This window comes from Lepisma saccharinum, chromosome 5, assembly GCF_977018435.1.
Source record: "Lepisma saccharinum chromosome 5, izLepSacc3.1, whole genome shotgun sequence".
Taxonomy (NCBI): Eukaryota; Metazoa; Arthropoda; class Insecta; order Zygentoma; family Lepismatidae; genus Lepisma; species Lepisma saccharinum.
In genome coordinates, this window is record NC_139233.1 from 15,141,505 (window position 1) to 15,285,493 (window position 143,989).

General features: G+C 37.1%; 1 protein-coding gene across 1 annotated transcript; it reads right to left on the reverse strand.

Moving 5' to 3' along the window:
• Positions 1-64,833: 64,833 nt before the first annotated feature.
• wcy (WW domain-containing adapter protein with coiled-coil wacky) lies at positions 64,834-120,351 on the reverse strand. The gene is made up of 10 exons (XM_083122195.1): positions 120,121-120,351; positions 119,923-119,956; positions 113,392-113,605; positions 111,253-111,338; positions 106,768-106,966; positions 105,644-105,793; positions 102,169-102,903; positions 74,447-74,622; positions 70,579-70,706; positions 64,834-66,361 (listed from the first exon to the last, which is right to left on the reverse strand). Exons 1-10 carry the CDS (start codon positions 120,159-120,161, stop codon positions 66,286-66,288), a joined length of 1,839 nt encoding a protein of 612 aa, XP_082978321.1. The 5' UTR covers positions 120,162-120,351; the 3' UTR covers positions 64,834-66,285.
• Positions 120,352-143,989: the final 23,638 nt, after the last annotated feature.

Genomic DNA, 143,989 nt, shown 5'->3' on the forward strand with positions numbered 1-143,989 from the left:
TGAATAATTTGTCGGATTGATATCATTTTCAGGTGAAATCCTTTTACAAAGTCCCGAAAGTGAGTAGACAGTTGAATCCCGGCTAGTACAACATTTCGGAAACCTTCCACCCCCACTTGCCACCTGCTTATCCCTTGAACACAGTGCAAACAAGACTTTGAATGTTCACAATGCACAGAATCATCAAGAAGGGAAGGAAGGTTTAGATTCGTTGATATGATGCGTCCACTAGGTGGCAGAATGCGTTAAATGGTCGACCTTGACACCGTAGTTACCGGGTTCGATTTACTACCTGGGCATGGATATTTTTGTGATTACCCCTTCATCAATATCATCAAATTATCACTCATCCTGATCGTCACAATTAGCCAGAAGTCACAGGAAAGTCACTGTGAATAACAAAAAATACAAATACATTAGTGATGCGGGCGCAGATATGCTCACATTTACGTGTTCCATTTTGGTTGTGTTCGAGTCTGTATATGCTCTGATCTTATATTTCATACGTGACGTTAACAATTGATGTAATATAACACCAACTTTTTTTTTATCCGAAATCTACTTTATGCAGATCTACAGTTTAATACAGGATCATTTTGCTGTAATATCAACATAATAGGAAATGAAGTTAGGTTTATGAAAGCAACGCGGGACATGAATATAAGTTTGTTTGAGTGAGTGGTGGGGATTTCAATACGATAATTTCTATGCAAACCCAGAGTTCCTAGGTTCGAATCCTGGTCAGAGATGGATGTATCATTGTGTTTGTCCTGTCATAATTTCATCATTCTTTCTTATCGTCGCGATTAACATAAGATATAAAATGACAAAACTAGAAACGAATATATTTTTGCTGCCTCGGTGGTCGCATCTCGGTTCAGGTGCCGGCTTGGCAATGGGTGTTCCTTTGGGATCGTACTTGCACCAAGTTCATCCAATCATAGTTCATCCTCCTGTTGCAATTAGCCAAGAGTGGCAGAGAGAAGCGACGTGAAATGAGAAAAATGAGATATGTATCGAGGGAGCACCTACATTCACACGGGAATTGTAACATTGGAATTTGTCGTGCGAGAAATGGAAAATAACTTCCTCAAAAATAGTTCCCAACGTATGAATAACGAACAGGCGCAGGCCTTGTGACTTACAAATTAAAATACTAGTTTAAAAGCACAGTGAAAGTATATTTTTAGATATATTTGGCAGAAAAGTGTGCTAAAATAAAAACGCGAATTTTGGCGAAAAGTAACACCCAAAAATCGAGGTCCTTAACAAGGAATTATAGTGTAATGCATGGCATTTTATCAATTAAAAATAAATAATTATTCTTTGTAATTAACAAATGCTGGTTGATTCATGACAAAGTAGATGTTTCTTCATGTACTTGGATTTTCAAAAACTCGTTCTGTCACTGCCTTCAGGATTATCGGAAAAAGTAGAGGACCGTCTCATTGGACAGCTTTACTACACCACAGCCAAATAACCTCCTCAATTAAATATATATATATATATATATATATATATATATATATATATGTAAATATAAGATTGAAATCGTTAGCTAATGCGAGCAGAAGACATTAGGAAACAACCGATTTTTGGTATATGATTCTAGCTAATGCTAGGAAACAACCAATTATATGAATGATTCCGCTAACTACATTTAGCGCTGACGTTTCCTTTGGGAAATGAAAATTCAAGACAGTAGTTAAGTTGAGAGATGAATTAGAACTCTGCTGCCTGTGAAGTAGATCTTACATTTTATAATGGCTCTTTAAAAAATTAGGTGTAAAATTCAGGACTGTTAATTTCTGTTCCTGAGGGCACTTTTCCCTCGTGATGGATCGCAGTGTGAGGCAGAGCTACGAGCATCAGCAGGGCTTGTTGAAATGCTCACATGGTGAGCTCCGCAGGGAGCGGCCTCAGCAGTTAATTGGTTCGAAACATCCTCTGCTACCGACAGGGAACATGGGTTGTTAAACTTTATCTGAGCGCCTGCACTTTCACCTTTCTTTTTTTATTTAAGTCAAAGCCCGGATCCTCATTAATAACAGCACACAGGCAAAGTAAAATACTTCTTAACATTTTTTTTGTTTTTGCTTTTATGAAAGTAGATTTTTAAAATGTTGCTGAAAGATGGCCTTGTAGTATACCGTTTCCTCATCTTCGGTATCTCAGCGGGATGGAAGGGTTAAATCTTGATTGAACCACATTTTTCACTCGGTTTCTCAAAAAGATAATGATAGAAACTAGGCATGTTATTGCCAAGATCTTGGCATTATTTTTGACCAAAAGCTCACATTTGAGGAACATATTACAGGCACCACAAAAAAGGCTATGCGTCTCTTAGGTTTACTGTATCGTTTCACGGAAATTAGTGATATCTCAGGCCTCACCTTATACTTCAAGTCATTCATTTCCCCAATATTAGAATACTGCTATCCCGTCTGGTCCATGGCTTGACCCACTCAGCTCTAGAATCGATTCAGTGTTTTACTTTTTCGTAGCTATAGTTCGCTACAGGGTTCCCTCATTACGCAATTTTTCAACACCTCCTATCTACACTTATATTACACACTCCCTGTCAGCGCAGTTTGAGAATGACTTCATGTCAATGACAAAATCCGCTGCAACACACTCCTTCGGGAATTCCACTTTCGAGTGCCTATGCGCACATCACGTAAAACAAACATATTTTACGCAGGAAAACCTAGATTGGAAATTTTAAAAAAACTCTTTTCTACAGACTCTCTACGCAATATAATGACTTCCCATCAAATGTTGACATATTCAGTACAGAGTACGCCTTCCAGTCTTACATCAGAAAAAATGTTTGTAACTAACTAACTCTCTAGCCTTCTTAAACCCGAAGGTTCATGGCTGCAGCAACACAGGCCTTCCATCTGTCCCTATCCTGAGCAAAATCTATATACTCTTTTCCATCCCTACCGATTTCCTTTAGGTGCATCTCAACATTATCCCTCCATCTTCGCCTTGGTCTTCCTATTGTTCTCTTACCATCAGGTTTCCCAACAAGGATTCTGTAAACTCTTCTTTCCTCTCCCATTCGTGCCACATGGCCTGTCCACCTAAGTCTTCTTGATTTAATCTTTCTAATTATATCTGGACATGAATATAAATTATGTAGTTCTAAATTATGTAACCTTCTCCACTCACCTGTCTCCTCATCCCTTTTAGGCCCAAATATTTTCGTAAGGATCTTATTTTCAAATACTCTCAATTTATGTTCCTCTTTCAATGTAAGGTACCAAGTTTCGCATCCATATAATATTATAGGCAAAATTACTGTTTTGTATATTTTAACTTTTAGTTTCTTAGATATTAAACGATAAGACAAAAGTTTATGAAGAGAAAAGTAACATGCATTTCCTGAATTAAGCCTGCTTTTTATTTCCTCTTTAATATCATTTTATAAATAATATAATGTATAATAGTGCCATTTTGACTTACTTTCGTTAATATTTTTTGTCATTTTGTTATTTTTATTTTTCTTCTCACTGTTGACTTCAGCGTAAAATGGCCCTTTGTGCTCTATCTGCAATTTTTAAAGTAAATAAATATCAGATATAAAGCGGTATGCACATGCCAACTATATGTGACAAACCCTGATCAACATCTAGTCTTGCTACATGACTAATGCTAATGTTAACATACAGCCACGTCCAAGAATACATAAGGGTAGATTTTCCTTAGGTATGATGATTAGCTACAACAATTAAAACTGCACTCAGAAATTTAGCGTCGGATAACAGATTTTCAAGTTTTGACATCCGTCACAGCGAATGCTGATGTCCTCAAACAGTCTCTCATTCATCAGCTTGCTGCCATAAAACCCAGAAGAAAACAATTTTATGTTTTATCAGGGTTTAATGAATAGTGTCTATATCTTAAAGTTTACAAGTGATATTAACACAGAGCATGCAATTAGTGGAAATGAATACCACGATAACAAAACTGTTAATAATGATGATGATAAAGGTACCCGTGTGCGTGTGCACACATGCCATAAAGGCATATGGGGTGATGTGAAGTTATACAGATCCACACATTCTTGATCTCGGCCATAGTTGGGATGATGTGATCAGCATCACGTCCGGCCGCCATTTCCCTTCAGGGTTGCTCACAGGTACCCATTTATACGAGGCTGGGTGGGCCTCAGAGCAGCGCAGAAACAGGGAAATGACTGGAAAAGTTCCTGGTCTAGATCACTTGCCCGGGGGATTCGAACGCGGGTCTTCCGCCTGGTAGCCAGATAATGGAGGTGATGATGATGATAATAATAACAACAATAATAATAAAGTCGGCAGGCCCAAAGCAAAGGATGCATAGGCCCTACGGGCTCAAATTTAATAACTCCCCTTCCTCCTTCTGTTGGAAACACCGAGAATTTATACAGCCAGGCTGACTTCAGTAAATTCATCATAATCTTCATAAACCCTTCCAAAAACCCTTATCTCGACCCTTGCAGAGAAGGGTGAAAGATCTCATTGTGCAGCATCCACAACGAGCTTCTAGAGAGGAGAAGAATCTTTGGCAGCAGCACCGCTCGCTTTATGGAGGATCCAAAAACGATGGCTCGCGGTCATCAGTCTGCTATTGTGGGTGTCGGGAGAGAAAAGGACCAACGGTGTGCCGTAACTATACATAGGCCTTTCTTTCAGTGCGCTGTTTAAAATTAGGCAGCGTCTTCTTCGTTTTTTTCCTAATACCTGTCAACCTACTCTTGAAAGAGAAACACATCCTTGCGATTCCTATCCTCATTCGGGGCTGTCGCTGTTGAAATATAAAGGGTACTGCATGCATCTGTCGCCGGGCAAGTGTTTCCAACTCTCATATGCGTTATGCAACCACGGGTATCCACGGTAGTGGTAAAGTCTCCGGCTTGTAATCAAGAGGTCCCGGTGCGATGCCCGCTGGAGGCACATATTGGTTCGGATTACACTTTAAACTGTAAGATTTAAGCCGTAAAATTGTAGGTTTTGCGCAAAAAATACATATAGGCTATATTAATATGAGGTTTATTTGACATTTTTCCTAACGGGCTTTAGACAACATAAACAGTATGAAAAAATAATATAAACCCCAAATGACAATCAGTAACTGAGTAATTCTATAAACGAAATTATAGAAACCATATGACACGATTGACTCTTTACATAATGATACTGTTCTATGAATTCAATATCCCAACGACTTCCAATTTGTTTAATTTAATCCAAAGTATTCCCCTTTATTTCAACTTAAGACCTATTTTTTGATAGTCAATTTTAGCAGAGGACCTAGCTTAAAACAGAACAAAGGGTGCTGTGAATTAACTACTCTGCAAAAAACAACTTAAAAATACTAAGTCTCTACTATAACAACACATACCACTGTCTTTGTTCCCGATTAGCCTTAAAACAAAACTCAAACATTATGCAACTTTTTCCCGATACCGAGAAGCTATGCCTTGGTCGGGATTCGAACCCTTGGACTCCTGCCGTCGTAGAGCGATGTGCTAACCACTCCATCACGAAGGTCCGCAAAAGCTTCATTTGCTTTCGTATTTCATCAACTTCCGAGCCATGCATATGAAAATAATAATGCATTTACGTGTAAATCCCTTCTCTGATAATCACCAAAACAATTATTGTAGTTCTACCTAAGTTTAAACGAACATATCTGGAGGCTTTCTCTATGATTCTGACACAGTGACTAATGTACTCTCAACTACATGGGTGGGACGGAGAAGAAATCGCTGCCAAATTGCACCCTCCCCCAAACCCCCTCCCGCCCCTTCTCCTATGACAAATCTGAGAGAATGCTTGGCGCTGGAGGAGTCAACACATGAGGCGACGTCATAAGGCATTCTTCTGCATCACACAAATCGCCAGCCATTACGCGTTACGCCCACGTACGCAACTGTGCGAAGGGGAAATGTTCTATTATTACCAACGTTTTCACGTGGATGCCTCGTAAATAAGAAGTTTCGTCATCCCGTGGTTAAAAAAAAGGACATCGCAGAGTTGTTTATTATTATGTTGATAGTGCTTCAATCTCCACCCTCAATAGAATGTCATTGTCACTAACTACGCTTCAACTATAACTTTACTCTAGGTGGGTTTAGATTTTCTCTGGGATGGGCACAGAACATTCTGTAACATTGAAAATATATGATCAGGTATTTCGGCACATTAAAAGCATATACGTATATAAATAAAATATTAACATCATGACAGTTGCAAAGTTTCGTTCTAGGTATAATTATGGTCAGATAAACACTTCATGACTGAACCTCCAACGTGGAACCCGATTCACTGTAGGGCCTCCCCCATGGTGGTAGCGTCATTGCCTTGTAATCAAGGGGTCCCGGGTTCGATACCCGGTGGAGGCACAAGTGGTTCGGATCCCATTTTAAACTGTAGGTCCAGTACCGATTAGCCTTACTGTGCATAAAGTGGACTTAAAACACCAACTCAAACCAAAACCGATTCACTGTACACCAGAAAGCGAACCCAGGGCCCTTCGATTATAAGATGATATCATTAGTAGATTTGCAAAGTATACTAGATGTATTCTACGTTACTTGTATTAACATTGATTATACAAAGAAACAGATAAGCTTGAGTATTCATTTCCTCAAAACAAAATGAGGTGGGGGGCGACTAGGGCGCCAAAACATCTGGCTATGGTGCTGTTCTTCTGTGTAAGATGTTTTAAAAAAAACATTTTTTGACCCTTTTGTCTTCGAATAAAGGCAAATACAAAAAACAATGAAATTTACAGGAAGCAAAATTTTGCAATTGGAAAGTTGCATGGGGATACCAATGGTGGAGACCGCAGACAAGTTACTTGCAAATGAATCGACCGAGAGAGAACAAACCGAAGTTGTTGTAATACAAAACCTTAAATTTGTTGTAGTCTACGTAGCTGTTTTGATTAATTTATGCTTCTTATTCCGGATTCCTTGAAATCCTCAGCACATTTAATTTGGCAGTCATGGTTAGCTTCCGTGCTTTCGCCCAGCTCGAGAAGAAGAGAAATACGGTATTCACCTGTTGGGGGTGGTAGGTGGACGTCTTTGTCAGACGGACCCTGGATGAGACGACGCCTGCAATTAATCTGCATTCCCGGCGTCGCTCAGACGCCAATTATCGGGAATTCGCGTCTGCATTTATTTTGAGCAATGAGGGTGGCGAAGACCGCCATTTTTCTTAGCGCCGCTTGTCAACGGAGGCATAGACATGCTTGTATCCAAGTGTTCGAGTTAAACCTTTATTTATCATGAGGGTTACACAACGTTCCCAGCAATTAAGGGGAGCGAGGTGACCTTGTGTCCAAACTTAGCGACCAAGTAAGTCTCCATCGCTTCATTTGTAGTCGGGGAACATTGTTACATGACCTAAAACAAACTGCAACACAAATTGTACCAGTTTGTTTAAGCACAACTTTGTTTTAGTTTAGTGTTATAGTAAAAGTTGACCAACGTACCATTCCGAGAAGACCTAAAGTTGTCACATAAGAAGACCTAGCTAGAACTTTATATTTGAGTGTGCACAATGAAAGAAAATGAGGTCTTGTACCTTTTTAATAGCATATTTTGCAACACAATCACTTGGCTCTTTAACTGCACTGATGTTTGTAAAGGAATATAAATTCACTAAACGACAGTGTTGAAAATTTCTGAATATATGTAGTAGAAAAAAATTAAATTGCATAGAAATTACACACACACAAAATGTTCGTAAATGTTACAAACAAATACATCAAAATACACGTCATCTATAACAAGAGACGTCTGTCAAAAGGTACAATGTTCTTAAACTCATCAATAACTTCATTTACATCAATAGACTAAGCTTTTTCCTGTTCCACAAATAGCAAGAGCAGGGCTTCCAATCTATCCTGCTTCTGAGTTGCTCTTAATTTAGTTTTAACTTGGGTAAGCTTGGAGGAAGCTCTCTCACACGTGCAGCTTGTGACAGGTATAGAAGAAAGGCGCTGTAGTACAGAGTAGAATGCAGTAAATATCTCCTTTCTCCAATGACATCAAAAAATCGAAAAACTATAGACACTCGTTTCATCAGCGATAATGCACACGTTGGTACCAAGTAATGACATTTTCAACTTCTTACAAACTGCCGCTTATTTTCTCTCTTATTGAAATATCTGTCTTTAATTCTCTTTGATAAAGCAGCCCATTAGGGCGTGCCTAGGCACATCCGGAACACCCCGTAGCTACGCCTATGTAAGAAGATATCTCGAATATGTATTGAGGAAATATGCGTGGGATCCGAACCACTATGTACCTCCACGCGGTTTCGAAGTAGGGACCCTTTGATTACAAGGCGACGACCCATCAGTGAAGAAGAGTTTCACACCAGAAAAGAACCAGAGAATTTATGCGATGGAATTTGGAAGCAAGTTCATTTTTTCCCAAGAAATGGTACGAGTCCATGACTTCCTTCAGACATATTTGTGTGGTGTATTATGAGAGTGCTCATGTAGTGTGACGAATGCTACTAACAAGATGGAATATTTGTTACATAAGATTCCTCTCAGTGGTTGAAATACTGTGTACACATTTTATTAACATCACTGTGTACATGACCTGCTAATATGGTTGTGTGTTTCCTTGAATTAATTTAGAATAGACACAAAATACTTTGTATAATTTTGGAATACTTTAGTGAGGAGTGGTGAGAGAGTTTCTGCTGTGAACACTTGACCTTAGCTTCAGGATGATTTCCACTAATCGCCAGTTATCAAGGACGTCCGTAGAATTTTTTCCAGGGAGAGGTAAGTAAGGTATCTTTCTCAGGGAATAAACTAAACACATCCCCTGTCATAATAGTAAAAAAAATCCTCCATCAGTTTAAAGATATTCTTCTGCAAGTATGGGTACGTTAACACTAAGGCTACTTTGCTCTCGTCTTATATCAAGGGACAAGCCCCATATAAAGAATAAAATGTTCGATAGGTCTCACGATTTAAAACAAAAAAAATTAAATGAGTTTTATGGATATGAACTTCTTACCACAACTAAATCAATGCAGATATCTGAAGATTAGCATCTCTACACTTTTGATTAGCACTCAACAAATGCAGACACATAACCAAGACTGTTTAACAACATTCTATAAAAAATCTACATTAATGAATAATTAATAGCATTATGCATATTTAATAATTGAGTACATCTGAATATGTATATTGCATGTTCATAGTATAGCACTTAAAGTAATAAAATATAAACCATAAAAATTTTAATTAAATTGAAGTCCTTTGCAATTTTGACAACATGCTCTCACAGTGCTTCAGTAGAGCCAACTGCACTTGCATCAGAAAAATCTATGAATATTTCTTGGCGCTTCTGAAGTGTGAAAATCGACATGTAGCTTAATACGAATACAAGAGAGCCTACAGTAATAATCTCAACCTTTTGATGTGGGTTTTGAAAGTAATCCATGTGATAGTGAACGGAAAATCAACCGAATGTCTTGAACGAGTGAAATATGTGAATACAAACATTTTTGGAGGTGGGATTATACATACGACCCATATTATGGAAGTATGGGCAGTGCTCTGGCGGCTGAAACTTGAAACAGTGCCTGTAGATGCTTCACTCTTGGACAACTTTATGAATACGTAGTTAACATGGTCATACACACAGAAATAATGGATGAGGTTCAACTTAGTAGACTAAAGATGGTGCAATTTTAATAGTTATAATTTAATTGTCATAGGGTTATGATTAACAAATACTTTCAAATACAACCAACAAAATTTTCTCTGTAAATAATTTGGGTCTAAATATTGGTTTAATATACATAGTTATATTAACCATAACAATTTTGGCCAATTTTGATATGTTGCTTCTTTAATTATACAATTATTGCAAAATGTTTACTAAACTAATGGGGGTTTGGTCCCGTTCAACCCTCTCATTATAGGTACACTTCCACGGTAGTTAAGATTTTAATACAACATTACGTTAGAAAGTAATACAATTATTTTCCCATAGTTGACGCGTGCGCGCAGATGACACCCTTGGACATACAATATTACCCTATTGGAAATTTCTACTGTTATCAATTTTACTCTGTGTCTTTTTGAAATCTACTGAAACTCAATGGTTTCCTACTGAACACCTTCAGTTCGCCTAATGTACAAGAACTACAAGTTAAATATAACTTTTCATTCCTCCTGATTTACAATTTGTTTTTGTCTGTTTGAAAATATGAACACAGTACATGTTTCAAAACACCTATTGATCTACTGAAAACAGTACAGTAGAGAAACCACAAGTGAAAATAACTTCTCAGTATTATATTTAATATCCATGTAGTATTTTTAGCTTAAGATAGTTTCATTCCTCCTTATTAACAATTTATATTTATATCTGTTTGAAAATCTGAACACAGTAGATGTTTCAAAACACCTATAGATCTACTGAAAACATTAGACAAAATTTTCGCACCACACGTACGTGGGGCAACACAAAGGTACTGTCCACACGCCAGAGCCTCGTTAGCCTGCAAGGATGCAGATGTGAAAGGAACATATGGTAGAAAGGGCAGTTCACATTCACTCCCAGAGCATGTGACTGCAAAGAATGCAAACTGTGTGGGAGAATGATGACAAACTTGTGCATCGCCACAGACTAAAGAACCTGAAGATGGAAGTGGGAAGGTGAGGAAAAAGCATTAGAAGCAAGCTTCCTTGGCCATCCCATGCGAGTTCTATTCCGCTTGAAAGGCGAACAACACAAAGATACCTCTCTGAGAAGAGCTGCTCGTGAAGAGTTGGCAAGGGAGCGACCCTTGGCCAATTTACAATAGGATCTGTTTCATTTTAGTATCCTGGAAGCTCTCCAGACACTTTGCGGACACATAATTAAAAACCAAAGAAGCATGCATGGAGAAGGCCTGATCCCACGAAATGCTGAACAAGCTAAATACGCCCACAGAAGAAGGTCGCTTTGTTACGTTCTAAATGGGAGATTCAAAGACAACTGTTTCTCCATGTGTTTTTCGCATGACAAAATGACTCCCACTACCTTAGTCTACTTTAAGTGTCGTTGAGAAAACGCACATGTCAGAAAATGTTTCCAAAAATAGAAAGCTGATATACGACTAGACAATAAAGAACTATATTTCAATTTTCACATGCTACTGTAAATATGTAAAAGTTTAGAAATTGATTCTACATGATTAAATTTGTTGTGGAACAGGAAAGTGACTAATGAACGTGTTGCAAAATGCAATGATAATTTGCGAGAAATAATTTTCCTTCTTCTTCTTTTATGTGACCCTATCAACAATATCATCTTGAGTTGGTCAGCATTTCTGTTATTGTAATACATCCGGTTCCGGTAGCATCAGTAACACAAACACAAATCAATTATATAAATAAAACACTTTTTTGTTCGTCTTGCACTGTTTGCGAGAAAAGAAACAACAATAACATCAGTGTACACCAACAATTAAACAGACATTTTAGTGAAGATATTTATTACTTATTATGCTTGTTTATTACTGTTAATAATAATGTGCATTTCTCCTCTAAAACAGAGTAAAATTGGTTATAAGTAAATATATATATATATATATATATATATATATATATATATATATATATATATATATATATATATATATTTCTTTTCAAACTTAAATTAAGCAATAGATGGCATCACTCAGAAAGTGTAGAGCTCAACACACATATTTCTGCCGTGCGATGCACGACACAATTCAAGCAGCAGTGTTGCTAATGGAGCAGATAGAAAAATCGCTGCAGTGCGCCGATGCACAGCTGTTACGTACAAGAAAATTAGAGAATTCAGGTCTATCTAACGTTGAGTTTTAAGCGTCATTCATTATACCAGGACTAGGATTAATATGTGCTAACAAGTGGCTTTGTATGTAGCTAAATACACATGGACTAAAAATGCACAAAATATGGACTAACGCATACGTAAAAATTACCAAAAATGCTGCAAAGAAGACTTCTTCATAGTGATTCCTTATTTGAGTGATTTCAAACAAAATAAACAATTTATTATTTCTCATTGTATTAATGCACTGGTGGCATTCTAACTCTTCACTCCAAAAACCCGTCTACTCTGGTACGGAACTGCAACGACAAATAATACACGACCGACACTACCATTGCTTTGAGAACTAATAACATGCGAACGTGTTAAACCGCGACAATTGGACCACAACACTCCTCCTCAAGCAGTATCATTGCCTCTCTGTGATCGGCGACAGTCGGTTGCCTTGTTCTACATTTACAAACGATGCCGGCTTCCACAACAATAAAAAGTACATATACTGCCACTAGACGATAAGCTGCGCGGCTTTTTCTTTTGCTATGAACTTGGTCACCCATCAAAGCATGGCAAGTTTAACACAGAAAACAATATGCAGCGCATTAAGCAACAAAAATGACAGCCTCCTCTATGCAATTTCTACAAGAACACGTGCCGGAGCCAAGAGTTGAAATGCTCATGGAGCCACATAATTTATTTCTTTTGAACAATTCCAAAATTATGAAATATGTACAATTTGTGAAATAAACCTGTTGAAATATGTAAAATTAAGTATATTTTCCTTAAATATGTAAAAGTAAGTATGTATTAAAGTTAGAAATATGGAAAAATATTGACAATAAAATGTCGCAGCCGCTGCTCTCTTGCCAAAATTCTTTATTCGGATGCTAACACCTTGACTGGCTTCCTCCTTCATGAACTCGTGCACGTTGCTTAGAATTTCCCGAGCTTGGCTATGCAAGGTTTTGATTTCAACTTTGACAGAACTGAAGGCATTATGGAATTTAACGTTCATTAACAAACACACACTTTCACATACACACACGCAATACACGCACACAACGTCAAACCGGTCAAATACTTAGTATAAAATAAAAATATTGTGATTCCAATCCAACAAAATTCACCGTCACTTTACCTGCCTTTCTTCTTCCGTGACAGAATTAGTGCTTCCTTTATGCAGTTGGCAACACTTGTTACTAGCTAGGAACATGCACTGCATAAAAGAAGCAAGCACTTCGTCATGCTATATTGCCACATTACCGTCCCTGCCGAACGGTGTGAACCGCGAGCTGGAGCGCTATTCAATTGTTTTCAATGATGCTTGCGCGAATGTGTCCAGGAATGGAATGACATTATGGCAACAATGGCGAAGGTTGGCGAGCAGCGTAAAACACGTGATGCTAAGAGAGAGGGAGACGAAACGAAAATTGGTATCTGCGCAACGGTAAGGATATGTGTGTTGGACTTTAAAAGGTTTATTTCATAAATTGGTACTTAGGGCAACTGTGAGGACATAACTTCACAGAAATTAGCTTGCTTATTAATCGACCATATTTCTTGTTCCGTAACATAAAAAATAGCACAGAATTTGTTGATGTGGTGAGGACATGTAAAGAATAACAACTGCAATAGACCTCTAGTAATTCTAACAACTCCATGAAATTCGAACACAGTGGGATAGTTGTATTTTTTGTTTGGCTTAATTATTTTATATGTTGAAGTAGGTAATGAAAAATGAATGTTGTGCAATTTTGAGACCCTGAAAAAAATTTCCCTTCCCTGTAGAAAATGTTGAAGTTCAAAGTCATACCCTCCATTTTTTATGAAAAGTGAAACATGAGTATGTTTGGAGTGCTGTATCTTTGGAAAGCAACAACATGACAAACTTTTGTTTTGATATACTGTTAATATAAGACTGCTGATATACATTCAATTGTTTTGATGCGGCATTCTTATTCGGCAACAAAGAGGGTCCAAAATGCAGTTATTTCCAAGTTTTCGACCCTTAATATCTTCGCTAAGCAACAGTACCCCAAAGATTTGTTTATGGGCATTGTTTTCAGACCGTTGCCCAAGACTGCTACCATGCAAGCGGTGAGGGGCATGAAGAAGAAGAAGAAGAAGAAGAAGAAGAAGAAGTTTATGGGTATTGAAGCTCACTATTAGGACAAGCTACCTGATATAGCACATTACTTGGATATTGATGCTGTTAGCAGATATAACTCTTTAAACACTAAAAAATTACGAAATTCGCAACTTTAGAATTAGGCTTATCTCAAAAGAGCATCAAGCCAAAAATAAACTTAGTGTGCCATCTTGTAGCTGAATATATGCACTAACAGGTCCCTTTTTCGAGGAAAAAAATATAAATGTTAAGATATCTCAATGTAAATTGAGGACTAAAAGTGGTAAACGTTGTAAGTGCCAATAGCGAAAGTGTTGGGAAATCGCATCGTTCCGCACATCAGCCCGTAAGAACGTGCACACTAGTGAACTCTTTACACGCCCCTTGAACTACTTACAGAGCTACCAGCAACATTTCACGTTAACCACATTATAAAGCATGGCACATGTCACAGTTTAACATGGAAAACGGTGTTTGAATTATTGTGGCACTTACAGCGTTTACCATTTTTAGTCTTCAATTATCACACTTCCTCCCCTATCAGCAGGCCCGTAGCTAGAGGGGGGCAGGGGGCAACTGCCCCCCCTGAGAGCCTGCTTTGCCCCCCCTGTGAAAAATACAGAAAAAAATCCTACTGGAATTCTTACTAATCTTTACAATTATATCCTCTATTAGGCTACTCTAGTAACATAACAAAGACACTTATTGATTTTGTGATTTATTAACGTGTGTGGGATTCCGAATAATGTCGTACTAGGATTAGGTGGAGAATATCCCTTCTTGATTCAGACTTTGGGAAATGATTTCGTAATTTTCAGTACCTAGAACAGTTGTGACATTTTGAGAAGTCTTGTATGAAAGGTGCCTAATGTGTTTGGATGTGTTGTTATGAAGTTTGAACTGCTTTATCTTTTGTTTCCGAAGTCTACCTATTGGTAATAGTGATTCATGTGGGAGAGAGAGGGAGTGGATATTCGATTTTTGTTACTTAGAGTTGCCTTTCTGCCACTTCAAGCTAAACGTGACAATGAGTGATGACGTGAAATTGATAAAGAGACACTCACAAACAGTGCCGCAACCACAGCAGGGGACAGTGGCATTATCACCCCCCCAATTTTAGTCAGAAGTTTAATCTAGGGGGGGGGGCAAACATTGAAGTAAAGAATCATGACTAGCAGAGTCTAAGTATAGCAGTACAAATGGATATTCAAGATGGAATTAGTTTTCAAGTTTTTCTTTCATTTTTCTTCCAGACGGCCAAGGGCAGTTGCAGGGGGCACAGAAGGGCAATTATCCCCTTGTTTTCAAATTTTATACAAATAAAAGTACATTTCGTAAAGTTTTCCTATTCTTATAGTCCAAAGCCCTGGGAGCCAAAACGATCTAAATGAAAAAAAAGGTTAAAGAGAATGCCATGGTACTCCGTGAAATTATTTGCGCCCTATTAAATCAATATTGTTTTCAGTTTGCAAATATTTGGATCTAATGATTTTCCTGCTCGCTTCGATCCCAATATGATTTTTCTCTGTAATGCATTCTAAATTACCAGAGAGAGAAGTAAAAAAAAAAAAGTGCTCCCCTCTGCTTAATACCACGCCATGAAGACGTATAGGGGGTGCGTGTGGTGGTAGCACCCCCACACTTTCTTGATCCGGTCGTGAGTGGGGGTGATGTGATCAGCATCACGCCCCTGACCGCCTTTACCCCCCAGGATTTCCCCTAGGTACCCATGTCATTCGACGCTGGGTGGGCGCCGGGGCTGTTTCCAACGTTCCAGAGAGAGAAGTAAGGCCATATATATACTTCAGATTGTTGCTGCTTAAATGCATGAACAATTCTTTTGAGGAAAAGAAGCGCGCACATTTGAGAGACAATTTGGCACATGAATTGATCGCGTAATGTATTTTAATAATATAAATATATATATATATAAGTAGAGAGGCAGCACTTCATTCCTACGCGTCAGCAAAAATTCGATGCCACTGGTGTTATGTTACATCCGGTCGTAACGGTGTATGAGCGATTTTATTGTTGAGTCAGCAGAACGTGTCTGATCACGTTGAAGACATCGGAAGCGGTGGGGGAGGGCGGTCAATGGATTTGTCACGTTGTTTCTTGATGTATGCTAACCTAACACGTGCGTATGTTTGTGTGTGTGTGTGTGTGTGTGTGTGTCTTTGGAGGAAATGCGCGCGCAACCATTGCGTATGACGCAAACACATGAAGAAATGATTTAAAGATGGCGACGAAGGTGTTGTACCCCGAAAGCTTAGCGGCTAAGGTTATTGCTCTGTAAAACAAGAGGCGTCGAGGGTTCGATTCCTGGTAGAGTCAATATTGATTGATTGATAGATTGAGTTAGTTTTTTTTTAAGTCCACTTTATGCACGGCAAGACTAAACAGGAGTGGACCTACAGTTGGAAAGTGGTGATTCGGACCACTATGTGCCTCCACCGAGTATCGAACCTGGGACCCCTTGATTACAAGTCGACGATGTCAATATTGAATGATTTCGATTAGCCTGTGTGTAAATAAAGCCAACAAAATGGTTGAGTTCGAAAATCGAGTTGGGTTAGTGGTTAATGTTGTCACCTGGCAATGAAGAGGTCGCGGGTTCGATTCTCTAGGTAGTTAAATTAGGCCAATTGTTTAATTGTATTTGTTTAAAAGTTCCGATTAGCTTTTTGTGCACAAAGAGAAAATGAACTAATTGGAAATAGGATGTTTATGCTGTAATGAAAAGGTCCCGGGTTCGATTCACAATGTCAAATTGGCTGATAATGATGTTGTTTTTTTTTTAAAAAAAAAAAGAAGTGTGTTGAGTCCCCATTAGTATTTAGGCAGGAACAGATATTAAAAATCAAAACAAAATGCCTTTTGATTACAACGCAAAGACTTTACCGCTAATGTATAAAGATAAATTAGAATCTGTTGTTTTGCCGTGTGGGGCCCCAGTACCGATTAGCTTAAATGCATAAAGAGTATGTAAAATAAGCAAGATGGCCGTCACTATTGTTTTGTGATCAAAGAGGAGTCACAGGTTCGATTCAATCAAAGGAGGCAAGATTCTATGTTTCAATTCCATGTAAAAGTCTAAAGTTATGTTTCGATTAACCTCAATGCATAAAGAGGAATTAAACAAAAACAAGCAAAATGGCGACAGATGTGATAAAAGAAAAATTGACTTAGTTTTTTATAGTGACAAGAAAAAATATCGAATCATTGTTAGAAATAGAATGAAAATAAAGATACTTGCCTTTGCTTGTCCAGCGTTGTGCAGAAAAGCTCTCATGCTTTATCTTCGACAAGTCCACAATACACACTTTTTCATTATATAGTTAATTATTAATGTTGTTATTAACGATTGTTACCAGTAAAAATATAAACCATGAGGATTTTTAAAGGGGTGATAAGTGAAAAAAAGCCAAGACATATATTTTATACCTGTTTATTACCAATATTTACAAAATTCAAAAGAGCCACACACACATAGATATGTAAAATGTTTGTATTGTGTCACCAGTTTATCAGCATGTTATTTAACAAGTTTTTATTCTTCAAGTTTGTTCACTCACCCACATAAGGAATTGTGTCACTATCATATCCATTTTCTGCTGCAACCACTGAATTAAAATGTTTCACTATTTATTCCACAAGCATGTTCTCGCAAAAAACCAACACTTCTTTGGAAAGTCTTTTTCCGTCGATGTTTTGTATAGACAAAGGCTCAGGTTTTGTACATCCATGTAGATGGGAAAGCACAAACTTCTCCTTATTACATGCATGGACAGGGGAAATATCTGTGCAACCGAAACATTGTTCGCGAAGGTCGAGAATGCAAGATTCCACACAGTTTCCAAAATATGATTTCAGATACGGCGACACTGTTTCACACATAACTTTCGCATGCTCGATGCACACAAATATCTTCATAAAGTTCCGCCACGAACTTTCTGCGATGAACACTATCTCCAGGGAACCGTAAGCTGGTTTCTTCCTTATAATGATCTGACGGCGATTGTACAGTGTGGTTATCAGCAATTCATGTTGCTCACTTAGTGGGTAGGAAACACGAGGCTGCTCACCTGGAATAGCGATGTAATTGTCGATTACTGGAAACAATTCCTGAAGAGCGTGCCACTCCTGCAACTGTAGTTCAACACCGGCCGCCCCGCTTCTGTGTAGCCTGACCACAGGTTGGAAATCCAGATGAGAGGAAAGTCCGATTGAGATAACTTTTGTTTTCGAAGCATTCAAATAGTAGACGTGATCAAATAATATCGACTGGCGTATAAGACTAGCTACTTGTTTTTGTTCTTCAGGTAAATGCTGATCGCTCTCTTTCTGAAGAACCCCCTTGAAATTAGTGTACGGTTGAAATCTTTTTTTCAGCGGCATCGAAATAGAGGATTCCATGACTAAGAACTGCGAGATACTGCATGTCGCAGCGTGCAGGTATACATTTGAAGAAATGCGTGGGTGTGTTTTTGAGACGCATGCGCGCGTAGCAAACCAAGCATGTGCTGGACAAAAAAGGTGGAGGGGGCGGGGCATTACAAAGATCAATGGTGAGAGAAAATCAGCAGAATATCATAAACGTCATATTGAGGAAATATTGGATAACAAATATTAATTAATTTAATTAAGGCATCAACCGCATTGTCGATCTGAAATTAGGTTTATAGACAGGGGGCAAAATGGAAAATATCGACGATGTTCTAGTATTGGATTGTTTCTGTATTTCCATCGGTATAATCCTCCACCACATTTGAAGCATACTGTTTTATTCTCTTTTTGAATGTAAAATAATCCTGCTTCGGACAGAGCTTCTACAAACGGGGATTCTTTTGATTGCCAGTTTCTGAAAGAGGACAATGTAGCATTGAAAGATCCCATCTCTGGATATTGCGTCATTGTTCTGTAAAGACACAAAACAAGATAAATATTATAAGTAAGCCGTTGTAAACTGTAACGCTACAAAATTATTAATATGCTATTAGGACTATATGTAACTTGTATAAAATTTCAAACAGTATTTACTGTCAATATTTTCTAGTATACGTACCGAGTATTATAAATTTAATTTACGAGTCAGCAAATAAGTTGTTATAATATTGTCGTTTTTTATCGGTACTGGGAATAAGATTTGAAATTTATGCATGGGTTTACCAGAGGCTCTATGGAATAAATACAGAAAACAGTAATGCCCACAGTACACAGACCCGTAACTTTGTATCTGATGAGTGTTGTACGTATAGAATTTAGAGTTATTTTCCAAAAATCGCAAATGGTTATGCACATGTGGAGGTTTTCCGTAACTATCAAAAAATTCCCCCCGGGAGTTACTGTCTATGTAAATTGCTACCCAGTGCTTCCCGGGGCTATCTTTGGGGTCTGTATTTACAATCAACGCTGCTGGTAGTTCCACATGTACAGGTAATTCATTAGCTGCGAAAACCCCAACATGATAATTGTCAAAGGCTCTATTTGATATTAACCCGTGAAGCAAATTTAAAGTCGACAGCATTGCTGGACACTAAATAGTAATATTGTGCAACTCACCTTTTTATACTTCAAAGTAGACGGTACACGTCACAGTAGATTCCAGAACCAATTTGATCTGGGCCACCAAGCTGTTTATCGTTGTTGAAACAATGGAGAGCTATCTAACACAACGCTGATGCTCGGAATATGTAGGCGGGGTTTACAAACGCGCATGCGTACAATGCTATCAGGCATTTGTTGTGCTGTTGTAAAATGAATTTTGTATTATAAGAAAATTGTCTGTATGTGTGTGTGTGTATAATACAATACAATATAATATATATATATGTAATTTGAAGATACAACATATCAGTAAAATCTAACAACTAGAAAAATATTCATAACATTCGACTTTTATATTATATGTAATTTAAAACATTCTTCACAGTTTGAGAAATGGAGTGCTTGTGGAAACACCCGTTCTCTGCAATATTGGCTGGTCCATCAGGATGTGGAAAGACATATTTTGTGAAGCATTTTCTTCAGTGTTTACCCCAAATGGTAAATGTAAAATTCAACAATATTTTGGTGTGCTACGGGGAATGGCAATCTGCATACAATGATTTCCCTGGTTTTGTACAATTTCGGGAAGGAATGCCTAATATTGATCAATTTGTGCCAAATTCTGGACCTCATCTTATTATTATCGATGATCAGATGAGGGAATGCGATCAAAGAATCACAGATTTATTTACAAAAGGGTGTCATCATCGTGATATTAGTCTTTTCTTTATCACTCAAAATCTATTCCATCAGGGAAAAGGGAATAGGGATATATCTTTAAATAGTCATTATATTGTATGCTTCAAAAATCCAAGAGACAGAGCCAAAATTAATTATTTATCTAGACAAGTATACCCGGAGAATCCAAATTTTATAAAAGGTGCATATTACAATGCCACCGCTGAACCCCATGGATATTTGCTGTTTGATCTGAAGCAGAACACTCCGGAAGAAGTACGTTTTCGGTCGCGGATATTTCCCGACGATGATATCAATTATGTATATATTCCTACAAAAAAAGCAAGCATAATCACTAGTCGTTTATTCTGTCATCATGGCTCCAAGAGTGAAACACGCTAAAGTGCTCCAAGTTTTGTCGGATGCTGATTCTTCCTTAGTTAATTCAATCTGTCAGTGTTGTTACAATGTTCTAAAAGGGAATGTTCCTCTTTCAACACCTCAGAAAACAAGATTGAGCCGGTACAAGAAGGTGATACGTAATCTCTCTGCCAAAGGACACTCTACAAAGCAGAAGAAACAGATACTAGTGCAACACGGAGGATTTCTACCTGCGTTATTAGCCCCTTTAATAGGAGGTGTGTTATCAAGTTTATTTAAGTGAAAAAAAATCTGAACATGGAGCATGCCAAAAAAATGGTTATAATACCTCAAGAATTTATGGATAACATGAGACATCCTGTTATGTCTGCACCGTCTACATTCTTATCGCAATTGGGTCAGGATATGCAAGTAATTTTGAATCTCAAAGGTCTTTCGGATGATGAAAAATGGAATCGTTACAGTATTGTGCTCCAAAAATTTCTGTCTATTACTCGAAAACAAAGAGAACCTGTGTCGCTACCGATTACAGAATCTACTGAGAAGTTGACTGATATGAAAGAAGAAATTCTAGCTGCTACACCTAGCATGTATCGTAGAAAAGCCGAACTGTTGTATGAACGTCTTTTACATAATAGTAATATTGATTGGGATAAATATGGGGCAGTTTTTATTAACAATAATAAAATTGAAGGCTCAAATATTGTCGATCTAGTATCGGATATAATTCGACCACGAAAAACAAGCAATCCTGTTGGGTGGCAACTATTCAATAGAGCTCTGGCGTTATCTAATATTCCTCAATAATATATTGGAAACCCCCGGAGACAGGAGTTTATTCAACAGATTGTTTTTGGCAACCCCGGACGCCATGTTCCGCTGTCCGGAGCTAACCAAGAAGAGGCACAAGAATTAACAGAAGCAGAAGAAGAAGAAGAAGAAAAGCAACCAATTTCTTTTGTATCATCATTTCCAGGGCACAAACGTAAACGTACTGTTCCAGTTTGGTCAAGATACAAACCATGAGCGAAAAAATATTAGAGAATATCTGGTACAATCCATCTCATCCAGCATCCTATTCTACAGCTTCAACACTATGGAAAGCTGTAAAAAATCCATACCATTGTCAACAATCAAACATTGGTTGACAAAGCAAACTGCATACACTTTGGATAGACCTGTAAAGCGTCGATTTCCGAGAAAATTTTATTTTGTGCATAATATCGATGACCAATGGCAGGCTGACTTGAATGACATGCAGAGTTTGCGGAATCACAACAAAGGGTACAGATATATACTCACAGTTATCGATATTTTTAGCAGGCATGCTTGGGCTGTCCCTGTAAAAAATAAAACTGGTGTATGTATAAAAAAGGCTTTCCAGCAGATTTTCAAACAAAGCAAAAGAAAACCTTTGAAATTACAAACTGACAAAGGCCGTGAGTTTACCAACAGTATTGTGCAGGAATATCTCAAAAAACAAAATGTAATTTATTTTACAACAAAGAATCCTGATATTAAAGCTAGTATTGTTGAAAGATTCAACAGAACTTTAAAGGAACGCATGTGGAAGTATTTTACTAAGCAAAGAACCAGCTGTTATGTTAATGTACTCCCAAAGCTTTTGAAAGCTTATAATCATAAAATTCACTCGAGTATTAAAATGGCACCAGCAGATGTTACTCCTGAGAAGGTTTTGAAAGTATGGCACAATATGTATGACAAAAAACTCAAATCTGATTCATCTCCACTATTGTCATTGAAGATGCCATTCAAAATAGGAGATACAGTGAGAATAACAAAAACAAAAAAAAACGCTTTGACAAAGGTTACATGGAAAATTGGACAAGAGAAATATTTGTGGTGGAACGTATTTTGAAAAGAAATCCTCAAGTGTATGAATTAAAAGATCTACAAGGACATAAAATCGATGGAACATTTTATACGGAAGAGTTGCAATTGGTCCGCTTACCGGATATGCATGAAATTGATAAAATCCTTGCGACCAAAGGTAAAGGAGCCAGTAAAAAGTTGTTAGTTCATTGGAAAGGTTACTCCAGATTATTTGACAGTTGGATTAGCGCATCGTTTTTGGAGTCAAAAAAAGAGAGAGAGAGGCATAAAGTTTTGTAGGTATTCTCATCAGTGGTACAAATAACCTTCATAACACATCATGAGAAAAGCAAACGCTTTCTACCTTACTTTGCCTCGTAACAGTTCCATGAAATATTTCCCAAGTAATACTCTAACTAATTACACCACAAAGTTTCAGAACCGTGTGGAGTTGGACACCAACAAATGGGAGATGGCATTGGTAGAAGTGCATTATCCTTATTCAATACTAAACATTACAAGATTTAACAACTATATTCAATATAAATCTATGGATGATGTCAAATGGAACGAACTTCGAATATCCGAAGGCTATTACGCATCTATAAACAGCATTGTTGCAGAAATCAATAAATATTCTGAAACATTAAATTTTAGTCTCCGAAATCATCCTGCGTACAAACATGTGACTGTTGATATATCTACCAAGCAGAGAAACATAAATGTACGATTGTCACCTCAACTGGCACGGATATTAGGTTTTAAACCGACCGATGATCTATCAGAAGTAAAAATTGGACGCTCGCCTCCAAATGTTGTGAGAGAAATTCCTTCCCAGATGTATATTTACACAGATATTGCGGAATCACATATGGTGGGAGATGCTGTCGCCCCTCTATTTCGTATTATAAACATTAATCCTATGGAACATACTTTTGGAAGTGATGGTGTGCAAATTTTCGATTCACCACATTACATCCCAGTGCAGAAACATAATTTCGAACAAATAGAAATTGACTTAAGGGATAGCACTGGTGCACACATCCCATTCTCCTTCGGACTAGTGTGTTTGAAACTTCATTTTAGACGTTGTGGTGAAAAGCTCTGATTATGAATGACCCATATTTTCAATACTACCATCAACAAGCTGGATCTGGTGTGGGTAACATATATTACGGTGCTGCCTATCAAAAAGGACATGGCATTGGAAGTTTTCTTGGAGGACTTTTTCGGTCAGCTTTGCCTCTTATCAAAAAAGGAGCGAAAGCTGTAGGGAAAGAAATGTTAAAAACAGGGGTAAATGTGTTAGGTGATGTTGTAGACAAGACACCCCTAAAACAGTCACTACAATCCAGAATTTCGGATGCCAGATCAAATCTTAAAAGAAAAGCTGAAACAAAGCTAAAGGAAATGATTGGTTCAGGTTATCAGGGGCATAAACATTTCAAAAGGAATCACTCTGCTTCGGGACAGCGAACTGGAAGGATCGCTCAGAGAAAGAAGAGATCCAGTGCCAATACAAACACCAAGAAAACAACCAAACGCAACCGTAAGAAAATTCAAATAACATCAGATATTTTTGATTAGATATGGCGCTAATTAGGGAGAAATCATGTGAGTGTTTTAAAAGTGAATTGGATATTTTCTCGGTAAAACCTACTCAGACAAGCATCTTAGAACACCACACCATCGGATACAAACCTGTTAGTTCTCTGGCAGATAATGCCCCCACCGAGTTTGTAATACCTGGACATGGTGATGATTATATGGATTTAGCACACACAATGTTGAATATAGATGCCAGAATTGTAAAAGCGAATGGTCAGTTATTGCTACCCACAGATAAAACAATTGGACCTCTCAATGATTTTCTCAATGCAATGTTCAGCGAAGTACAAATCTACTTAAATAACAATCTCATCTCGTTTCCATCTCACATGCACCCATACAGGTCTTATTTTGAAAAAGCACTGAACTTTGACATATCTGCGAAATCATCTCATCTCCAAAGTGCATTGTGGTACAAAGATACAGCAGGCGCTTTTGATAACGTTTCGGAAGACAACAAAGGCTTTACAAAACGTAACCAACTAACAAAACAGAGTAAAACATTTGATATGTTTGGTTACTTGCATTCTGATATTTTCAATCAAGAGAAATATTTGATCAATGGAGTGGAAATGCGAATAAAACTGATTCCTTCGAAAAACACTTTCTGCTTGATGGGATTAGATGACAGTGAAGGCAAAGTGGAAATTCTGGATGCTACACTATATGTGAGAAAAGTATCGGTCAGTTCATCCATCAAACTTAGTCACAATCGCATATTGCAAAAACATACAGCAAAATACCCTCTAACAAGAGTACAACTTAAAGCTGTAACTATTCCAAAAGATATTGTTTCAAAAACAATTGACAATGTGATACTTGGACGTCTTCCGAAACGATTAGTTGTGGGGTTTGTTACCAACGATGCATTCAACGGCACTCTGTCTACAAACCCATTCAATTTTCAACATTTCAATTACAACTTCTTTACTTTATATGTTGATGGAGTCCAAATTCCCGGCAAACCACTTCAACCAGACTTTGAAAACAACAAGTACATAACAGCATATCACACATTATTCTCTGGAACAGGGATACACTATATGGATGAAGGAAACAATATATCGCGTGAGGAATACCCCCAGGGATACGCATTACTTGTTTTCGATATAACACCAGACGCAGCTGCAAGTGCCATATCCCACTGCAGTCTTCAACGGCAAGGGGCTGTTAGCTTGGAAGTCCACTTCAAATCGGCTTTGGAATCTACTGTGACTTGTGTTATCTACTCTGAATTTGACGCTCTCATGGAAATTAATAATCAAAAAGATATTCATCTGGATTAATTGTATAACAAGGTGAGTTGCACAATAATACTATTTAGTGTCCAGCAATGCTGTCGACTTTAAATTTGCTTCACGGGTTAATATCAAATAGAGCCTTTGACAATCATCATGTTGGGGTTTTCGCAGCTAATGAATTACCTGTACATGTGGAACTACCAGCAGCGTTGATTGTAAATACAGACCCCAAAGATAGCCCCGGGAAGCACTGGGTAGCAATTTACATAGACAGTAACTCCCGGGGGGAATTTTTTGATAGTTACGGAAAACCTCCACATGTGCATAACCATTTGCGATTTTTGGAAAATAACTCTAAATTCTATACGTACAACACTCATCAGATACAAAGTTACGGGTCTGTGTACTGTGGGCATTACTGTTTTCTGTATTTATTCCATAGAGCCTCTGGTAAACCCATGCATAAATTTCAAATCTTATTCCCAGTACCGATAAAAAACGACAATATTATAACAACTTATTTGCTGACTCGTAAATTAAATTTATAATACTCGGTACGTATACTAGAAAATATTGACAGTAAATACTGTTTGAAATTTTATACAAGTTACATATAGTCCTAATAGTATATTAATAATTTTGTAGCGTTACAGTTTACAACAGCTTACTTATAATATTTATCTTGTTTTGTGTCTTTACAGAACAATGACGCAATATCCAGAGATGGGATCTTTCAATGCTACATTGTCCTCTTTCAGAAACTGGCAATCAAAAGAATCCCCGTTTGTAGAAGCTCGGTCCGAAGCAGGATTATTTTACATTCAAAAAGAGGATAAAACAGTATACTTCAAATGTGGTGGAGGATTATACCGATGGAAATACAGAAACAATCCAATACTAGAACATCGTCGATATTTTCCATTTTGCCCCCTGTCTATAAACCTAATTTCAGATCGACAATGCGGTTGATGCCTTAATTAAATTAATTAATATTTGTTATCCAATATTTCCTCAATATGACGTTTATGATATTCTGCTGATTTTCTCTCACCATTGATCTTTGTAATGCCCCGCCCCCTCCACCTTTTTTGTCCAGCACATGCTTGGTTTGCTACGCGCGCATGCGTCTCAAAAACACACCCACGCATTTCTTCAAATGTATACCTGCACGCTGCGACATGCAGTATCTCGCAGTTCTTAGTCATGGAATCCTCTATTTCGATGCCGCTGAAAAAAAGATTTCAACCGTACACTAATTTCAAGGGGGTTCTTCAGAAAGAGAGCGATCAGCATTTACCTGAAGAACAAAAACAAGTAGCTAGTCTTATACGCCAGTCGATATTATTTGATCACGTCTACTATTTGAATGCTTCGAAAACAAAAGTTATCTCAATCGGACTTTCCTCTCATCTGGATTTCCAACCTGTGGTCAGGCTACACAGAAGCGGGGCGGCCGGTGTTGAACTACAGTTGCAGGAGTGGCACGCTCTTCAGGAATTGTTTCCAGTAATCGACAATTACATCGCTATTCCAGGTGAGCAGCCTCGTGTTTCCTACCCACTAAGTGAGCAACATGAATTGCTGATAACCACACTGTACAATCGCCGTCAGATCATTATAAGGAAGAAACCAGCTTACGGTTCCCTGGAGATAGTGTTCATCGCAGAAAGTTCGTGGCGGAACTTTATGAAGATATTTGTGTGCATCGAGCATGCGAAAGTTATGTGTGAAACAGTGTCGCCGTATCTGAAATCATATTTTGGAAACTGTGTGGAATCTTGCATTCTCGACCTTCGCGAACAATGTTTCGGTTGCACAGATATTTCCCCTGTCCATGCATGTAATAAGGAGAAGTTTGTGCTTTCCCATCTACATGGATGTACAAAACCTGAGCCTTTGTCTATACAAAACATCGACGGAAAAAGACTTTCCAAAGAAGTGTTGGTTTTTTGCGAGAACATGCTTGTGGAATAAATAGTGAAACATTTTAATTCAGTGGTTGCAGCAGAAAATGGATATGATAGTGACACAATTCCTTATGTGGGTGAGTGAACAAACTTGAAGAATAAAAACTTGTTAAATAACATGCTGATAAACTGGTGACACAATACAAACATTTTACATATCTATGTGTGTGTGGCTCTTTTGAATTTTGTAAATATTGGTAATAAACAGGGATAAAATATATGTCTTGGCTTTTTTTCACTTATCACCCCTTTAAAAATCCTCATGGTTTATATTTTTACTGGTAACAATCGTTAATAACAACATTAATAATTAACTATATAATGAAAAAGTGTGTATTGTGGACTTGTCGAAGATAAAGCATGAGAGCTTTTCTTCACACTGGTAAAACTCGGTGTTAATAACAACATTAATAATTAACTATATAATGAAAAAGTGTGTATTGTGGATTTGTCGGAGATAAAGCATGAGAGCTTTTCTTCACACTGGTAAGAATCTGTGTTAATAACAACATTAATAATTAACTATACAATAAAAAAAATGTGTATTGTGGACTTGTCGGAGATAAAGCATGAGAGCTTTTCTGCACAGCGCTGGACACGCAAAGGCAAGTATCTTTATTTTCATTCTATTTCTAACAATGATTCGATATTTTTTCTTGTCACTATAAAAAACTAAGTCAATTTTTCTTTTATCACATCTGTCGCCATTTTGCTTATTTTTGTTTAATTCCTCTTTATGCATTGAGGTTAATCGAAACATAACTTTAGACTTTTACATGGAATTGAAACATAGAATCTTGCCTCCTTTGATTGAATCGAACCTGTGACTCCTCTTTGATCACAAAACAATAGTGACGGCCATCTTGCTTATTTTACATACTCTTTATGCATTTAAGCTAATCGGTACTGGGGCCCCACACGGCAAAACAACAGATTCTAATTTATCTTTATACATTAGTTGTAAAGTCTTTGCGTTGTAATCAAAAGGCATTTTGTTTTGATTTTTAATATCTGTTCCTGCCTAAATACTAATGGGGACTCAACACACTTCTTTTTTTTTTTTAAAAAAAAAACAACATCATTATCAGCCAATTTGACATTGTGAATCGAACCCGGGACCTTTTCATTACAGCATAAACATCCTATTTCCAATTAGTTCATTTTCTCTTTGTGCACAAAAAGCTAATCGGAACTTTTAAACAAATACAATTGAATATCCAATTTTCACCAACATTGGGAATCGAACCCTCAACCACTTGGTTGAAACATCTCGCGGAATAAAAAACACCCCCCGCGCCCGCGCCGCGCCGCCCCGCTAAACACAAAACGCGGCCGCCATATTGATTTTATTCAAATACTATTTATGCACAGATGGACTAATCGGGACCTATAATGGCGGGACAAAACAATTGGCCTCATTTAACTACCTAGAGAATCGAACCCGCGACCTCTTCATTACCAGGCGACAACATTAACCACTACCCCAAGGCCGCCATATTGATTTTATTCAGTCACTATTTATGCACAGATGGACTAATCGGAACCTATAATGGCGGGATTAAACAATTGGTCTAATTTAACTACCTAGAGAATCGAACCCGCGACCTCTTCATTGCCAGGTGACAACATTAACCACTAACCCAACTCGAATTTCGAACTCAACCATTTTGTTGGCTTTATTTACACACAGGCTAATCGAAATCATTCAATATTGACATCGTCGACTTGTAATCAAGGGGTCCCAGGTTCGATACTCGGTGGAGGCACATAGTGGTCCGAATCACCACTTTCCAACTGTAGGTCCACTCCTGTTTAGTCTTGCCGTGCATAAAGTGGACTTAAAAAAAACTAACTCAATCTATCAATCAATCAATATTGACTCTACCAGGAATCGAACCCTCGACGCCTCTTGTTTTACAGAGCAATAACCTTAGCCGCTAAGCTTTCGGGGTACAACACCTTCGGCGCCATCTTTAAATCATTTCTTCATGTGTTTGCATCATACGCAAAGGTTGCGCGCGCATTTCCTCCAAAGACACACACACACACACACACACACAAACATACGCACGTGTTAGGTTAGCATACATCAAGAAACAACGTGACAAATCCATTGACCGCCCTCCCCCCCGCTTCCGATGTCTTCAACGTGATCAGACACGTTCTGCTGACTCAACAATAAAATCGCTCGTACACCGCTACGACCGGATGTAACATAACACCAGTGGCATCGAATTTTTGCTGACGCGTAGGAATGAAGTGCTGCCTCTCTACTATATATATATATATATATATATATATATATATATATATATATATATATATATATATATATATATATATATTAAAGAAACTTTGAATAAGTACAATTTAGCGTTAACATGTTGCATATGTATTTTCTTATTTTATGTCGCTCCATGTTGCATATGTGTAAAATATATGTTGTACATGAAAGTTATACGTGTCATATGTAAGAAAAATAAGTTCGTCATGCATATTCTGTCTTTCAAAAATACAGTTTGTGTGCTTGTTTTCCATTATTAGCTAATATGAAATTGAACATGTTGGAGAAATACCGGGTGATCCGTTTGAGATGTCAGAAAAGTAAACCTTTATACACAAGAGGTTAATGTACGTATCTCCGAGCAACTTGTAATATAAGCAGAAAGGATGCAAGATTCGAATTCAGCCACATGGCGGCGCTAATGTGCATGGTAACAAAGGTGGTGATCATGTCACAACAGTGCACACAGTATGTCCTATGGTATGCGAAATTTTCGAGTATTACATGCATGCTACTGCCGCCATGCAGCTGAAGTCGGTAAACCTCCACTTATTCGAAACTTACACCTTTTCTGCTTATATTACAACACGCTGCTCGGAGATACGTACCTTAACCTCTTGTAATACAAAAAATGTATTACAATTGTTTACACAATTCATCAAAGTGTAGATGTAATTTAATCATTATTATTTAATTAATTCGATTTTTCTTGCATAACACAACACAATGGTGGTGTTGGATTCTCGTTAGATTCCTTTGTGAGTATAAATCTTGCATACTGGAAACTAGTGGGAAACATTATGAAGCACGATTTATAAATGACTTCCTTAATCAGTTCTGCAGAGAAGCCCAAAACTGTGGTACATATTAATCGTCTATTAACCTTTTCGACCTGTAAATATAAAGTCGATACAGTCGCTATTTATGTTAAACTTTATCTTTGTATTCTTTGGTATTCCGAAGAGTCATTATCGAAATATTGATATTTGATGTTGCTCGAACTTTTTTTGTTCATTGGAGTTTAAAGATATCATCTCTTTCCTGTTACATATCACTTTTGGAGGAGGGGGACAAGTGCCCCTCTGTACCCTGCTATATCTGCCAATGCAACACAATATATTAAAAATTTGCCCCCTCTAGGATTGAATTTGCCCCCCTAATAAGAATTCCTGGCTACGGGCCTGCCTATCAGAAAGTGGAACAGCCTTTCTCCTGTCTTTCTTTGTTCCAAATGGAACAGTTCACGTCTTGGCAAGTTGTGGTACAGCTTTCTCTTTCCTTTCTTTGATGGATAGCGTAGTGGTAACGTCGCCTCCTTGTAATCAAATGGTTCCGGGTTTGAGGTTGAGGTACAAGTTGTTCGGATCCCACTTTAAACTGCACATACCCAGTCCCGATTATCCTTCCTGTGCAAGAAGTGAGCTTAAAACCAAAGCTGCACCAAGCTATATACAGTGGCGTAACAAGGACTTTCGAAAGGGAGGGGGGACCTATACATTTTTTTAGTAGCCAGACATCTTTTTGTCATCTTTTCCTGCCTTTGACATTATTTTTACTGTGCCAAAGAAGGGTTATGATCATCACCAACCCCAACTCCCCCCCCCCCCCTTTTGTCACGATTGCGATGAGAGTATGTTTGTAAAAGATTCTGTATTTTTTTACAAAAGAAAACATAACTTACTTGTGAAAGTCTGTACTTGTAGCACTATGTTGTGTGTGGGACATTCCCAAATAAACCCATTTCAATACAGGAAGGCCTAGGAGCGAACCTTCGTGGTGGAGTGGTTACCATAACTCGCCACGACGCCAGGAGTTCCGGGTTCGAATCCCGGTCTGGGGATGATTGTTCTTTGTGAGTGTCGCTTCATCAATTTCATATCATCATCACTCATTCTCATTGTCGCGATTAGCCATCAGTGGCAGAAAAGCGACATAAAATAACTTAATATCAAGCAATCAATCTCAAATAGGCTTATACGAAAAAGCAGGCTTAGGATATTTCCATCATATTTAATATTGTTACTGCAAATGACCAACGTGCTTTTGTTATCATCTTGGCAATTGTTTTGAAGCAACTCTACCGACGGTTGTAGAAGTTGCCATTTAAAATTTGCTATTAAAATCCACTTTTCTCCGTAGAGTTAGGCAACACACGTAACGCCTTGCAGGGAAGTGAGTATTTCAGGATATAAGTGTCCCATTTTTATTGACGGTGACTGTACATATATTCAAATTAAAAACAGTGGTTAAAAGTCCAACAATTCAATATGAATAAATCACCACTGATCAGCTATAAAGAAGGATTAAAATAGTCCCCAACAAACAAAAGAAAATGTATACATATATGTTCTTTGGAGTATAATAAATATGCCTGTTCCCCACGGAAAATATCTCCCTCTGCCTCCCCACTATTGTTTCCCTAGTACCAGTACTACCCTCACCCCCCGCTATACACACAAGCGGTCGTATCGATGGATCCGCAACCACTTGTATGAAGAATTGCACACTCGCCGGTGCAGACCGTAAGCACTTGTTGTCGCTTCATTTACATTACGGGAAATTCAATATAGCTAAGCGACGTGCCGTGAAAAGAGACAGTATTATCATCCATCTACCTAACAGCTCCGATGTGCAACAGAGATGTTTTACAGTGAACACGACAGTCAGACAATGTTTTCGGTTGGAAGTCAGCAGAGAACAAAGATCCCTCGCAACAGAAATAAAAGAATTTCAAGTCACAGGACTCGAAAGCAGGCAGACAACCCAATGACACGTTGCTTACGTCCTCAATAAATCACGCTGGAAGAATGCCAGGATTCCGTCATACTCAATCGAAGCAATTTATTCAGCCCATTAAAAGCAAATAAGCTACGAATATTGTATTAGTGCCACCTACACAACAAGTCCCGAGACTCTTCCTCGCATTGTAAAAGTCGTTCTCGAATGTTGCAGGAACTTGAGCGATCAAATACAAGATTGTGCAAAGCTATTCTGTGTTTACGGTGCTTCAACAGGAAGGACGCCCCAAGCGAGATAAAAATGCTTGCATGCCATATTATGGTTACACTGAGGAGGCAAGCAAAAAATTCACCGAAAAACAGAAAATAGGCACTAAAATTGATGAACAATAACATATGTTTCATCGTTTTCTCGTTTTATGCTCTCGAAAAGCAGTTATTTTCGAAACAGGCAAAAAAAACAAAAAAAAAACAAAAACGGGTGTATTAGTTTCAGAAATAGCTTGAAATGAATTTCAAATTCAATACACTACATTTTCCGGGCGGGAAAAAAATAGACATTTTTATGGCGCACTGTGGTTCTCTTCACTAAATACCGCTACAGCCAGTAATACGAGGGTCACTATTTATATATTGAACCTAACAATGCAAAAACAGGAATTTGGCTTTGAAAACTGCTTTATTGTTTTTCGAAGTATTCTCCTTTATGGTCAATACACTTTTGCATTCGTTCGAACCATTTGTCAAAGCAGTTTTTCCAATCTTCTTGAGACACCTCCATAATATGGTTTTTGAACGCATCAACGGCGTCTTCCGCCGACGAAAATCGTTGTCCACGCAATTTATTCTTGACATTCGGGAACAAGAAGAAGTCATTGGGTGCCAAATCAGGACTGTACGGTGGATGACCCATCAATTCGATTTTTTGACTGTTCATAAAGTCCGTTGTTAGACGAGATGTGTGACAGCTGGCATTGTCTTCATGAAGAATGATCCGACGGCGTTTGTTTGTTTTCCATATTTGACCGAAGACCTCTGGCAAACAAATTGTTGTGTACCATTCAGAGTTGACCGTTCTACGTTCCTCTAAAGGCACAGTTGCCACATGACCAGTTTTCCCGAAAAAACAGGCGACCATTTGTTTCGATGTGCTTCGAGCGCGAACAACTTTTGTTGGATTGGGTTCATCTTGAAACACCCATACAGTCGACTGCTGTTTACGTTCCGGCTCATATGCATATATCCATGATTCGTCACCTGTTACAATCTTATATACGTCTTTTGAAGCACCACGATTGTATTTATTGAGCATTTGTTTGCACCAATTGACGCGAGCGTCTTTTTGAGTTTTTGTCAAATTGTGTGGGATCCAACGAGAACATACCTTTCTCACAGCTAAATGATCATGTAATACTTTATATATGCTGGTGGAACTAATGCCTATGGTTGCCTCAATCTCACAGTATGTCACATGACGATCTTGCAGTATTAGGTTTTGCACAGCATCAATGTTTTCTTGAACAACAACAGATTTTGGACGACCTTCGCGAATCTCGTCGGTGAGCGAATGGCGGCCACGATTAAATTAGTTATACCAGCGTTTCACAGTGGCAAAGGATGGGGCTTCATCGCCAAATGTGGAAGTAAGTTGATCGATGCACTCTTGTCTTGATAATCCACGTCGAAGATCGTAAAGAATCATCGCACGAAAATGTTCACGAATTAATTCCATTTTATTGTTGTCGCGCAATCTCCAAGGCAACATAAACAACACAAATCAAGCTATTGACAAAACATTTGAAGTACGTTATGGTCAATAATGCCAGACGATTCCGTGCAAACGTCAAATCGCGCCTAACTTCAATCAGTGTTGCCAAGGCTCAAAATATAAATAGTGGCCCTCGTAGATACTGCATCCTTCGCTCACAACCTTTCTGATGAATGAAGGGGTTAGTTAGAGCCATAGGCGCACCCACGAATTTTATATGGGAGGGGTTCATCCAAATGAAAAATGTGACATGTAAAAGAAAAGTGTTGTTTTTATTCTCAAGCAACAACTTTGGTATACGGGGGATGAATTGAAAGTCCTGCAGAAGGGTGCAACTAATGATAAATACTGCTCTGCCGTTCCAAACAGTGATCCTGTTATTAGAAAATCACACAAGGATGAGAAATTTTCCATTACAAAATTGTGGAAAAAAGTAATATGCTGTATAACATGATGGCCGGAGAGGTGGGGGGTTCTGATCCCATAACCCCTACCCCCTTCGGTGCGCCCATAGTTAGAGCTACGCTCTTTCTTTCAATGCATATGCAGACCGATGTGGTGGAATCTGATTAGTTGTTGCACATGCATTTTTTCCTCAACTACAGTGTCTATTACCAAGCGATGTATAATTTATGCACCATGCGATAGCACGAAGTGATAAAATTGACAGCCAAAAGAAAGAATAGAATCTCGAAATTCAACCAGAAAATATAGTTGTTTCATTTTCTCATTTTAGGCATTCAAAAAAGGCATTCATATTCGAAATAGACAAAAATAGGTATTACAAAACATGCATTCCTCTCGGAAATAACGTGAAACTGTTTTTAATCTTAAAAGCCTACATTTTCTGGCAAAGGAACAAAAATGTTTTTTAGAGCAAATCATCAGCATAGTTATAATAGAAAAGGAGGTGCCAAAACAAAAGAAAACAATTTCTTGGATCCTGGCTTAACTACTAATTAATATAGGATAAGGCTATGCTTAAATCTGATCCATGCCTAGACAAGGACTCAAACCCGTAACCTTCGAGATCGTGAGTCGAGACACAGAGGTAAAGATCTGCCGGAAACCTTAACTTGTCATAAACTAAAAATTTATTGCTTTCGTCTCGGCAAACAACGTCGTGCTATACTCCCTGGCGTCGTCCAGATACCGAAGCTGAATTTTGAAACGAAGTCGGCGCTCCAGGACAGCGCCATCACTGAGCAAAGGGGTGCAATTAGGCACCACTCGTCCGGTAGACTGCTAAACCCAGAGGGAGCAGTTGGATTTTCTGGGAAGAGTCCCTAGGGTACTCCCACTCAAAATCCCATACATACCTGGCTCTCCTGAAACTGTAACAAACCTGTCATTTGTACTTTCGGTCGCTCGAGGTGAAAGAGATTTCTTTCTTTCGCCCTCACAATGTTTTTTCAATAATGTTTCGAATTCCTGTCTGGAATCTTCGACTGTTTTTTTTAGCCAGAGAACATGAAAAAACTGCCACATTTCAGTCTTTTGTTTCGCTTTTTATAATCACACAACTCAGAAAGATAGATTATAAATTCGTTGCGGATAATTCCACGTTTGAGCCAAGTACCATTGTAGTGAACGTGTAATTATGGTTGTCTGATGGCGAGGGTGGCCGAGAATGGCGTAAGAAATATGTAGTTCATTAGAATTCACTTTCCGAAGTGTTCAATTTAATACTCGTGTCTCGTGTATCCCTACGTTCAGAAGCAATCAAATTGGAAAGTGGTGAATTTCGTTATTAAAAAATCAAACACTAGTAATTTAATCTTACTGTACATATATTATTTGGATCCCACTTTAAACTGTAGGTCCAGTCCCGATTAGCCTTACTGTGCATAAAGTGGACTTAAAACAACAAATCAATGTACATATATTTAATTTTTGAGCACACTCGCCACACTTGGTACTTTTTATGCAGCATTTTTATCCCAGGTGCAGTCGACTGATAGTGTTCTATTGTTTTTCAGCATAATTTTCGATTACTTCGTGTAATTAGTATTTAATTGGAAGTATAAACATTACTAATTACTTACTGACTGTACTGGTAATGCTACGTGAAATGGTAAGAAATTTAGAACCGATTCTGTTTGTGTTATGACAAAATGCTATAAAAGTCTTGCACTTTACACGGTAGAATTCGACCATAGCAGAAATGTTACGAGAAATGCCTCCCCCCCCCCAAAAAAAAGATCTTTCGTCTAAGCGAGCCTTACGTAAACGAAATCTGTTGGATTGATTCACCTTCAAAACAATGGGTTAATGCACAACTGCCTTAGATTTAATTTGATTTTACACAATACGAGGGTCACTATTTATATTTTGAGCCTTGGCAACACTGATTGAAGTTAGGCGCGATTTGACGTTTGCACGGAATCGTCTGGCATTACTGACCATAACGTACTTCAAATGTTTTGTCAATAGCTTCATTTGTGTTGTTTATGTTGCCTTGGAGATTGCGCGACAACAATAAAATGGAATGAACTCGTGAACATTTTCGTGCGATGGTTTTTACGATTTTTGACGTGGATTATCAAGACAAGAGTGCATCGATCAACTTACTTCCACATTTGGCGATGAAGCCCCATCCTTTGCCACTGTGAAACGATGGTATAACGAATTTAATCGTGGCCGCCATTCGCTCACCGACGAGATTCGCGAAGGTCGTCCAAAATCAGTTGTTGTTCAAGAAAACATTGATGCTGTGCAAAACCTAATACCGCAAGATCGTCACGTGACATACTGTGAGATTGAGGCAACCATAGGCATTAGTTCCACCAGCATATATAAAATATTACATGATCATTTAGCTGTGAGAAAGGTATGTTCTCGTTGGATCCCACACAATTTGACAAAAACTCAAAAAGACGCTCGCGTCAATTCGTGCAAACAAATGCTCAATAAATGCAATCGTGGTGCTTCAAAAGACGTATATAAGATTGTAACAGGTGACGAATCACGGATATATGCATATGAGCCGGAACGTAAACAGCAGTCGACTGTATGGGTGTTTCAAGATGAACCCAATCCAACAAAAGTTGTTCGCGCTCGAAGCACATCGAAACAAATGGTCGCCCGTTTTTTCGGGAAAACTGGTCACGTGGCAAATGTGCCTTTAGAGGAACGTATAACGGTCAATTCTGAATGGTACACAACAATTTGTTTGCCAGAGGTCTTCGGTCAAATACGGAAAACAAACAAACGCCGTCGGATTATTCTTCATCAAGACAATGCCAGCTGTCACACATCTCGTCTAACAACGGACTTTATGAACAGTCAGAAAATCGAATTGATGGGTCATCCGCCGTACAGTCCTGATTTGGCACCCAATGACTTCTTCTTGTTCCCGAATGTCAAGAATAAATTGCGTGGACAACGATTTTCGTCGGCGGAAGACGCCGTTGATGCGTTCAAAAACCATATTATGGAGGTGTCTCAAGAAGATTGGAAAAACTGCTTTGACAAATGGTTCGAACGAATGCAAAAGTGTATTGACCATAAAGGAGAATACTTCGAAAAACAATAAAGCAGTTTTCAATGACAAATTCCTGTTTTTTCATTGTTAGGCTCAAAATATAAATAGTGACCCTCGTATTTAGCAAAATCATCTCCACAGAAAGTACAATGTTGATTGATTGAATTGGTGAAAAACTAAATATGCTGACCAAGGCAGTAATTTATTTTATTATAAAACATAAACTAACGTAACGTTTCAACCTTCTAGCAAGGTCTTCTTCAGACTCTGTATCAAGTACAAAAGTACTTGTAGACTTTTGTACTTGATACAGAGTCTGAAGAAGACCTTGCTAGAAGGTTGAAACGTTACGTTAGTTTATGTTTTATAATAAAATAAATTACTGCCTTGGTCAGCATATTTAGTTTTTCATAATCATGGAAACAAGGCTTAATGGAGTTATAATTGAATTGGTGTTTTAAGTCCACTTCATGCGTAGCAAGGCTAAGTGGGACTGGATCTACAGTTTAAAGTGGGATCCGAACCACACTTTGCCTCCATCGTGTATCGAACCTGGGAGCCCTTGTTTACAAGGCAACGACATCACCACTACGCCACAGGAACAGTCAAACTGGTTGTATGAAATGTCGATTTGTCAAACCCCAATTCTGAGTTTTCATTTGTTTAAAAAAGTGTCTCGACAGTACTAATAAATAACGTTCTTCACCGTAATACTAAGCTGAACTCCGTGGCGGATTTGTTATCACAGCGCGTTGCGATACGAGGAGTCCAGGGTTCGAATCCAGGCCTGTGTGTTCTGAGTCTCCCTTCCATCAATTTCATTACTTACCTTCGCGACCAGTCAAAAGCGGCATAAAAGCGAAGTCATATAAACCAAATCAATCAATCAAACCCAGAGATTTGGGTGGGACACATCTTCAAATAAAAAAGTATTTTGTTATTGACGTTGTTATTGAGAGATCCGAACAAGGTAGGTTTCCTCCATAGCATATTTTCAGAGGGGCAAGCAAGGTATATTTTCCAGCAAGGTAGGTAGGGGGGGGGGGGCAGGCATATTTTCACCCATATCAGCCCTGCCCCCTCAAAAATCTCTCCTTCAGATTGAAGTTACGTTCCTGCAACACACAAAATTAAACTTGTTGAAAGCTGTTGGAAATGAAAGGTGAATTTAACATAATTCGAGAATGCTGTTTACAAATATGTAATCCATTTTTTTTTCATGTTAATTTTTTTCACAGATTGGAAAAACATTGCAAATATCGATATTTGCATACGGTAGCAGCTATATTTTGCTCTAAAAAGAACATGTATTTTCAGAAAAATATTCGAAATGTCAATGGTGAAACATATTTACCTCAGGTCCGTTTCTGCCTGGAAGCTCCGATAACCAACTTTCATCTTGTCTGTAACTCGTGAATCTTCACGTACCAACGTTCAACAGTAATCCGACATGTTACTCCAATCCAGTGCCGTACCTACAAATCTTGGACCCCCTTAACACCCCCTATAGGAGTTAGGCTGGGTACAATTGGTCATGATAGAAACAGGTAAGGCTCAGGGGGAACCACATCAGTGTTCCAAGCGGACGGTCGCCATATTGAATTCAACTCAAAATTTTTAAATGGGAAGGGGGTGATGTGATATATATATTATATATGATTCTGTTATCTCACACCTGGAAAATGATACATTTGTAACAATCATGCAGTCGTAACTTTTTCCTGATTAAAGATAGGTTGAAGAAACCTTCACCACTGCATTTCTCGTGAAATTCTAGCCTGATTTGATTCTAGTCTGACTGCTACGCGGGAAATCTGGGGTGGGTGACCTAAGGTCGGATTTCTTCCGGCTTTATCGCCGCATAGAGGCTCTAGAGCCCACCCAGCCTCAAATCAAATGGTACCCATACAGCACACATCTCGAAGGGACGTCCATAGGATATCCACCTCTAGATATCACATGGATATCCATGGGACGTCTATGGGATATCCCGTTCTGGATATCCAGAGAATCTCCCGTCGTGGATATCCATAGGACGTCCCGTTCTGGATATTCATGAGATATGTGGTATTACGTTCATTTGTTGTCGCAAACTTGACATGAATGTTTTGATATCCGTGTGAAGATTCAGTCATAGTATCTAGTCTCAATGGTGCTAGCACTCAAACTCTGTTAGGCAGGGTCTATCGGGAGTTTAATTTTTCCGAACTCTGCAATACTACTATAGCGTCGTTGTCGCATCTAATACTCCACCAGTATTTCGAATCTTCCTCCCCTAAAATAATAAAAATATCCTGAGTATGGGCCTAGTTAGCTTGCAAAAATTCACACACTGTGCCACTTGTTTCGGTAACAACCTCGAACTTTGAGTGAACCAAGCTGGTTCGACGTTCGTGGGGTCCTCCCTGCCTGTTGTGTGTATTGAGAACAGCGTTGCCAACCTCCTGATAAAGAAGAATTGCTGCTTCAACTCTTAAATTATGCTAAATGCAACTAATTATGTAGTTTTAAGTTCAATTTATACAGCTATTATGGAGTTGTGGAACTTGGGTTATCTATTATTTACTGCAGTTAAGCACAGTGGCGTACGCAAGGGGGGGGTTTACGGGGTTTAAACCGTCCCTTGAGCTTTTGAAATGTTATGAAAAATGCTGTGAAAAAATAAAAATGGCCAGTTTATCAGTCAAAGATCTGCGAGAATACTACTACTGCTGCTGCTGCTGCGACTACTACTACTACTACTAATAATAATAATAAAAATAATTTGAATTTTCATTCCCATGCACAGCATCCTAAACACACGCGTCTTTCAGAGTGAATGCCTTGAAAGTAAGTACGAATCAGCGGCGTATACTCTGGGTCATCTAGGTAATCGCAGATGACCCGGCTGTATTTCTTTTTTTTAATATATATATATATATATATATATATATATATATATATATATATATACATTTCCTCGCAATATTCTTCCAAACCAATTTCGATGCATACATTTCCTTGCTTCCAGCGCGCGAATACTTCCAATCGTTTGCCACCGAATGTCCGGGAACCTTTCTCCAGCCGGTGGAATGGCGGCTGATAATAAGGGATGATCCCCATCCCGAAATAAAATTCTGACTCTGACCTGCAATGATTCTAACTTTTAAAAACCTGTCAATTCGAGCTCGGAAAGGGATTTTTTTTATTATTCATAGGGAATTTCATTCTGAGCCAGGAACACAACAACAGAAGTTTGGCGCGTGAAACTGAATGCGTGTAGTCGTTGGCTTCGTGCTGTGCTTCGTGTTTATTATTTATTTAGGTGTTAGTGTTTGTCGTGATAGTGCTGTGTTAAAGGGTAATGGATGTGATACAAGATTTGCTGGTGAAACCTTTTGGAACAAGATCTTTTCAGGAGAAGTTGCAAATTGTTAATACAGGTAGGCCAGTGTCATCGCTTGAACTTATTTCTACACACAAAGACAAAATCGGGAATATGTGAGGCATTTTCGCAAGCAAATTATGACAAAACACCATGGTTGACAGGAAGTATAAGTGTTAATAAGCTTTGCATTTTTGTTCGCCGTGCTTACTTTTCGGGGCTGAAAAGAATGTATGGACGCGTGACTGTAATCTTTGCAACACTTGTGCCAAACATGAAAAATCCAAAAGTCACATAACTTCCTTTGTTAAGCTGCAATCTTTCGCCCAGACACGTATTGACGTGCAACTGGACAAACAGCGTGCTTTGGATGTAGTACAGCACAAGTAATCGGGTCCTGGAGTAAGTTGAATTTTGCACTTAAATTAATATTGCGGGTTTTTATTTCACTAGTGCACGTCTTTCATTTTTATATTTCACAGGCTGTTTTTTTATAGCTTTATAATACTGTCTTGTTTTATTATTTGAAATTCTACGCGTATAGTAAACTGCAATAACGAGAATTAATTGATTGTGATCGTAGCAATAAGACAAACATTCCGACACAATATTCCTAAATCCAATATGGAGCGTGACATAAATTGCACGGAAACTTTTGGAGTTTGAGGATCAAAAGGTCGGAGATTACCCACTCGTTAGAACCAGCATACGCCACTGGTACGAATTATTGAAAATAAAATATGAGGGCAACTATGATTTAAAAGAGGAAGAAAGTTGTTTTGTACCTCAGCTGCAACAATGTTCAATGAACATGTATTTTTTTGTGAACAATGAGAATTAACTAGCGAAAGTTCTACGTTCGTTGTAAGCGGCTAATGTATATAGACAAAGCCTAGGCGGACCAGTCCTTAATTGCCGAGCAATACTAGTGGATCCCACTGTATATTGGGTTATTTGTTGCTGTTGTGAACTTTCCTTGTTCGAATCTATGAATAACCGTGTTGCCGACGGCATCATGTGACTTGTCATGACATCATTCAGTACTGCAGGATCCTATGCATTTGATTCCATGGTGCCTGGGTGATTACTGCACGGCTTCCACGGAATTTTGGAACGACCCAAGTAACCACCACCGTTGGGCCAATGTCAGTCTTTACGTGGGAAAGGTTGGCTTCACGTTCAGGGTTCTGCTTCAGGAGCGGAACTCTTCTTTTCTCATACAATTTCAATTCGGTCCCAGTTGCGTATTGTTTCATTGAAAAAAGGTTCCTGGACCGTAATTAAATTGATGCGGGGAATAAAGGTTCCTGGACCGAATTGAAATTCCTTCTGGGAAAAAGGTTCCTGGACCGTAATTAAATTGATCCGGAAAAAAGTTCCCTGGACCGAATTGAAATGCTTTAAATATGAAAAAATTATACACTGTCTAGAACTCATTTACGTTTGCTGATTTTCTCTTCCAGTCAGGGATTGAATTTGTTTACAATTCGTAGACTAGGATTGGCCGATTGACAGTGGCCTTCTAAAATTGTCCGCGAGTACGTTTACACTGGAATGTCACACTGCGGTTTTAGAAACCGTAAATCATAACGCTGTTGTTCTCTTGTGGGCCATGTTCAAATACTCCCTTGATGAAGAGTTACTGTACATAACCAATGGACTATAATAGTGTGGCGCCACATTGAGTTCAAACAAACCAGTCACGTGTTGCTCCGGCATCCGATCCAGGCTGTCGTCTTCCCAACAGATATCACAACAGGGACGGAAAGTGTTGCTACAACAAAGTGAAGGAACGCACGCGATAGAATGGGACTACATGGAGATGGGTAACGTGACTGCAGCGTTTGAGTTTCGCCCATTTCTAACTTGTACCTTAGATTCTCGAAACAGCCAGCACCTGGATTAGTCTTTCATGCTCACAGTGGAGAATTATTTATCGTCAGGTCCGTATTCGATCCAAGTTGCGTATTGTTTCATTTCAATACGGAATTTGGACCCTATTTAAACTGATTCTGAAAAAAAAGGTTCCTGGACCATATTTAAATTGATCGGGAAAAAAGGTTCCTTACAGATAAAAACGTTCTTTACGGTCCAGAATCCATTTACTTTTCATAATTTTCTCCTGGACCGGAATTGGATTTATTTAAAATTCCTGCACCTTTAAGAACCCTCTTGACGTTTGTCTTACCTTGAGCCAAGGATTGCCCAACCATGGAAAAGTGAGTCAAAATCAGTTTTAAAAACAACTTTTTTTATCCTAAGACAATTTTCTGGAGTATGCTGAAAATTCTAGTGTGTAAAATAAGCGACATGTAACAGTGTTTCTTTTCGAATATTTCAATCGCAGCACATACTGGAAATATAATATATTTTTAATGAAAGTAGAAGCTAGTTTTAACTTCAGTATCTCACCAGTCATTTGTCAGCTGCCATGGATGAAAGATGTGTTGGGAAATGCTTATTGTTCGTCTCTTTAGTTGTAGAAGAACAAGAACATTCTTACAGGTATTATTGTGAAGGTAGTTAAACAATGTTATGTGAGACTAAATTCCATGAAAGGTGTAAAACTAAGTAAACTGTAGAAGGTTTTTGGGTTACCACTTGAAGGTATGGTGAAAACAATCATACCATGCGAGTGAGAAAGTGTTGTGCATTTCTTTTATTTTTATAAATAATTTGTACTATTGTTTACATTTGGCCTAACAATAAATTATGTATATATCAGAACACAAACATATACATTCTTTAGTTTTCAGTACGTTGGGCCAACGGAAAACTATACTTTGGCCCAAAGTTGGAACCACGGCCAAAATTACAGTTGGCCAACTATTTTCAGAACGGTTGACCCAACAAGTTTTGGTTACTTGGGTGCCCTTTGGAGTTAGCACTTTCTTGGAAATAAACATGTATTCTGCTAGTTGTCCCCCCTTCCACGTTTAAGGAAACTGTACTATATACAGCAAAATTAACTTCATTTTAGGATTTCTTATGTCAAATTTATCAAGAAAACATTGTTTTCAACCGCTAAATCATTGACACAACAATAAAATGGAATTAACTCGTGAACATTTTCGTGCGATGATTTTTTACGATTTTCGACGTGGATTATCAAGACAAGAGTGCATCGATCAACTTACTTCCACATTTGGCGATGAAGCCCCATCCTTTGCCACTGAAAAACGCTGGTATAACGAATATAATCGTGGCTGCCATTCGCTCACCGACGAGATTCGCGAAGGTCGTCCAAAATCAGTTGTTGTTCAAGAAAACATTGATGATGTGCAAAACCTAATACTGCAAGATCGTCATGTGACATACTGTGAGATTGAGGCAACCATAGGCATTAGTTCCAACAGCATATATAAAATATTACATGATCATTTAGCTGTGAGAAAGGTATGTTCTCGTTGGATCCCACACAATTTGACAAAAACTCAAAAAGACGCTCGCGTCAACTGGTGCAAACAAATACTCAATGAATACAATCGTGGTGCTTCAAAAGACGTATATAAGATTGTAACAGGTGATGAATCATGGATAGATGCATATGAGCCGGAACGTAAACAGCAGTCGACTGCATGGGTGTTTCCAGATGAACCCAATCCAACAAAAGTCGTTCGCGCTCGAAGCACATCGAAACAAATGGTCGCCTGTTTATTTCATGTGACAACTGTGCCTTTAGAGGAACGTAGAACGGTCAACTCTGAATGGTACACAACAATTTGTTTGCCAGAGGTCTTCGGTCAAATACGGAAAACAAACAAACTCCGTCGGATCATTCTTCATCAAGACAATGCCAGCTGTCACACATCTCGTCTAACAACCGACTTTATGAACAGTCAAAAAATCGAATTGATGGGTCATCCGCCGTACAGTCCTGATTTGGCACCCAATGACTTCTTCTTGTTCCCGAATGTCAAGAATAAATTGCGTGGACAACGATTTTCGTCGGCGGAAGACGCCGTTGATGCGTTCAAAACCATATTATGGAGGTGTCTCAAGAAGATTGGAAAAACTGCTTTGACAAATGGTTCGAACGAATGCAAAAGTGTATTGGCCATAAAGGAGAATACTTCGAAAAACAATAAAACAGTTTTCAATGCCAAATTCCTGTTTTTTCATTGTTAGGCTCAAAATATAAATAGTGACCCTCGTATTATGGAGTTGTGGAACTTGGGTTATCTATTATTTACTGCAGTTAAGCACAGTGGCGTACGCAAGGGGGGGGGGTTACGGGGTTTAAACCATCCCTTGAGCTTTTGAAATGTTATGAAAAATGCTGTGAAAAAAATAAAAATGGCTAGTTAATCAGTCAAAGATCTGCTACTGCTACTACTACTACTACTACTAATAATAATAATAAAAATAAAAATAATTTGAATTGTCATTCCCATGTACCATTACATGGAGGAGAGCACAGCATCCTAAACACACGCGTCTTTCAGAGTGAATACCTTGAAAGTAAGTACGAATTATTGAAAATAAAATATGAGGGCAACTATGATTTAAAAGAGGAAGAAAGTTGTTTTGTACCTCAGCTGCAACAATGTTCAATGAACATGTATTTTTTTGTGAACAATGAGAATTAACTAGCGAAAGTTCTACGTTCGTTGTAAGCGGCTAATGTATATAGACAAAGCCTAGGCGGACCAGTCCTTAATTGCCGAGCAATACTAGTGGATCCCACTGTATATTGGGTTATTTGTTGCTGTTGTGAACTTTCCTTGTTCGAATCTATGAATAACCGTGTTGCCGACGGCATCATGTGACTTGTCATGACATCATTCAGTACTGCAGGATCCTATGCATTTGATTCCATGGTGCCTGGGTGATTACTGCACGGCTTCCACGGAATTTTGGAACGACCCAAGTAACCACCACCGTTGGGCCAATGTCAGTCTTTACGTGGGAAAGGTTGGCTTCACGTTCAGGGTTCTGCTTCAGGAGCGGAACTCTTCTTTTCTCATACAATTTTAATTCGGTCCAAGTTGCGTATTGTTTCATTGAAAAAAGGTTCCTGGACCGTAATTAAATTGATGCGGGGAATAAAGGTTCCTGGACCGAATTGAAATTCCTTCTGGGAAAAAGGTTCCTGGACCGTAATTAAATTGATCCGGAAAAAAGTTCCCTGGACCGAATTGAAATGCTTTAAATATGAAAAAGTTATACACTGTCTAGAACTCATTTACGTTTGCTGATTTTCTCTTCCAGTCAGGGATTGAATTTGTTTACAATTCGTAGACTAGGATTGGCCGATTGACAGTGGCCTTCTAAAAATGTCCGCGAGTACGTTTACACTGGAATGTCACACTGCGGTTTTAGAAACCGTAAATCATAACGCTGTTGTTCTCTTGTGGGCCATGTTCAAATACTCCCTTGATGAAGAGTTACTGTACATAACCAATGGACTATAATAGTGTGGCGCCACATTGAGTTCAAACAAACCAGTCACGTGTTGCTCCGGCATCCGATCCAGGCTGTCGTCTTCCCAACAGATATCACAACAGGGACGGAAAGTGTTGCTACAACAAAGTGAAGGAACGCACGCGATAGAATGGGACTACATGGAGATGGGTAACGTGACTGCAGCGTTTGAGTTTCGCCCATTTCTAACTTGTACCTTAGATTCTCGAAACAGCCAGCACCTGGATTAGTCTTTCATGCTCACAGTGGAGAATTATTTATCGTCAGGTCCGTATTCGATCCAAGTTGCGTATTGTTTCATTTCAATACGGAATTTGGACCCTATTTAAACTGATTCTGAAAAAAAAGGTTCCTGGACCATATTTAAATTGATCGGGAAAAAAGGTTCCTTACAGATAAAAACGTTCTTTACGGTCCAGAATCCATTTACTTTTCATAATTTTCTCCTGGACCGGAATTGGATTTATTTAAAATTCCTGCACCTTTAAGAACCCTCTTGACGTTTGTCTTACCTTGAGCCAAGGATTGCCCAACCATGGAAAAGTGAGTCAAAATCAGTTTTAAAAACAACTTTTTTTATCCTAAGACAATTTTCTGGAGTATGCTGAAAATTCTAGTGTGTAAAATAAGCGACATGTAACAGTGTTTCTTTTCGAATATTTCAATCGCAGCACATACTGGAAATATAATATATTTTTAATGAAAGTAGAAGCTAGTTTTAACTTCAGTATCTCACCAGTCATTTGTCAGCTGCCATGGATGAAAGATGTGTTGGGAAATGCTTATTGTTCGTCTCTTTAGTTGTAGAAGAACAAGAACATTCTTACAGGTATTATTGTGAAGGTAGTTAAACAATGTTATGTGAGACTAAATTCCATGAAAGGTGTAAAACTAAGTAAACTGTAGAAGGTTTTTGGGTTACCACTTGAAGGTATGGTGAAAACAATCATACCATGCGAGTGAGAAAGTGTTGTGCATTTCTTTTATTTTTATAAATAATTTGTACTATTGTTTACATTTGGCCTAACAATAAATTATGTATATATCAGAACACAAACATATACATTCTTTAGTTTTCAGTACGTTGGGCCAACGGAAAACTATACTTTGGCCCAAAGTTGGAACCACGGCCAAAATTACAGTTGGCCAACTATTTTCAGAACGGTTGACCCAACAAGTTTTGGTTACTTGGGTGCCCTTTGGAGTTAGCACTTTCTTGGAAATAAACATGTATACTGCTAGTTGTCCCCCCTTCCACGTTTAAGGAAACTGTACTATATACAGCAAAATTAACTTCATTTTAGGATTTCTTATGTCAAATTTATCAAGAAAACATTGTTTTCAACCGCTAAATCATTGACACGACAACAATAAAATGGAATTAACTCGTGAACATTTTCGTGCGATGATTTTTTACGATTTTCGACGTGGATTATCAAGACAAGAGTGCATCGATCAACTTACTTCCACATTTGGCGATGAAGCCCCATCCTTTGCCACTGAAAAACGCTGGTATAACGAATATAATCGTGGCTGCCATTCGCTCACCGACGAGATTCGCGAAGGTCGTCCAAAATCAGTTGTTGTTCAAGAAAACATTGATGATGTGCAAAACCTAATACTGCAAGATCGTCATGTGACATACTGTGAGATTGAGGCAACCATAGGCATTAGTTCCAACAGCATATATAAAATATTACATGATCATTTAGCTGTGAGAAAGGTATGTTCTCGTTGGATCCCACACAATTTGACAAAAACTCAAAAAGACGCTCGCGTCAACTGGTGCAAACAAATACTCAATGAATACAATCGTGGTGCTTCAAAAGACGTATATAAGATTGTAACAGGTGATGAATCATGGATAGATGCATATGAGCCGGAACGTAAACAGCAGTCGACTGCATGGGTGTTTCCAGATGAACCCAATCCAACAAAAGTCGTTCGCGCTCGAAGCACATCGAAACAAATGGTCGCCTGTTTATTTCATGTGACAACTGTGCCTTTAGAGGAACGTAGAACGGTCAACTCTGAATGGTACACAACAATTTGTTTGCCAGAGGTCTTCGGTCAAATACGGAAAACAAACAAACTCCGTCGGATCATTCTTCATCAAGACAATGCCAGCTGTCACACATCTCGTCTAACAACCGACTTTATGAACAGTCAAAAAATCGAATTGATGGGTCATCCGCCGTACAGTCCTGATTTGGCACCCAATGACTTCTTCTTGTTCCCGAATGTCAAGAATAAATTGCGTGGACAACGATTTTCGTCGGCGGAAGACGCCGTTGATGCGTTCAAAACCATATTATGGAGGTGTCTCAAGAAGATTGGAAAAACTGCTTTGACAAATGGTTCGAACGAATGCAAAAGTGTATTGGCCATAAAGGAGAATACTTCGAAAAACAATAAAACAGTTTTCAATGCCAAATTCCTGTTTTTTCATTGTTAGGCTCAAAATATAAATAGTGACCCTCGTATTATGGAGTTGTGGAACTTGGGTTATCTATTATTTACTGCAGTTAAGCACAGTGGCGTACGCAAGGGGGGGGGGTTACGGGGTTTAAACCATCCCTTGAGCTTTTGAAATGTTATGAAAAATGCTGTGAAAAAAATAAAAATGGCTAGTTAATCAGTCAAAGATCTGCTACTGCTACTACTACTACTACTACTAATAATAATAATAAAAATAAAAATAATTTGAATTGTCATTCCCATGTACCATTACATGGAGGAGAGCACAGCATCCTAAACACACGCGTCTTTCAGAGTGAATACCTTGAAAGTAAGTACGAATTATTGAAAATAAAATATGAGGGCAACTATGATTTAAAAGAGGAAGAAAGTTGTTTTGTACCTCAGCTGCAACAATGTTCAATGAACATGTATTTTTTTGTGAACAATGAGAATTAACTAGCGAAAGTTCTACGTTCGTTGTAAGCGGCTAATGTATATAGACAAAGCCTAGGCGGACCAGTCCTTAATTGCCGAGCAATACTAGTGGATCCCACTGTATATTGGGTTATTTGTTGCTGTTGTGAACTTTCCTTGTTCGAATCTATGAATAACCGTGTTGCCGACGGCATCATGTGACTTGTCATGACATCATTCAGTACTGCAGGATCCTATGCATTTGATTCCATGGTGCCTGGGTGATTACTGCACGGCTTCCACGGAATTTTGGAACGACCCAAGTAACCACCACCGTTGGGCCAATGTCAGTCTTTACGTGGGAAAGGTTGGCTTCACGTTCAGGGTTCTGCTTCAGGAGCGGAACTCTTCTTTTCTCATACAATTTTAATTCGGTCCAAGTTGCGTATTGTTTCATTGAAAAAAGGTTCCTGGACCGTAATTAAATTGATGCGGGGAATAAAGGTTCCTGGACCGAATTGAAATTCCTTCTGGGAAAAAGGTTCCTGGACCGTAATTAAATTGATCCGGAAAAAAGTTCCCTGGACCGAATTGAAATGCTTTAAATATGAAAAAGTTATACACTGTCTAGAACTCATTTACGTTTGCTGATTTTCTCTTCCAGTCAGGGATTGAATTTGTTTACAATTCGTAGACTAGGATTGGCCGATTGACAGTGGCCTTCTAAAAATGTCCGCGAGTACGTTTACACTGGAATGTCACACTGCGGTTTTAGAAACCGTAAATCATAACGCTGTTGTTCTCTTGTGGGCCATGTTCAAATACTCCCTTGATGAAGAGTTACTGTACATAACCAATGGACTATAATAGTGTGGCGCCACATTGAGTTCAAACAAACCAGTCACGTGTTGCTCCGGCATCCGATCCAGGCTGTCGTCTTCCCAACAGATATCACAACAGGGACGGAAAGTGTTGCTACAACAAAGTGAAGGAACGCACGCGATAGAATGGGACTACATGGAGATGGGTAACGTGACTGCAGCGTTTGAGTTTCGCCCATTTCTAACTTGTACCTTAGATTCTCGAAACAGCCAGCACCTGGATTAGTCTTTCATGCTCACAGTGGAGAATTATTTATCGTCAGGTCCGTATTCGATCCAAGTTGCGTATTGTTTCATTTCAATACGGAATTTGGACCCTATTTAAACTGATTCTGAAAAAAAAGGTTCCTGGACCATATTTAAATTGATCGGGAAAAAAGGTTCCTTACAGATAAAAACGTTCTTTACGGTCCAGAATCCATTTACTTTTCATAATTTTCTCCTGGACCGGAATTGGATTTATTTAAAATTCCTGCACCTTTAAGAACCCTCTTGACGTTTGTCTTACCTTGAGCCAAGGATTGCCCAACCATGGAAAAGTGAGTCAAAATCAGTTTTAAAAACAACTTTTTTTATCCTAAGACAATTTTCTGGAGTATGCTGAAAATTCTAGTGTGTAAAATAAGCGACATGTAACAGTGTTTCTTTTCGAATATTTCAATCGCAGCACATACTGGAAATATAATATATTTTTAATGAAAGTAGAAGCTAGTTTTAACTTCAGTATCTCACCAGTCATTTGTCAGCTGCCATGGATGAAAGATGTGTTGGGAAATGCTTATTGTTCGTCTCTTTAGTTGTAGAAGAACAAGAACATTCTTACAGGTATTATTGTGAAGGTAGTTAAACAATGTTATGTGAGACTAAATTCCATGAAAGGTGTAAAACTAAGTAAACTGTAGAAGGTTTTTGGGTTACCACTTGAAGGTATGGTGAAAACAATCATACCATGCGAGTGAGAAAGTGTTGTGCATTTCTTTTATTTTTATAAATAATTTGTACTATTGTTTACATTTGGCCTAACAATAAATTATGTATATATCAGAACACAAACATATACATTCTTTAGTTTTCAGTACGTTGGGCCAACGGAAAACTATACTTTGGCCCAAAGTTGGAACCACGGCCAAAATTACAGTTGGCCAACTATTTTCAGAACGGTTGACCCAACAAGTTTTGGTTACTTGGGTGCCCTTTGGAGTTAGCACTTTCTTGGAAATAAACATGTATACTGCTAGTTGTCCCCCCTTCCACGTTTAAGGAAACTGTACTATATACAGCAAAATTAACTTCATTTTAGGATTTCTTATGTCAAATTTATCAAGAAAACATTGTTTTCAACCGCTAAATCATTGACACGACAACAATAAAATGGAATTAACTCGTGAACATTTTCGTGCGATGATTTTTTTACGATTTTCGACGTGGATTATCAAGACAAGAGTGCATCGATCAACTTACTTCCACATTTGGCGATGAAGCCCCATCCTTTGCCACTGAAAAACGCTGGTATAACGAATATAATCGTGGCTGCCATTCGCTCACCGACGAGATTCGCGAAGGTCGTCCAAAATCAGTTGTTGTTCAAGAAAACATTGATGATGTGCAAAACCTAATACTGCAAGATCGTCATGTGACATACTGTGAGATTGAGGCAACCATAGGCATTAGTTCCAACAGCATATATAAAATATTACATGATCATTTAGCTGTGAGAAAGGTATGTTCTCGTTGGATCCCACACAATTTGACAAAAACTCAAAAAGACGCTCGCGTCAACTGGTGCAAACAAATACTCAATGAATACAATCGTGGTGCTTCAAAAGACGTATATAAGATTGTAACAGGTGATGAATCATGGATAGATGCATATGAGCCGGAACGTAAACAGCAGTCGACTGCATGGGTGTTTCCAGATGAACCCAATCCAACAAAAGTCGTTCGCGCTCGAAGCACATCGAAACAAATGGTCGCCTGTTTATTTCATGTGACAACTGTGCCTTTAGAGGAACGTAGAACGGTCAACTCTGAATGGTACACAACAATTTGTTTGCCAGAGGTCTTCGGTCAAATACGGAAAACAAACAAACTCCGTCGGATCATTCTTCATCAAGACAATGCCAGCTGTCACACATCTCGTCTAACAACCGACTTTATGAACAGTCAAAAAATCGAATTGATGGGTCATCCGCCGTACAGTCCTGATTTGGCACCCAATGACTTCTTCTTGTTCCCGAATGTCAAGAATAAATTGCGTGGACAACGATTTTCGTCGGCGGAAGACGCCGTTGATGCGTTCAAAACCATATTATGGAGGTGTCTCAAGAAGATTGGAAAAACTGCTTTGACAAATGGTTCGAACGAATGCAAAAGTGTATTGACCATAAAGGAGAATACTTCGAAAAACAATAAAACAGTTTTCAATGCCAAATTCCTGTTTTTTCATTGTTAGGCTCAAAATATAAATAGTGACCCTCGTATTATGGAGTTGTGGAACTTGGGTTATCTATTATTTACTGCAGTTAAGCACAGTGGCGTACGCAAGGGGGGGGGGGGGGTTACGGGGTTTAAACCATCCCTTGAGCTTTTGAAATGTTATGAAAAATGCTGTGAAAAAAATAAAAATGGCTAGTTAATCAGTCAAAGATCTGCTACTGCTACTACTACTACTACTACTAATAATAATAATAAAAATAAAAATAATTTGAATTGTCATTCCCATGTACCATTACATGGAGGAGAGCACAGCATCCTAAACACACGCGTCTTTCAGAGTGAATACCTTGAAAGTAAGTACGAATTATTGAAAATAAAATATGAGGGCAACTATGATTTAAAAGAGGAAGAAAGTTGTTTTGTACCTCAGCTGCAACAATGTTCAATGAACATGTATTTTTTTGTGAACAATGAGAATTAACTAGCGAAAGTTCTACGTTCGTTGTAAGCGGCTAATGTATATAGACAAAGCCTAGGCGGACCAGTCCTTAATTGCCGAGCAATACTAGTGGATCCCACTGTATATTGGGTTATTTGTTGCTGTTGTGAACTTTCCTTGTTCGAATCTATGAATAACCGTGTTGCCGACGGCATCATGTGACTTGTCATGACATCATTCAGTACTGCAGGATCCTATGCATTTGATTCCATGGTGCCTGGGTGATTACTGCACGGCTTCCACGGAATTTTGGAACGACCCAAGTAACCACCACCGTTGGGCCAATGTCAGTCTTTACGTGGGAAAGGTTGGCTTCACGTTCAGGGTTCTGCTTCAGGAGCGGAACTCTTCTTTTCTCATACAATTTTAATTCGGTCCAAGTTGCGTATTGTTTCATTGAAAAAAGGTTCCTGGACCGTAATTAAATTGATGCGGGGAATAAAGGTTCCTGGACCGAATTGAAATTCCTTCTGGGAAAAAGGTTCCTGGACCGTAATTAAATTGATCCGGAAAAAAGTTCCCTGGACCGAATTGAAATGCTTTAAATATGAAAAAGTTATACACTGTCTAGAACTCATTTACGTTTGCTGATTTTCTCTTCCAGTCAGGGATTGAATTTGTTTACAATTCGTAGACCAGGATTGACCGATTGAAAGTGGCCTTCTAAAAATGTCCGCGAGTACGTTTACACTGGAATGTCACACTGCGGTTGTAGAAACCGTATCACAGGAAATAAATCATAACTCTGTTGTTCTCTTGTGGGCCATGTTCAAATACTCCCTTGATGAAGAGTTACTGTACATAACCAATGGACTATATTAGTGTGGCGCCACATTGAGTTCAAACAAACCAGTCACGTGTTGCTCCGGCATCCGATCCAGGCTGTCGTCTTCCCAGCAGATATCACAACAGGGACGGAAAGTGTTGCTACAACAAAGTGAAGGAACGCACGCGATAGAATGGGACTACATGGAGATGGGTAACGTGACTGCAGCGTTTGAGTTTCGCCAGGGGCGGCGCCAGAAATTTTCGACCGGGTGGGCAGAAGCTCCTTATTGATAGATTAGGGTGGGCAGTATAAATGTAAGACCATACATAGTTTATATGTGTATGTAAGACGTATGTATCCCCCTCTCTCTTACACTCCCCATTTTCATTCTTACTTCTTTTCCCTTCCCTTTTCTTGTGTTATTTTTTAATCTTTTCTAATCTATTCTCGCATCTTGTTCCATTTCCTTTCGCTTTGTCTCTGATGGACACAATTATTTCAAGGAAGTGTTTACCCATGCGCAGCCATACCCGTCATACATTCTAAATCATATTCTTTCATGCATGTTAATACAGTAAAATAAATGTGAATTAGGTTTAAGGTTGTGTTGGAAATACAAGGCACAAACTTGATTTGATGTATTCGGCGACAATGATAGAAAGTGCGACGGTAGATACTCGTGAAGTATCTCGTAATTTAAATGCATGTTCCTGAGCATAGTATTTTCATCGTATGAGTTTTTAACTGAAAGAGTTTTCTTACTCCTTAGGGGTTACTTTTCTTAGCTTACAAGATTTGTACAACTGAGAAATCTATCTGAATGTTTGTAGTAGCGGTGATTGGGTATAAAGACAATATACTTTTTCTTGGCAGAAAAGGCTTAGCATAAAAAGGCCATAGTGCGGGGGCAAAAAGTGGCAAAATTTGGTGAGGGAACTGCATCCCCCACTTCCCGGTCTTCCTAATCGCCACCACTGAATGTTTCGATTAAAATGAACGTCTTATTAGGAATGATTTAAAACACACACGGAAATCAAATTCTTTGTTCATTGTCCATGAAGTATTCCTAGGCTAATGAAAGGCTATTTTGACAGAATATCACTCACAAACAAGTAAGATCGAAAAATCTCTTCAGAATTGAAGAGATTATTAGCTTGCTATTCATTTTCTGAACTGTCATGTTACTAATGCGGGAGAAGCAATACACGTATGGTTGGTTACATGAACATATTTTTTGAGGTAACAAAATGATTTAGGACACAAGGAATTCATCGAAGTTGATCACCGTGCCAGTAATAATTCATCTATTTTTCATAATGACTTGGGTTGCATGGCGTGACCATTTCGAACACACTAGAATGTCAACCTCTATCCTGTGCAGCACACCCTGGAAACTTCATTATTTTAACCTTTAAACAGCCAATGTGTCATATATGACCCATGGTGCCGATTACAACATTCACGTGCTTTTAGGACCTTCATACTTGTAGGTGAGGTTGTAAACAAACCCACCCCCTCCCCCTTTCTCTAATATGCAAATTAGCTACTTTTAGCCAAAATGCAAATTGTACATATTGCGTCATATTTCAGCTTGTATGAGAACTAGAACTTGAAACAAGTTTCACTTTGTTGCAAAAGGTCTACTCTTTGAAAACAATGCAAAAGTTTGCGCCCCTTTTCCAAAATAACGGGATAATAGGAGGCGAACGGCAGATTTTTTTTTCACTGAAATTTGGGGACTTGGCCCCTCCAAAATCATGTTTTTCTCACTTGGGCTTTCTGAATTGTACACGGTTGCGTGCTTCGATGTTTTTGCTTTCAAACAAAAGTTATCCGAAGTAGATTGCTCTAATAGTCTCCGAGATATAACGTTTTTATGAAATAAGTGTAAAAATTTAAAAATCGCGCGCAAAGGCCACGGCGATAGAGGGGTTACTTTCGAAAACCGGCTCAGCTGCTTAAAGGTTAAATATAGCAAATCAACCACAACTTACTCTTCCAAAAATGGAGTTGCATTAGTTCATACCTCTTAGAAAGTTGAGGTGGTAGTTTCAATTGCACAGCGTTTCATTAGTGGATCAAGTCAAGGCAGCTAATTCCGTGAACAATGATGTTTTTTTCCGAAAGTCTCAAATATTTGTCTCAAGCAATCACCCTCTTAAAATGGAAGCATCTTCTGTTGTGATAAAATGCCACGTTTGGTGCGAGTTCATTCTGTATATTTTTCCCCATCCCAAAGGCATAACGCTATCGCATTATAATGAAGACGTCCTGTGTTCGACTCCCCCTCCTCTGGTGGAAGCACAATGCACACTAGTCCCACGTTAAACTGTAGGTTTGGTCCTGATTAGCCTATCTGAGCATAAAAGTGGATTGAAAAACAAAGTAATAAAAAGATCTTCTGGATACTTCGTGATATAACTTTTTTTCTTTACTTCAGCTGCATCTACAGATTCTGTTGACATTTTCAGCTGATTCATGTGGCAAAATTTATGTATGGAACGAGGATTTCTAAATAGGATAAGCCACTCATTAACAATTGAATAATTCTGTAGCTTTTTCGATACATAACTGGTTTATTAAAATTTATTCACTGCAGTATTGTAGTGATTATTGTGATTCCTTCTTATTAGTAGAATGAATATAAAGTTGATATTTCGCATACCATATTGATATTTGAAGATAACAAGTATATAAAAATTGTAATGAAATAAAAAAAGGGGACACTTCTGGAATTTTAATGCAGAGCTAATTAAAACTATATTATACACGCTAGCATAATTAAACCCGAAGGTTTATGGCTTCAGCAACAGAAGCCTTCCATCTGTCCCCATTCAGGGCAAGATGAATGCAATCTTTTCGATCCTTGCCGATTTCTTTTAGGTCCATCTCAACGTTATCCCTCCATCCTCGTTTTGGCCTTCCTACTGGTCTCTTACCATCAGGTTTCCCAACAAGAATCCTGTAAACTATTTCTTTCCTCTGCCATTCGTGTCACATGGCCTGCCCACCTAAGTCTTCTTGATTTAATTATTCTAATAATATCTGGACATGAATACAAATTATGTAACCTTCTCCACTCACCTGTCTCCTCATCCCTTTTAGGTCCAAAGATTTTCCTAAGGATCTTATTTTCAAATACTCTCAATTTGTGTTCCTCTTTCAATGTAAGGGACAAAGTTTCACACCCATATAATACTACAGGCAAAATTACTGTTTTGTATATTTTAACTTTTAGTTTCTTAGATATTAAACGAGAAGACAAAAGTTTATGAAGAGAGAAGTAACATGCATTTCCTGAATTAAGCCTGCTTTTTATTTCCTCTTTAATATCATTTTATAAATAATATAATGTATAATAGTGCCATTTTGACTTACTTTCGTTAATATTTTTTGTCATTTTGTTATTTTTATTTTTCTTCTCACTGTTGACTTTAAGTCTTCTTGATTAAATTATTCTAGTAATAATAATTAAAAAGTCAAAATAATGTATTGTGTTGCCGGAGGAAGTAACGCTAAGATGATGATTTTATTTGTTTATTTAGAGATTATTTTAACCATACCCAGACCGGGATATATATACGTATGTGGAGGCCCGGAGCTGCAGTCCTCAAGTTCGACCTAAATTCTGATCTAATCTTGATCATACCCTGCATAATTTTGAGCCTTCTAAGCCTACTAACTGCTTTTAATCATGGAAGTATCCATTTGATCACATTTTTTGTTTCAATAGCTCTAGTATTTACTTTCACTATCTAATGACAAAATTTGCTTTTTTCTGGGTTGATATGTGAATATTTCTAACATAGATAATATTCACAAGTAAAATATGCATGTTATGAACACCAGAAAATAGTGTATATTTATCAAATTATTCATATATCTCCAAGTATATGTACTTATTGAATTTGATTGGGTGGGCAATCGGGTGGGCACAGGAATTTTTGGGTGGGCGCTTGCCCACCCCTGGCGCCGTCCCTGAGTTTCACCCATTTCTAACTTGTACCTTAGATTCTCAAGACAGCCAGCACCTGGATTAGTCTTTCATGCTCACAAGTGGATAATTGCTTATCGTCACGTTCGAATTCGATCCAAGTTGCGTATTGTTTCATTTCAATACGGAACTTGGACCCTATTTAAACTGATTCGGTAAAAAAGGTTCCTGGACCTTATTTAAATTGATCGGGGAAAAAAGGTTCCTTACAGATAAAAACGTTCTTTACGGTCCGGAATCCATTTTTTTCATAATTTTCTCTCCTGGACCGGAATTGGATTTATTTAAAATTCCTGCACCTTTAACAACCCTCTTGACGTTTGTCTTACCTTGAGCCAAGGATTGCCCAAACATGGAAAAGTGAGTCAAAATCAGTTTTAAAAACAACTTAAAAACAACTGGAGTATGCTGAAAATTCTAGTGTGTAAAATAAGCGACATGTAACAGTGTTTCTTTTCGAATACTTCAATCGCAGCACATACTGGAAATATAATATATTTTTAATGAAAGTTGAAGCTAGTTTTAACTTCAGTATCTCACCAGTCCTTTGTCAGCTGCCATGGATGAAAGATGTGTTGGGAAATGCTTATTGTTCGTCTCTTTAGTTGTAGAAGAACAAGAACATTCTTACAGGTATTATTGTGAAGGTAGTTAAACAATGTTATGTGCAGACTAAATTCCATGAAAGGTGTAAAACTAAGTAAACTGTAGAAGGTTTTTGGGTTACCACTTGAAGGTATGGTGAAAACAATCATACCATGCGAGTGAGAAAGTGTTGTGCATTTCTTTTATTTTTATAAATAATTTGTACTATCGTTTACATTTGGCCTAACAATAAATTATGTATATATCAGAACACAAACATATACATTCTTTAGTTTTCAGTACGTTGGGCCAACGGAAAACCATACTTTGGCCCAAAGTTGGAACCACGGCCAAAATTACAGTTGGCCAACTATTTTCAGAACGGTTGACCCAACAAGTTTTGGTTACTTGGGTGCCCTTTGGAGTTAGCACTTTCTTGGAAATAAACATGTATTCTGCTAGTTGTCCCCCCTTCCACGTTTAAGGAAACTGTACTATATACAGCAAAATTAACTTCATTTTAGGATTTCTTATGTCAAATTTATCAAGAAAACATAGTTTTCAACCGCAAAATCATTGACACGCAGAAATACCTTTTTCGGAAATATACATGTACAAGGCATATTGTCACCACTTTTTGAGGGTAAGTTGGTAGGCCATGATTCCAGATTGCTTTTCATGTAGTGGGATCCATAAGTATTACCAAGCAAATTGTCCATCACATTTACTCCCTTTGTTTTATGCAACAAGAGCTTCAAGAACTGACACAAAACACCAATCAATCTGCTTATTACCTATGAACCAGTATAAGTAATAATACAGTCCTTAAAAACATGTAGCATGAACATAAAAACGAACGAAAATAGTAAAGTAAAAAAATTTGCTGAGCAATACTTGTGGATCCCACTGTACATTCAATTTTTAATGTAGGTTTGCAGTAACAATACTGTATTAAAAAAAATACAAATATAAGACCAGTGAACATCGTTGTTGAAACAAATAAGGAATAAATGCCTTGCTTGTCTCCTCCCAGGCAGGTGACATTCATATTAAGATATGAAATATATTCAGAAACTTCATACTCCTTCAGCCACAGTTCATATATGCAACTGTCCTATTTTATGAAAATGAAGAGGTATCAAATGGTTCCAATTGTTGACAATCCAAGCAAGATCGAATCTGGATTCTTTGTCAGCAATGACCACTCTATGTCCTTGGTCTCAAAGACAATTCCATCGATGTTTCATTGTAGATAGTCCCATTCATAACTGCTGCAAACAGGCACGTAGCCAGGGGGAGGGCTAAGGGGGCTGAAGCAGCCCCCCCCCCCCCAATCCTACTACAAATATCCAATTTAAATGATGTATAGTGGTAATTAATTTTACTGCCTTTGCAGAATTATTTTTACATTCTACAATTTAATTCAAAGAATAAATGGATCCACAGCTCTCAAAATGTGTAATTTTCTTTGCGAGAGGTCACACAATATAAACTTAGTAAAATTTGGCCTTAACTTTTAAAGCCTTTTCTTTATTAACAGAATGCATAAAAGTTAATAACAAAATGCAATAACTATGAATTTTAGAACACTAACTGTACAAAATGTAAGAAAAATAATGGACAACAATGTTGGATCGAGTAGCAAAGTACCTCCATTTATATAACAATAAATTTGGATTAAAATTGGTTTATTTTTAATAACTTATAGTAGTTATTGTAAAAATGACAATTATGAGTGTGGTAAATATTATTGTCATTATTTCTACTAATCAAGTTTTATCAGTGGCCTAAAGGTGGTGTGATGGGAACAGTCCCAAAACAAGAGCTCCACCCACACACAATGATTGGTGGGATAAACATGATATCATCAATTTTGAACTGCTTCCACTGAACCAATCACTGCAGAGGTCTAGTGTCATCAGTTGGAGTGGCTACAGGCTGCAATGCTGGACATACAACCTGCACTGGTCAATTATAAGGGTGTCATGATCCACTGAGACAATGCCTGCCCACACACGACAAGGAGCACCTGTGAGAAATTACTGGAATTTGGATGGTATAAAATGCTCCACCCCACCTTCTTCGCCCAACCTTGCACCTATAGATTTCAGTCTCTTTCACAGAGTCCAAAACCATCTTGACGGAAAAAACACTGTGAAACATGGAGAACAAGTGGGAAGAATGGACGAGCTTTTCTTGTCCAAAACCACAGCTTGCTTTCACTGCTGTGTTCAAAAATTGGTTGACAGGTGTGCGTCATCAAATCAGGGGGAGAGTATTATGACTGACAATTGTCTTCCAGGTATGTAATCTTTTTTCTTGTGCCAAAAAAATCTATTACTTATGGAATGACCTAATATTACACACAGGCACCAATAATATACACAAGCTAGCAGTGCTGGGAGGAAGAAAGCAAGGGAAGGGGCCTTGGAGTATATTGTGTAGACCTGAGCTGACCAAACCTGGTTTACAACAAGGAAAATGGATGACTAGATCGAGACCACTTCAAGTTAATCATTCATGGTTCTTTCAACTATTCAAAACTCATATTTGCAGTTTGTATAGTTTTAAAGATATTGAAACATAATGTAACTGATTGTTGCCAGTCAATTATTTTACTGCCATACGACAGATGGACATTATGTCACTTTACATTCATATTTACTAGTCTCCGAGATACAAATGGCCAGTTTAGATTGATGATGTTCCTCATGGCCAGAGGGATGAGATGATCAACTTAACCTTTAGCAGACAACTAGTAGCCATGTTTACCAGCATATGTATTCCGCTCAGGTTGACTGGTAACTAGGTGTACTACCACCAGGTGCGAGCAATTAACGCATAATTTCTTCAAAATTACACATGACATTTCAGTTGTTACTTTTATTCATTTGCATACACATGAAGGTCCAGCCTTGGGGCTAACTGGTGGGATGCTTTGAGAAAAATTTTGATAGCCAGGGTGATACTATCCTTCCATCACTTTGAGCACGGCTTTTACATGTAATAATGAAAACAACAAAAAAATGTAAACAATATGTGACAATTAGGGGCCCAGCGAGGAAATTCCAATTCACAAAATTTCCAGTAAATTATAGTTTTCTAAGATTTAGCACATTTTCAATTTCTTTCCAAAATTGGGAAATGGACATTACATGTCCTAAGTCATGTTTCCATGAAAATTCCATCCATCCAGCATCCATGGGGCCAAACCAAGAAGCAATTTTCCAGATTTTTCCCCGCAACGTGGCAACACTACTATCCTTATACATTATTATGTTGTTTCCCAAGTATTGGCCTATTCTTAATGAAAATTGGCATGGTTGTAGGAATCTACCACTGCTACATACTACAATTTTACGTTCACTTTGATCTATTGTGGTGGTCACAAGGGCATGCAGAATACCAAATTATGTGTAAAATTTCAATTTTCTTCTTCTTCACATAACTTTCATTATGGGGAGATACAATGTGTGAATATCACATGTGCTAAAAGCCCGGTCATCACGGATAAAAGAAAAATCATCTCTCTCTGACAAATAGTTCTTGAGCTACCATTTTTCTCTGTGGCAAGTTTGAAAAGCACACACTTGAAAAGTTCCTACCTACGAGGCTATACAGGGCATCGCTCATAAAACATGCAACAACTAACATAATCTTCTGATGTAAGAGAGGAATGCCTTTGTTGATATAGTTCTCTTAGCATAAATACATTGCAATTTTATCTGGGCTTGACCAAAAAGGCATTATTTATGCTAAGAGAACTAAACCTAACAACAAGGGCACTCTGCACTGACGTCAGAATACAATGTTGGTTGTTGAAGATTAGGCACACACAGGAGATGTACTACGTAGAAATTTTCAGCGAAAAATACAGGCTCGACCAGGACTTGAACCTGGGTCTCTGGCATACCATGCAATTGCTCTCACCACAGCTAGCGAGCCAGCCTGACCTCGCCTGATTTTTCGCTATCGCTGTTTTACCTCCGTGGAATAGTTTCTGCCAGTGCTACTGCAACGGGATCTGTTGCCTTTGAAACACAGTAGACTTCGACGTTGCCTGGTTCCTCCCAGCGTAGAGATTCCGTTGCGGTAGCACTGGCAGAGACGATTCCACGCAGGTAAAACAGCGAGTGAAAAATCAGGCGAGGCCAGGCCGGCTCGGTAGCTCAGTGTTTAGAGCAATGGCACGGTATGCCAGAAACCCGGGTATGAGTCCTGGTCGAGCCTGCATTTTTCGCTGAAAATTTTTATGTAATGTTGGTTGTTGTTCGTGTTATGAGTGAGACCTGGCTATACATGCTGGAGAGGTTAATGTCTGTTGTGTTGAGTTACTATTTGGAAGGTTTATCAGTCCATCAAGATTTGTTTCTATAGCTCTAAAAGTTTTTCACATTCTGATAGTTGACATGGACAAACTGATGGATATGACTGGCACATCTTTGCATGTTAGTATCCTACAAAAAACAAGACAAGACAATGGATGATGATCAATTAACATTGCAAGTTAATAAAGAACCACTGTCACTACCTTTAAGACAAGTACAGGGTGTCTACAATTTTGTAAAAAACAAAATTCCATGATTTTTCCAGAGAAAGAGCGAAATTTTTTCAGAAGAAGTCTTTGGAGCAATTCATGTACAGTAAAACCTCGTTAATCTGGACTAATGGGGGGGATAAGTTGAGCGGTTTAACGAAAGTCTGGATAAAAAATAAAAAGAACAGTAGAAAGTGCATTAAAACTCAGTTTATAGCAACAAAACATGTATATTATGGTGTATTTAAAGGGCATAGGCCTAAATACACTACAGTACAAAGTCTGCGGGGAACAGAATTTCATCAGTGATTGACTGCCTTTTCTTTGGGAAGTTCTCTTGTTGACTTCTAGCCACATTTAAAACCTTGCATTCTGCTTTTTTTAAAAAAAATTCTTTGCCTTTTGTCTGTCTGGATTAAGCGAAGTCCAGCTTATCGGGGTCCGGATTAATGAGGTTTTAATGTATTTACACATTTGTATGAGGACACTACATTAGCTAAATACCATACTTCGACACCCACTAAATGAAGTTGAAAGTAATAATGAGAAGAAGAACTGAACAGAACTGACTGTTGGGTAGGGACATCAGGGCTGAATTTTTGCATAATACTTGTCAGGTATGGACTAATAATAAATAAATATTTTTTTTAGTTGAAGAAATCATAACATAGTATAAATAATATATAATTATAGTAAAATTTAGTAGTATACACATTAATCCTAATATGTACTAAATAAAAGACAAAAATTGCAACTGGAAAGTAGTATCGAATTACTCTAGTAGATTTCTATTTGAAAATAGTTCAAAACATGACCCCTTTTCCTAGAGTATTTAATATGCAGTTTCTACTGTAATAGGTGGTAATATTCAGTATAGTTTGTCCACAACAAATTTAAAATTCTTTGCTTGTCCTTTTCTTCTTTGTTCAAGAACCTAGTGCTTCCACAAAAATATTCATTTTTCCAGAAAAGAAGTAAATTTCCCTGACCCAGAAAAAAGTAAATTCCATGATTTTTCCAGGTTTTCCAGACCGGTAGACATCCTGAAGTATCATAACTCAATATTGTAAAGCAATTTTTTTTTTGTATTTAACTTAGTTTCAAGTGGAATTAAATGTGTATGTGTGTGAACATATCCCTACATGTGGTTGAGGAGAGTAAGGGATACATGTATAAACTGTAATATCTCCCAAAACCAAACTAAAAATCAGTCTTTATGTCCGTACTTGCTATCACTTAAAAAGATTTTATTAAATCCTCATGACAGAAGATCCAAAGAAAGAGACGTACAAAAAATTTATTCTATGATATCCTCAGGTAAGGCAAGGAAAAATCTGAAAATAAAGTGTTTTGAATTTTAAAAAAAACTGAAACACAATACTGCAGAGTTATTCAAGAAATTGTTTTGTACTTGATATACTTACAATATTCTTCGTTTAAGGAAATTAACGAATAAAACTGAATACAACGTGTTGTTAGCAATGTCACACATCATTTACACGACTGTACCAATTTTGATGTTACTGCAAATAGTGGTTCAAGACAAGACATTGAATGTTAATTTCTGTAACTAACACATGCAATTTAGATTTACAATCCACAATTAATAATCCATCTGGTACTTGGCAACCTGTGTCAACCATTTGTTACTTAACCAGCAACTAAAATGTATATTCTCTGAACGTACAACAATTCGTAACAAGTCAATATGAGTGTACCGGACAGCTGCAAGTATTAGATGATTGAACTAAAAACAGTAATTTTCAGCATTGGATGACATGGTCACAATGGTAAATTTTTAAAAGTTATAGAAATTAAAGTAGTTGTATATGTATAGCTTCAAGTATATATATATATAGACCTCTGATAACATATTGCACATCAACAACATAACATTATGTTTTTCAATTTTATAATGGTCCAAAACAGAAGGAAAGATGAATGCTATGATTATTGGTCTCCTCCACATGAATGACTCACAAATGAAGTGAAACTTGTGATTTATTTATCTACCCCTTGCACTGAATACACAATCCTTACATGCAAACTCTATACTGGGAATTCTATTTTGTACCATAAATACAACAGGCTAATTTACAATTATGAAACGTTCTCTCCCAAATAAAAAAAAAAATCCCATTCATACAATCAACATACAAACTCTTCTGTCACATAGAGAGCACTGTGACACGCTGGCCTAGTGCACTCAGGTCAAGGGGATTTACAAATGCATTCCTAGAACTGAATTAAAATCAGTATTTGAACAGGCAGATCAAACATACAAGCCAATCTATGGCATGAAATACTTCTGGCCTTTGTTTTAGTTTTCTACATACAGATGATAAACTATGTCCCAAGTTTTATTTAAATAAATCAACAATACTTATTTATACTATTGGAAATTTATGGACTTCTCAAGGTGGTGGTACCAAGATAATCACAGATGAAAACATCAATATTTTGTTTTCTTAGCACTTTTTAAGTTTTCAGAGAATGTAAAACTGGTTCCACACAAACGCATGTTCAGATTTTGATCTAAAAAAAAATTGCTTAAATTCATTTCAACATGTACAGTAATTTCGCTTGCCTTTAGTATTGAGAAGCCCAATACGAATCAAGTTCTTAAAAGTTATGTACAAAAGCTGCCTGTTACAAGAAGTGTGTTGCAGACAGACAGACAAACTATAAGCTAACAGTTTTTATCCCCTTCGAACGACACATTTCTTTCACCATGATCTGCCTGCCTCCAAGTGCACGACGACATGTAACAGCACTGGAAAGAAACCACTGATGGTGCAAATGAAGGAATATTTTACAAACACCTTGCTTTTCCTAGCTGATTTCCAATTCTTGATGTTCCAGTCTCTTACTGGCATCAACTTTCTCTCAGTCATGTTTTTATGAACATCAAAAAAATTGTCATCCAGACAAGAAATTTTAACTTAGTGTTTTTTTTATAACATAAAGGAACAGAGCATCGGAAGTTTGCCATTTGTCCATACACCTCAATATACAGTTTTTTTTTAAATGCCCCATGCCCTTACAAAAATAAAATGCTAATTGCAAGTGCCAAGCAGCAAACACAGAGGAACAAGAATTACACTCGCCGCTGGCACAGAGAGACCGCAGCAAGATGTATCATACAGCAACTGACAAACTTCGAAATACCACTTCCTGCAAGAACAACGAACAGCACTACGCAGATGACAGAGTTGGTGTGTTGTTTATAGGTTGACGAACATGGATAGTTCCAAAACATTTTCCTGCTATTGAAAGAGAATTTTCTTCACTACTCCTGCCTCATTTCATTAACACAGCTATCAACTCATCGATCTGGATGTTCATGCTGTGGCTTCCGAAATGACACAATCTCCCTGCAGCAGGGAGGGGGCACAACACCTTATTTTGCTTCCAAAGGTAATTGGCTAAGTGCCACTAAGAGTCTGACATGAATGAATTTTGTGACTTCAGCTTTTCTAGCTCCCTAATCTGCTGACGTAGAAACAATATTCTGAAAAATAAAAGATAACCAAAGTTAGTATTTATTAACTTTAAAAATTTAGATAGTAATAGTGTATCAACTAGACCAGAGTAGATATCACTTTAAACTTATACCCCTATAGATGCTTGAAAATTGTAACAATTAAGAGTTGTTCAAAATTCTACTCAGTTCTGCGGAGTCTAATTATCTCGAAATTATGCAGAATTCAAAGTTTCTGTTTATTTTGCACCAATATCATTTTGTGATTTCATACCAGGAATTTTAATATTCTGTTGTAATTCTTGAATAGTTTAAAGCAAAACTATGGACAATTGGTGCTTATAATTTGAGTGGAATTCTCACCCACTAATATTAATTAATACAAGTCTTCGGCAAATATGAATTGTAATGCGTAAATAGGTCCACACTTTTAATTCCTTTATTGAAACCAAAGTAGCTAACTTTCAAAAAATCTCCCTGGTTGGTAATGAACAGCACGTATGACATCCTCATCACTGCCCAACTTTTGGCCTCTCAGATGCTCTTTGAAGGGACCGAATAGGTGATAAGACGGTGAAAGTTCCAAACTGTACGGAGGACGTGGAACAAGGTTGCATGTAAGTTTCTGGATTATAGCCATGGCTTAAGGAGCTACATGTGGACGGGCATTATCCTGCAGAAATGATTCTATGGTTTGTGACCTTTTCCTGATGGCGGTCACTGGGTCTGCAAGGAGCCTTGCATTATATTCCACATTGATGTATTGTATCCCAGCCAACTCACAGTTATTCATCTCTCCTCACGAATAAGTCTGTTGACACATTTAATGGTCTTGGGTGTTAAGGATGTCTTGGGCCGGTATGCATGTGGTTCATTTTCCACCATTTATCTATCCTCCTTAAGGTACTCCACCACTTATACACACTAACATATGACAGCGTATTCTCACTGTATTGTTGTTATCGATCTGGAAGAAATTTCCTGTTATCGATCTGGAAGAAATTTCCAACGGTTTACAGCATTCTTTGGTGAGAAAAGATTACAATGTGTTGTTCCATGCTCCTTCCCTTCACTGATCGTAATCATGAGTAACTCACTGCAGAACGATAACCGAGAGGCAGTGCAACTGACCTTGGACAGTGTTGCACTATGTATAAATTATAATTCATATTTGCCAAAGCCTTGTATTTTGAATAACTTTAATTGTCACAATATTCAGGCATTGGTATCTGTGGAAATCGGCTCAAAGTGGCATCTGCTCAGACCTAATAAACACCACCACAAAAGTAGGGTTTGGTTTGAGTTGCTGTTTAAGTCCACTTTATGCACAGTAAGACTAATCGGGACTGGACCTACAGTTTAAAGTAGGATCCGAACCACTTGAGCCTCCATTGGGTATTGAACCCGGGACCCCTTGATTACAAGGCATCAATGTTACTTACATATGTAATCGATAACTTAAACATAATTTTAACTACCACTGCGCCACCCACCACAAAAGTGTTTGGCTCTTCTGGGTCTAGAGGGATTTTGAAAGGAAGAAGGAGAAAAACAAGGCTCTTCCTGAGAGTCCACAAGTAACAGCAGCAGCATGTGTAGGCTGTGATATGTCCACAGCTGAAAATGCATCCAAAATAAAATAAAAGCAAACCAAACTAGAAAATGAAGACAGCATGGACTATGAAATAGGGGCACTGAATATTGGAATGCAGACAGGAAAGTAGATGGTAGATATAATGGAGAGAAGAGGTATGAATGTTTTGGGAATGAGTGAAACAAAATGGAAGAACTTAGCACTTCTTTTAGCATTCTCAGGATGGGAACTTCTAACATGCACACTTTTCAACTTGCTGCAATGAAAAAGTAGCAAGAGAACTAATTGTTGTAGAGGTTTTTCTCCACAGAATGACAGGACTATTAGCAAAGGTGAAATTTATACATTTTACCTCCCATTAAGGCGAGGAGGGACAATTTCCCCTAGGTCTATCTCGCTGGGGCAGCAGCCGATCACTGTTGCCAACTTCGCTCTTTTGGAGCCAGATCTAGCTCTGGCTCTTTCGTGCACTCGTTTGACTGTGAACTGTGGCACCCGCACTCTGCCCCACCATGATGCCACCATTAGCTCCGGCCATAAAGATCAACCTTTGCCATGAGTGTACATTTTGCACATGACGTGATATTCATATATAGGCTGAGTCACCCACCACCTTTTTCCTCCTCAGGTATTTATATATATATAGCGCTGTGACTAAGGTGAAGATGACAATATTATTATCCAGGAATCCTTTATTTTCGATTTCATATGAACATTATTGGAATATTGAGATGGGTGATGCTGCCAAATCTAGGCAGTGAAAACTAAGAATAAATTGCAATCGCTTTAAAGCTTACGGTAATAGCAGCGCCCCCACCCCTCTGACACCTAAAATTACCCTAGGAGGCACTTTATGCAGCCTTCGTTAATCTAGCTCCTTGAAAGTCATCTTTAGCTCTATTAATGGTGCATCAGGTTTGGCAACACTGCCAGGATGGCCGTATGAGGCAAGGAGAAATGCATTAGGTTTATGGGACCATTATTTTATTCGTTCTCTCTGGAATATCAAACATCCAATGACACAGAAAAGTACGTGGATGGAAAAGGTCACGTTGAACTATGTCATAGTAGTAGGAAAAGTCGAAACTCCCATTTGATTAGCCGTAACTTGAGGTTGAAGTTGATTTCCCATAAGGAATACATGGGATTCTGTAAATACTTATTCATCATATTTTTCAAACATCGTGTCTAGCTTATTAATCAACTTGAAAAACAGTTTCCACTTGCAACATGGAGAGAAATTCATACTCTCTTGCATACTAAACCCTTTTTTAAATAGCAGTGCCCAATCCGACGATATTGAAATAAGTGCACAACTAGTGCGTAATTGTCCCTCCTCGCCTTAATGAAAGTTAAAGAAAGAAGAATAATATAGAAATTTTACACAAAATGGCACTGCAGGCACAAAACACATTTTATATGGAAAGAGCTTAGCCTACAGACATCAGTACTCAGATCTGTGCAACTGGTCAATGGTTTTATGTTTATTGGTCACATTCGAGTTCCTTAGTTTTTCAACTTTTCAACTATTAGCGCACAAACACTTCGAAAACAGTTTCTTACATCTCAGAGTTGCACTAAGTGTGTCAGAAAATAGTGCAAAAGCAATTAATCTAAAGTGACTTTCTTTTGATGATACAGTGGAACTCTTGATTCTACAGCCCCAAATTTTACATTTTCCTCCATTATACATTCAACCTTCATGGTCTGAATAGAGTAAAATTGCTATGAAATATTTCCAGATTTTACATTTTCCTGCATTTTAAGCTTTTTTCTTCTTATTCACCGTGGTCTCCTGAAGAATGTATAATCCGGAATACTGCTGAAGATTTCTGACAAACGTGATGAACCAGTCAACCATCATGCGAGTTTGATTTAATTTTTCTTAGTGTCTCTTTTCTGCCACTTTTGGCTAATGGCAATGATGAGAATGAGTGATGATATGCTGAAATTGATGAAGGGACACTCACAAAGAACTTGTGAACAACATTCATCATGCTTGGCCAGGAATGTCGCCAGTGATGAGAAATGGTGTATTTATGCCAAACATTTAAAAGAGGAAGGAATGGCTGAGCTCTAACAAAAAAGCATCTCCCCATCCACACGTGTCTGGCAGGATAAAGAAGACATTGTGTACTACGAATTGCTTTCCAGAAATGTTACCACCACTGCTGACATTTATTGCCCAAAACTCAGATGCCTTGAAGGCACAATTAAAGAAAAACAACCAGGAAGACTGCATCAAGTGCTGCTGCAAATGAAAATGCTAACATGACAAAAGCCAAGAGCTTGATTGGGAGGTTATTTCACATCCCAGTCACTCCCCTGAACTTGAGCATCAGGTTTTCACCCTTTCTGCTCTCTTATCACACAATCTTCAAGGAAACTCCTTCAAAGATGAAAATGCTCTTCAAACTTGGCTTCACTACTACTCTAACTCCAAATCAAGCATGGAATCAAAAAAGTACCCAATGTTGGCAACAAATTTCATTCAAGAAGTCATTAACTCTATTCTAAATGTTACTACCTCTTTGATTGTTTCACTTGTATTTAAATAAATGTTAGCAACAAATTTCATTCAAGAAGTCATTTACTCTATTCTAAATGTTACTAACAAGCAATGAATATCATCAGGAAGAAATTCAGCCCTTACCTTTGTTCGTGTAGGGTCGCTTGTATTTCCTTTAACCTCACTAACGAGCGAGCTGTCTTCAAATCTGTAGAAACTTTGGTGCAATGTAGACTCCCCATAGTGTGTGCCTCCTCACTCAGCTTCTGAGCCTATGAAACAAATTAAGGGAAAACACTTTAGTATGTATTTGTACAATTAGGTATGCAGGGTGACTACTCTAGGACCATGATAAAATTCAAGTACAATTCCCTGTTTTCAAGGCAAACTTTCCAAAAATTCAAGCAGATGTTTTCTCCATTTCAAACCTTACTTATTACCACCTCTCAACATCCACACACAAATATCTTAATAAAATAAAGGGTCTATGTGATTCCAACATCCAAAAATTATAATTCAATTAAACGGTATACATAATATAATTAAAATATTTAATTTAAGGTGTTGAGTTTCTATTTACAGAGGCGCAACCACGAATTTTTGTCTGAGTGGGCGGGGATAAAATGCCAGGATAAACGTACTAATAATAATAATAATAATAATGTGTTAATAATAATGTTATTATTATAACATTATTATTGATTTGTTTTATTTTACTTCGCTTCTTGTGCCACGTTTGGCTAATTTGCGAAGATGGGGACGAGTGAAATGATTAAATTGATGAATGGACAGTCACAAACATCCATGCCTAAGCTGGGATTAGAACCCGCTGGGACCAAAGACGTTATTATCCTCGTAAATTATGCAAAAAGGAGGTAAAGAAGTGCTAAAGCATTTGTGTTCGAACAAACGATTTCAATTATTTTTTCAACACATTGCACAGTAGTTCGGATCCCACTTTAAACTGTAGGTCCAGTCCCGATTAGCCTTTCTGTGCATCAAGTGGACTTAAAACCACAAATCAATCAATCAATTTTACATTTTTTCATTTAGATAGTTCGGCACCTAGGACAGACTCCCGCCGCTTCCTACCTATGGTTATAAACTTGATAAGAGAAGGAAGTTTTAGGAAAATAATTTTTATTTGCATAAAATGTGAATATGATTTGGATTAAAAAAGTTGTAATTTTTCACGTCAACGGAGAAAAATTCAAGTACAATTCACGCATAATTCCTAGAGCCAATAATTCACGCATAATTCCAGGAATTCCCGGTGAGTAGCCAACCTGGTATGGGACACATTTAGTGGTATTCTATTGATATATCCCAATACAGGCATATCAGTAAAATTTGGCATAATTTTTTTTTCACCAGATTCTATAAATAGCCTGAAAGTTGCACTTACTTCTGTAGGTTTGTTTCCAAGTGGCACATTTTATTACGTCACTTCGTGCTTCCCAAGAACAATGCAGTTTACATCTGACTTGAAAAAATTCTGTCTCATATCTGTTACATTGCAGGTGGTAAGATGGAAAGGAAAACATATGCTTGATTTGATTCGAGTTTGGTTTTGATTTTGTTTACTTTATGCACAGAAAGGCTAATTGGGACAGGACCTACACTTTAAAGTGGGATCCGATTCAATATGTGCCTCCAATACTCCTTGAACAAAATATAAAAATGTATAATGCTCCTAAAAAGAAGCATTGTATCTATCGCTCCAAGTGGGGAAATTTGGGGTACTTTAGTATTATACAGACTACCTCATTTGTGTATGTTAAATCTGTTAGGTTTGGTTCCCTTAGCATATGAGGACAGCAAGTATATTATTTATGCTAAGAGAACTAAAATTAATGAGCCTAACCTTCCACGGTGACGTCAGAATGCAAGGTTCGACGCTTTCAACGAGCTTCTCGGTGATATAGCTGACTTTTGGGAATCACAATTAACAAAAGGCTAATTGTATGAATTATATATTGTAAACTTTCAAATACAGTGTTCCTATTATGTCTATAAGTGTTTCTTTTGCTTTCCCAGAAAACAGACTGTCTGAAATGAGGTAGTCCATATAATACTAAAGTACCAAATTTGGCATCATCGACCTTATGGGTGCAAATTGCTGTAAATTTGCAGGTAATCACAATGAAAGATCACTCTTGGATATGTTGCTCCTGTCCTCATACTTTAAAAGAAAGGCCCGTAAAAAAGCAGCTTAAAAAATCTGGCATCTAACATGTAACAACAATCCGATGAAATCCACTTCCCTTCATCATTAAGAAGCTGGCAGTAAAAATTTGCTTGCAAAATGCAAAAATTTCTGGAAATTCATTCCAATGTTGTTGTTTTTTTCATGGCTGGTACTTTATTACTGAAATGAGGTGGATGTTGCATGTTTGTACCATGTACATATTTTTTATTGATCACTGAAATTTTTAAATTTTGCCAATGAATGGTCTATTAAGGGATCTATTTTCATAAAAAGTGTTGACAAGTGTGTCATGTAATCGAAGAGTGGTCTTTTATCACCACTGCATTCAAATTTCAAGCGATTTACATCCATACGTCCAGTGCCAGAGCCAGATTTCAGTAAAATTACAGATTTCTTTTTGGAAAGAAAAAGAGCACTTTCAAATTAATCAATGGAAAATAAAACGAACAGAAGTGAAACACTGTTATTAGTTTTTGAGTGATGACATGTTAAATGCAGTCACGTGGTGCAATTCATGATGTGGACAAGTGGTCTTCAAGGACCAATCCAGATATATGCTTAACAGAATTAGGTCTCCCTAGCATTTATCAAATGAAAATGTCAATGACTGTTTTAAATTACTTTGCAACACAGTTTGAGGGAAAGATACTTCGCACTCTTATTCTTACCATTAATGAAATAAATTATGTAGAAAGCACATTCACCTTTCCTTTTGATATCCCCGAGAAAATTCCTGGAAATGAGACTGTTGAGCAATTCAAATTTACTTAAGGCGAGGAGGGACAATTTCCCCTTGGTCTTTCTCGCTGGGGCAGCTGCTGATCACTGTTGCCAACTTCGCTCTTTTGGAGCCAGATCTGACTCTTTCGTGCACTCGTTTGACTGTGAACTGTGGCACCCGCCCTCTGCCCCACTATGAGCCACCACTGGCTCCGGCCCATAAATACCAACTTTTGCCATGAGTGTACATTTTGCACGTGGCGTGATATTCGTATAGCTATAGGCTGCGTCACCCACCTCTTCTTTCCTTCCCATGTATTTTATATAGAGCGTTGTGGCCAACATGAAGATGACAATTTTGTTATCCGGGAACCCTTTATTTTCGATTTTATATTAACATCATTGGATTATTGAGATGGGTGATGCCGCCAAATCTAGGCGGTGGAAACTAAGAATAAATTGCCATCACTTTAAAGCTAACGGTAATAGCAGCACTCCTACCCCTCTGACAACTAAAATTACCCTAGTAGGCACTTTATGCAGCCTTCGTTAATTTAGCTCCTTGAAAGTCCTCTTTAGCTATATTAATGGTGAAATTTAGCTCTATTATGCACATCAGGTTTGGCAACACTGCCAGGATGGCCGTAGGAGGCAAGGAGAAATGCACTAGGCTTATGGGACCATTATTTTATTCGTTCTCTCGGGAATATCAAACATCCGATGACGTAGAAAAGTACTTGGACGGAAAAAGGACACGTAGAACTATGTCATAGCAGTAGGAAAAGTCGAAACTCCCATTTGATGAGCCGTAACTTGAAGTTGAAGTTGATGTCCCATAAGGAATACATGGGATTCGGTAAATACTAATTTATCATATTTTTCAAAAATCGAATAAGGCTTAATAATCAACTTAGGAAACCGCTTCCACTTGCCACATGGGGAGAAATTCATACTCTTCATTTCTGCCGGAGATCTTTTCAGTAGCATTGCTCATTCCGACGATATTGGAATAAATGCATGCCTGGTGCGTAATTGTCCCTCTTCGCCTTAAACTCTAGAATTCTATTATTCTATCAGACATACCTGTTTTTCTATTACATCTGCAGGCCAACCCCTTACATGATTTACTAGGTCATCACGATAATGATTTGCCAGGCTAGGGGTAAGATGAGGTCCCTGCGGTCGAATGGCATGAAGCGAGCTGCCACCTGCTTGAGTCAGACTTTGCAGTGAGCTCAAATTACTTGTAGGACTGTTAACTGTAATGATAAATACAACAATAATGCAGTTTTGCAAACAGCATGAGCAAAACTACCACAGACATTGAAATAAACTTTGTACTCACACAACTCAAATTTTATGAGCAATCACTCAGAACTCTTTGTATTTTTATTATTATTATTATTATTACTCATCAAGCTTCGACCTTGCAAAATGTAAACAAACAGGTGAACGACGTGAAGAAATCAGTGCAAGGTCAGAATCCATCTACTAGGTTAGCAGTGCAACGCAAAGTTTTTCCTCAGAGAGCTCTATTTGTGACTCGACTTCATCCTGAAGTTTCAAATTCTGACCTTCAGCAATATATTGCTGAAACTTCTTCCGTAAAGAAAATGGTATGTACAAGGCTGAAAACTAAATATGATTCTTACTCTTCTTTTCATGTAGCTGTTTCCCAGGATGACTATGATGTACTATTCGATGAAAATATCTGGCCTAAAGGGGTATTAGTAACAAGGTTTTATGGCGAATTGAAAAATGACAATATAGTTGCCAACAAAAACAAAAGTGTATCTGATACAAATAGTAACCAGTAAGTCTGGAGAAAACTCAACTTCAAAAAAATAAGTTTGTCTTTCCTTAGTAATAATATGATTAAATGTTTTTATCAGAATGTTAGAGGAATTAACACCAAATTTGAAACATTAGTAAGCAATATAAATATTGAAAATTATGACATAATTTTTCTTACAGAAAGTTGGTGTAAACAAGATAGAGATTATTTTATAGATTTAGATCCAATGTACAGGGTGATAAGAAAAGATAGAAACCTGGATTTAAACAAACAGAAATCTGGTGGTGGTGGTTGTCTTTTATTTATTAAAAACAAGGTTCAGTTTGTGATCTTGGAATCACCTTTTACAGAATTGGATGTAATTTGGGTAAAAGTAATGTCAAATAATTCTGATCCAACCATAATAGGATTGCATTACTTGCCACCTGATTTAAACTGTGACTTGTTTGCAAACTACTTTGATTGGGTAGTTCAAGAGATGTTAATGAAACACAATAAAATAATTTTAGTTGGAGATTTTAATGCTGGTGGAATTGACTGGGCTACTGGAAATTTGTATTGCTCTAATTATTATGTTAAAAGAAAGGCTGAAAAAATTGTTGAAATCGCAACACTTTCTAATCTAATTCAGCACAATGTAGCATTTTATAGGTTTGTCGCGTGTTACTCACAAATCCAGAATATAGAAAAGGAAAGTTAAAAATTGTACTTACGTATGTGAGTATAGTGCTCTTATTGTAGAACGACGTTTCAGAGATTGACTATCTCTTTCCTCAGGTTCGTATAAAAACTAAGTACTTGGCATAGTACTGCGTCAAAAATGTAATATGAGGATTGTGGTTAAGGGTTGGTTAGGGTACATTTAAAATATTAAGTTTTTGCTATTAGAAGTACGTAAAAACCAAGCCGTTCCCTAATAAAACTTGTACAGTAGACCTATTCACAGGTAAAAAAGTTAAAAAAGTTAAAATTCTAAAAAACCTGCATAAATCACAATGCAACCTGCAGGTTTGGCCTTTCCTACCCAACTGTGCTTATCTATCCTCATGAAGGTCAATTCTCAACGAATATTTCCCCTCCCCTTAATTTTCTTGTTTCCCCTTATTACGTCACAAATCCAACGTGAATTCACGTTCCTCTCTTGCAGCTTGCATAACTTCCGGAGTGACGTGGAAACCGATATTGGGTTCAATCTTCCAGGCTTTATCCCATTTTTTGAGGAAATTGATCCACCCTTCTTCCAAATTTCCTTCGTCCCTATTAAGATTACTCTTCCCCCCCCTACAAATACTCGCTGTTTCATACACGTTTCTTCCTAATTTCCTCCCCTCTTTTCTGATTACCTCTTTTTTTGCGATTCTATGCCCACTTTCCAAAATATGTTCTGAGAGACCCGTTTTGGGAACTTTTTCCCTTATGTCCTTTTCATGCTCGCTCCATCTTTTACCCATATTTCGGCCCGTCTGTCCTATGTACTCCTTCCCGCATTGGCATTCTATTCGATAAACCCCCTTCTGTTTTTCCGGTATTTCCCTAGTTGTCTTTCCTTTCTTATAATCGGTGAAGTATTTTTCTACATTCTTTGGTGCTTTCATCCCGCAAACGATTCCAAAATCTCTCGTTATTTTTCCGATTTTTTCCGATACGGATTGATGGTAAGGGATGCCAACGTACTTTACCCTCCTATTTTCGATTTTTTCCCCTTCTTTTTGATCCCCTTCTTTCCTAATAATTTTCCGTGCTCTCTCCGCTATCTTATCCATTTCTCTATTTGTGTATCCATTTTTTAATCCTGTTTTTCTTATCCACCGAATTTCGTTGTCTTTTTCTTTTTCATTATTGCATAGTCTACCGGCCCTAATAAAAAAGTTAAGGAATACGTTTTTCTTTGTTATTTCGGGGTGCGCCGATTCCTTGTTAATATATAAGTTCCCCGATAGGGGTTTATGATGTACTCCTGTTCTAATCCTATTCCCTTCTTTCAAGATACTAAGATCCAGGAAATTGATTTTTCCATCGCTTAAGTTTTCCCTAGTGAAGTTTATTCTTTCGTCTTGTTTTTCTAATTCTTCAAAAACCTTGTTCAGTGCTACCCCCTTTCCTATAATCAAGATATCATCAACGTATCTCCCATAATATTTAATACACATTCCTGTTTTTTCCAAAGCTGCCTTCTCAATGAAGTGCATAAAAATGCTCGCTACTATACCCGAAATGGGGTTTCCCATCGCCAAGCCTTCTTTTTGTCTATAAATACTGTCATTGACATAGAAAAAGTTATATTCCGTTACAAGGTTATACCATCGTACATATTCCCAAGCAGTTAGGATGTCTATTCCTTTTTCTAACAGCCACCTTAGTAAACAATCTCCCGCCCGCCCCCTCGGTACACTTGGGTATAAGTTAACAACATCAAAACTACTTATTGTATCCTCGTCATCAATTTCCAGATTTTCTATACATTCTTTAACTTCTACGGCATTCCTAACGCTATATTGGGTGTTCTCATTTACCTTCCTTATTCTTTTTACCAGCAATTTTGCTAGCCCATATCCAGGATGTTCGTATGTTGGTATAATAGGTCTAAGAGGTATGCCTTGTTTGTGTGTCTTAGGTATTCCAAAAGCAATTGGTATGTTGCCAACTTTAATTTCCTTAATAAGGATTTTCTTTTCGCTTGTGCCTAATGTAATGCTTGTCTCTACCCCTTTTTTGATCTCTCTTCTAATCTTATTAATAGGGTCTTTCTCTATTTTCTCAAAATCTTTACCTTTAAAGCTATCTTCTAATTTTTGGTGATATTCCTCTCTGTCCATGATAACCATCTTGTTTTCTTTATCAGACCTAATTAGAAATACGTTATTCGCCTTCACCCATTTTCTTACATTTTTTAAATCGCGTCTTAGGTTTTCGTTTACTTTCTCTTTCCGTGTTCTATCTCCCCCTTTCATGTTCGTTTCCTTTTTAATTTCTTTTTGCAAGTGTTGTTCTACAATATTACGTATCCTTTGTCTAACCTCAGTTTTATCCTCCCTTTCGTCAATAGTTGTTACGATCGTTTCTGCTGCTATTATGAATTCCTCTTTTTCAAGTTTCTCTACCCCTATTGCAAATTTCTGCCCCTTGTTCATAATCCTAATCAACTCTTTAGGTGGTTCGTGGGTGGTTAAATTTAAAATGTTCTCATTATTTCCCCCCTCCTCTGTTTTTTGTTTCTTATTCCCTAGATTATCCTTCCTATTCAATTTTAATTTCATCAATTTCCTCTCTATAGTATTACTATCCCTCAATTTGGCTTTTTCCACAGCTCTAAAGTGTCTCTCTTCAATGCGGTTCCACGTCACTTCGTCTAGTTCCCCACTAACTTCCAAATGTAATCTATAGCATTCCTTATTAAGACGTTCGACTTGTCCATGTGCCTCCCTAATACATTTCCCTAGTATTTTAAACTGTATTTCTTGTTTTTGTTCAATCATGCCTACACTCAACGGTTTATACCCCCATTTTAAAAAGTTTGGTAAAACCCCCATTTTCCTGCATTGTTTTAAAAATCTAATCCTGATTAAACCCTTATTCAACTTAATCCTCTTATTTTCTAGTGCACGCACTTTTCTCCCCGTATCGGAGATCAATAGCATTTTATAGGTTTGTCGCGTGTTACTCACAAATCCAGAATATAGAAAAGGAAAGTTAAAAATTGTACTTACGTATGTGAGTATAGTGCTCTTATTGTAGAACGACGTTTCAGAGATTGACTATCTCTTTCCTCAGGTTCGTATAAAAACTAAGTACTTGGCATAGTACTGCGTCAAAAATGTAATATGAGGATTGTGGTTAAGGGTTGGTTAGGGTACATTTAAAATATTAAGTTTTTGCTATTAGAAGTACGTAAAAACCAAGCCGTTCCCTAATAAAACTTGTACAGTAGACCTATTCACAGGTAAAAAAGTTAAAAAAGTTAAAATTCTAAAAAACCTGCATAAATCACAATGCAACCTGCAGGTTTGGCCTTTCCTACCCAACTGTGCTTATCTATCCTCATGAAGGTCAATTCTCAACGAATATTTCCCCTCCCCTTAATTTTCTTGTTTCCCCTTATTACGTCACAAATCCAACGTGAATTCACGTTCCTCTCTTGCAGCTTGCATAACTTCCGGAGTGACGTGGAAACCGATATTGGGTTCAATCTTCCAGGCTTTATCCCATTTTTTGAGGAAATTGATCCACCCTTCTTCCAAATTTCCTTCGTCCCTATTAAGATTACTCTTCCCCCCCCTACAAATACTCGCTGTTTCATACACGTTTCTTCCTAATTTCCTCCCCTCTTTTCTGATTACCTCTTTTTTTGCGATTCTATGCCCACTTTCCAAAATATGTTCTGAGAGACCCGTTTTGGGAACTTTTTCCCTTATGTCCTTTTCATGCTCGCTCCATCTTTTACCCATATTTCGGCCCGTCTGTCCTATGTACTCCTTCCCGCATTGGCATTCTATTCGATAAACCCCCTTCTGTTTTTCCGGTATTTCCCTAGTTGTCTTTCCTTTCTTATAATCGGTGAAGTATTTTTCTACATTCTTTGGTGCTTTCATCCCGCAAACGATTCCAAAATCTCTCGTTATTTTTCCGATTTTTTCCGATACGGATTGATGGTAAGGGATGCCAACGTACTTTACCCTCCTATTTTCGATTTTTTCCCCTTCTTTTTGATCCCCTTCTTTCCTAATAATTTTCCGTGCTCTCTCCGCTATCTTATCCATTTCTCTATTTGTGTATCCATTTTTTAATCCTGTTTTTCTTATCCACCGAATTTCGTTGTCTTTTTCTTTTTCATTATTGCATAGTCTACCGGCCCTAATAAAAATTCCTTAACTTTTTTATTAGGGCCGGTAGACTATGCAATAATGAAAAAGAAAAAGACAACGAAATTCGGTGGATAAGAAAAACAGGATTAAAAAATGGATACACAAATAGAGAAATGGATAAGATAGCGGAGAGAGCACGGAAAATTATTAGGAAAGAAGGGGATCAAAGAGAAGGGGAAAAAATCGAAAATAGGAGGGTAAAGTACGTTGGCATCCCTTACCATCAATCCGTATCGGAAAAAATCGGAAAAATAACGAGAGATTTTGGAATCGTTTGCGGGATGAAAGCACCAAAGAATGTAGAAAAATACTTCACCGATTATAAGAAAGGAAAGACAACTAGGGAAATACCGGAAAAACAGAAGGGGGTTTATCGAATAGAATGCCAATGCGGGAAGGAGTACATAGGACAGACGGGCCGAAATATGGGTAAAAGATGGAGCGAGCATGAAAAGGACATAAGGGAAAAAGTTCCCAAAACGGGTCTCTCAGAACATATTTTGGAAAGTGGGCATAGAATCGCAAAAAAAGAGGTAATCAGAAAAGAGGGGAGGAAATTAGGAAGAAACGTGTATGAAACAGCGAGTATTTGTAGGGGGGGGAAGAGTAATCTTAATAGGGACGAAGGAAATTTGGAAGAAGGGTGGATCAATTTCCTCAAAAAATGGGATAAAGCCTGGAAGATTGAACCCAATATCGGTTTCCACGTCACTCCGGAAGTTATGCAAGCTGCAAGAGAGGAACGTGAATTCACGTTGGATTTGTGACGTAATAAGGGGAAACAAGAAAATTAAGGGGAGGGGAAATATTCGTTGAGAATTGACCTTCATGAGGATAGATAAGCACAGTTGGGTAGGAAAGGCCAAACCTGCAGGTTGCATTGTGATTTATGCAGGTTTTTTAGAATTTTAACTTTTTTAACTTTTTTACCTGTGAATAGGTCTACTGTACAAGTTTTATTAGGGAACGGCTTGGTTTTTACGTACTTCTAATAGCAAAAACTTAATATTTTAAATGTACCCTAACCAACCCTTAACCACAATCCTCATATTACATTTTTGACGCAGTACTATGCCAAGTACTTAGTTTTTATACGAACCTGAGGAAAGAGATAGTCAATCTCTGAAACGTCGTTCTACAATAAGAGCACTATACTCACATACGTAAGTACAATTTTTAACTTTCCTTTTCTATATTCTGGATTTGTGAGTAACACGCGACAAACCTATAAAATGCTATTGATCTCCGATACGGGGAGAAAAGTGCGTGCACTAGAAAATAAGAGGATTAAGTTGAATAAGGGTTTAATCAGGATTAGATTTTTAAAACAATGCAGGAAAATGGGGGTTTTACCAAACTTTTTAAAATGGGGGTATAAACCGTTGAGTGTAGGCATGATTGAACAAAAACAAGAAATACAGTTTAAAATACTAGGGAAATGTATTAGGGAGGCACATGGACAAGTCGAACGTCTTAATAAGGAATGCTATAGATTACATTTGGAAGTTAGTGGGGAACTAGACGAAGTGACGTGGAACCGCATTGAAGAGAGACACTTTAGAGCTGTGGAAAAAGCCAAATTGAGGGATAGTAATACTATAGAGAGGAAATTGATGAAATTAAAATTGAATAGGAAGGATAATCTAGGGAATAAGAAACAAAAAACAGAGGAGGGGGGAAATAATGAGAACATTTTAAATTTAACCACCCACGAACCACCTAAAGAGTTGATTAGGATTATGAACAAGGGGCAGAAATTTGCAATAGGGGTAGAGAAACTTGAAAAAGAGGAATTCATAATAGCAGCAGAAACGATCGTAACAACTATTGACGAAAGGGAGGATAAAACTGAGGTTAGACAAAGGATACGTAATATTGTAGAACAACACTTGCAAAAAGAAATTAAAAAGGAAACGAACATGAAAGGGGGAGATAGAACACGGAAAGAGAAAGTAAACGAAAACCTAAGACGCGATTTAAAAAATGTAAGAAAATGGGTGAAGGCGAATAACGTATTTCTAATTAGGTCTGATAAAGAAAACAAGATGGTTATCATGGACAGAGAGGAATATCACCAAAAATTAGAAGATAGCTTTAAAGGTAAAGATTTTGAGAAAATAGAGAAAGACCCTATTAATAAGATTAGAAGAGAGATCAAAAAAGGGGTAGAGACAAGCATTACATTAGGCACAAGCGAAAAGAAAATCCTTATTAAGGAAATTAAAGTTGGCAACATACCAATTGCTTTTGGAATACCTAAGACACACAAACAAGGCATACCACTTAGACCTATTATACCAACATACGAACATCCTGGATATGGGCTAGCAAAATTGCTGGTAAAAAGAATAAGGAAGGTAAATGAGAACACCCAATATAGCGTTAGGAATGCCGTAGAAGTTAAAGAATGTATAGAAAATCTGGAAATTGATGACGAGGATACAATAAGTAGTTTTGATGTTGTTAACTTATACCCAAGTGTACCGAGGGGGCGGGCGGGAGATTGTTTACTAAGGTGGCTGTTAGAAAAAGGAATAGACATCCTAACTGCTTGGGAATATGTACGATGGTATAACCTTGTAACGGAATATAACTTTTTCTATGTCAATGACAGTATTTATAGACAAAAAGAAGGCTTGGCGATGGGAAACCCCATTTCGGGTATAGTAGCGAGCATTTTTATGCACTTCATTGAGAAGGCAGCTTTGGAAAAAACAGGAATGTGTATTAAATATTATGGGAGATACGTTGATGATATCTTGATTATAGGAAAGGGGGTAGCACTGAACAAGGTTTTTGAAGAATTAGAAAAACAAGACGAAAGAATAAACTTCACTAGGGAAAACTTAAGCGATGGAAAAATCAATTTCCTGGATCTTAGTATCTTGAAAGAAGGGAATAGGATTAGAACAGGAGTACATCATAAACCCCTATCGGGGAACTTATATATTAACAAGGAATCGGCGCACCCCGAAATAACAAAGAAAAACGTATTCCTTAACTTTTTTATTAGGGCCGGTAGACTATGCAATAATGAAAAAGAAAAAGACAACGAAATTCGGTGGATAAGAAAAACAGGATTAAAAAATGGATACACAAATAGAGAAATGGATAAGATAGCGGAGAGAGCACGGAAAATTATTAGGAAAGAAGGGGATCAAAAAGAAGGGGAAAAAATCGAAAATAGGAGGGTAAAGTACGTTGGCATCCCTTACCATCAATCCGTATCGGAAAAAATCGGAAAAATAACGAGAGATTTTGGAATCGTTTGCGGGATGAAAGCACCAAAGAATGTAGAAAAATACTTCACCGATTATAAGAAAGGAAAGACAACTAGGGAAATACCGGAAAAACAGAAGGGGGTTTATCGAATAGAATGCCAATGCGGGAAGGAGTACATAGGACAGACGGGCCGAAATATGGGTAAAAGATGGAGCGAGCATGAAAAGGACATAAGGGAAAAAGTTCCCAAAACGGGTCTCTCAGAACATATTTTGGAAAGTGGGCATAGAATCGCAAAAAAAGAGGTAATCAGAAAAGAGGGGAGGAAATTAGGAAGAAACGTGTATGAAACAGCGAGTATTTGTAGGGGGGGGAAGAGTAATCTTAATAGGGACGAAGGAAATTTGGAAGAAGGGTGGATCAATTTCCTCAAAAAATGGGATAAAGCCTGGAAGATTGAACCCAATATCGGTTTCCACGTCACTCCGGAAGTTATGCAAGCTGCAAGAGAGGAACGTGAATTCACGTTGGATTTGTGACGTAATAAGGGGAAACAAGAAAATTAAGGGGAGGGGAAATATTCGTTGAGAATTGACCTTCATGAGGATAGATAAGCACAGCTGGGTAGGAAAGGCCAAACCTGCAGGTTGCATTGTGATTTATGCAGGTTTTTTAGAATTTTAACTTTTTTAACTTTTTTACCTGTGAATAGGTCTACTGTACAAGTTTTATTAGGGAACGGCTTGGTTTTTACGTACTTCTAATAGCAAAAACTTAATATTTTAAATGTACCCTAACCAACCCTTAACCACAATCCTCATATTACATTTTTGACGCAGTACTATGCCAAGTACTTAGTTTTTATACGAACCTGAGGAAAGAGATAGTCAATCTCTGAAACGTCGTTCTACAATAAGAGCACTATACTCACATACGTAAGTACAATTTTTAACTTTCCTTTTCTATATTCAGCACAATGTATCGTATGACCCTTCACTGCCTTTTAATGTTTTAGATCTTCTACTCACTAACATTTCCACTTGTAACATTAGTTTTAATGAACATCCTTTATCTAAAATTGATAAGTTTCATCCACCGTTTTCATTTTATTTTGAATTGAATAGGTCTAAAAAAGACAATATAGATACAAGGGAAAATAATATTTATAGATGTCTTAATTTCGCCAGAGGTGATTATGTGAATGTTTATAATGAATTGTTGCATTTACCATATATGGTTGAAATATCTAATGATGTACAACAATCTGTTATGGAATTGACTAGAAATGTGTATGCAATATTAAAAAACAATATTCCTTCAAAAGTTAAAAGAAAAAAAAATCAACTGCCTTGGATGACAAGGAAACTAAAGAGAATGATCAATAAAAAGAGAAGGTATCATGATAAATTTAAACTTACAAATAAGTGTGTATATTACACTACTTATTCCCAATTAAGGAAAGATGTTAAAAAGGAATATTCTAATGTAAAGGAGCAATACTACTCCTCCTTAGAAAACAATGTTAATGGTGACAAGAATGCTTTTTGGTTTCACTTTAATAGAAAGAAGAGAGAAAATACTATCACTGAAATTATTTATGATAATGATGTACTGTTCAATGAATATGATATTGCTAATGCTTTTAGTGAGCTTTTTCACAAATCTTTCTCAAAAAGAAGTCATGTAAATTTTAAAAATATTATTCTTCATTCATACACCAACTTAATTGATGTACCTGTTATCTTGGAAAAGGATGTAAGTGATACAATTAACAAACTAAAAGGCAGGTCTTCAATAGGTCCTGATGGCATACCTAATTTTATTTTGAAAGCAAACAAAGATGTTTTTGTACCATTGTTAACTAAAATTTACAACATGTCACTTACTTCTGGAATATTTCCAGATATCTGGAAAAATGTGTTTATTGTACCTGTAACTAAAAACAAAGATGGGAAAGCCAATGATCTTAATAATTATAGACCAATTACTATATTAAATTCCATGGCAAAGGTTTTTGAACACATAATTGCTGACTATTTGTCTTTTTCTTTTAAACAATATATTGATGGAAATCAGCATGGATTTTTTAGAAAAAGGTCTACTATCACAAATTTATTGGTTTTAATAGACTCTCTTAAATCTAACATTAGGAAGCAATCCCAGACCGATATTTTATTTATTGACTTGGCTAAAGCCTTTGATAGTGTCAGCCATCAGTTATTAATTTACAAACTCGACCAAATGGGATTATCACCACGATTTCTGAAATGGTTTTCCAACTTTTTAGTAAATAGAAGTTTCTCTGTTAAGATTGGTGAAACAAATTCTTCTAAACAAGAAATACTTTGTGGAGTACCTCAAGGGTCGCCACTCGGCCCAATTCTGTTCGCTGTTTTTATCAATGATGTTACATTATGTTTTAAATCCAGCACATGTTTACTATATGCAGATGATATAAAAATTTTTAAGAGTATTTTAACAAATAATGATGTCGCTCAACTTCAGGCTGATCTCGATAGAATGACATTTTGGTGCAAGATTAATGAAATGGAAATTAACTTGAAAAAGTGTAAAGTTTTAAGATGTACTAAGAAAGTTCATTATATAGTCTCCAACTATTTTATTTATGAAAATAAAATCCAAGTGTGCGACAGTCATAAAGACTTAGGAATAGTAATAGACTCCTCTCTCATATTTGATGAGCACATTTCAGAAATTTGCAAAAGAGCAAAGAGAATGCTTGGTTATATATTTTTCTCATGGAAAGTTTTTAAAAAGGAAGATACCTTAATATTCCTGTATAAAACGATAGTTTGTCCTATTCTTGAATATGCAAATGAATTATGGTTTCTGACTGCAACCAGTCACCTTCAAAAAGTTGAATCAGTTCAAAAACTTTTTATCAGGTTATTATGCACAAAGTTTAAAAAAAATTACTATGACCAACATTACTCTGAATGGTTATCACAGTTGAATATGTTTTCCTTAGAAGAAAGAAGAAAAATGAAAAGGTTAAATTTTGTAGAGAAGATATTAAATTTCCAAGTTGACAGTGAATACTTTTTGAAAAATATAGCTTATAAAATTCCCAGATATTCACATAGGTATATCTCAATTCTCACATGCCTAAACAAGGCAAGAGGTTTAGTAGCTGATCTTGTTGAAACCTACAATTTGAATTTATGTTGATGTATAAAATTGTAGGATCTACTGTTTTATTTTATAATTATCTATTCAATTTTTTAATTTTGTATAACACAGTGGTTGTTTAATCGTTATCATCACTTCAATAAATATGATCATTATTATTATTAGAACAATACACAGTTAATTGCACAATATTATATAACAATAAACAATTATTAGTATCAGAGATATAATAGATCTCATTGAAAACTGTAACTTGAAGTGTAAATGTGCTAACTTGTTATGTTATATTATTCTGCAGCTTATGTATTTTATTCGTGTAACTTTGTACTTTTGTATTTGACTTAGTGCTGTATTAGGTTTCATACTGTGCTCAACACTTAAAATAAACTATTATTATTATTTTTTTTTTTTGCACAACGTATAAAGTTCATTTTCATATTTTCCTCGCCACATATAAAAATCATACTATGAAAATCAACTACGATAACATTCAGAAAGGTCTTTGGGTACCACACTTTGTCCCTCAATCTTAAAGGCAATCAACTTCATTTCTTAGGATGGAAGTTGCAGCTTACAGATTATCTGTGATCAAAGATTATGTTTCAGTGTAGTGTTGAATATGGGCATGGCTTAGTACGAGAGTTGCTGGAAACATTTCTGCAAACTACCACCAATAGTGGCGCTAGTGTTCCACTATTATAAAAATCTGAAGAATAGACCTTTTTTATGTTTAAATTATCTTTGATTGTTTAAGCCTATTCGTTTATTTTCACAGCAGTTTGAAGAAGTTTCGTGAAGTTTCGTGTGAGAAATTGAAGTGAACACTTTCGGGCAATGATTTTTTAATGATTTCAAATGTAGTTTAACACCGAAACAATGCATCGAGCGACTTCATTTGGCTTTTACGGATGAAGCACCATCCAATAGGACTGTGTACAATTGGTTTTCCGAATTCCAGCTTGGTCGCACATTTCTCAGCGATGTATTTCGTAAAGGTCGTCCATCAACATCTGTTGTTGCCAGTAATGTTGATGCTGTGCGTGAAATGATTGCGAGAGATCGGCATGTGACGTACCGTGAGATTCAGGCATCCTTGAACATTGACATGAAAGCAATACATACGATTTTGCATGGTCATCTGAACGTACGGAAACTTTCAAGCCGTTGGATCCCACACAACTTGACCGAAGCTCAAAAATAGGCTCGTGTAAATTGGTGTGAAGAAATGCTCAAAAAATTCAACCGAGGCAACTCAAATTTGGTCTACTACATCGTTACAGGGGACGAAACTTGGATCTATTCATTCATACGAACCCAAAACTAAACAGCAATGCACAATCAAAGTGAGCCTAAACCAACAAAAGTTGTTCGTTCGAGGAGTGCTGCCAGTGTCTTTGGTTATACCGGTCATGTGGCAACAGTAGCTTTAGAAGATTAAAGGACTGTAAATGCTGATTGCTATACAATTTGTTTGCCAGAGGTCATCAATGAATTGCGTAAAAAAAAAAACAAATTGTCGCATTATTCTTCACCATGACAATGCCAGTTCTCACTCAGCACACCAAACTGTTGATTTTTTGTCCAGTAAAAATGTCAAATTAATGACTCATTGTCCGTACTTACCTGATTTATCACCTATTGACTTCTTTTTGTTCTCACACATGAAAAATAAGATGTGTGGTGAGCGATTTGTGTCACCTGAAGCAGCTGTTGACGCATTCCGAACAGCAGTTTCTGATGTACCAGCTTCAAGTAGAAAAAATGCTTTCAAAATTGGTTTGAGCATATGCAAAAGTGTATCGATCTTAAGGGTGAATACTTTGAAAAACAATAAAGCCATTCCGAGAATTTCACATGTCTTTTTTCATATTGATTGCAGAAACTTTTCCAGCAGCCCTCGTACAGGCAACACTTGCTAGGTTTTCTTAGTGAAATATAAATGTACTATCTTCGAACTATGTTGCTACAATGGAAAGAAGGCAAGTTGTGTCAGCTCGTTGGTTGTCATTTCAGTTACGCAGTTCACTTAATTCAAAGGTATGATGCACTGAATATAAGGTATGATATTACAAATGCCAATAAAACACACTTAAAGATGAACGCCAAGCAACAGTACAGCAAGTTCCAACGAGGATGGTGGCAGTGGCCACTGAAATTAATCGAAAAAGAAAAAACAGCTTCACAGATAAAAGTGAATATTAGTTTCTCTGTATTTATATACTACTGTGTCTCTCTTTTCCCAATTATGAAAATATTTTTATTAAAAATGTTAAAGATATTCAGCGTAGTTTACAACTTTTGACTCACTCTGTATCTCAAGGGTGAGTCAAAAGTTCCCTAACACCCTCTACGAAATATAAGCGAGTTATACTGGGTACAATTGGTCATGATTGAAACAGGTTAGGCCCAGGGTGAACCATAGTTGTATGTATCGTATGTATCAATCTGAGGTCCACCATATTGAATTCAACTCCAAAATTTTAAATGGAAAGGGGGTGATATGATGTATCAAATCAGACTAGAATTTCACGACAAATGCATTGCTGACTTATTTATATGCATCTTTAACCAGTAAAAAGTTATGAATGAATGATGCTTGTACCAATTTTCTACTTTTCGAGGTGTCAAAAAAAAAGCATTAAAATGCCTCTAACATGTCATTAATACAGATATCATATTCACGTCTAGGAAGAGAAGTTCAAGTGCTATTACACATGCTTTCAATCAGAAATCCCCGAAAAGTTGAATATAGTGAATGGATCTCAAACAATTTCAGTGTGACACTTCCATTGGAATGAAAAGTCCTTCACAATGACAAGGGTAATTTTTACATTCATGGAAAAGTTTATGCGATACTTGTTATCTGATAACTAAAATTGGACAGATCCCAGCCAAATGGTTGGTGCTGGTAAATTAATATTGTGGTGTGGGGAACGAGATTGGTTGGTCCATTTTTCATCCATGAAACCTTAAATGCTGAGGACTTTTCATTATAACGGAAGCGTCACACTGTGAGTGTTTGAGACAATCATTCATAATTTTCAACTGTTTGGAGATGTAGCTGATTAAAATCTTGTGCAATAATATGTGAACTTCTCACCCTGGATGCCAGTATGATCTCCGATGCATTTCAATGCTTTTTTCTGACACTTCGAAAAGGAGAAAATTGGTACAAGCATTGATTCATAACTGTTTATTGGTTAAAGATACATCGAAAAAAAAACTTCATCACTGTGCAATTCTAGCCTGATTTGGAGTTGAATTCAATGTGGAGGACCTCAGCTTGACACACACAACTATGGCTCCCTCTGGGCCTAACCTGTTTCTATCATGAATAATTGAACTCAGCACAACTCCATTAAATTTTGTAGGGGTGTCCCTTACTTTTGAATCAGCCTGCACATTTAATACAGTTTCATATTTAATATACATTTGTAATAAATCTAAATTTTAAGTGTATTTATAACTATCCCTTGTCTTGTAATTTTTTCAGTTTCCACTTTCACATTGTTTTAAACAGGAAACATAAGAAATATGATTATGGTGTCTTGTCCCACTCATGTTAATTTTATTCCCAAATATGAGAAATGAAAATAGATCCATTGGATTCAAGGTAATAGCATGGAAACTACTAACCTGAGTTTACAAGTGACGATAAACAAAAAGGAAGACATTTCTGAAGAAAATTATTTTCGAATCATTATTCACATTTACAGAACAGAAGTTACAGCGATTTTTGTAAATGTCTAAAAAACACTAAAATTGCCGCTGATTAAAAATGGCCACCAGATCCAAATGAAAAGCTGAAAAAAGTTTTCAATGTTGGTTTTGAGCACATAATTGAAATATAAATAAGTGGTAAAGGATCCATTCAATTCAGTAACAGACAGTGGCGGCGTTTAGGGAGCTTTCACCACTTTTGTCCCCACACTATACTAAACCTTATGTACAAAAGGAAATATACTGTTTTTGCCCTCCCAGTTTTCGAACCAAATCACCGCCACTGGGGGACAGTATCATGGTGGCAAAATATAATTGCAAATTAAACGTGATTGTATTCAGACACAGGACACTGCAAAGACAGAAAATCTGGATGACTAGATTAATGTTGGTGCATAAAATGTTTGTGTTCAATCTGTGCAAGGTACGACATTTAAGAATTTGTGAACATAGATGATTGCTAACGCTGATTACATGGATTTCTAACCTCTACCAATAATTCCTTTATTTAACGGGAGAATAACGTTTATTGTGATTTTTATGTCCGTAGGCCTAATATTGTGCATACGTTGTCGGAAATTGTGCAGTTCAGTGGCACATTCCGAAAATTCTTATTTATTGTGTATATTTATTACACACAAATGAAAACAATAACAGAAGTCAGACAACTTTGAATTTTCAAAGCAATATATTAAAAAAGTTGGTTTACTGGAGTTAAAGCAGATAACATGGAAGAATACGCCAATGGTGCAGTTCAAAGTGTAAAGGTCGTGTGAGTGATGTTAGCAATACATTGAAGGTAATACAAACTCGATTCACAACACATAAAATGATACATTAATTCTACATATAGTCTACATTGATGCATTGATTCAGCTGTAAACTGCTATGTAACATTAACCTGCTTCCTAATTATAAAACACATGGTGCTCTATGCAGAGGAAACCTTATGGAACGTTTATTTGCGACAGAGTCTATATATAGGGTGTATATAACGGGCTTTTTTAAACGATTGTAGTGCCGAAACTATGCACCAACGAGGAAAATGTTACAAAGTAAAGTTGTTTGTCTTGATGTTCTCTATACGTTTCTGTGGTCCGTGGTGCCATTAAAATGACACTCTGTATAGATTGTTTTCCGTAGCTTCATTTTGCGGCAAGTCTTTTTATATATATATATATATTTTTTTGCATTATTTACATTATTTACAATGAAACAAATTTGTGGTTGCATTTATATATAGATTTCTTTTTGGTCACACTTCCCTTCAACATCGCTGCAGGGAATAGGTTAATAGACCTTCACTTCTTTTTTTCTATTACTTCTGGGCTTTTGTGGCTTTGCTTGTAGTGCGCCATAATTTCTAGGTGGACATCAGCAATCTTCCCTTTATGAACCAATTCTGAACTAGTGGTCACTTGATTTGATGCTAATTGTCCCCTTAATATATTGTATTGGAGTGTAGGTGACTCAGTGCACTTTCTGATGTTGTTTGCATTTCCTTGTCTAAGACAAAGACAACCACAGCTCCCGAAACAGTCACTGAACTAGATTTAAATTGGCAGATTCCCCAAATGTACCTTTTTAGAAATCTTCAAGTATCTACGGTATTAGTAAGCATTATCTGAAAATTATTCTTCATTACATTTTCTTATTATAAGGAAAAAATCACTAAAAGGTGTAGTTTTTCTTCCATTTTGCAAGAGCTATAACACCATATAGTTCGTAGTCAATATTGAGATTTTTTTGTACTTGAAGGCAGATTTTTGCACCTCTGTGGAAAAAGTCAAATGCAAATGTTCACCAAAAATGGAAATTTTAGGGAAACTTGCAATCTTGAAATGCATAATTGCAAATTCAATGAAATTATAAATGGCCGTTTATATAACACTTTTGATCCAAATGCAGAAGTTTGACATGTGTATCTCATATCTCAAGTATGACCATAAATATAAATTATAATTTACGACTCCTAATATGGTACATGTGCGGATGACGTATGGCGAGATGCGGCCAGTCTTGGACACTGTGGGCTGCAGTTGACTTCCACAGTGTTGCCTCTTTGCTACATAGCATGTGTATTCATTTGGTCTGAACCAAAGCATTGTGGCAGTGTAAAATAATGAATAAATAATTTGTCATATTATGAATGAAAGCTATTTTCTTTGGGTACTGTAGTTTGTTACATTTTCTAGCTTTTATCCAACCTTTATATGGACGTCATTTTCTCCATATCATTTTATGTCACCTATTTAAACAGAGTAAGTGCAACATTGAGCACAATTAGATGAAGTCGATGAAAGAACGTGCCAAATATTTGAACCCGTAACTTCTGGTTTTGCAGTGTCCTACATGAATAATATTTGCAGTTAGTTGTCCAAAACATCCGTATGTGCACCTTAATGATCCCTGCACAGTTTGATACGCCCATTGATGGCCATTGGCCGGAATTCGTGCAGGCCTAAGTCCATTTTCATGTGGAGCTGCATTGTGCTCCTTGCAATTCCAAGTTCTGCAGAACGCTTTCTGGTCGACTTGCAGGGTGAACGCATCACTGACACACTAACGTCTGCACACGTTTCCTTTTGGGTTGATGGACGACCAGAACGAGGGGCATCCAAAACACTTCCCAGGCGAAAATCTTTCTTCTCCCACGTGATCAAACTCTGACGACTTGGTAGCTCCTTACCGAACCGTTCACGAAACCTATCCATCACCTGCGACACATTTTCGTTGTTGTGCTTCCGTTCATGGACCCACACACTTGTCACTAAGCGCTCCTCCAAAGTGAAGTCACTGGTATCTGCCGTTGTTGTTCACCAAACACGGAAAGGCGCGACAATGAACTGGTCAATGCACAGACTTTATTCCCCCTCCACGGGTAGTCATGTGGCAGTTTATGCAGCAAACACGTGAGAAGCACTGTTGCCATATCAATGATCAGGATGGGAGGTAAAAATCTTAAATATCTTACCATCTTACATTGTTACACGCATTTAGTTCGGGTGTAAAGGGACTTTCTGGCCACACTGTACAATATAACGAAAATCGTTAAGTAGTTTTGAATTTATGTAAATTGCAGTGCATTACAACATATCTCTCTAAATTTGTTAGAGTGATTTTTTTTCCGTTTATCAGTTAGTATATCCTTGTATGAAGAAAAGGTGCACTCCACACTACAACTTGTCACTGGACAATATTTCAATGCAGGTATGTCCTCTGGCGTGAGATCTTGTAATAGTTCTGTTGATTCACCTTGTAGCACAGCTTTCACTTTGCACAAAAAATTCAAACCTGGGTTCTTCGAAGTCACTTTATCTGCCTTTTCTGCAATAATTCTCCCCACTGATGTTGGAACGGATACAATTTCTTTCTTGACATTTTCTCAAAGAGTGAGAGCAGAACACAAAGACATTCCTTCTGTCTCCAGTTGCGTCACAATCGAAGGGAGAGATGCAAAGTGTGCATTTACGAAATCTCTCCTATAATCCACTGTTTCAGTAAAACAATCTTCGATGATTTTTCCTTTGGCATCTTCACACAATGCAAACTACACTAATTCAACGGAGTACAGACTGTTTACTAGCAAAAATCTGTTGCCTTATATAGGCCAAGGGAGAAGGCCGGGTGAGGGGATGTATGTCTTCTCTGTCATTGCCAGATGCGCAAGGGAGGGCGGACAGTGTGCCCTGCAGCGCATAAACAGAGGTTTTCGAACACCTGTGCTAGAAAATTTTACTCTCAGAAACACTCCACGGACGAAACGTTAACCAAGTAAACAAATATATTTTAAAAAAACTATCAATTTAATGATTTTTTTCACGTAATATGCATTTATATGCGCTTACACAGTAAATATGCACAAACGCCTTAAATATGCATTTATATGCACTTTAAAACCCCCTTACTTCGGTTCGGAATGCTCTGAAACAACTTTAGAACCCGGTTGCATATTAATTAGAGGACCGGAATAAAATATGCAAATTCCGCACTCTAGTTATTATGCAAGTTCAGGCAATAATTCATGGCAGGAATGCAGGAGTGATAAAATAAAATTTGCATTAGTCAATTACAGCATCTCAACTATGCTTTCCTGGATGCAACAATTTGCTTAGAATAGATTCACCAAGCCATTTGAAACCCTGGGGTGGGAGTAGTGTCGCTAGGGTAAGTTACGGGGAAGTCTGTAGTCTGCATATTTTATGAGGTTTCAGAAAGCTTGGTGGATCTATAACCAAACTCACTTTCTGTGTCAAAGCTGCTGGATGGACGAGTTTAAAGGGTGTGCGGCAGCGTGTTGCAACAAAGTGCACTTGCTCGTTGCAACAAGATTTAAAACGTGTGAACCGGTAGCCAAGATGTACAATTCTATCTGTTGTTTTCAATTTGTACAATGAGAAAAGATAAGATATGGAAATTTGATTTTGATTCCACTCTCATTTGGATATCCATTGCATTGTCAGTGGGCTGACCATTACCGAGATTTAGGGGCATGCATATTTCATTTTTGACGAAAAAACGAAATTTGAAAAACACATTGTACTGTTAATTTTTCATGTTTTTGAAAGGTGTGAGGTGCATTTTGGGACCATATTTTGTCACGAAATAATGCGAAATGAACTGTAAAAAGCGAAATTAACTCTTAAACACGAAATTCAGGGTTTATTCACAGACACGACACCTTCTGAGGTCTGAATTATCCTGAGAGTTATGCAATTCCCGGAAAATTTATTAATTCTGCTGTTAATATTGGAGAAGCAAAAATGGACTCCTTTACACAGAAATAAACTTACTACTCTGATAATGTGCTATTAGAAATGAAATGTTAATTCTGTGGAATAAGTGTAGTTTTTAAATCAAATTTAGGATTATTTTCACAATTTTAAAACTAATGTGTCTTTTTATATACCACTTTTCATCAATTTTTTCACCGCTATAACACCAATATTTTATTTTATTTACCGCTTTTGAACCCGAAATTGACTCCGTTTTTGTACCGAAATTTTGCTTTTTTATTTACCAAAAATATGTGCCTCTAACGAGATTGCAACATCATTATTAAGCATTAATTGTGGCTTCTCCAGAGATGATAGGAACATTATGTATGACTCAGATAAACAAGGTTCAATCACAAGAAATTTCATATTTCTTGAATAGTACAAGAAGCTACATACAATCGAATTAGACTCAAGTATATATATATATATATATATATATATATATATATATATATATATATATATATATATATATATATATATATATATATATATATACAAGGGACGTTCATTAAAGATTTCCCCTGACCCAGTTCTAGTTAATGTAGAATACTGAAATTTTATATGTGTAATGATACATATGTGCATAGGTAATGACGTAATTTGCAATTCTGAACGCTGCTTAGTTATTGTAATACAAGTACTGAATTGGGACAAGGTGTAGTGATGGATCCAGTGGAATACCGAGCAGTCATCAAGTTTCTTTACTTGAGAGGCCGTACACCAAAGGAAACTTTTGATGAGATGAAAGAGACTTATGGAGAGGATGCCCCATTGTATGACGCAGTGAAGCACTGGCATCGTCAGTTCAAGTGTGTTTCGACTTCAGTAGAAACAACCCCATTCCCGGGCAAACCCAGTCAGTCATTGACGAAGACACTATTGGGCAAGTGAAAGCCGCCATCTTGGAGGATCGCCACATTACCGTTCGCCAACTAGCTGAAGATGTCAAGATCAGTGTGGGGTCTGTGGAAAAAATCATCCATGACCATTTGCACATGCAAAAGGTGTCTGCCCGATGGGTTCTTCGGCTACTCTCAACTTTCCAAATGCAGGAACGAGTCACGTGATCCCAGGCTAATGACAGGATTGTGCCAGGAAAACCAGGAGGATTTTTTTTGACAGACTATTCAACCAGGGTGAAACGTGAGTCCATTACCATGACCCAGAGACCAAGGTCCAGTCAAAGCAATGGAAGCATCCTCACTCACCACCACCAAAGAAGGCCTGTGTCCAACCCTCAGCGGGCAAATTGATGATCATGGTTTTTTGGGACCAGCATGGAGTAGTTATGATGGATTTCCTGGCCAAGGGTGCCACAAAATACGAACACGTACTATGTTTCACTGCTGCATAAATTGCGGAAGGCTATCAAAACCAAGAGGTGTGGCATGCTGACCAAAGGCGTCTGCATCCTGCAAGAAAATGCTCCAGTTCACAACTCGCATGATGCTCAGACAGAAATATGGTCCTGCGGATATGAAATCCATCCTCATCCACTGTACTCTCCAGACCTCGCACAATCAGACTTCCACCCTTACCAACAATGAAGTCATTTCTGAAGGGAACGCACTTCCATGACAATGAAACGTTGATTTCTGAAGTCAAGTCATGGCTTCTGGAGCAACCTGCTGACTTCTACAAACAAGGTCTCCATGGGTACATAAAACGATGGGAAAAGTGTGTGGCCATTGGTGGTTCCTATGTAGAGAAGGACTAATGTCTGTACCAATTTTCGTTTATCTCCGTCTATGGGAACTGGTCCAGGGGAAATCTTTAATGAACGTCCCTCGTATATATAAAAAACACTTTTACAAACATTTTTGTCTGAATAGAGAACAGTTAAAATCATTTTGTCTTGCTTTTGTCTAAAAGCAGACACTGCCGTGTTTCCAGTAAGGTATATTTGACTTTTTTCCTCCCACAGGGTACAATTTTACAATCACGTAAGCAGAGGGCTCAATATTTTTGAAGTGGATAGTAGTGTCTTCTATCATGGGTTAATACACTTTTTTTATAGTTTTGTTTCAATTGTCTATGAATGAGAAAACTTAAAAAATAAAGACACATTTGTTATTTAGTCAGCATCAAAAATTTAACTTTTATTGCAAAGGAATCCAACTGTTAATGCAAAAATGCAGATTGAAGATATTTTTAGAATCGAACCAATTTAAAATGTGGCACAATATCCAACCAACCACAACTTTCGAGCACTAGGGCATTTGATTTTTAAATTTTTTATTATTTTGCACCACTCTATTCAGCACTGTGTTCTAACACAACCAGGAATGTCGTTTGAGCCAAGATTAAGATTAAAATGTGATATTTTCTTGGAATGAGCTTTTAAGATTTTAGAAGGGGTTCAAAAATTATGAGTCACTTGAGAATTCAAATTATTTGACGAGTGTACTCCATCCTGTCAAATAGCTTTCAGTTAGTTTGCAGTGCTTAAAATTGAATTAAATAATTCTCTCAAATATAATGAGTAAAATGGTATGCAGTTGATGACAGGGACTAAAGAAAACAGGGTCTGAATTTTTGTGTGATAAAAAAAATTACCTTTGCATGTAGCCAAGTAAAAATAATGCCAGCAAATTACACTGAATTTCATGTTATATATTTGTACATATATTTTCCATTTAGAGTACATATTTTTACACAAAATGTGGTATTAGTGACATTTCTCTAGTTTTCAATGGGGTGTTCCTTTTTGAAAACAACCACATTTCAACCTCTCTTCCATGTAGTACACCGTGAACTACATTTTGCATACTAATGAGGCTCTGGATTAAGAGTCAGTGTAATCCTTTGTGTGGATTGCATCGTGTCCTGTCCACGTGTGTGTGTGTGATTCTCCTTGGACCAATTTAGTCTTATCACCATTCACCTTCATTTTCATGATACCCAAAAGTGTCATATTTTTCTAATAATCTCTGCTGATTCTGTGAATAGTGACTACATCAGCAGTTCATATAGTAGCTCTTAATGAATTTCTGAGCCACACAAAACTAAAAAATAACACGGGAATGAAGGAAACAATCAGAAATTACAAAAAATGTTAATGTACTTAAATATTTGAATGTTATATCTGCTTGGTACAATAACAGTCATCTGTCCTGATTGGTACAGTAACAGTTATCGGTATCAGTTAATTTGTAAATTTTACATCGATTTTGGTAAAATTTTCATATCAGTCAATCCCTAGTATTCATAGACACCAAAGTTTATATTTATAGTAGTATTCTGGCAGCAACGTTGGCCACACCACGAACATCATAAATGCAGTAGAAGACAGTATTATGATGCAGCATTCAAATCTATACATAACTGAAAACTTATCTGCCAGATTGTACCTCAAGTAAAGCTTTTTACATTTTCATTGTATAACTGCTTTTTTTTGTAAATTTATCCCATTGTTATAAATGTAACATTGGTCAAACTAAAAATCAGTGTGATGAAGCGAGCATGTTTTTTTTCCCCAAAATGTTACATCAAAAAATATGTTTAAATGCTTATAAAAGAACAAGAGGAATAATTTTACAAATATTGTACATGCTTTTAATATTGTTCAATATGTTTTTTTACACCTATATCAGCAGTAAAAATATGTGCAGTGATATAGCGCAATATTGTTTCACAACAAGATGTCTAACAACATGACAGAGTCTGACCCACAAGTCTCTGCCACGTACGCCGCAGCACAACGCAAGAACCATTGTTGCTAATATGTTCAACAGAAAAATCACTATAGTGCGCCGAGGCACACCTGTTACGTAGTATAAGTAAATTAGAGAAATGAGCTCTAACGTTGAGTTTTATTAAACACCATGCATTATAACCAGGGCTGGGATTAATATGTACTAACAAGTGGCTTTATATGTACATACATGTGGCCTACAACTTTGCTAAATATGAACTAACACACGTGTAAAATTACCCAAAATGATGCAAAGAAGACTTCTTGATAGTGATTCATTATTTGTGTGATTTCAAATAAAGTAAACAATGTATTATTTTTCCATTGCATTAATGGACCTGGTGGCATTTTAACTGTTCACTCCCAATAAGCCCGTCCACAAGTGATGCTAAGAGGGATTAAGACTAAATGAAAATTGGGATGTGCACAGCAGCAAGAGACTGGTGTGTCGGCCTCTACTGCACTTCCATCAGGAACATGGCCACTTAATCCATCACACCATCTATACTTCCTGGGGTTGAAATTTTGCAAATCATGAGTAGATCTTTCACTGAATTGATGGGCAAGCTATTTCTGCACACAGTTTTTGTTCTCTGTATTGAGGTCCTTCACCCAGTGAGAAAGTACTTTTTTTTTTTAATATTTATGGTCGTCCTGACTTGGTTCAAGGGTAAGAGTAAGTGTAGGTGGTCGAAGGGTCACTTCTGACAGCAGGCAAAATAACACTGACAACATGCTATTAATGATTCAATTCTTAGAGATATTTCACACCCAAGCAACATACATTGCTTGAGGTTTTTACCAATTCAATGCAGGCTTTACCAATGCAGGCTTGTAAAGCCTGTCATGCCACTACAATGTGAAATCTTGTTGATTGGCTCGTTCCCAAGTGGCATGTGCCGTGTGTTACTTTCATCTGAAAGCTGCCTTAGACTACATGTTAAGAAATGGTGAAATGCTTTGGGGAGCATTTGTTCCATCGATTGTAGCAATTGTATTCTTGCTAAAAGTACAAAGCCTAGTGGGAAGTTGAAAAATCCTCAAAGATGCAAACTGAAAATTTGTTGCATTTTGTGACCCTTGATTCTGAACACTCATCTGGTGATTTTGTCAGTTATTTGCCTTAACCCTTACACAGTGGAGCATGTTTGCTGGTGAACCTGTGAACTACGGACATGTTTTCAATGGGAAATTTAAACTTCCACATTGTATTAAATAAAATTTTACATTTTTGGAACTAAGAATGCTAGATTTACACCTTCTTTTTGTTTGGTACACATTCAACTATAAGCCTACAGCATAAAAAGAAATCTGTATTCGGTTAGAAGAAGAAAAAGAAAGAGAGAAACTATTTTCCTGAAAATTGAAATCAATCAGACCCCCACGCAGGCATTTAGGATATGTAAGAGTAAGGTCCCACACCCCCACCACATATTCTCAATCTTGAACATTTTGGAAGTAATGCGAGCAGCACCATGCTCCAGCCACCCTTTACCCTTCAGGGTTGACCCCAGGTATCCACTGATTTGAGGCTGTGTGAGCCCCAGAGCCACTTTATGCAGGGACTAGGCTGGTAAAAATCAGACCTTAGAACACCCACCCCAGGAATCGAACATGGCAGTCACACACCCTACCAACTGGATCACTGCAGCTCTAATTCCATATTGCAAAAAAATAATTTTCAGGAACTGACAAAGCAATAACAATGGATTGTTTTCCTTGCCAACAGCCCACAAAGACTAATAATAGCAGAAAAAAATTGGTGTCTATAAAAATGACTTGCTGCAATACAAGAACCTTTAATTTTGTAAAACTGTCTACATATAGATGCTCCGCAAAAAAGGCACAATTTTAAGTGTCTAGATATAGCTCCACCCCAGGTAATGGGTTAAGGTTTAATAATTTTCTTTTAAAATTGTAATTCAGGCCAATTTAAATATATGCACTGAATATACTTATGTAGTATTTGAAGTGGGGGCTAACACTCGCTCAGATAGGATAATTTACATGAAGCACCCTCTTCCCAGATTATTTCAAAGGCAGAAACAAAAAATCTCCCACCTGGGAACTTTCAATTTGAGTGCAAAAACTAAGGTAATAAGAATTCAACAGCCGAAATACGTAATTGCGTACGTGTATAGATGTATCACTTCTGAAACTTTATCTGAAGAACATACTTCAGTTATTCATGAGAGGTGTAAGGGATGACCTTCCATATAGTACACGCAATTGCCAACCTCACTTCCACATAATACACCCTGGACTGCATTTTGCAGACTAACAAGGCTCTGTGCCTGGACCCACAGCCAGTATAATCTTCATAGGAGGGGAGGGAGGGAGAGAGGGGAGGGGGAGGGAGAGAGGGAGGGAGAGGGAGAGGGAGAGAGAGAGAGAGAGAGAGAGAGAGAGAGAGAGAGTGAGTGAGTGAGTGAGTGAGAGTGAGTGAGTGTGTGTGTGTGTGGGGAGTCTTGTGTTTTGTCCTTGTGTGTGCTGAGTGTCCCTTTACAGCCTCAGCTTTTAACCGAAGACAGAAGATTTTAACATTCTAGTTCTGGTACGGGGCTGGACCCCATATAACGTGACTGGTGCAAAATAGCCAAAGTGCTGACGCACACAAAATTTAAGATTCAAATTCAAAATTATTCATGAAAACTGTAGGTCTATAGTTTACATGAAAAAAATTATGTAACATTGAACCTAAAAATATGTTTTGATTGCTCTGCAAAGCAAGAGTCTCTTCATTTTGGCACTTGGCTCACAGCTTTACTCATTTCTTTTTCTGGTCCCTCTTTTTTTCTCTCCCAGAGACCAACATTACATTTCCATCTTCCTGAAGATTTCGAGCATTCCTTGATCTTTCGTACAGTCTATGGAGAGATTAGCCTCCAAGCTGTGTTGCTAGATTTTACATGATCTGTTTACACTAGCAAGCATGTTACATACAGCATTTGACGCTGTTATGTTACAGGCAATGCTCAGCAGTCTAACACAAGTTAAGATGCAGCAGCTAAAATAGGTCATCTCCTTCCTCCTTTATGGCCTCCAGAGGTTTTATTAATCAGCCATTCATTATTTTCTTTAGGATCCCATATTTTTTTTTGCACTCTTACATTTCTTTGCTATATTACATATTACATCAATTGAATCATTTGAGTTTTACCCCTTCCCTTGTGGTTTACACACTTTTTTGAATTTTATGTTTTTTGTCTTTGGGCCCAGAAAAACATAAAATGGAGTTTCCACTCTGTGCTACAAAGGAACCAGTTGAGCATACACTACAATTCAAGGGACATAATGCTTTCACTAATATTTTAATTACCACTTTAAGAGAATAACTGGTCAAGCTTCCATGTTGATTTAAGTGTAACATACATCATGTAGAACGGTACAATAAACCATTTTCATGTTTGCGAGTACAGACAGTATCACTGAGTGGAATTCAAAATTATCTTTCTTCTCATCATGCATAACTCAAAACTAGATGGTACAACACAAATATGATTTGAACAATGTTTAATTGTTCAAAAACCCCTCCCTCTACCTCTAAAGTTCAGATCTTAATATTTAATTTTGCCACTTACCTTTTCTCGCATCCACTCCATCCTGACTTTCCGAATGTGTTGGCGTCGGAGGTCCTTCACTAATTGTGGTATTGTTTGCAGTATCCACTTTCAGAGGTGTCAACGGCATTTGTGGTCCAGAAGAAACGGTAACTGTCGGAACAGTTCCGCCTCCCCCTCCTCCATCGTACCCAGTGGTGCTGCCTCCTCCGCCTGCATTACCACCACTTCCTCCTGGTTCCAGAGAAACTTGCCGGGATAAAAGCAAAGCAGTCTGTATCGTCTGGAGTGCCTTCTGAGGTGACAGTTCTGACTGTTCAAGGTTCTGAAGCCCTTTTGCACTAGTTATCTGTGATAAAAGCCTAGGCAAGCTTGCAAGAGAAACTGGGGTATTTGAAGAATTTGAGGTAGCCACACTGCAAGGGTTGCTAGCAAGAGAAGTTTGCACTATCGACGCAGGCACAGGCTGCACTTGCGACTGCGGTTGAACCTGGCCCTGCATGACCTGTGGCTGGGGTTGTACCTGTGTTGGGGTCTGTGGAGGTTTTCCTAGCGGGAACGCTTGAGGTCGCTGAAGCGGGGGACCCGTGCTTGGCCCACTGGGATGTGAAATTAACCTGGGCAGTGCTGCAGCCAACAGAACTGGGCCTGCGGTATTATGAAGATCTTGTGATCCAGTGGGAGTGTGAGAATACGAAGTTTCAGATGTCGGAGTGCTGTCTCCAGGAGATATATCCATATCTTGTGTTTGGGACTCTGTAACAAATGCAAGAACGAAAGTGTCAACACAAAATTTGCTATTCAAAACTTAACAATGTAATTTTTAGGGATGGAACAGATTAATCGCTACTCTACCAGTATCTGCCGATAAAGGCATATTAGTGTATCAGTAAAATTACCTATAATTTCACCTATCCAATATATCTAAATATATTTTTATTTAGTGCAATATTGTTATAATTTTTCTGGATATAAACATATATTTATAATCTGCATGTCCTGTAGTTTTTTAAAGTGCATGTCTTAAAATGCAGCTTATTTTGCATATATATTGTGTTGTACATTTATTAATTTACTAAGAGAACTTCAGTGAATCATCAAAGTTCAAGGGCCATTTGGAATTTTATATCGGATCGGTAAATTTTATTTCGGTACCTTATAGGAGTGGCCAAATTTTCACATTGGTCATTATATTAAAAGGACATTCATACAATGAAAGAAAGTACTAAATTTACCACAAATGTGATTGGTTTTGTTCTACTGAATTCAATAACCAGTGTCACAATCAACCTTAGAACATTTCACTTCCGACTGGTGGGTTTCCAGTTTGCCATGTTTTCTCTGGAGCCACAACATGTCAACCAAGTGGTTTTGAAGTAAATATCTAAATATACAGGTTCTTTTCCATTGCAAAAGTTTGACTTATCTGGTACCATAAATTTATTAAGGAGGTCAATGAACCATTTAGAATTTTGTAACTGTACTTTATCGGTATCGTCCCGTCCCTAATTCTAATATTTTGATGTAATTGTTGAATATTTTGACACAAAACTCAGGTAAATTGGTGTCTATTATTGGAGTGAAATACTTGCCCACTAATATTAATTAATTTGTCAGAGGGTTTGGGTTCGAATCCCAGCCTGGGCATGGGTGTTCTTTGTGAGTATCCCTTTTTCAATTTCATATCACACATCCTTATCATCACACTTAGCCAAAAGTGGCAGAAAAGTTACCCTAAATAACAAAAATCAAATCAAATATTAACCAATATTTTGAAGAACTTCTAGCTGTTATAATTTTCAATCATCAGTATAGCTACTACGGGAATCGGCTCAGCCTAACATTTATCTATTCTAGTTTACATCTGATAATGATGCCAAAATGAACGGGCCATTACGTGTGTGATTTTTCAAACACAAATGTACGGGTCTAGACATGAGATTGGATTAAAATATTCAGAACGAACCGAGTTTATAGAATTATGAAGTACTCAGTGGTGTCTGCGGCCAAATGAAATAAACTTGAGAATGATGACAGCCCGAATGCGTGAAAAGCATTCACGACACTGTGTTACGTGTTTGACACTAAAAATGTATCCAAGTTTGACTATTTGTCTGAAACATTTATACCTAATTTTAAGATTAATTTGTTTTGTTATCTACATGGATTACAACCATTTTTTGAGAATTGCTCATGTGCAGCGAATGCTTGCTTATAAACTGAAGGGGCCTGTGTTGCTAGTCACTTTGGTGTGAACCCCCACTGTGGTACGCTGCCTGTCCCTTGTCTGAAATCTGTCTTAGGGTTATCATCCATATAACGGGCATTTTAAAACTCAAGGAAACACTTTGCATTTTTTCAAATAGAATAACTGAAGACCTGATCATGTCATTAGGTTAATACCGTATTGGCAATGTGGTAAAAGCTGAGAGAGGTTTCTTGCTAATTGGACCTACTGCTCAAATTAAAGAAAGCAGAACAGGATGAACATTTCTTTGTTACTTACAAAAGGGAAACCGAATAATGAACTTTTCTCAATAATTAATTTCATCAAAAATGAAAAACGATGTATGTTAGAAATATGAACAACAGTTTGTATGTAAATGGAGACAATGCTGCTTATAATTTCTTTTTTGTTTTTATAAGACCATCTTGTCTAGTGGGTATTGCGATCTCATTTAAAGTAGGGATGGTCAAATTTGGATATCTGAAATACCCAAATGTGTGCATTATTAAGACAGTTTTATGGTATATCCATTTTACTGGTTCTCTGCATATTACTTTATTCTTGTTCGTATTTCTATTGTGTTGTTTCTATGCAAATCCTTCATCCAATCTGTATATTTATCTGCTTTACGGATATCTGCATTCTTTTTTATAAGTTTACCTTTCTTCTCTAAAACAGATCACTGCATTACCAAGTATAAATGCACAAAGTTTTCTGCTGTAAGAAAAAACATATATGAGATAGAGTTTAGAATATAACATTCTCAGGTTGGTGTCCTGATCCTTTATTTTGGTAATTCTTTATTAATTTCAGACACTATTCTTACCAGGATAACTTACTGAAATTGAAACAGTAAGTACAGTAGTGATTTGAATGCACAGATTTTCTAAATACATGGATATCAGGAATAACCATATTAGTCTGTTATCTATTCTAATGTTATCTGGATTATCCGTATTTGGACATCCAGATTATCTGTTGCATCCAAAACGGATATCAGATAATTTGAAATGCGAATATCCGTTATCTGGTTTTTGTGGCCATTCCTACTATACAGTATTACTATACAGTGCAACCTTCATTTTATATTTTTCAGGGGGCCAAGATGGGAAAACTTAAAATGCATGAAAATGTACATTCCTGAAAAAATCCTGTAACATACTGCTTCCTTACTAGGGCCATGAAGTCTGTAAAATCGAGGTTTCACTGTACAATGCAAATTAAAAATCCAGAGTGTTCCTAAAGAGTCACATTTAACACACTACTTACCATCCATATGCTTTCTCCTGTCGTGACATTCACCATCTTCTCTTCCACTTGCTTGATTGTTCCAGTATACATCTCTGCTCTCACTCTGCCGGGAGATAGGTTTTTGATCTCTGGTGTTGGAACTTCGCGAGTTGGAATGTTTATCGTGTGCTACGAAAGAATACAATGTTATACAATTAAAATAGCAACGATGTAAAAAATATTATTTTCTCAACATATTACAAACTAACATCACTAACAGAAATTTAATAATGATTTTATTTATTGAATGTGGATTCTGTTGCACATGGGCAAAAGATAATTTCTAGAATTGTCAAATTACTGATGCAGCAATTAAAAACATTTTCCTTGTATTTAAGTATAGTTATGATGTAATTGCTATGGTAGTAACTTTTATACTTCAGTTCTTCTGCCTGTAACTACAAGGTTTATTGTGAAAACAAGTTCTGTGATTCTACTATACACATGACCATCCTATTCATGAACACAAATTTATGGTAAATAAAAAATTGACAAAAACAATAAACAGAATTGGTATATAACAGCCTTATGTAACTAGATAGCCATTGCATATCTTCACTGAGGACTACGAGTAATATCGTCAGGCTTTGGAACTCGTTCCTGAAAGTAAAATGCGAAATTCTATGTTCATTTAGTGTGTACAGATTACCCACATTGCTTCTGTAGTACACAGTAAGAAATCCTTTTGTGCTTTGCATGACAATATTGGGCCTTTATTTTTGTTTATCTAAACAATATTCCATACCAGAGAAGAGTCTGTGTGCTTCAGTAAGTCTCATTCACTACTGAGTATTCTAGTACTGTTACGGGGAAGAGTGATAATTTCCCCGAGGTCCTTCTATCCAAGACAGCTGGAGGGCACTATTGCCAACTCAGCTCTTTTGGAGCCACATCTGGCTCTTTCGTGCACTCGTTTGGCTGTTATCTGGGGAACCCAATGATTAGGTAAGCATTAACATAAAAATGAACTAAATTAAGCCATTACATGTTGATAACTGTAATACTTACAAACAATGCATACTTAGATTCCATACACACACATAAACCACATAAGATATCATACTAGAATATACAATTTGCTACAGGCAGAAAAGAAAACTTACAGGATCTACTTGAACTACTGTAGTTTCTGTCGGAGTCCCTCTCCTTAATTCTCGCACGTTCTCTATCAATCCACTCCCTTGGCTTTTCCCACTGGGAGACTTCTGTCTTGCAGTTGTAATAGTACTTTTTTCCTGAGGAACTGATGTGTTCTGACCAGTCACCCACTCTTGGCACACGATCCCTCTCATCTCGTTTTTCCTGCATTAAAGAACATTAAAATACTTAGGCACTAAAATTTTAAGACAGAGGAAACTAAAATATTAATGTTTACAACAAATTAAACTCAAAAATAGAACACAAAGAATTGCAGAGGACAGAAAAAGGGAATAAATTAAATACAGTGTGTACTTAAAAAATTAATAAGGATTACAAAAATATACAGAGTACAAAACAAAGTCAATACAGATGAATGAAAAACCTTTCGTATTTAACACAAGGGAAAATGTAGTAACAGCATGAACATGGAATACATGTGAGAAAATGTTTGGCAAAAATGGAAATTTTATGATATATGTAAAAATAACTGAAATATGATAAAGCTGATAAATGTAAAAATTTGGAATTATATACAAAATAACATTGATTTTAGCATTATATGATGATATGTATTTACATAAAATCAGTTTCTTGATTATAACAACAATAATGAACTTCTTTGCATACTGTATATTCTACTCAAAAATTTGAAGTAATATTCAATAATTATATTTTGTCATGTATTATTCATCAACACTACACAAAGGTTTAATAGTTTGAAATATTCTTTATTACCTTAGCAAACATTGTACCAAATATTATACTAATTTTCAAATACATAGAAATGTCACAAGGTGTTTATTACCATTCAAGGAGATAATCTTCGCACACCAACTGACATAAGAGCCACTGTAGACTTCATCATGAAGTAAAACTGAAGGAAATGCAGCTGGCTATACCAAGTGCCACATTTAACTGTGTAAGTGCTGACTTTAGGTGCAAATGTAATCACCAATAGCATAACTGGTGATGCCTTTTTAGATTCTGAACTATGCAAAATGATGACAATTTTTTTAGAACAATATGAATATCCTGGGTATTGTTTCAGATGGTCTAATAAATGAATATGAATATTTTAAACTGAAATTATGGTGGACAAAACTGAAAATAATTCAGGCACCAGCACCTCTATCTTGTAATGACCCCAAGTTGGCCATTACTTCGTTGTGTTATGTATTATTTAACAAATATTAGTATATAATGGCTAGTATATTATCTCATGTTTATTGTAGTTTATTATAGTTTCATTTATTTTACAGTTAATAATTCACATATATGTTCATAAATATTACATTAATGTCTTCAACCAAATTTGAATATGGCTGCCTTTACAATTGTTAACTTTATACATCGATATATCTAGAACTATCAATAGCGGCAAGTTTAAGCAATTTTTATATACACAACACCAATGGTTTGATTTGCTTTTAAACGTTTTAAAGATTGGCGTAAGTTTCATTTCATTTTAATCAGTTTAGTGAAGCCTAAGTTATTAATTTTTGAGTTAAATTTATTCTTATTTATTCATAGTTTCATGTTTTTGGCAGATGCCATTCTTTCCTCTCATTATTCCGTAGGCCATTGTTTATTTGATTAAATTTTTGTGGAGTAGAAGATCATGCATTGCCATTTGCATTGTTGCCATCACATATCAAAATTCACTGTGAAAGATGAATATACCTTTCATTATGTTACCGTTTAAAAATTTACATTATTTTTATCCACTTTCTGGTATTGAAAATTTATAGTAGCTGGTACCACTGAGTCAGTGGAAAAAGGTAATGGTTTTCTTATTAGTAGTTCGTTTGGCAAAGCACTAGAGAGAAAGATGTGCTTTGTAAAAGGTAAAGTGCTCCTCTGTGCTTAGCACCATGCCATGAAGGTGTATAGGGGGTGTGGGCGTAACACCCCAAACTTTCTTGATCCGGTTGTGAGTGGGGTGATGTGATCAGCATCACGCCCCTGACCACCTTTACCCCCAGGGTTTCTCCCAGGTACCCATGTCACGCTGGGTGGGCACCGGGGTCGCTTCCAACGTTAGAAAAGTTCCTGGATTTGACCCGGCCGAGGATCGAACCCAGTATCTTTAGCATGGTAATCAGACGTGTTACCGACTGAGCCACTGCAGCCATGTAGCAGGAAATTAGGCTTAAGCATCTCTCGTTGCAACCGGTCGAAAACTGCTTTATTTCTACTTTGTCTTAAGTTATATACGTGCGGATGTTAGTCTAATAAATTATAATTAGAATATGATATCCTGGTTTCTCATTTAAAACTGAAATACGAGTAAAAATACCAGAATCGCGGGTGAACAACCACGTGGACCTCAACGGACTTCACAGGTGGACAACAGGGGAAGAAACCCAGTATTTCTGCCCACACCTTGAGATGTTACCATCATGTTCTGCTGAGCTAGTAAGGTAAGTTGTAACAGTGAAGTGCAGCACTACGAGGATCGTAGCAATCTCAGGAATCAGCATATATGGGCTAAGAAAGCCATGAATACAACTAAGATAAGCTATGAAATGTGACCTTAAAAAAAATTATTTTATTAATTAGTACAACATTGTGGCCTTCTTAAATAAGGCTCAACAGTTAACAGCATGAAAAACTAAGCAATATATTCTAATATATGGCCATTTCAACCATAACACAGCAGATTTTAAAATTCAACTAACAGTGCAAAACATGTGATACAGAAAACAGAAACTGTAATCTATAAAAGGGGAATGGAAATTTCTGTTAAGCGATGAGAGAGCTTCAAATACTAAAAAACACTATTTTTAGAAATAAAAGTTTCACAGGACATCATGAAAGATGTGCAGATAGATGGATAGGTGCATCAAGGGTGAGGTTATACATAATACTTGTCACGTACTGACTAATGGTAAACAAAGAATTTATTTTTTTATAAAAAATATTTTTTCTTCATAAATGCATAACTATACTACATTTAGTTAATATGTGTATTAACCCTAATATCAACCAAACATAACACTAAAATTGTTAAGAGAAAGAGTTAAATGCCAATACTCTTTTACAGTAGTAGTACAGTACTTGAAAATAGTTCAAAACATTACTCCTTTTCCTGGGAGTATTTAAAATGCATTTTCTACTGTAACTACCAGTATTACTCAGTATATCAAAATGAAGAATAGTTTGTCTACAACAAATGACAATTTCTTGCTGTCCTTCTTTTCCCTTCAAAAATCTATGTTTAGTGCACTACTGCAAAAATGTTGATCTCTCCAGAAACAGTAAATTTCTCGGACTTATCTAGAAAAAGTAAATTCCCTGTCCTTTCCAGGATTTCCAGGCTGTAGACACCCTGTTCTTTAATATAAATGCATAAAGTAGGTGTGCAATATAATGCATGCATAATTTAAGCTGGAGGCAATAAACAAAGTGACCTCAACCTACTATATCTGTAGCTTTCAAATCTGTGGAACATGGCGGCATACATGGCTACATGATAAAAAATGCAGTTTTTCGAAGGCTCGAAACATAGACAAGGACTTATTGAGCAAAACATTACCAAGAAAATGTTGTGTCTTGTTTTTTACGTATTGCGTAAGTTCGTCAGTTATAAACACTTTTTCTACTTTGTTAGGTAACAGTATTGGAAGAAAATTGATACTGTAACAGTATTTGGATTTGAATTTTCACATTTACTTGGGTATCCTGCACCCTTAAATACACCAATGCACTGTGATTTTGAAGCAAGCAATTCAGGAAGATGGTACAGTCAGCAGCAAAGATAATGGTAGACACATTTTCCACCACTATTTTCAATACTTTTTTTATTTTACATCCTGCGTTGTTTTTAGGAATGAAACTATGTTGGTTCGAATCAGGCATAGTTCTTTGCTTATTGACTTCTTTATTTCAATTCATTATCACCACATTGTGCAATTCAGATCGACTGAAAACTGTGGTGGACAATTTGCCTACTGTTTATTTCGCTGTACTTAGGCAAGGTCACTACCACACAAGACCAACACCATAAAATCACCACACATTGCTGTTGATTGATTGATTTGGTTTATTTTACTTTGCCTTTCTGCCACTTTTGGCTAATCATGAAGATGAGGATGATGTTATGAAATTGATAAGGAACATTCACAAAGAACACTCATGCCTTGGCTGGGAACAGAACCTGGAACCCCTGGCGTAGTGCTGACCACTCTGCCATGGAGGCCAGGACTACACATTGCTGTTTTACATGTTCTCATGATGGTGACAGCACAAAAACGAGTTTACACCTGGTTCTAAGCTCATTTCTACAGTCAACAAAGTGCACAAAATACTCAGGCCATGTATATTAACAATCTTACAACAAATTTTATGATTTCAATATAATTCTACATAATAATATAATTTAATATTTAAAAAACTGAATATTTATTACACTCCTGTCTTACCAAAGAAAATCAAAACTTGTTACTTGCCTCTGTACTACTCCTATCGTGATTGGTTCGATGCTCAGAATCACGGCTTTCCCTATTTCGCTTATCTTTTGGTGACCTGGCACAGTCTAGAAAAAGACAACATATTACAGATATAAATACGTGTAAAACTCACTAGAATTGTAGAATCGGGGTTCTACTGTATTGACATTGTTTTCAATTTTAGCTTTTTAGGGGACTATGGTGCAAAAAACTTAAAAAGGACGAAAATATAAAATCTGGAAAAATGTATCACATTTTACTCCATACGGGCCATTAACATTGAATGTATAAAGTGGGAAAATGAAATCCGGGAACATAAAATTTGGTGTTTCACCATATTAAGCATGCATAGTCAGTGTACATATATCAAATGAGAATTTATTCACCATTATAATACTGAAGTAACATATTGTACACTGCTTTCATCATAATATTGAAGTGCCATTTTATACACTGTTTTTATCATAATACTATAGTGTCATATTATACACTGCTTTCAAATTCAAAATATCATCAGTTTTTGACCAGAAATTTGATTTATACACTACAAATAAGTATTTCTAGATAAATTGCATTTCCAGATAAAGTGATCCAATGATGGTTGGATTTCATGTAACTTATGATACTTTTCTTGCAGTTTGGCATTTCGCAGCATTTGCAAAATGCCATGCAGTACTATCGCAAACTCTAAATATTCTGGAAATCATACAAAATTTGAAGTTTCTACTTAATTTGCAGCAATATTGTGTGAAAAAATGTATTTCATGATCTGTAACAGGTACGAGGCGTATTCGGAAACTAAGTACCAAAAGGGTGTAAAAAATAAAGTAAAATAGTTTCGTATCTTTTTTTATTTCCATTGCATTCTACAGACCTTAAACTACTTTTCTACATAGTTTCCACCATTGTTCAAGCATTTGTCGTCATAGTTTCCACCATTGTTCAAGCATTTGTCGTAGCGTGGCACTAGTTTTTGTATCCCATCATCATAGAATGTTCCCGCCTGTAACGAAAGCCATTCATGCACTGCTGCTTCGATGTCATCATCCTCGTCGAAACGCTGACCAGCAAGAAACTTCTTCTTCAGATGAAGAATGAGATGGTAGTCACTTGGTGCAAACTCAGGGCTGTTGGCGGATGAACAATTGTTCCCAGCCAAATGACGTGATAAAATTTTGAGTTTGTTGGGCCGTATGCAGACGAGCATTGTCGTGAAGTAACAAAATGCCTTCGCTAAGTATTCAGTGTCTTTTGTTTTGAATTGCACAACGCAGCAGGCATCTTTGTTGTTGGTTTGTCATCTAGACAAGAATTCAACCATTCTTGCATTGAGAAAACAATCACAGACCGGACATCACAGTCGGCGGGCCGATTGATTTTCGTGAACATTTCAAACCTTCAGAAAACTACGAAGAAAACGCTTGACCTGCTCCCACTCATGCCTGTGGCTAATGGATGAACGACGTCAGCGAGAACTCACACGGTCGCGACTGCATCGCTACAGCGGCAATATTTGCAAACCGTACTTACTTTACGAATACACCTCATATATTACTATTCTGATGTAATTATTGAATATTGTGAAGGAAAACTGGTAAAGTGATGCTTGTAACTGCAGTGGAACACTCACCCTCAAATATTAATAAATATTTTGAACAAGGCTTGTTACAATTTTCATGCATCAGAAAAGAAAGTGGTATATTCTCTATCATATTACTTTTGGAGAGTACATATCTTACAAAACCTATGATGTACTGATAATCAGAATTTTCATAAATGAATTCAAAGTTTAAAATAAAAGTTGAACTTTTTATAGTAAAATTTGCTGCATTTCCAAGTTTTTCTTGTGCAGTTGTCGGGCAAATTCGGAATATTTACATTTGTTAACAATCAAAAATGAAAATACTTCAACGATTTTCTTGTATTTAGAAAATCATTTGCTGCCCAGGTAAAAAGCACTAAGCACATACACAATCCCAAAGTTCCTTAAGAATGAAAAACTTAAGAAGTTTCTAAATTCTTCCGTAAATGGAGATGTATATGGAGGAAAACGGCCTTAATTAAAAAGTTTACAATGGCTTTTTTGAATGTATCCTAGATTTTGAATAACCATTCCCTTAAACATTCAACACTACTTACCAGAATACTTATCCCTAGATTTGTAGTCTCTGTTTTCTCTCTCCTTTTCTCGAATTTTTTGTAAATATGAACTTTTGTTTTGGTAATTTCGGTCCCGAGGGCTTTGCGAATCAGGGCTGTCTGATCTGTAGGAGTTACCGTTGGGAGAGTCCCGTATTCTCTCATGGTTGTACCGGTCAGCATAATTTCCTTTCGAACTGCTGTACTTTGAATTCTGAAAGTTTAAAAATAAAATGGTAAGGACATCACCATTTAGAATTCAGTCAAATTCACTATCTATCATGCACTTAAATTAAAACCATTCTATTTGTGGATTGATGTTTTCCCATTTACAATTTGTCCTATCCCAAAAACCCAAAAGATTAAAGTACGTATCATCAACACGTCACAGCTACAGATTATGATTATTAGTTTATCATTATTTGTGCGGATAGCATCAACTATTTGGTCTCCTGTACAGAGAATGCATATAAAATGTTACTTTATTTACATTATATAATACTGATATTTCACTGGTTGCACATTATCATACCTGTAAGTCAATAATGTTTGTAACTGACTACAATAGATTTGTCTTAGAAAAATGAACACATTTTGACATTTAATTATTTATGAAACTGCAAGATGTGAATTAAAATAACAATTAAATGGTATTTTCTTAATCTAGTTACATACTATTCATAGAAATAGTGTAGCGATAAAAACTGTGGCTCTTTTCTGGTGATATGCAACGGTACACTGTATCAGCACCTGTTCGTAGATAAGAATATAACTAACAGCATGTTATTTTAACAAAAGAAATATGTTTGTAGACCACAATATTTGGAGTAGTTGTTATGATGAACGCAATAACTTGATGGGTACCAGATCCTCTCCCCCCAGAAAAAAATAAATCACTGCTTATGCTGATATTAGTACCAATTAATATTGTCACTTTTCATTATCACCATGTGTACTGTCCATCCCCCAAGTATTTAACGCCTTGCATGAATAAGATTGTTGTGGCTTCAGATCTAATATTTCTTCTTAAATACTGTTCATAGGTTAGGTAACTTCATTCCATCTTATATATATATATATATATATATAATTTCTTCCTACGATTACATAAATTTCATATTCACCCTCATTGCTGTGATTAACTAAAAAAAGGCAAAAACAAAAAAAGTTACTCTAAAGGGCTAACACAAAATACATCCTTAGCATTAAATATAAAACAGCCATTCAGGGCCAGTGCCTACAGACTGTCGGGCTCACTCCTACCAGAAGTAGGCAATTATCCAACCAGTTACAGGGTGATGTGTGGTTAACACGATGAGCCCCCTCCCCCCTTATCATTGTTGTAGGTTTTCTATGATGGGTTATGCTACTCATTCGTAGCTCCCCAATTTCCGCACAATGGTATCAGTCCCACACAAAGGCTGAAATCTCAGGAAAAGTTGTTATGCTTCCCCCCGAAGACTCAAACGCGTATACATCCTGTAGTCGGAAACCAAAGCTTGCACCTGAGACAGTTCGGCCATTGTGATAAAGATATAAATGTTGTACAATTAATTTATTACAAGCATCTCTACTTATTTTCTTATCAACATGATTTGTATTAATCCTATGCATTTTTTAAAAATATGTTTATGTACAAAATCTCTGGAAATACAAGATGTTTAGGAGAAAAATGTATGGTAACGGTTCAGAGTTTTATGTTTTTTTTCAAATTCTCCTAACAGGAAGACTAATTATCGCTTAAAGTAATAAGCACTGTTTGGATTTCGAAAAAAGTTATCTCATGTTGAAAAGAACAACTTAAAAATTACCTTACGCAAGCATGTGTACTTCCCATGGACAATGTATTTTCCGTTGACAAGCAACTCTGTATCGTAGACTAGTGGAAATTAATGTAGAAGTAAATTGGAAGGGACTTAATTTTAATGCTAACAGAACCATAACTGGCCTGCCTAACCTAACTACGAAAGCATAGTAGTAAGTAATTGCTAAAACTCCGCAGTATGTGTTAACAGAAGTAAATCAAAATTGAACCATGTTAAAATTGCATTTCTAGCATGATGAAATTGCAATAAAACAAAAGGAAATTGGGCCAAATTTACAATTTCTGGACAACCTTATCAGAAATTCATCAAGCATAGTTCTACTTAAAAAAATGCCAGAAAGGTTAGGAAGCAGGTAAAATTTTAACCTTATACGAAAATGTGACATTGTCACGAAACATATACCCTCCCCTTGTTGCAGTGATGACAAACATTATCACTAGTTTTATTTTTCAAAATATAACTGCATCCTACCTTTTGCCTCGGGCGAAGTTATTTGACAGTTTTTATACCAGTTACTTTTATAAGCATTTCTGAAGTATATATTGTCAAGTTTATATCTATTTTAGTTTCACCCCTATAGTATTTCATTAGGATGCATGGATGGGTGCATGCAATGGATATTTACAAAGCGGAAGTACTATGGAATTTAAAAGGATCCTAAACATGTCATGCTGACTTTCTCTACATACATGATAACATTGATGCTTTCTTTTGGAGTATCTTGTAATCTCTTGCCATGGCACACATGCCTTTCTTTGTTACCTTACCTCATTGTACATCATCATTTTGACCTCCGAAAATTTTATAAAGCCTGCACACTTTTCTGTTGGAACAGAGAGGGGTGGTATGAAATAGATGTTCTCTTCTTCAATGTTAATATCACTGTGAAACAATCACTCCATGGTGTACTATCCTTCATGGTGGTAGAATCGCATCAAATTCATAATCACTTTGTACAGTTCTCATGCAAATTGTTTGTCCTTACTGGTAAGACACAATTTACACCTCTTCCTGTACATTTCACCATCTTAAATGTATACGAGTGAAATTCTGTCTTTTATATCCCTATTAACACTACAATGACCTAGACAGTTTGCAACTGTTGCAAAAAGTAGCGTGCCATACTACATGCATTACACAGGTCAGCTATGCATGAAGTGTCACACAATTCTACCATAATCATTGAAGAAGCAGTTCTGAAATCTACACTGAAATGTTTATCTACTTCCATCATACTTAGACTTCAAAGGCAAATGTAGCCACCCCGAAGTTTTTTTTTTTGTTACATCATTTAAAAATATAATAAAATATTTTCCTACCACCTCCACCGCAACAATTGTCTATGAGAAAAATTAATTGTCATTTGAAGGGTCAGTGGGAAAAAAAAAACAACAGTTAGTCAATTTTCTGTCGTAAGCGAGGTAGTGGTGTCATTTTCTGCCATGTGGATGCTATACTGGACTTGACAAGATGTTTTCTTCAGTTTCATACATTTTTCACTTCCATTCTTCAAAGCATGTTTCTTGTACACTTTCATTTACATGTCTAGTAACTTTTTTGCAATTAAAATTTAACTTTTTTTTTTCCTCTAACCCTTCATTTATTAATGCAAGAAAATTTTTAAAAAATCCACTAATACATTTCTAATTAATAAGGGCATAAGATCCATATAACATATAAATGAAAAATTTGAATTAAATAATTTTGTACAGTACATAAATTATAATCAATAAAATCCTACCAAATGAATATATGAAGTACAGATTGGATTTGTATAAAAAGTGGAAGGAAATTTTTTAAATCTCTATATTGTAAATCAACTTTAGATATAAATCAAAAGTTTATAATGTTTTGACACCTGTATCAATTTATGAGTATTTGGCCACTAGGTAATCCTTCCTATTAAGGGTAATTTACGTACTAGTTTGTATGCAAATTATGATGCAGGAACATGCTACAGTATTTGAATATTTTGGTTAATTGTACTGTAATAAATTTCATTTATATAATTTTTTGGCCAATCAAATTGTGTTTTGAGCAATTACACTACTTCTCTAGTTTTTGTGGTCCACTATAAAAGGAAAACATGGCATGGCATAGAAAACAAGATAATAAAGAAAGAATAATCGTGATTTTTACCTGGTATTCAAAACCATTGCATTATGATTCTACATGCACGAACCTTGGAATACACTTCCCCAATCAATTTGTTGCTTCATCACAATACTTCAAATAACTATGGTGGTTATTACTTTATGATTTGGCTTTTTACCATTAAATCAAATTTTGTTATGATTTCAGTTTTTGTATCTACACATTCTCCAAGTTAATACTCACACACACAAACTAAGCTTGTGTTTTAAAGTATCTTCATAAAGGAAACATTTAGTTGCTTCAGTATATCTGCATTTCTTTTCCTTCCTTAAATGTATATTGAGTGACCATTGACACACACAAGATTAAGTTGCCAGGTGTCTTGAGTATAATACTGTAATAGGGCTAAATATGATCCACATGTCATGGACAACAGTTCCACACAGAAACATGACACTTCTGGTCTACCTGTCTGCCATGAATATGGGTATTTCATTTGCTTCCACATGGGCAGGTGTGCTACGTTGAAAAATTATTTATATTTTGTAGTTTGCTAAGATGATAAACAGTAAACCGATAATGTCGAGTATTGGTAAGTGTTGTTGTAATGCTAGAAAAGACGTATACTTTAGAACAAGATCATCAACAAAAATAATTATGTATAACTCTTATATGAAAAACTCATACAGAAAAGTAAGGAAACTTTCTCAAAATATATCTGGCAGTAGGAGGACATTTGCAACATCATCTGGGACAAAAAGTATGTGGTTAAAATAATGTGGCACTGCATAAATGTTACTTCACATACAAAAGTTTTGCGGAGAAATTGTAAAAATTCATAAATAAATTCAAAGTTTCTGCACTATAAGAAACCTGACACTGGATTATACTTTGCAACGGAAGAAAGTGAAGCTCTATTATTATGTATCTCATGTACATGTACATTCTTTATCACAGCACATCTCTTATGCAATTTGATGCACTTCATCTCTTTATGTCAATGGAGGTATTTTTTTTGTTGTTGATATAGCCCCTGCTACACTTTTAAAATCTCATTTATCACCACCTATACTCTAAAAATGAAATTTTCATCTTTATTTAGTTGCTAGATAATAAAGTATACTGAGAAAACTTAAGATTTTTTTAAAGTAGTTTCTTTACATAAATTTTATGTGCAACTGGATAATTTGAAGAATCAGTTTTTATAATCAGCCATTTCTTGTGCCAATACCATTATTCTTAAAAAAAAAAAAAAAAATCCGAGCAACAACTGGTGGTGTTAATTCAGATTTCATGTTTGCCCTGAACAACAGAAAGGAAATCAATTCAATGTAGGCAGTTTCTTTTTGGATTGTTGACCAAAGAAAACTTTTCCCTTATTTCTACATATCTAATATTTTTCATTTGATTTGATTTATTTTACTTCGATTTCTGTGCCACTTTTGGCTAATTTGCGAAGATGGGGATGACTGATGAAATTGATGAATAGACATCACAAACGTCCATGCCTAAGCCAGGATTCGAACCTGGGACCCCTGGCTACTATTTTTCCTTTGATATTTTTATTCAAGAGAAAATGGAAAAGACCAACCCCCCTTTGTTGTGTCAAGTGTAGTATTTTCCATCTTTATGACATTCATTAGAAAATACACGTTCAACCCTATTTGTTATGTCAAGTAATGTAAAGAAAAGCATAAACACCACGGTCAGCAAAGAATGAAAAGTTGGTAAGAAAGTGTAAGTGCTGCGTCTCTAGGCTAACCTCAACAATGAGGATGAAAGGTAAAACGATGGGATAGAACAGCAATTGAAGTTACATTGTGAAATTTGGTTCATTTCTGCATATTTTTTTTGTTAATGAAGATTATTTTTAAAATTAATTTTGTGTACTAAAGCAGTGCTACATTATTTTTTAAAAATTAATTTTACGAGTTTTGAAATACCCCGATTAAATAATACTTACGCCAATAAAACGTGGAAAATGTTGTAGATCATCAAATTTAGTAAGGTTTGAATTAATAATCGACTTTGTGGAAATGTTCAAATCTAATTTGCATAAAAAAAAATGGTAAAACTTTCAGCAGTGACAACAAAAGTTGTTTATCTCCTTATCTGGATAAAAACAACATCGTCGTCTACATATTGAACCGATGTAGTTGTAGTATTTATCAAATTCCTCGAGCTTTGGCAAAGCAGTGTTTTCAATGTAAAATGGAAGATGTTTTGTGTGTGCTGTTTTTAAGTTGTTCTCATTCATCGATCAAATTGCACTTGGACAAGTACATGAAGTGTAGAAAGATTCGCGATGTAAGAGATTACAGAACTTTTCCCATTAATTTGCGTCCAAATTCGATTTCTTGAAATTCTAACATGAACCAAAATGTCATTGTCCTGTATTAATCTATTCTGTCCTCAAATAGTGAATTCCCCCATCTTTCATATACTTACCGTTATTAACTTTATTCCTAGATAATAACTCGTGGGCTGCGTGTTGCAAATTGTTTTTAAAATATTAGAAAAATGATATATTTACAAAATTCGATTACTATACGACTTTCAATTGTTTTTTTTCTACCTCATACCATTTGGATTCAGCAACTTCAATATTTACCTGATAGGGATGGGTTTGGTGCTTCTCGAAGTACCTGAAATCACACGAGAAAAACAAGATAAATTAGTAACGGAAGTCAATTGTTAGGGTCTTAGAAACATAAATATAAATGACTACTTTTTCCGATTACTGAATATGGCGGAAAGTGCATACTACATATCCAAACAATTCCACTTTTCCAATGTAAAATATTCGTACCCATCGCTAATCCTCTGTGGTTTCCTTGCATGCATTACCATCAATGCAAGTGTCTATGAAATATTCGGGGCTGCTAGAGTAGCCTTTTTGTTGGTACAAAGTCATAAAAAAAACAACAGTAACTTCTATTCAACAGTAAACTTCCTCTTCAGACGCCATGTCACATACGGGCTAGCTCGTTTGCTCTTAGAAAGTCCATCACTTGCCTGCTGCATCCAAACACCGTTTTATTCGTTCCTTTCTTCACCGTCAGAGGCGCTGCTATAGTCACTTTTTAAAGGCGAGATGCATAGGCCTGTAATGTGATTTATTGTTCCATTTCCATCTGAAACCCAAAAGTGTTTCATAACAATTATAATTATCGTTCTCTGCAGTTCACCTCACTTATTTTTTTTATACACAGTGACAATAGTCGTTTTCATGCCAACTTTTCAACGGAATTTCACCGCTGAAATATTTATTACTTTGTAATATACTCAAACATTTGAGAATTAACTGAATGACCCTAATTTGGAGTGCATTGTTTTAGAATTAAATTAACTACCATAGAAGAAAAAAACAACAAGTATCTATCAGATGACGTCATGTAAAGTCGATTCTCGATTGGGAATCGTGGTCGAAATATATCTTCTCCATTCGATTATTGAATGGAAACGCAACGAGATAGAATATATGCATAGAGTGCATAGAGTTGCAGTAGAAACGTAGGGGTCTTCACTTCATGTGTGCGGCGGCAACCGGCAAGGGAAAAAAATAAAATCATATTTCCACAATGGGTAATTTTGGGAACAGGAAGAAATATTCTAAATTTTTCGCTGCTGTGAAAAATATCGAATTATACATATTATTTCCCCCTTAAAGTGATTGTTTTTGTATTTATGTATGAAAACTACGATTTCAAAGAAGTTTCGTGCACTTATAAAGCAAATAACATCGAGAAATAACCACTTTTATACATAGGCGTATGAATGGAGGGCAAGAGGATTAGTTTTTATTTTAACCAAATATATTCACTTACACATACATGCAGAGAGAGATTTTATTGCCGTTAATTAACAATATTATATTCTTTAAAGGGATGACGCGATCAACGTTCCAAGCAGCTTGTAAAGGGAGGGGGGAGCTATTAACGCCAGGTAGAAACGCTAGGTAGAAACACAGACTGATCTGTGCACAGACTATTAACTGCGGTCAACAAACCTCGCGAACAGGATACATTCAAATCCATTTCCATATTCTATTCATGAATCTTCTAGTAAAATGTATCACGAAAATGTGAGTAGAACGCATATAATATTTACAATTAATAATAACAGTGTACGTATATTGTAGCTCTTCATTCACACACAATGTTTATTTTTTAATTTGGATACGTTGTTTAACGATGGATTCCAAGATATTCCCTGTCAATAACTCTTGTGTGTTAATGGTGCGGTAAGTTTCTGTCTAATGTAGGTAAATTTACCGGAACTTGCTAAGTGCAAGTTTGTATTAAATATGAGGTGCAAAATACACAATCATTTTAGTATTGAAAGGCTCAAGTTCCTTTTGTTTTATTGCGATTTCATCATGTTACGAATGCAATTTTAACATAGTTCGATTTTGATTTACTTCTGTAACACTGTGATGTTTTAGCGATTACTTTTGATTTTGTTCAATATATGCTCTTGTAGTTAGGGCTAGAGTCTAGTGTACGTCCTTCTTGCCCGTTTACGTCTTTCTTGCGCACTCCTTCTTGCCCGTTTACAAAACAGTGCTAGCAGACAGCCGGCATCCGTAGGGTAAGTAAGGTTTTCTTTTTACACTTTGTCACTAACCATTCACGGGAACGAGGTATGCCCTGTTAGGTTAGGTTAGGTTCCATTAGCACTCATTTCACCCCTAAATATGTGCTTCATCATCGAAAAATGTCCTCAATACGTTCAATCACGCATATCCGGACTAGAGTCGTTTTCACGTTCAGAAGACACAATGGGCTCTTATGGGCAATGCTTTTCTTATGGGAAATACGAGCGCGCTGTTGTCAAATTTCTGGATTTACGAATTTAGCTTAAGTAAAATCGGTAAATGCAGTTTTGCAGGAAATTTTGTAGAGAATACGATGGTGAACACAAAAAACTGGTAACTTGCTTAAATAATTTTAGATAAATTAAAAACGCAAATTTTCTGTGAAAACACAATTTTTTACATTGTTTTCATTCCTAACGTTGAAACATGCCGTAAAATTGAAGCATTCATTATTAAAAAAATTGACACTGTTTTTTAATTGTCGTAGGTGATGGTGGTACTCAGAATTTATCAATACTTTAAAGCATATTTGCATTAAAAAATATTCAAATAAAGTATGTGGAGATTTTTTATATTCGTGTAGTAGAAAATGTCGTCGCTGGCCATTTCTTGTTCTGTAATTCCAAGTAAAAACTTCCAGCGACAGAGTTGTGGAGAAAATAATGAAATTATTTTTTTTAACCACTCAAAGGTTCCCAGAAATATTACTTCCATGCATTTGGAGTTTCTTTTTAACCCGAACCGCGCGCGAAGTAAAGAGACGTTGTCTGGCCATCTTGAGCTGGCTCACCGCAGCATTCCGGCTAATCACCACCAACTTTTCGAGTTATTTTATTTCCATTCAGTAAAAATATGAACTTCATGCAGTTTGTTATAATAGAATTGAAATAACTTAAATTTAATAATTGACAATTATTTCCAATGCTGCTGTTGTGAGCAACATTAGTGCTGTCGCAAATACACGTTGTTTTTGTTTACATTACTGTCGACATTAATACTGAAATGAAGAAAAACTTTCAGTTTCCAACGTACACATAAATTCATAGACGACATATTAACCTTTGAAAGGCTTTCCAACACGTGACAAAATATGGGGCTTCAAGATAGAAATATGACATGCCTTGCTTGAGTCATTTACGTCTTATCAGTTCACGTGGGCCATAACTCATTTGTTTGTTTGGGTTGCAATTTGAATCAAACCCATGTGCCAGGTTCCCCTTACTTGAGTGAGAGTAGACTTTTTCCCTCTCTCGAAAAAGTGTTTTCAGTTGTGCGAGCGCTCAGTGATTTTTACTTTTTTAAGTAATTTCTGAAGTGTCATATTCGTGCATTACACTCGCGTGTGTAGTGATCGCAATGGATCATAGTAAAAAGGGTAACTGTAACGTTCACAGTATAATATTAACATTAATAATTACATATAATTATCATTATATATATACAAAATATGTAACACCTTCATTGTGAAGGAAGCTCATCATTTCCCGGCGACATGAGCTAGCGCTGTATTGGCAACACTGTGCGGTTTCTCCATAAGCGCCGTTGTCTCTTCTGAACGTGAAAACGACTCTAGGGATGGCCAAACGGATCCGGATCCGAAAAATCCGGATCCATTCGGATCCGGATCCAAAAGTTACGGATCTGAATCCGGATCCGAAAATTCCAGATCCGGGTCTGAAAGTTTCGGATCCGGAACTATCTGAATCCCATTATAATATTACCACACCTTAAAAGATATTATGATCTTCGATTACAAAGAAATTTTTCATTAGTTAGTCCTACAAGAATTTTTTTCAAGTGTTGTTCCTAAAATACTTTGCTACGCATCGGCTAACACACTCGTGCACAAAAATAATCTTACTTGTTTAACATAAAATGTCAGAGGTGATTTTGTAAATGCCATTGAAACGAATATGTATTCATTCGAATGTATTGGAAATGAGAAACACACATAAATGTGAGACATTCCATTCCGGGATGAAACCTTTAACACATATAACAAGATAGAAATGTTATACAAAAATTATACAATTGTTCTACAGTTAGTTTTACAAATTAAAATAAAACATTATAATATATGCAGTGTTATATAATTACAAAGTGTAAGACTAAGAAGGGAGGTTATCTAAGTGTACCACTCCGATTTCCACGAAACTTGGCAGGCGAATAGTCGGGCCCAAAGGAAGACATACGTGTTTTTTTGTTTCAGATAAAAAACGGTTTTAGGGTTAAAACCCCCTCAAATGTCAAGATGAGGACAAATTGAAGTGAGGATCTGACCCCTGTGTCCCTCCGATTACCATGAAACTTGGCAGGTGTATGTATAGTGGGACCCAATGGAAGAAATACGTGTTTTTTGTTTCGGCTAAAAAACTGTTTTAGGGGGCAAAACCCCCTCAAATGTCAAGATGAGGACAAATTGAAGTGAGGATCTGACCCCTGAGTCCCCCTCCGATTTCCATGATACTTGTCAGGTGTGTGTATAAATGGGCCCAAATGAAGAAATACGCGTTTCTTTTTGTTTTGGCTAAAAAATTGTTTTAGGGGCAACCCCCTCAAATGTCAATATGAGGACAAATTTATAATTGGGCATTTGACCTATGTGTCCCCCTCCGATTTCCATGAAACATGGCAGGTGTATAGAGGGGCCCAAAGGAAGAAATACGTGTTTTTTTGTTTCAGCTAAAAACTGTTTTAGGGGGCAAGACCCCCTCAAATGTCAAGATGAGGACAAATTGAAATGAGGATCTGACCCCTGTGTCCCCCTCCGATTACCATGAAACTTGGCAGGTGTATAGTGGGACCCAATGGAAGAAATACGTGTTTTTTGTTTCGGCTAAAAAACTGTTTTAGGGGGCACAACCCCCTCAAATGTCAAGATGAGGACAAATTGAAATGAGGATCTGATCCCTGTTTCCCCCTCCGATTTCCATAATACTTGGCAGGTGTGTGTATATACGGGCCCAAAGGAAGAAATACGTGTTTTTTTTTGTTTCAGTTAAAAAACTGTTTTGGGGGGCAAAACCCCCTCAAATGTCATGATGAGGACAAATTGAAGTGAGGATCTGACCCCTGTGTCCCCCTCCGATTTCCATGATACTTGGCAGGTGTGTGTATAAACAGGCCCAAATGAAGAAATACGCGTTTCTTTTTGTTTCGGCTAAAAAATTGTTTTAGGGGGCAACCCCCTCAAATGTCAATATGAGGACAAATTTATAATTGGGCATTTGACCTATGTGTCCCCCTCCGATTTCCATGAAACTTGGCAGGCGTGTGTATAGAGGGGCCCAAAAGAAGAAATACGTGTTTTTTTTTGTTTCAGTTAAAAAAACGGTTTTAGGGGGCAAAACCCCCTCAAATGTTATGATGAGGACAAATTGAAGTGAGGATCTGACCCCTGTGTCCCCCTCCGATTTCCATGATACTTGGCAGGTGTGTGTATAAACGGGCCCAAATGAAGAAATACGCGTTTCTTTTTGTTTCGGCTAAAATACTGTTTTAGGGGGCAACCCCCTCAAATGTCAATATGAGGACAAATTTATAATTGGGCATTTGACCTATGTGTCCCCCTCCGATTTCCATGAAACTTGGCAGGCGTGTGTATAGAGGGGCCCAAAGGAAGAAATACGTGTTTTTTTTGTTTCAGTTAAAAAAACGGTTTTAGGGGGCAATACCCCCTCAAATGTCATGATGAGGACAAATTTTAGTGAGGATCTGACCCCTGTGTCTCCCTCCGATTTCCATGATACTTGGTAGGTGTGTGTATAAACGGGCCCAAAGGAAGAAATACGTGTTTCTTTGGTTTCAGCTGAAAAACGGTTTTAGGGTTAAAACTCCCTCAAATGTCAAGATTAGGACAAATTGAAGTGAGGATCTGACCTCTGTGTCCCTCCGATTTCCATGAAACTTGGCAGGTGTATAGAGGGGCCCAAAGGAAGAAATACGTGTTTTTTTTTGTTTCAGCTAAAAACTGTTTTAGGGGGCAAAATCCTCTCAAATGTCAAGATGAGGACAAATTGAATTGGGGATCTGACCCCTGTCCCCCTCCAATTTCCATGAAACTTGCCAGGTGTGTGTATAAACGGGCCCAAATGAAGAACTACATGTTTCATGAACATGAACATCGGTTTTTCTCGATTTTCTCCTCCGGGAAATTTTTCCTCACCTTGGGATTTACTTTGTTGAATTCCTTATAAAATAACCTTTCCAACGATATATGACACGTATTCCTTAGGAAAAGAACGTAAACTAGACTCTTACCCCAGTTAGGTTAGGCAGGCCAGGTTTGGTTTTCTTAGCACTAAAATAAAGTCCTAAATGCATTCTACTAAGGTTCCGACTTACTTATAAATTAATTCCCACTAGTCTATGATACTTACAGTCACTTGTCAACGAATACATTGCCCATGGGAAGTACACATGCTTACATAAGGCAATTTTTAAGTTGTTCTTTTCAACATAAATAACTTTTTTTTCTTTCTCGAAATCCAAACAGCGCTCAATACTTTAAGGAAAGTTGAAATTCCATGTAACAATGATTGACAAAATTCTACGATAATTAGTCTTCCTGCTAGAATTTGAAGAAACCATAAAACAATTTGAACCGTTACTGTTTAGTTACTACCTTCACCAGGTGGGCAACCTGTTTTATGTTCCCTTTGTGTAATTAATTTTTACAAGTTATACAAGAGGATGAAAAATGTGTTCCAATTGTTTTATGACTTTTTCAAATTCTCCTAGCAGAAAGACTAATCATCGTAGAATTTTGTCAATCATTGTCACAAAATTTGAACCTTCCTTAACCCTAGAACACTACTGTGTTCCAATATTACAGTGTAACTACCGCTACGTAAATTTTACATACATGAAGGAATTATTTTTAAAACCTCTACATCATGAAAACAAATTTCTATTCATTGTGAACATTATTGTGTTTATTTTTCCTTATATTGGAATTTTATTCTTCATTTTAAAATGTATAAACATGGTTTTATTAAACATAGAATATTTTAAGAGAAGGTCTTGCTTGACAAGCCCATTCGTAAATTAAGAATGAAGGCGAAAAGTTCGAACAACGGAAAGCAAACAATAATAATATACATAACACTGTAAATAAGGAACAAATGTAATTTTTAAGTCTTGCAAGAAAATAGTGCATGCTTTTAAACTTTCGTTTTCAAAATCTAAGTATCCAAATGGAATTTACAAATGTCAAAATTACGTGAAAGATATTTCTGGTGTTACACAGATACATAAAATTGACGTACAGTGCACAACATAACAAACCAAATCAAGACTATCAGAGCTTGCGCACGCTTCTTATGTGTTGCCTTATGTCCGACAGACAACTTGAGGCACTGCTAGGCAGAAGGGTGAGTAGGTGGGGGTTAGGGGAGGAATTTGAGCGCAAAGCATACATAAATTTTACGTACGGTAGTGTTCCACAAATTGGCTTCCCACAGGAGCAGTACGTAGTTGTCATCCTCCTTTTCTTGTAGTTGCAGAAACTGCAATACTTTCGGTTCCCTTGTGACGTGGCTGCTACTGTACTTGTCTCTTCTTTCCCCAGTACCTTCAAAAAGCATGAACTGAATTCGTGAGAATAGTCTCTTTTCTGAGTTGCCCTGATTGTTGTAGAAGTTGTGAGTGTGAATAATGTATCCATTGATCGCTGCTATGTTGATCATATTATAGAAAAATGAGATATTATAGAAAAATTCATGCAAATCTTACGTGAATACAAATGGCGTTATTACTACATGCACGTCAAAATTACATGCAAGAGTTTTCTTCTGTTACTATCGCTACATTATACGATGTGGAAGGTAGGGGAGGTAAATGAGCGCAAAGCACACGTACACGTAAATTTTACATACGGTAGTGTTCTAGGGTTAAAGTAATGAGCACTATTTGGATTTCGAAAAAAGTTATTTATGATATATATATAAAAAAAATAATTCAAAAGTACCTTATGCATGAATGTGTGCTCCTCATGGACAATGCAAGTGACAGCAAGTATCGTAGAATAGTACGAGTGAAAAATGATTTGGAATCTCCCTGAAACTAAATAGCACAGTTTTCATTTCGAAGAAGTTCAATTTATGGCAGGCCGGTAGCCGTAGCCAGGCAAGGGGGGGGGGGGGGGCTCAGCTCCCCTGGCATCATCGTCAGCCCCCTTTGCATTGTCGTTAGCACCTGGTCATTAGGTAAAACTATTGTATAATTTGTTTGTAGTGACAAGTGAAAATGTAGACTTTGGATATTATGTGGTCATAACTTGATGAAAGGACAAATTCACAGAACGAAGATCACGTATCACATTCCTTCATCTTGTTAATGAACTGAAGTCTAAGTAGCGGAAAGTACAGGGTCTACAAATGATTTAAAGCGGTTTCATGATGTTATTGTACATGTATTATTGACCGTATCTTGAAGTAACTTTGCAGTTTTGTAGAGAAACTCAACATGTTTTGTGACACGTTACAAGTTATGGAAGTTTCCTGTTCGCCGTGGTGCCGTTCAGCATATGCGTGACTTTCCGGAACTGAATGCTTTTTGTGCACTCGAAATTTAGTATTTACGGCCGCTTCTTCTCCAGCGAACAACCATAACAGAATATGGGTATCTTGACATGTTAGAAAATTGGCTCATGCCACAGTTCGAGACAGACAGTGAGAACTTTATCCACGAGTCGGATGGTACTCTGCCCCTGTTCCACAATACTTTTCATTTGAAGTGTGCAAAGCTAAAGTCACCAAAGGAAAGTAATTGTCCTGGTGAATTAACACGTCTCGCATGCAAAGAAAAACTTTCAGTTCCTGTTGTTCCTGTTACTGCTGATTTGCTCGCGTCATTGCAGCGAATGCTGGAGGCAAATTCCAGCAACCTGGAAACTAGAATCCAGAAAAAAAAATGAACTTAGAATCCAGGAGGCATCTTCGCAAGCATCCATTGACACCCTTTGTAGGAAAACGCCGTGTACCGCTGACACTGACTTCTTAGCAGCACCAGGGCATCCTCCTTCAACTGCAAAGCATGGCACTTCTGCTTCAGTTTCCGTCTCTGCACAGCATATTGTTCCCTTAACTGCACTTGAACAACCTTACTCTGCCAGTCTTTCTCACCATGGAAAATCTCTTAGCACTTGTGGTGGAACTGAATGGCAGAAAAACAATTCAATGGGTGAATATCCTGTAACTTCAGAAAGAGAATTGTTGATTTATTACAAGTATGAGTTTCTTATCTTCATCTCCAGAATGGTAAAAGTATTTTGCTGTCCCCAGTTTCACCCGAGACTGCCTAACATAAGGGGACGTTTCTATGCTAGGCGAGGGGTAAAATCCCGCACCTGGTCAAGATTAGATCCGGTGTCCCAACAGAAGTTCCTCGTTACTGCCACACTACGCTGTTGCTCAGCGCTGGGATATGGTTCAACAATGTCTGTCTGCACGCCACTGCTCGTCATTTGAGTCCCGGGAGCATTATTGCTATCTCTCGGTGGAGATAAACGTTGTTGACTCGGCGAAGAAAACCTGCTGTTAGGATACAGTCTATCGTAAGGATTACCTCTGGAAGCTGGATGTTCTCGTCGTGATCTAAACTGACGCTGTTGACGGTAATTATTTCCATTTCTAGGGCATGGACTCTCAGCGGGGTTACTCCTATTTTGTGGCTGAACTAAGCAAATTTTAGACGTTCTTTGAACATCTCTGCTGTTTTGTTGAGAGCCAGTTTCTCGTTTCCATGTAGACCGCCAAGCATCTTGTTCCTCTGCTTGCTCATATCTCTTAACAAAATCCGCTAAGAGATCCACGGTGTTCGGAGCATGAGCCAAGCACAATTGCTTTACTCTAAAAGGTAGCTGTCCGATGATTAGGTTAACTACTTCCTGCTCGGTGTAATGATTACTCAGATTCCTATAGGCAGAGTACACAGACCAAACATATTCCTCCACATTGTTATCATTATGCTTATTGTACCGCCTAGTCCTCACAGACGCCAATTCTCTCTTTCGCTTCTGTTGAAGCAAACCTCTTCTTGAATTCTCTGCAAAAAACAGAGTAAGTGCGGAAATCATTCTTATGTGAATAAAACCAGTGATAGGCTCTCTTCTGTTTCTTCTGCTGCGATCAGTTGATTCACTGTCTGAGGAGCTGGATTCGTTCATCTTCTTGTACCTCTTTTTCCATGAGGTTCTTCCTTGTAGGTTTGAAGCTTCATCTGAACAGATGGGATAAAATGTTGATCTTCCAGAACCTTCATCAACATGGTGGATTTTAGGATGATCAGACTAAACTGTAAAGCTACTTCACAATATGTTCAATAATACACATACAGTAACATTGTGAAACTGCTTCAATCATTTGTAGACACCCTGTATTTAGTAGGTTGTATAGAGTTTGGATGTTCTTGCATAGCAGGGCCATAGCCAGGCTGAGCTCCCCCTTGACATTAGGTAAAACTATTTTGTATAATTTGTTTGCAGTGAAGAGTGAAAATGTAGGCAGCAGATATTATTTTGCTCACAGCTTGGTGAAGGATAAATTCACAACTTAAACTTCATCTTGTTTATGAGCTGAAGTCGAAGTAGCGGGAAGTATTTAGAAGATTCTCTATACTATAGAATGTTCATTCACAGTGGAGCTTCTTTATCCGTACCTTTGCTGCCCTTGTTGCGGTCTCCCGTTTATACATAAATCTGTGGCTTTGGCATCATCATCCAAGTTCCTTCCATATCTGCATCAAAGGTCAACAGTTCCTAAGTTTTGGGAAGGAAGAGAAGTTTTATTCCTTCAGGTGGGGATGGAATGTATGGTAGGCACTATGATTGAATATTGTGATTTTTTTTGTATGATATAAATATCTCTATCATGTACACGTAGTGTGTAGTATGTAATAAGGGGTGATGTCAATAGCAATTAACACCTCAAGAGATGTTTTAGAAGATACCTATAGAAAAACGTACTATTTGTGCGATATTTCTAAATTTTATATTAACTTAATGACTCCCCCCACACAAATAATTTACCTTCATTTAACAGTGTTAAACTTTTGAAAAATGGACTTGGTTTACAAACTCCCCCCCCTCCTTGATAACCCGTGAGCCCCCCCCCAGATCAATTCTAGCTACGGGCCTGATTTATGGGTAAAATAAGATGTTAAAGGTACCTTGAACAAAACTCCCCAGTTCACATGCTTGATACTACCACCTATCCTAAATACGAATGCATTAAGGAATGTTATTTCAATGCTAAGAGAACTAAACCTGACCTGCCTAACCTAACCACACGAGCATTTAGGGTTATTATTAAAATTGTAATGGAACTAAACCTGGCCCTCCTATCCTAACTATGAAAGCATGTATTGAACAAAATCTTTGAACATTTTGGCAGCAAGAATTACATGGAAGTGAAAAACCAGTGTCAAGAAAACACACAGTAAGTAATTGCTAAAACTGTGCAGTATGTGTGAACAGACATAAATCAGAATCCAACCATGTAAGAAATGCATTCATAACATTATGAAATCTCAGTAAAACTAAAGGAACTTGGGCCTAATGTGCAGTTCGGAGAAACTTTTCTGTGGAAAGGAACACTTCAGACAGTGGAAGTTACAAGTGTGATGATTTGCACAATCTGTCTATGAGTAGATCAAAATTTTGTGTTGAATACCATGTATGTGTTCATGGTACCTACAGTACAGTGGCCACCAAATGTTACAGATCAATCAGGTCTAGTGAGATGGGTGAAAGTAAGTAGTCGTCTTGGTTAGGCCTATACTTGTTGCTCATTCACGTTTTAAAACAAATAACTACAAACATGAGGTATGAAATGGGAAGGTCCAACTGCAAAGGTGCTCATGTGTCCTTACCATAGGCGTAGCTACGGGGTGTGCCTAGGCACACCCTAGTGGTCTGGTTTATCAAAGAGAATTAAAGACAGATATTTCAATAAGAGAGAAAATAAGCGGCAGTTTGTAAGAAGTTGAAAATGTCATTACTTGGTACAAACGTGTGCATTATCGCTGATGTTTATAGATTTCAATTTTTTTATGTCATTGGAGAAAGAAGATATTTACTACATTCTACTCTGTACTGAAGCGCCTTTCTTCTATACCTGTCACAAGCTGCACGTGTGAGACAGCTTTCTCCAAGCTTACCCAAGTTAAAACTAAATTAAGAGCAACTCAGAAGCAAGGTAGATTGGAAGCCCTGCTCTTGCTATTTGTGGAACAGGAAAAAGCTTAGTTGATTGTTGTAAATGAAGTTATTGATGAGTTTATGAACATAGTACCTTTTGACAGACGTCTCTTGTTATAGATGACGTGTATTTTGATGTATTTGTTTGTAACATTTATGAACATTTTGTGTGTGTGTAATTTCTATGCAATTTGATTTTTTTCTACTACATATATTCAGAAATTTTGAACACTGTCATTTAGTGAATTTATATTCCTTTACAAACATCAGTGCAGTTAAAGAGCCAAGTGATTGTTTTGCAAAATATGCTATTAAAAAGGTATAAGACCTCATTTTTTTTCTTTGTCACACCCAAATATAAAGTTCTAGCTACGCCTATGGTCCTTAGGATAGAGGAGCCAAAGTTGATGATCAAGACATTCATGCATTCCTTACAGTAAACACAAGAAATATATAATTATTGTATGCCACAGCTTGAGTCTACTTGATTTTTGCAAAATGTTACATTTCTTTCATGTGGTGGCCATCCAACAATATTAGGAAGAAAAAAATTTCTTTGATGTAATATATAAAGGATTTCTATAATTTTAAGGAATTACCAAGGTGTTTTTTAATGCAAACCCATCAAGAAAGAAGTATTACAAATGCAAAATCTGGCATGGGACTTGGGCATGGGAAGTGTAATAAATATATCCCTTCTCTGTTTAAGTCTTATATCTGCTTGCACAAAGATCATCTTAGTGTGGGGGAATGTGAACATTTCATCACTCATTTCCCTAAATAGTGAGTATTTTGTTTTTAAATTAGCTCTTTTTATTTAAATATGGATTTTAAAATAACATTTGCAAATATTGTTGTTAATCTTATTTTGGTTGTATTTTTAAGGTAATTTTTTTTTTACTCAATATTATGGTTTTCCATTTTTCCATATAGGTAGTTAGAAATACTGATAAAACTGTCAAAGCCGGGAATCGGATTTCTTCAAATTTACAGGAGAAAGTACTTACGGAATTGAGTTTCTGTGTAATTTCGGAAGGTCGTAGAAGTGTTTCCAAACACAGTTTTTTCACTATATTGCCCAACCTAAAGCAACCTAACCTTACCGTTATGGTGTGTGGGGCTATTCGTGCATGGTTATACGATCCAGAATGGTTTTTGGGGCTATTCGTGGATGGTCATACTATCCCGAATAGTTTTTGGGGCTATGCGTGAATGATTTTTGGGACTAAGTGGGAATTTTTCTGTAAAGAAGGTTGAAACACAACATTAGTCGAGATTTGCACGCCATTTTGCATGTTCAGGAAGCGAGAAAAGAACAAACAATAATTACTCGATATGTCGACAATAGATACTAATTTTGTTAAAAAAAGCGCAATCCCTTGTTAAACAATCTTTCGCAATGCAGAATAGGTAAGTACGAAATGTCAACAATTACAGAATAAACGAGTTACAGCCCATTCCCGGCTTTGACATTTTTACCGAAATACTTAAACATCAGTGTAGAGGTAGTTTGATTAAAATCAGGTGATTTTTTTTAAATCACCTAAAATAAATTATTTATAGAATAATGTACACAAGGAATTTATAATATCAGTATCACTTTTGATGAAAGTACATTAATCTTGTAATCATTGAATGGCATTTATTAGGCTATAAGAAAGGAGACAAAATGTATGTACTGTTGTGGCAAAGGCCATGTGAAAGAAATGTAATATGTAAACTGTCAACACATTTAAATTTCTCCTGATTTAAAATTCAAACATTTTTATGGGCAAAAATAGCAAAAATTTTGTGTAGAATAATGTACAAAATACTAATCATGTTAAACCTTAAATAGTGTCATTATCATTAATCTGTAAGTAAACATGGCAGCTGGTATTTTGCAAACTATCATTAAAAAAATTGACAAAATTCAACTACAAAGACTAAAAAATATATAAAGTTATAATTTTGTAGCTACATCCAGAATGTTTTATTTTGGTAACACTTCTGTATAGTGGAAACGGATTTCTTCATTTTTACAGAAGAAACTACTTACGGAAATCACTTTCTGTATTATCGTTGAAGTTCCTCGATGTGTTTTCTTTCGCCGAGTAATATTTTTTAGCGTGAATTTTTTTTCCTATAAAAATATATCTCTGACACACAATTCCTGTTGCAAATGGAAGTCAAGGATGGTCCGTAACCCCCTGTCAATGTTTCCAAACATACCTTTTTATTTGAAAATTCAAATTATGCTTGCCTAACCTAACCGAATCTAACCTTACCGGAAATGGTTTGTGGGGCTAACGTCAATGGTTCATGGGGCTAACGTCGATGGTTTGTGAGGCTAATGAGGTATTAGCATAATTTCAAATCCGGCCACGAAATTAGGTATTTTTCGGTGAAGATTGTTGGAAACAGTGCATACACACTTCAAATCGACAAGACACTGCCACAACGTGCGATGAACCAGTACGCTATCGCCACATTGTGTGTTACAGAACCGGAAAAAGGGAAAACAGTGAGTACTCGTAAATTTAAAAAATAGACATTATTTTTGTTAGAAATTCATTATTACACCTAAAGAAATGTTCCGCAAGCAATGTAAAAAAGTGCGAAAGAAATGATTTCTAGGGGTTTCCACTATACGGAAGTAGTACCTTTATTTTCACTGGATGAAAAGTTACTGAAATAATTTTGTTTTCATTAACACACGCAACAAAAATTTCCATAGTAGGTTCATATATACAGTACGAGAAACAGAAAAATTTACATTTACGTACAATTTTTTATTTGCCTTAATCAATACTGTTCAGATATTTTACACGGTCATTTACCAGAAAAGCCTTTCTATAAAACTACATATATATATGTATATATATGTATATATATCTGTGTGTGTGGGGGGAAACATATAAGCAATTTTAAACATGTTTTTTTAAAATAAAGAAATCCAATTTAAATAAAAAATCATCAAAAATGTTTTTAATTAAAAAATCATGATTTTTATGAACATTGATCAGTGTAAAATGTTGCAATACAGTCCTGGATAGGCAAAGCACCAATCATTGGGGAAAATTATTTCCACAATTATGGTGTAGTGTGACTTAAAGTGATACCGAATTGTTATGTTTATTTCATTTCATTCTGATCTTAAGAAATTCTTCTCCACCCAAGGAAATAAATATTTTAAAAAGATCCTTTTTCATGCGATGTACAAAATCTTTTAAAAAAGATGTTACATTTCACAAGAAACTATATGCTTTTCACTCAGTGGTGGATTTTCAGGAGAAAATTTTCTACATGATTTTTAATATTTGTTATCTCTGTTATATCTACCTTTTAATGCAAAATAACAGCTATGGCAAATCACCGAAATGGTAGTCGCCACTACTCCAATTTTAATAAAATTTTGCACAAATGTATGTCTGAGGGTATTATGGAAAACTGTAAAATTATTTATGTCTACGGTCATTAGTTTGGGCTACAGGACTGATTAAAGTTACCGTCTCAGTGTGTAGTGACGTGGTAACGTACAGCGCGAAGGTACAAGATAAATGCTTGTAGCGTAACGAAAAGAAATGACATATGATTTCTAGTTGTTGTATTATGTAAAGGAAATATATACAATGAAAAAAGTTAAGTTTGGTGACAACTATATTAATTTGTGGTTGTCTTTTTCATAACCGAAAAAGCAACTTCCCACACATATATGTGGAAATCTATGTCATATTTTAAAATGGAAGGAAATAAAGTGCAATCTTCATAGTTCTCACAAGAAGAGTTCCCAAGGTGTGGGGTCTCCACACTAAAAAGGAAGACTGCAATATATTTCCTTCTTGCTTAAAAAGTGTTTCATGTATGTTAAAAATATGAAAAAGCTAAAAAAAGCACTCTTTTTGGGTGCAAAGTTCCATATGAGGGAAAGATATCAAGAAGAAATGAGTAGCAGTAAAATATTGTACTATTCCAACATGTTCCTCAGGAGAAATTTCATGATTGCACTCTGAACCATTTTCATAGAATACTGAATTGTGTGTACTCTCGTTCTGCTAATATCTGCTTTCACATATAATGCGTAATTGAGTTTTCCTTTCAAATATTTCAGGTTGCTGTACTGCAACCCATGCACTCACACCTGTAAAAGAGTATATTCCAAAACAAAAAAGTTAATGCAAATTGTGAAACATTTGTGCATTTTGATACTTATTTGTTTCATGTGAATTTCAGGACACTTTTGTTTTCTCGCCAAATCTATTGTGTGATATGAGGCTGGCTTCTGGTGGTGTACCGTAATATTTTGGTGAGAGTAGTGGTGTTTTTAGATTATTTAGTGTGAAGAACAGTAAGACTTGTTAACAAACTGTACTTAGAGACAGGAAGACATTCATTCTGTGCGTGATAACTCAAAGTGAAATAAACACAGACATGGCATTGCCTCAGGGCGGTGTGCCACATGAACCCTGAGTGCAGTACAGTGTAGGCTTGAAGATAGACAGTGCTTGTCACCTACATCAGTACACACCAAAAACAGGAACTGTATTGGTAAGCACCCTGCTAGGTTTAGATCAAGAACTGTTGAAATTTAGAATAGGTAGTGTGGATAACATTTGTTTCCATCATGCAAAGTTTTTCTTGCAAAACTATTCTCACATATTTGGTTCTCATTGCTGCGACCCATTTTTCTATCACAAGGGTCCTTGTAAGAAGTCACTAAGGACAATTACTGTAGAAACGGGAAGGATATATGGTGGTAAACTGATTCCTGGGCAAAAATTGTGTGGAAAATGTGACACACACGTGAAAGAAACACAGTACCAGCCTGAAGATTTGGGTAATGTTGATGAGGTAAATGACAGTGATTGTGTCCCAGACAGCAGTACTAGCCCATCGAAGAGACTGAATTCAAGTCTGCATGAAATACAAGTATCTCCCATGAAGACACTGACTCATGTGAACAAAGAGAAGAGGAAAAGGCATGGAAAAGCAAAAATGAAGCAAATACAATCTTGTGTTACAAAGCATGTTGCAGCAGTTTTACATATCCCTGAAGAGTCAGAAGAATCTGCTGAGGCTACAAAAACTCATGCTGAACGCGACCTAAACCTTCTCATGCCAGAACTTCAGCAGAAATTCATCAAGTCTTCAAGAGCTGAACAGCTTCAAATACTCACACTTGCTCCTCATAGTTGGCAAACAACAAATGTTAAAGAATATTTCAACACTACTGAGTACATGGTACGAACAGCCAAAAAACAGAGCTGAGAAAGGAATACTGCCTTCACCAAAGACTGGCATTGCTCTGTATTCAGCAACTGTGCAACGTATTCACACTGCATTTGCGACATACAAATGAGCTGTTTTCAGTGAACTAAATTGACAACCTTCACTGTCAATGTAAAATTATATTCTACATTGCAACTCTCCGATTGATCCCTTGAAATTACTTTCCACTTACAACTTCCAGTTGACTTGGGATATGATTATTGGAAACTTCCGTATTACAGACATTCTACACTGCATGCATTTCGTATGTCCGCAACAGATACCAAATGAGGCAGAGTGCAATTTTCATATTTCCTGTAAATAATACCAAAGTTCAGGAGTTTCCAATTATACCACCTGCATAGTGTTGCCAGCTTTCCCATTACAAGATTTTAACTCCTGAAATAGCCTAATTTTGCACTTTCTTTCCCACACATACTGTAAAAAGTGTTTGTAATTTATAACCAGAAACATTAAACAGCAATTTGAGGGTGTGTGCTGATGAACCATACATAGAAGTCATACTATGGCGAATATAAAGACTTTGGTTGATTTCCTCAGTAGGGGGGAAATTAATAAACTTACCTGATTTTCTGCCGCTCATCTTAACGACAATGCATTTCAACCACTTCCTGGGCATACACATATAAAGGTAAGGCAAAATCTACATTTCGTTACAACCAAGTATGCTTTACTTTGTATAATAAAGCAAAAACATACTTTCTATCTCAGTTCGTTGTTCCTTAACAATTATGTGAAAATGTCGGTGTCTTGTACTTTTTTTGAAGGATCACATTCTTTAGAGGCACCCTGTACAATATGTATTATGTTTTGAAACGAGATATTTCACACAATGATATTTCCTTACTAACTCTATACGTGCACAAAAGCTTGTTACAATCTGTTACTATGAGGCGACCCGTTTCCGGACAATTCTGGTGACTTCCCATGGAATGACCCTATTGCAATACATAGGTAGTGGTTCTCTTTCTGTAAATATTGTTATAGTTGTGATCAAACAAAAGCATTCATTATGTACACAAATATAGTTGTGATCAAATAAAAGCATTCATTATGTACACAAAATGCCTGAATGTAGCTGGAAGTAGTGGTAAGTGAAGGGTGATGCAACACGATAGTGTTTTGTTAATCCGAGCTGGTTTGCTGTTTTTGTGCATACCATTTGTCTTCTGTATTTTCCACAATAATGCTGTCATCAGTTGTTGCGAGGAAATGACCCTGCAGTACAGTGACCATAGTGTCAATATTTCTTAACATGCAGCTGAAACATCTGTTCGTAGTAAATCTATGCCTAAATCTCTCTTAGGGTTCTAGGAACTCTTAATATTTAACAACAATGCTTCAAGACTAGAGAAACCAAATCATCCAATGACTTTTCATGTTAGGTTGTTTGTTAATTGAAGGTGCAGAGGAAAAAGCAGTTAAGTCAACACTGGTCAAACTCCAGAAACATTAAATTTTAGTTTCAAAGTATTATGGGGCATGAAAATGAAAATGTACAAAAACATACGTTTTGATGAATGGAAGTGTGAAGTGAATAAGTCCGGAGAGAGAGAGAGTGAAGGGGAAAATGGATATCCTCTCTTTTCACCTCTACATCCCCTAATGGGGAGGGGCGATCGACTCACTTCCTTCTTCAATTTATTCCAGTTTTTTACTCAGAATTAAGAAAATTTAAGAAAGTAGTCAGTTTCAGACACATTATTGAAATATTTTAAACTACCACAAATTGGCAGCTTACAATAAAAAGAAAACATAATTGCTTATCAATAAGTTAGCTTATTCATTCCTCATATTACTTCCTTCCATTTTATCACAATTATCTCCCCACTCATTTGGCTTCTACATACGTGTGCACGAAAATGTAGGATTGAAATGTAAAAAGTCCTTACAATGTAACCGTGCAAGAAGAAAAAGAAGTGATTCATTTATGTAATTGATTTGTGTTTTGTGTTACTGGTGAACTTGTGTGTCAGTGTACCAGAACCGGTATTGCAATAACAGAAACGCTGACCTAAGTCAACAGGACATGGTGGCGACAGACCTGGAAAACCTGGAGAAGTCGGGGAATTTCAGATGTCAAAAAAGTCAGGGAATTTTGTCTTTATCGACAAATGTTACTTTGAACTTTGGATGCGGTGCAATGAACCTGCCAGGCAGGACTGGCACATTTGATGAACCTCTTAAATATCATGTTTAAAAATGCATTGAATTATCATTTTTTTTCTTGCCTGTATGGTAGCAGTAAGTGGTGGAGTTTTCAACCAGAGGAGGTAGGGGGAGAGGGAGTCACCCACTATCCGACAGATGTCCAACACCCTAGTATGGAATTTTGTCAGACATTCTGAAGGAACATGAAAACAAAAATTAAGATTTTTATGCAACCTGATTTTTCCCCTTCTTTTGAATGACATGGTAGAACATTTTATCTTAATAACATTAAGATGTTCATAGGCATGCGAAAAAGGGGGGCAAGAGGGGGAAGTTGTCACCCCTAATAGTCTCACTTAGAAATTTAGTGTAGAGGAATCTTATGACCGTTATTAAACAATATTATGCTGTTTAAAATTGCCCATACATTGAGAATCAGTTGCAGCGAATTGGGGAGGGGGCAAGGACATTTTGCTTTCTTTGACAATGTTTATTTAAGAGGCCATAGTGCAAAGACAAAAAGTGGCAATAATGTTGGGGGGGGGGGGTTAACAGCGGTTCTAATTGCCGTCAGTGTTGGAAATGAATAAATTATGTGTAGTTGTTTTGAATCTGCTGTACAAAGTCATGTTTGTGTAAAATAGTCTCTGAACTACAGAGAGGGGAAATAAAGGAGGGAGCAAAGAACATTGGTGTCAAGAAAGTTGAAAATCCTATAACAGTGATTTTCGGCAGATCTACAGAGCATTCCCTGACATTCAATAAGAGACTCGGCGGCAAGCGGCCAGGCGTCAGCTCTTGTCTTTCCTGGCGAACGGGGTCCGCGACAGCCTGTAGAGTCTGTTACAATTACAGTTTTCATATTGTGAACTAACCTTGACTACAAAAGGTGTTGAAAATGATGTTCCTCTGCTGCAACACATTTCTGGCATCTCCGAAGGAAATGGGCATGTACACGTGCAAGTTCGTCTACTGTAATTCTCCCAATTTCGTACAATACTCTCTTTTAACTCACGGATGGTGTGCGGATTGTCTTTGTATACTTTATTTTTTAGATTTCCCCATAAATAAAAATAGCAGGCTACAAATCGGGGGACCTAGAGGGTTTTTGAAACACCTGTTTCTTGTGAGAGGCGGCGAATAGATTTCCGAGGAGACTGTTCTAACCTTTGTCCTATCTCATCAAGTTTTTCCTCAGTAAGTACACGTGGGTTTTTCTTTTCCACTTTTATTCAGAACTGACCCTGTTATTCTAAACATTTTACGAGGTTTAATAGTTGTCCTATGGGGAACAGGAACACCAGGAAATTTCGTTGCAACATGTCGTCGCACTTCTCCACAATTCCTCTTTCCAAAGTAACGCTCGTGAAGATAAATCCTTTGTTGTAATGTCAACTTTTGTGGTACCATATTAAGCCACAATCTTCAACACACGGACACAACGCAACACAACTTCCGAGGGAGGATTATACTGGTGTCAGCCTGCAACGTCAACAGAAAGAGAAAGAGAGCAAAGGCAGGAGAACGAAAAAAAAAACAAGAAAAAACAAAAAAAAAAAACAGACTGTAGCATGTGACTGTCACAGACCCTGTTCACCAGGAAAGACAAGCGCTGATGCTGGGCCGCTTTGCTGCCGAGTCTCGTAGCGAATGTCTGGGAATGCTCTGTATATACACAGTTGCTCCATGCCGATGAATACAATAAAATGTGGAGAAGATTCGTCAAGGCTTTTGGCCCGTAATCAGAGGGACTGCGCATGCCTGTGATTAGGCTTCAGTGATGTATGTGATTTTTATCAAATATCACCATCCAACAAAAAAAGAATGCATGGCGCTCTTTTGCATCTGATTTTTTTGTCTGAATTGGTAGAACATTTCATGAGACAAACTTTCAGGCACCTTTTATGTCTGCCATTTTTGTCGGACTTACCAGTTGCCATTATAGTCTAGGTGCATTTTAATCCTGTGGGTTTTTGAATGAAGAGAATATATGACTACCAGTAATACGTTGCTAGTGTGGTACACAATCCTGTACTACCAGATGTTTTGCCCGCAATTGTGGCGGATGGCCTGTGTGACATAATCCAAGATGGCTACCGATTCATGCACTAACTAAGCAAATCCATCATAACTTCTGTAATAGTGGTTTTGGAATTTTTTTATAGATACATGTTTTGTTCAGAATTGAAAAAGGAACAAAATTGATTGTTACAGTTTTTTTCATATCTCACACTGTTATGGAGATATATCCAGTGAAACTATTTTGTGCTCTTTTCTGCAAGTATTCTATGCATATTTTACACTTTACTTGACATTCTGGCATATAAAGGGGGAAAATTACTGCCTGTGATATTTTGTTGATGCCTACTATTGTGGCATATTGCCTGTGTGACATACATCCAAGATGGCTGCCTCTGAAGACATTAACAAACAGAACCGACCATATCTCCTTAACTCCTTTAGGAGTAATTTTGAAGGGAAGACACGTGTATGGAGGATGCTTTCATTGGAGGTTCTGCACATGAATTACTGTCCATATCCGGATTTAGAGTTTGTTCATCATATTTTCCAGAGGAATTTTCTGTTAATAAATAACAAGTGAGAAATATTAATTATTATTATTATTATCATTACTATTATTATATATATATATATATATATATATTACAGTAAAGGAGTAATAACGTCGCCTGTGAATTCCGCATTGTCTTTTGAAATTTAAGCAGCTCATCTGTTATCAAGATTGAGAGTGGTTGCAATCATTTGGAAAATATCGTGTCATCAATACAGTCACTTTATTCAAATTCCTCATCACTCTGATCTGGGTTTCTGTCGTGTAAGTCATTGTTTTCACATTTTTCTTCATCTGCACTACAAAGACACAGTTCAGTATGTCCCATGGACTGATTCCGGCATATGCATGTACAATTCCTCTTACCGTAACCACATGTCAACTGTAATGTTCTCTGAAGTTCTAGGAAGTGTGAATATGACAAGAATTATCTTTTTGTCATCCTCATTTTCTTCTTTCTCCATCGAACAGCCTATTTGGCTGGGTAGATTTGGATGTTTCTTTTCTGTTTTTATTTCACTCCATTATTTGAAAGTAACTCCTCCACTCCATTATTTGAAAGTAACTCCTCCTGATGAAAGGTGTGGGGGTCACTTTGGCGGCTGGGTTCACACTATCTATTAATGGTATCCCAGTTTGTGTTTGTACTTGCAAAGAAGGCAAAAAAAAGTGGTTGTTAAACGCATGTGATGGTGCAGAAGATGATGTGCTTGAATCTCTTGCAAATCTTGGTTCTCCTGTATTCGATGAACAAGATGACAGAATGAAAAAATGAATTGATTTATTTTGCTTCTCGTTTCTGCTACTTATGGCATATTTCAAAGATGAAAATGAATTATAAGATGAAATATATGAGAGGACAATCACAAACACATATGTGCAGCACACAACTCAAGTCCCATCGGTCCAGATGCCAGAGCATTGATTGATTGATTGATTGAGTTTGTGTTTCATTTAAGTCCATTTTATGCACAGTAAGGCTAATTGGAACTGGACCTACAGATTAAAATGGGATCTGAACCGCTATATGTACCTCCACCAGGTAACGAACTCAGGTCCCCTTGATTACAAGGCGACGATGATACCACTGTGCCATCGGGGAGGCTCTAGACTTCAGAGCAATGTAACTCTGCAAAATGCCGTCCAGCACGTACAGCATGTTTATAAATGAATGGTGCGGTTATAAAAATTAATAAATCTATTTATTACCTTACACGGGTAAAACCTACACCGTAAGCAGTGGCAACTGTCCAAGTTTTTGATGCACTACCTGCTGTTTGCTTGTCATGCTTGCTGCGGGGCCGCATCGTCAATTCCGAGTCAGTCAGTTTCCGCAGCGAGCGTTAGTTCCGAAATGGCGTCACAACAGGAAAAGACTTTTTGTGTGCTCCGTTTTGAGGTGACCAGATCTGTGGTAACAGTGCAACGTGAGTTTCGTGCACGGTTTAGGAAAGACCCACCACACAAGAATAACATAAATCGGTGGCACCGACATTTCGTGGAAACTGGATGCTTGTGTAAAGGGAAGAGTTCTGGTCGACCTTGTGTGTCAGATGAAAACGTTGAAAGAGTGCACCAGGCATTTCAGCGAAGTCCTTGGAAGTCACTTAATAAAGCAAGCAGGGAATTGTACTTGGCAAAGAATACGGTGTGGAAGGTGTTGCGTAAGCGACTATGTTTTAAACCGTACAAACTGCGAATAGTGCAGGCCCTTAAACCAACAGACAAAGTTAAAAGACGTGAATTCTGTGAAGAGATGCAGTTGGAAATGGAAGAAGAAGATGGTTTTGTAGAAAGACTCATCTTCAGTGATGGGGCCACTTTCCATGTAAGTGGGAAGGTGAACAAACACAATGTCCGTATCTGGGGAAGCGAGAAACCACATACCCAGA

Bases quoted from the DNA above. Each gene is read 5' to 3' on its own strand.
- wcy (XM_083122195.1), bottom strand. From the start codon at position 120,161: ATGGTAATGCATGCAAGGAAACCACAGAGGATTAGCGATGG. The intron at 102,904-105,643 runs GTAAGTAGTGTG...CATTTGTTACAG, and splicing joins CAGGAGAAAGCATATGGATG to AGTCCCAAACACAAGATATG. The intron at 66,362-70,578 runs GTAAGGGCTGAA...TTTATTTTTCAG, and splicing joins GCGACCCTACACGAACAAAG to AATATTGTTTCTACGTCAGC.